A 101,263-nucleotide genomic window follows, 5' to 3' on the forward strand; every position below is an offset into this window, starting at 1 on the left:
ACAGAAATTGAGTCTGACAACAGTTTTTGAGCCTTGCCTAAATCCACCTTTGCCTAAAGCTAGATCTACCCTTTGACTTTTCAGTTACAGGAGCCAAAAAATTCCAGTATTTTTTCCTCAAGCATGTTCAAAGTAATTCTTTTGCAATGTACAATTGAAAGAGGAGTTACAAAATTAACACAGCCAGTTCTTAAATTCACATAAGCACCAAGCATTGTCTACAGATGATCTGTTCACTATTGTTAATCCTGTGTGGTAGGAATACAAGTGTTCATTTTATTAATCTTTAAACTTTTCTGTACTTTTAACCTCATAAGAAGATCAGAAGAGGTAATGAAAACTGAAAAAAACAGATCAGTTTCCAGAACAGAAAAGGAAAAAAAATAAATTGTTCGGTATCTCTCAGATCTAAAACCTAATACCTGGATGAGTATCTGGTGTAATTCCCACGTTAACACCCTGTGCCGCAGGTTTTCCTACTTGGGTTAAGCAGTGTAATGGTTAGTTTTGTGTCGAATTGGCTAGGCTAGAGTAACCAGTTACTCAGTCAAACACTAACTTAGGTGTTGCCTTGAAGATATTTTGTAGATGTCAATTACCTTAAAAAAGATTATTCTCAATAACATGGGTGGACCACATCCAATCAGTTGAAAGGCCTTAGCAAAATGGAGGTTTCCCTGAGGGAGAAGAAATTCTTCCTGTGGGCACCTGATCGGCTCCTGCCCAATTTCTCAGACTGTTGACCTACTGCATGAAATTTCAGATATGCCCAACCAGACTTCACAATCATATTATGTCAATTCCTTGAAATACATCTTTTTTTTTTCTCTCTCTCTCTCTTGTTCTATTTCTCTACCATATATATCTCTCTGATACATATACAGCCAGTCCTCCATATCTGTGGGCTCTGCATCTGCAGATTCGGCCAACTATGGTTTGAAAATATTTTTTAGGCCGGGCACACTGTCTCACGCTTGTAATCCCAGCACTTTGGGTGGCCCAGGCGGGTGGATCACCTGAGGTCTAGAATTCGAGACCAGCCTGGCCAACATGGTGAAATCCTGTTTTTACTAAAAATACAAAAACTAGACATGCATGGTGGCAGGTGCCTGTAATCCCAGCTACTTGGGAGTCTGAGTCAGGAGAATTGCTTGAACCTGGGAGGTAGAGACTGCAGTGAACTGAGATCATGCCACTGCACCCCAGCCTGAGCAACAGAGCAAGACTGTTTCAAAGAAAAAAAAAAAGTTTTTTTAAAAAACAATGAAAAATAACAAAACATAATATAAATACAAATACCTATTTACATAGCATTTACATTGTGTTAGATGTAAGTAATGATCATTTAAAGTATACAAAAGGATGTGTTTAAGTTACAACCAAATGCTACATCATTTTATATCAGGGACTTGAGCATCCGCAGATTTTGATATCTGCAGAGGATGGGGCTGCTAGGGTTGGGGGGTCCTAGAACCAAAACCCCACGGATACTAAGGGACGACTATACGCATCTCCTACTGGTTCTGTTTGTGGTAGAACCTTGACTGACACAATCAGCCATGCCCTGGATATTTCTTGGGTATTCTCTGATCCCTGGGGGGAAAAGCCTCCTGAATTCTCCCCTGGGAGTCAGGTTTCCACATGCCTGCCTGCCTGCCTTCCTTTCTTTTCTTCCTCCTGGAGGGCTTCTACCTCAGAAATCTGGAAGGCCTCTATCTCTGAAGGGCACCATTTTCCTTCATCTGTCTAGCTGGTCATGCATTTGCTACATATTAACTGTGATGAAGCCTAGTTTCTCCAACGATAGCTCTATTGCTAGCCTTATTCTTTTAGTCACAGGGAGCTATCTTTGTCCAATCCCAGTTTACCATATTCCCTCCCCGTTCTCCTTTTCAAGTCCCACTTTCTCTTCACTACCTGTTAGACAGACTGAGAGCTGTCTCCCAATACCCATTCTCCCCTTGTTTCATGGCAGTAGCCAGCCCGTGACTTTACAGGATAAAGACTAGATTTTTCAAACTCCTCTTCAGGTAAGTGGGACTAGGTTACAGCCAAAGGAACAGAATCGATGCAATGTGTCCAACTTCCAAGTTGTGCATTAACAGAAAGGTAGTCCCACCTCTCCCTTTTTTTTCACCTTCCAAATGGCCAAAATATAGACACGACGATGGGCCATACTGGATTTTGTGGGCCACAGCACCACCCAAAAGGGAGTGGAGAAATAAGAGAGAGAAAGCTTCATACCTATACTGCTACCTGGACTTCCATCTGGTTTATAATACTGATTTTTTTTTTTTTAATCTCTGCAGCAACAGTCAAAATTTTTTTTTTCTTTTTTTCTTTTTTTGAGATGGAGTCTTGCACTGTCACCCAGGCTGGAGTGCAGTGGTGCAATCTGAGCTCACTGCAACCTCGGTCTCCCAGGTTCAAGCAATTCTCCTGCCTCAGCCTCCTGAGTAGCTGGGATTACAGATGTGTGCCACCACACCTGGCTAATTTTTGGTCTCCAACTCTGACCTCATTATCTGCCCGCCTCAGCCTCCCAAAATGCTGGGGTTACAGGCATGAGCCACCATGCCTGGCCAACAGCCAAATTTATATCCTAACCAACACACCACCAAACTGGCCAAAAGAATAGCCAGCTCCCCCAACCCACTGTCTTCCCCAGCCTAATTATTATATCAGATTGTCTTGTTACCTGGCTGTTCCTCCTCCTTCCCACCCTTAAATATGGTTGACCCCCTCTCCCACTGTGTCTTTCCTTGAATCTGGTCTCTCTATGCTTTCTCCCTTGGAAATCTCATCTACTCTCATGGAAAATGACTTAACATGCTTCTAATTCTAACTCATCTCTGAGCACCGGGTCTGCTTATTGGACTTCTGATTGATCAATTGCTGGTACCTCAAACTCTGCATGTTTAAAATAGAACTCACTTTCCTCTCTCTCTCACACACACACAAACACACACACTCACCATGGGGGTGAGTAGGCAACCTGTTCTCTTCTTGATTTCCTTATTTAGGTAAATGAAATAAAAGATGCCACCATCCTGCCAAGAACCCAGGCTTAAAACTATAGCAGAGGCCACAAATTCAAATGCTTAGAGACCAGGCAAGAGGCAAGGGACAAGTGGTAACTGTGGGGAGAGAAAGAGCTGCTGACCAGTCTTAAAAAAGTAGCCACAACTTGCTGATCTCTGGCATGTAGGAATATTAGCCCAGTGTTGTTGGGTCTTCTGATCTTTCAAGAGAAGTAAAAAATCTAGATTTTATGTTTTATGTGATCTCTCTAGATTTTACAAACAAAACAAGAAGCCATCTTGAACTGGTCAAAATGTAAATCAAAGATTTAAAAACATATATATTTCTAAATAACATATATCATAAAATGACAATGTAACTTGTAGCAAAAATAATTTGACAGATCTAATATGTCTAAATCATTTCTTGATTTTTGGAAATTATGAATCTTTTGATGCAGTTATCACTAGATTTTGACCCCGTATGGGGTAATGATTTGACATAGGAAGCAACATGCAATTGTTCCAACAACTTCCTCATTAAATGGATAATCATTAAATGAATTAAGTAGAGAATTTCCTTAACATCAATGATACTGTTTTTAGTGTGGAATCCTCAGTTTCTTATCAATAGCAATTAAACATTCTATAGACTTTATAATATAGTCTAAGAACATATAGAACTGATTTAATATCTCTGCTATTGACCAACTCACAAAAATCACTTATTGAAATATCTTTTAACTTACTGGCTTATTCACTATGTTCTGTTCATTCTCAATTCATGGAGCTTCACAAACCAGGAGGCTTTATGTCAAGATTTAACAAATTGAAAGGGCTTAAAAGTTTATTACATGTTTTGCTGTTGTCATCAAATACATTGATTAGAAAATCCAATAATTTTTCTCTTGGAATTGATACTCCACTTTTTTTTTAAACAGGATACCTATTTTTTCTTATCCATAATAACTTCCACTTGTTTCAAACTTCCCTTTGTTTACATATGTCCAACTGCTTTACAGTTTATTGAAATAATGTCAGCTCTAATAGCTAAAACATGTTATCTTATAAAGCTAAAATAAATACTGCTAGGCACGGTGGCAAAAACCTATAATCCCAGCACTTTGGGAGGGTGAAGTGGGCAGATCACTTGAGGTCAGAGGTTTGAGATCAGCCTGGCCAACATGGTGAAACTCCATTTCTACTAAAAATACAAAAATTAGCCAGGTGTGGTGGCACATGCCTGTAATTCCAGCTACTTGGGAGGCTGAGGTAGGAGAATCACTTAAACTTGGGAGATGGAGGTTGCAGTGAGCTGAGATCGCGCCACTACACTCCAGTCTGGGCAACAGAGCGAGACTTCATCTCAAAACAAAAAAACTCTAAAATAAATACTGATGTCTCCATTAAACTATCATATATTAAGGCCCAAACGCATTTGTGTCCACTACAGTGAACATACAGAACTAACTGACTTCCACCACAAGGGGTATAGCTCAGGGGTAGAGCGTTTGAATGCAGAACTTACTGACTTCCACATTGCTTTTGCAGATCTAGCACTGCAGGCTTGTCCATCAAGGTTCAATTTGCATTACTTAATTTAGTTATTTCTGCCATTTATTTGGTGTGTGGTAGTAAATATAGTTTATCAAGAAAAACATGAGTTCTCTTATTGACTTATCCAAAATTGAATTTGATAACTTAGTGCCAAATTAAAACATCCACATTGTTTCTAAACTTTTGGCTGAAACTCCGTACTCTCTCTAGAATTGTATTAGCACTTTCTGTATAAAATCCAATGACAATCTTCTTATTTGGTACAATGTTACATCTTTATGGAAGTATATCTCAAATATAATTCTTTCTTGTCTACTCACAATAAAGACAATACAGTGTACTAAATGTTTCCCAGTGTCATAAGATCAACAAAAACCATTATATTCAAAAAGCTTTAAATTTGCATTTTAATTATTAAAACATACTCACATAAAAAAATGAAGCTTCTTAGATGATGACTTTAAATATACCTCTGATTTACATATTTTTCAAAAAGCTGTTTTCTCATTTGGGTACATCCGGTGTTTAATAGGTGTGTCCACAAGAGAATGGCGTGTTCATATCAATATTAATCCCTTTGAAATTCTAGGAAATGTGTGTGAAATGCTAAATTACGCTTAACTATACAGTGGTGCTAAAAATTCTGACAGTAGCTTCCAAATCTTTTTCTCTTTTTTTTTTTTTTTGAGACAGAGTCTCACTCTGTTGCCCCGGCTGGAGTGCAGTGATGAGATCTCGGTTTACTGCAACCTCCACCCCCACGGGTTCTAGCCATTCTCATGTCTCAGCCTCCTGAGTAGTTGGGATTACTACAGATTTTATGTAATAAAGTTTATCTTATAAATAATAAATTTTATTTTGTGCTGATTCTTAAACAGTATCAAAAGAAGTTCCAGGCTGAGATTCATTATTATTATAAATTTCTTGTTCATTCTTCTGCAGGTATCAAGATTTACATTTATCATACTTAAAAGTATTGAAAATTCATCCAGATTTTTGTTGTCTCATTCCAGGTGGATGTTTCTGATATTCCATAATAAAATCTTAAATATATAAATAGAAAACACTGCATACCTATTTTCTGAAGAATTAATGTATGCGCTTACCATAGAAGTATTTTATTATTTTTTGAGACAGGGTCTCACTCTGTCGTCACCCAGGCTGAAGTGCAGTGGCAAGATCTCAGCTCACAGCAGCCTCGACCTCCCAGACTCAAGGGATCTTCCCAACCTCAGCCTCTCCAGTAGCTGGGACTATAGGCATGCGCCACCATGCCTGGCTAATTTTTTTTGTATTTTTTTGTAGAGACAGGGTTTTGCCATGTTGCCCAGGCTGGTCTTGAACTCCTAGGCTCAAGTGATCCTCTTACCTCAGCCTCCCAAAGTGTGGGATTACTGGTGTGAGCCACTGCACCCAGTCCAATAAAAGTATTTTAAACTAGTGACTCTCCTAAAGCAGTTAGTGTTTTAACACATGTAACTCGGCTGCAGTCCCTGCAGTGACACAGGCCAGATTGTGTCATAATGTGGAAACAACAGGAGGCCTATTGTCAATGGTAATGACATCCTACAACTATTAACACAAACCAATGAGTTTATATTAAAATTTCTATTAATTGTAACATTTATTGTAATTACCATGATACTATTTATCTTCGAAATATTTCAACATTGTAACCATCAATATGGTGCAGGGTACATAATGGCTAAATATCGAATCTAGTCTATATGCCGAACTTAGTCCAGGGGCTGCCAGTTTTAGCTTCACGCCAAAACTCCAGAAGAGATCATCAGTGGATCCTGGAAGTGAAGATGGGTTGCATTTCAGACTCTGAATAAACAGTCAATGTCTTCTTTTTCCCCTTTTGGGTGGGGGATGGATATCAAGTGATGTCACACCTAGACCACTTCACTGAAGTTACCAGCCTGTTTCCAGTAGTCCTTTGATTTTTCCACCAGTGGGTTTGTATTCCAAAAAAGAGTTCCTGTCCTGTCCAACTTTCTGAGCCAAGGATTTATAAAACCTGGTTATCTGCTAGAAATGGGAGAGAATGGAAAAATCCAAATAGTTGACACCTAAATTAAAAGCAAAAAAGCATCTTGCCACATACGTACCTCCAACTCTACCTGTCCTGCTCAAGGTTTAGCTCCATGAAACCTTGCCTGATCCCACAAGGCATGCCCACCTTCTCCCCGCTAAACGCTCACAGCATGAAGTCTATTTCTCTTAGATGACATCATACCTACTGATTACAGATGCCTGAAAGTAAATTCCAACCCCCAGCCCCAGCATCCCTTGACCTACCCCTTATCCCCCTTTCCCACTCATCTTGGGCAATCACACCGCCATGCCTTGTCCACAACAGTCTCCTCAACCTGGAACACCCTTTTCCCTCATTGCTTCTCGCCAGAATCCATCAAGGCTCGGCACAAAGGTACTCTCCCAGGAGGCCTTCCTGAATTCTTCCGTGAGGCAGACTGCTTCCCGAGCTGCCCTGGCCCTTCTCGGGCCAAGTCTCTCCAGAAACTCATCCCATTGTTCTGAGATGGAAGGGATCCCACACCCACGACAGGCCTCCGGGTTTGCTTAATGACTCAACCAGCGAGGGTGCTCGGTAAGCCCCACCAGCACGCGCCCTACTCAGCAGGTAATGATTGAGACCTACGAGGTGACGGGCGCCGCGGTCGACGCTGGGACAAGGTCCCTGCTCCAGGTAGCTTACGTTCTATTCACTAACGTCAAAGAGCAGTGAGTGCTGTTACGTGTATGGGAGCCACCAGGGTCTCCGCCTGCCCTCAGGGCCACGGGCGCACTCGACGATTTGCGCCTGCCTCAGTTTCTTCGTGGGACCGCACCGTCCCCGTCTCCAGAGACGTGACACACTCTCACCACGCGCTCTCGCGTTACCAAGTCTGCGAAGCCGCACACCGCCAGTCCCGGCGTCCCCCGCGCGCCACGCTCCTTTCCGACAGGCCCCAGGAGCCCCGCTGCATGCCGGGGCTTGTGGTCTCGGCGTAAGCGGCGCGGCGCGGCGAGGCGCTGCGGCCGGCGGACGCGCGTGGCAGGAAGCGGAAGCGACCCGAGGCCCTGCCCCGGCCCCGGCCCCGCCCCGCGCCTCGCCGTGCCGCTCGCCGCCGGGCTAGAACTGACGTGTCTCTCGGCGGAGGTGCTGTGCGGTGGAACAGACTGGGCCGCGGGCAGCGTCGCGTCGCGCGGAGCAGAGCTGAGCCGAAGCGGGACCCGGAGCCTGAGCAGCCGCCGCCATGGCAAGTGAGTCCTGCACGGGCAGCTCTACCGAGGCCGGGACGGATCAGATTCCCCTTCCCCTCACCCGTGCGGTCGAGAGCTCGCCGGCCAGCCCTGCCCGGCCTCCTGCAGAACGCGGCCGGTGTCCCCGACCCTTCTCGAGTATCCCCACGAGTCCCGGGTGCGGCCGGCTCCCCTGGCCACTGCTCTCACTCGTCCTGGGCAGAAGGCTTCCCTGGGTAGCGCGGACGGTTACTTCTCTGTGTTCTAACTCTTCCTGTTTTGTTTCTCCCATCAAAGTCAAATTTCTGGAAGTCATCAAACCCTTCTGTGTCATCCTGCCGGAAATTCAGAAGCCGGAGAGGAAGGTAAGTACCCCAAATTGCCAACAAAGAAGATTTCAGGAAACTGTCTGGACTCTGAAAGTTTACAGTATGATTAAAAATGGCTTCAGCACGGCAATGGAAACTCTCCCTTCTCTTGTCTTGGAGTGTAGTCGTGCTCTGTTATTCCGGAGAGCTGTCGAAAGGTGACCTGGTTGTGTGGAAATTTCCACCGAAGTCATCGTGCTGTATTTGGAGCATCTTTGGTGGAAGTTGCTCCGAGAACAAAGCCTCCGGTTGCCCTGTCCCAAAAATGGATCCGAGCCGTGAATGAATAAGGCCTCAGTTAGGATAGCAGATTGAGTTACCCTCCCTTTTTCACCTCCAACGGGAGCAGGTCATGGGTTGGTTTTTTTTTTCCAGGAGATGCCCTTTGTATCCATCTGCTAAAGGGAAGGGCTGTCACTTTAGTATTTACAAATGAGTTTGTACCTTTTATGTAGGCTGTCACAATAGCGAGAATAAAGGCTATTCTTTTGTGAAGTCTGCTGCTTTTCACAGCCAGTGTATTAAAACAAGGAAAGATTAAATGTAGAACTGTGTTGAATCCGAAATTGTGTGGAGTGAGTGTTGCCAGTATAAGTGCAGCTATCAAATAACGAAAAAAAGTTTCGTTAGGTTCCTAGGTTAGAGAGTGGGGAATAAAATGTTTGTGTCCTCAGATTATTTTTCAAACTGTTGTTAAAGCATTCACATGGACACTTGGGTTCTTGGAATCCACTTTCATTTTTTACTTAAAATAGTTTCATAGAAATGCCCATGTGCTTTTTTTAATGGACGAATTTGTAAAACTTTACCCCTCAATTCCAATGTAGTGGAGGGGTATGGCTCTGGAGGCAGGCAAGCCTAGGTCCCACTCTTTACATCGCTCCTTAGTAGCTATGTGACATTGGCCTTGTAACTCAGTGTGGTAGATGGAACCAGGGAAATATGTGCAAGGTATAGCAGTGGCTCAGGAAGGGATTAACTCTGGAAGACATGATGTCTTACGGTGGTTTTGAAGGACAAATAGAAGCCTCCTTGAAGGGATGGAAAGGAATTCCAAGTAAAAGGAGTATATAGTTTGCAAAGGCATTGGTGACAAGAGTGTAGCATGTTTGGATGAGAGGTTGTTAGATGTAGTTCCTATTGATAGAACATAATGGAAGGTGGGGAACAATAGGAGATGAATAACAAGGGCCAGACATGAGAATGTCACTTTGGAAGGAAGGGAGAGGACTAGAGTTGGTTTAGAGGCTTTTCACATCAGAGGATGAACTGTGGTACTGAGCAAGAATGGATTTAGGGGCTACTAAGAGGCAGAGGAGACAGGACTTGGAAAAAGAGCTTTTGGGGTTTTGATGTTAAATTTGATTGTAACCAGGAGATCTTGGTGATTAAAAAGTCTTGAAAAAATTGTCTGCTCTTCGTTTCCCGTCAAGATTCATTTCAGGCAGGTTAGTCTGAAATGGCGTTGCCTTTTCTCGGCCATTTTCTAATTTCTTAGTGTGGTGGGATGGTAGGTGGGAAGAGGAGCATTCTCAAGAGAAGAAGAGTCCTGTGAATGCCCTCAGCTTTGGATGAAGTATCTGAACACTAATTCACACCACCCTTGTGTGGCTGTATGACTGTGTCCTACTTTGCCTGCATGTATAGTTAGAGGACTGTGACTCCTGTTCTGGCCAGAGGGCCGGGAATGCTGACTCAGTGCCTGCCTAGAAGTGTTTTTAAGGAACACAGTTTTGTTCACTTAATACTGTCAGTCTCTCACAAGGTATTTCAACCTCAGAATCTTCCGTCTGTACAATAATTCATATTTGTTAAGCCCTCTAAAGCCATTAGTCTAGTGTCGGCAGCAGACACTAGTGAAGACACTCAGTTTCAGAGGCAGAAAACCTGAAAGAGTTCCCACTCTACTCTTCAGTGACAGAGGCTTTGGGTGGAAGGTCTAAACCTTTCTTATGATACGTAATAGTCATCTTTTCAGCAATTCTTGTCACCTGTGCAACCTTTGTACCTGAGAAGATGTGAAAATCCTTAACAGATGTTACTAATAGGTTAAACATGCAATTCTCCTGCCCTTCCCCAATATTGTTTATTACACTGTTTTACCCTTAATTCATAGAAAATACACTATTGAGCAATTCCAAATTACTTGGCTCCAGAATAACAAGGTTTTGTGACTTACACTCAAATGAAAAGTGGTTGCTCGTGTGTTTTACAAGTCATGTTCTATTGTGACATTCTTCAATCTTGAGTCTTAACTGTTAATGCTAATGGTTAAAAGCACAGTTTGGGACTCAGACTCACTTTAGCATTGCGGTTTGGGACAAATTATTTAGTCTTCTAAGACTGAGTTGTAAAATAAAGATAACTCTCTGTGGTGTGACGTGAGCTGGGGGGATGCCTGTAGGTCCTTGCATTGTGCTCTGTGCAGTGGAAGTTACACAGTACAATGGTACTTATGTTTGGTACATGGTTCAGCTTCTCTGCTGAACAGAGGAAAGGGTCTGGTTGGAGTCCATTTTTAGAGAAAGGGGTCTGATTGGAGTCCATTTTTATTAATTTGCTTTTGAAAGTAACCCCTGCTTTAATTCATTCGCTTCTACTCTAGATTCAGTTTAAAGAGAAAGTGCTGTGGACCGCTATCACCCTCTTTATCTTCTTAGTGTGCTGCCAGGTAAGCTAAGGCTTGTATTTATTTCGTATTGGGGAGGGGGATAAAAGTAGCTGGAAACAGGTGTGCTGACTGTTTTGCTCTTTACCTATTCCCAGATTCCCTTGTTTGGGATCATGTCTTCAGATTCAGCTGACCCTTTCTATTGGATGAGAGTGATTCTAGCCTCTAACAGAGGTAGGACTCTGGCTCTCTCTGTCTTTTCTCTGTAGAGTGTGGGCTTACCTAGCTTCACTTAGTTAAATTATAGGCTTTGGCTTTATATGGAACTTAGAGAGTGACTTGGAAAATAGAGTGAAGAATGTTAGTGTGCTGTGTTGAGTAGCCTTATTAAATGCTGAGTTCAGCACCAAGGCATACCATCATATTTGGAATCGTATTTGAATGCAGTACAAAACCTGTATTGACAAGATAAGTCTATGCTATAGAGAGAATTAAAAACATGGAAAAACAACTAGAATACTTTTTGAATACCTGAAATGATGACATTTCCATTGATAACATTCTTCAGAATATGTATTTTCAGCTGTATCTTTTTCATATCTATAGGTTACATATATTGTCAAAAAATATGTAACAGTGTTTTGTATCCTCTAACCAGTTACCTATGGGACTGGGGAGGATTCTGAATGTGTATGTTGATACTGCATTTGATTAACTCATTTTAAAAACATAGTTGAATTAAATTCCAAATCAGTTGGAAGTATAGCTCATTTTAACATAATGGGAAGTAAGAAGCTTATTCACAACTAGATACAATTGTACAGGCTCCCTTTCCAGACTCTGGGAATTATTTGAATGTTATCCTTTTTTTATTAACTGATGAAGAGACAAACGTTTCTTATCTCTAAAACCAGAATGAATCTGTTTATGGTGAATTTAAATGCAGCAATCTGTTTAGACACCATGTGACTTCCTAAACAGAATAAGATGTTGCCTCGCAGGCTGAACAGAATGAATTGAATTATACACTAATCGTTGATATTTTGGGGTTCTCTAAATTAAATGCAGCTAGGAAACTGAAACACATTAGTTTCATATAAGGGGTACTCAGTCAAATTTTGCTCATTCATTTTTAAAATAATGTACTATGTTTCCAAGCTAATATTGACTGTTTTGCTTCTCCGTTTCCTCAAGGCACATTGATGGAGCTAGGGATCTCTCCCATTGTCACGTCTGGCCTTATAATGCAACTCTTGGCTGGCGCCAAGATAATTGAAGTTGGTGACACCCCAAAAGACCGAGCTCTCTTCAACGGGGCCCAGAAGTGTAAGAAAGATTGTGAATAATCTGATGTCTATAGTTGGAGAATTTGTATTTGCTATAATGGCATCAAACAGGTTTTCTTTTCTTTTTTTTGAGGGGGGGCGGATGGAGTCTAACTCTCTTGCTCAGGCTGGAGTGCAGTGATGCAATCTTGGTTCACTGCAACCTCCACCTCCCACGTTCAAGCAATTCTCCTGCCTCAGCTTCCTGAGTAACTGGGATTACAGGTGCGTGCCACTACACCTGGCTAATTTTTGTGTTTTTAGTAAAGATGGGGTTTCACTACATTGGCCACGCTGGTCTTAAACTCCTGATCTCGTGATTTACCTGCCTCGGCCTCCCAAAGTGCTGGGATTATAGGCGTGAGCCGCCATGCCCAGCCCAAACAGTTTTTTCTTTTGTGCTGCAACCTCCTTGGCCTGCCAACCCTGTAGGAGCACCATGGCCTGTGTTAGCATGAGCACTTCTGGGAGAGCAGAGGTGCTAGGTGCTGGGGATGGGCCGGGCAAGGCAGGGGAGAGTGTCTGGAGTGCCCCTGAGGCCGTGTAATGGAGTGGAAGGATCAGAGCTTGGAGGTCTTAGCACCCTTGGACAACATTTCATTATTACTTAGAAGGAAGTAATGGCTACTTCAGAGCTGTCATAAGGATTAAATAATCACTGTCACAATGCCTGGCACATAGTAGTTATTTGGCAAGTGTTTTATAAAAAAATTTCACCAGGCACGGTGGCTCACGCCTGTAATCCCAGCACTTTGGGAGGCCGAGGCGGGCAGATCACGAGGTCAGGAGATGGAGACCATCCTGGCTAACACGGTGAAACCTTGTCTCCACTAAAAATACAAAAACTTAGCCGGGTGTGGTGGCACATGCTGTAGTCCTAGCTACTCCAGAGGCTGAGGCAGGAGAATCGCTTGAACCTGGGAGGTGGAGGTTGCAGTGAGCCAAGATCGCGCCACTGCTCTCCAGCCTACTTGGGCAACAGAGAGAGACTCTGTCTCAAAAAAAAAAAAAAAGAAGGAAAGCTTCTCTTAGGAGCTAAGGGAATGGGAAGAGTAAACAAATTGATGGTATGTGGGGTTTTCCTTTTAAAAGCACATTAAATAAAAACTTGAGAAGGGATCACTTTACCCAAAAGCTAGTAATTCTGTCCTCTGGACCCAGATCTGGATGGTGAGCCTAGAGAGGTGGCCCAAATCTGTAGTTCAGCTCATGAGCCATCCAGACCCCAAGTGCCTGACATTGAGTTTGGGTGCTGCAGGTGTGACATCTCCAGATTGTCTCCGGATGGTGTCAGGAGTAGGTTCTGCTCCCTGATTTTCTTTGAATAGAACAAATTTTCCAAGTATCACTTTTACTCCTCCCATGATTAAAAAGCAAGTGAATCTAGGAAAAGGTGAAACTAAAGAACAAGTGTGCTTTTGTTAAAAGGCTTTTGATTCATCATGTACTTTGCTGATGTGATGGTTTAGCATGTTCTCAGTCAAGCCCCTTGGAGGTCGTATCACTGCTCTTCATCTTTGTTCTCCCCTGTGCCTGTCGTTGAGTGGGTGTTTCTGAACTATTTCTTTTGCTCTGTGTAGTGACCCACTTGGAAAACACTTCTTTCTTTCAATTCTAGTATTTGGCATGATCATTACTATCGGCCAGTCTATCGTGTATGTGATGACCGGGATGTATGGGGACCCTTCTGAAATGGGTGCTGGAATTTGCCTGCTAATCACCATTCAGGTAATTGTTATGCTAACATCTCCCTCTGAGTAGCCCCTCACACTTACCTACAGTTCTCACATGACGAATATCAACCACACCTAAAAGGAACTCCTACTGAAAGGAAGCAGAAGCCTAAGACTCTGGGTTAGCTCTCTGAATTCAGCAGAGAAAGGCTTTACTGACCACTCTCTGGGACGGAGGATGTGACCTCACTCTGTCTTCAGCATTTATATCAGAGAACCCAGTTACTGAAGGATGGAGCCATGTCCACGGGGAGCAGTAACACATAGTCTTGTATTTTTAAATTTTTACAGCTCTTTGTTGCTGGCTTAATTGTCCTACTTTTGGATGAACTCCTGCAAAAAGGATATGGCCTTGGTTCTGGTATCTCCCTCTTCATTGCAACTAACATCTGTGAAACCATCGTATGGAAGGCATTCAGCCCCACCACTGTCAACACTGGCCGAGGTAAGGGCCCTGTGCTCCTCTAGTGGCAAAAACGATTAAGCAATGCAAAGCAGAAGACAAAAATCCCCCCGTTCCACAGAAAAATTATGTCAGTTTTAGGTTTATCTCTTCTGATTTTTAAAATCAGAAAAGTTTTTAAAACTGCAAAGTTTTAAAAACACAAATAGGCTTATAATTATAATGATACCTAACTTGCACTTTTCATATAAAAATATCTCCTGGACGTTCGGCATGTCAGAATACACAATCCTGCCTCACTTTTCTTAGCACAGTATAACCTTATATTGCAACGATAAAGCAATGTTAAGTCATTTCCAGGTGTTTTTATTGTTAACATTGAAACAGTGAACGTCCTCATATGTTCATCTTTGTGTATTTTGGCAGCTGCTCTTAGTGAATAAATTTCTAAAAATGAAATTCCTAAAGCAAAGCACTTGGTCATGCAAGGGGCAGCTTTCTGAAAAAGGCCTGAACTTGGAGCTTAGCACCCGCGTTCAAATCCTGGCTGTTCCTGTTAGTTGTAAATAGGTGGCTTTGGGCAGATTCCCTCACCACTGAATCTTGGTTACCAGGATGAAATGAGAAGCAGCATGAAATTATGTGATGCCTGGCTCCTGGTAGATGCATATCAAATATTAGCATGCTGTGCTACATCCACTAAGTGCCACAGAAATCTTGTAACAAAGCATGTTTTTAATAAAAAGGTCAAAACATATAAGGGAAGCCTTAGAGAGTGTGACTTTTTAGGGAAAGGAAATAAACATTTTTGACACTAAATATCTTCTGCACTGAGGAGCATTCCAGGAGAAATAATCAGGCGTTATTTGAGAGTTTTCTTTTAATTGAATGTTGGAAACAGAGTCCTTGGCCTCCAGAGACCATATTATCTCATTAATGAGATGGAAAACTGGTCCCCACACAAGTGAAGGCTGCAGGTGCCTAACAGGTTACAAAGGATAGTGGAGCTTGAAGTAGGGAGCCATAGAGAAGAGTGGGCAAGATCACATTTGATGCTTCCTTAGGTACTTTGTATAATTTTAGGAAATCCAAGGTAAATTGGGAGGAGCAGGTCCGGAAGGCAAAGTTTGGCAGGATGTGAAAAGGCAGGAGAGGGAACGCATTGTAGGAGTTCAGGCATTTGACAAGACCATCGTGGCGACTGGCCTTTGGGGAGCGCCTGAGTGGGAAGGAAGTAAAGTCAGAGGGGAAGGGCCTGGTGGCTTAGCAGCCCAGTAGTAGCCGCCAGAGGCTCATGTTCCATTCTGCAGCAGGGTATTGAGTGATGGGAGCCAGAGTTTGGAAGGAGTGATTTGCTCTGCACTGAAAGGCAGAGAGAGCAGCTAGGTGTGTACAGCAGTAATCCAGCCCCAACCAAGCCATCCTACAGGAGAGCATTGTGTCAGGGCATTTGGAGGAAGCAAGTAAGACAGGGGGCCAGAGAGGCACTTTCAAGGTGGGGGAAAACTAAGAAGCAAAGGTGGGTTTGTCTGGCCTTGAAGTCAATGTGTCTAAATGTCAGTTGCTCATGTTTGGGACCTGGCTGACACGAGATGCATTCAGGAAGGGCTGTGCCCCATGGCCTGCATGTGGGCAGTGAGTGGTGCTGGAGGGAGAGCCTGGTGAGGAGGGGCAGGGAGAGCCACACAGAGGGCACAGCTGGGACGGCAGCTTTGCAGCTGTGCCTGGAGACGTTGCAGCTTGGCTTGGGATGGGGGAGGCTGTTGAATGAGATTCTGTAGGCAGAGAGAGTAATCACTGCTGCTTCCCTGGGCAGCAAGAACAATCCAGAACTGGGAATTAGTCCCAAATTCGATACCGTGGGGAAACAGGCCAGCCTTGTCACACAGGACCAAAAGGTGGAAAGGATGGGAACTGACGAAAGACCACCACAGGGTGAGATGAGGACATGATGGCCAGTTAGGACATGGTGTCTCTTTCACAGAAGCCACAGCAGAGGAGGTCAGTGGTCACATTGGTTAGCTGATCTGCCTGACATGTCATCTCTGAATGGTCCAGGAAGATGTAGCAGGTGGTCCCAGCTATCATGTGTTAGAAACTTGAGGACAGTGCTTTTGAGTTCTTTGGTTTCACCTTTTCCTAGATTCACTTGCTTTTTAGTCATGGGAGGAGTAAAAGTGAAACTTGGAAAATTTGTTCTATGAAAGGAAAATCAAGGAGCAGAACCTACTCCTGACAGCATCCAGAGACATAATCTGGAGATGTCACACCTGCAGCACCCAAACTCAGTGTCAGGCACTTGGGGGTCTGGATGGCTCATGAGCTGAACTACAGATTTGGGCCACCTCTCTAGGCTCACCATCCAGGTCTAGGTCCAGAGGACAGAATTATTAGCTTTGGGGTAAAGTGATCCCTTCTCAAGTTTTTATTTAATGTGCTTTTAAAAGGAAAACCCCACATACCATCAATTTGGTTACTCTTCCCATTCCCTCAGCTACCAAGCTATTTTGGTTGAATAGAAGCTTTCCGTTTTGTAGGATGTCTTCATTTCTTACATTTCACTCTATTTCACTGTTCAGCACAAGGGAATGGACACATTTGATAAGTTCCACAGTACTAGATGGGTCCTCTAAGTACGGTCTGGCCTTCAGTTTCAGTTTTCCTATTTAATCTGTCATGTAAAATAAATTTTACTCCAAAGTGGCCATCAAATATAGTCCCTGTTTGACTTTTTTTGTTGTTGAGATGGAGTCTTGTTCTGTCGTCCAGGCTCAAGTGCAGTGGTGCCATCTCAGCTCACTGCAACCTCCACCTCCCGGGTTCAAGCAGTTCTCTGCCTCAGCCTCCTGAGTACGGCGCCTGCCACCATGCTCGGCTAATTTTTTTGTATTTTTAGTACAGACAGGGTTTCACCATCTTGGCCAGGCTGGTCTTGAACTCCTGACCTTGTGATCCGCCCACCTCAGCCTCCCAAAGGGCTGGGATTACAGGCGTGAGCCACCGTGCCCCGACTCCTATTTGACTTTTTAAAAAGTGCTTCTCAGAGTACCGATACCATGACCCCACACTGCCCACAGAGACCCTGTTTCTGGAAGTAATGCCAGCTTCCTGCCAGTAGAAGTACTGTGAGTTGCCAGGCTTCCATTATGGGATGGTTACACCGTCCTGGAACGGCAGAGCTTACCACTTGTTTCTTTCTTTCGCTTTTTAGTTTTTTAGCTTAAGTAAATTTCTTGCTAATGTCTAAAACTTAGGCCTTAATAATGCACCACACTCCCCACCTTCCTCTCACTTGTTACTCTGTTGTCTCATTCTCAGATTGGGTCCCCTTCCCGTTTCCCTCAGTCCCTCAGTAAGCTCACTCCACCCCTAGGCCTGCCTCCCTCAGGAGCATCTCCTGGCAGGGTGTGATTTGGATGGGGCCACATGGTGGACGCAAGCACATCCTCTGTACTTGTACCCTTGATGTAAGGAGCAGAGAGTTGGAGCCTCCCCACTCACCAGCCAGGGACAGCCTGCACTTCAGAGCTGTTGAATGGGTACTTGTGCTTCTCAGGATTTTCCAGGAAAGTAGATTTGCCGGCTCTGAGTCCTCTCTTCAGTGGATGACCCCTTCCAGCTAGAGTTCAGCAAAGTCTGCTTTTATTTTTGTAAATTATCATCATTCCACACCTCTGGTGGCCACTGACTCATACCTAAGAAATGAGACTAGTTAATTTTAAAAAGTGGAATAGTGGTTGGGTGCTGTGGCTCACACCTGTAATCCCAACACTTTGGGTGGGTGAGGCAGGAGGATCGCTTGAGGTCAGGAGTTCAAGACGAGACTGGGTAACATAGTGAGACCCCAACTGTACAAAAATAAAAAATAAAAAATTAGCCAGGTGTGGTAGCACGCCTGTAGTCCCAGCTATTCGGAAGGCTGAGATAGGAGGATCACTTGAGCCCAGGAGGAGGAGGTTGAGGCTGCAGTGAGGTGCTGCCACACCACTGCACTCCAGCCTAGGCAACAGAGAGAGACCCTGTCAAAAAAGAAAACAAAACAAAACAGAATAGCCCGTTTCTGTAGTTTGAATTCTCTACAGAAGAGAAGTGAGGGATGAGTAGAATACATGCTGTATCCCTGTGGCTATGGGCACCATGTGTCTAATAACTTAAGTTTGTTTTCCTCTTTTTATTTTCTCTGCTAAGAAGCCTAGAAGCAAATTGAGTTGCCTGTTTGTTCCTTCACATTTGTGTCCTCCTTTGCCAACAGGAATGGAATTTGAAGGTGCTATCATCGCACTTTTCCATCTGCTGGCCACACGCACAGACAAGGTCCGAGCCCTTCGGGAGGCGTTCTACCGCCAGAATCTCCCCAACCTCATGAATCTCATCGCCACCATCTTTGTCTTTGCAGTGGTCATCTATTTCCAGGTGCGTCCAGATCCAACCCCAGGGAGTTTCCGTGGTCTGGATTTAAGTGTCAGAATGCCTTGTGTGCAGTCCCCTACTCTGTGGGGTGCACTGTCATCATATTGTGTTGAAACGATGAGATGGTATTTGAAGGCAGCAGGTTTCCAGATGAGCTGGACAAGCACGTTCATTGAGTCATGGGACCTGCCATTAACGAAACAAAATTAAGGCAGTTCTAACATTTGTGAAATCATGTTCCTTTGGGTTGGGCCTATCAACAGGTAAGAAAATATATTTCTAAGTTCTTAGTTCAAGAGAAGCAAAAAGTACTGTAGCTCTGAAACCTCATTGCTCTCTTATAGAAATTTTGTATGATATTTATAGGTAACTTCAGCATCTCGGAAAAGGCCTATCTTCTTGAGCTGTCTTACCTTTAAAAGTATTCCATCTTTTAAACTTGCTTCTGAGTAAGAAACCTGAACTGCTAGTTGTTTCCCTGTAATTGGATTGATCTTTGTATTTTTTGATGGTCAACTTTGTATTTTTGGTGTTTATTAAAAAGAAGGGACAGAGATAAAAGGTAGTTTGATGTTTGTGAAAGGTATTTATACCAGCTACATGCTTTTCCTGTTCCTTCTGAGACTAAGCCAGATTCCTGCTTAATAAAAAGCTAACTCTTTAGGGGCTTTGCCAGAATTTGCAGTCAGATCGTTAAGAATTTAATTTTTTTTTTGAGACGGAGTCTTGCTCCGTTGCCCAAGCTGGAGTGCAGTGGCACGATCTCAACTCACTGCAACCTCTGCCTCCCAGGTTCAAGAGATTCTCCTGCTTCAGCCTCCCGAGTAGATGGGACTACAGGTGCCTGCCACCACGCCCGGTGAATTTTTTTGTATTTTTAGTAGAGACAGGGTTTCACCGTGTTAGCCAGGATGGTCTCGATCTCCTGACCTCATGATCCGCCCGCCTCCACATCCCAAAGCGCTGGGATTACAGGCGGGAGCCACCGCTCCCAACTTTAAGTATTTAATTTTTAAATCCTCTGTATTCTGAGCCCTGTTATAGGTACTGGGAGTTCATAAAAATAAACCTTTTCTATTCTCCAAGTGTTTCAGAGGGAGAGGTTGTATTCCTAGAAAAGTTTAGCTTTTCTGTTCATGATTAAAAACACCGTAAGGAACTGTTGCAAGGTGTGAGGCCACTGCTGTAGTGGCCCTGCCTCAGAGCCAGTGTAAAAGCTCAGGAAACATCACCAGCTAGAGAGAAACGCCGTTGGGATTTGGGTGCGTGGCCTCCAGGCTTTTCTCCATATTCCACACAGATGTGGATGTAATGTGATAGGCTTTGTCTTTTGGAGGGGGGAAAAAAAAGGATCATTCCAGCGTGCTCACTTCCATGTTTTGTTTTCTGTGAGACAGGGTCTCATCGTGTTGCTCAGGCTGGAATGCAGTGGCGTGATCTCGGCTCACTGCAGCCTAGACCTCCCAGGCTCAAGTGATCGTCCCACCTCAGCCTCCTGAGTAGCTGGGACTACAGGCGCGCACCACTACACCCGGCTAGTTTTGTTTATTTTTTGTAGAGATAGAGTCTCACTGTGTTGCCCAGGCTGGTCTCGAACTTCTGGGCTCAAGCAATTCTCCCACCTCGGCCTCCCAAAGTGCTGGGATTACAGGTGTAAGCTACCCCACCTAGCCTTCGGTGTATTTTTAAACCAGCTTTTCTGGGCCCGTTCTGGATGTTCCCCCAAAGTGCAGGAGTACGGTGGTGGGTAAGGAATGGGCACGAGCTCTCAGAACTGGGAGCCCCAGAACCAGCACACAGGATTTCCTCCCTTGTGGCCCACTGGATAGTCCCCGGCTGGACTGTGCTTCTGTGCAGCAGGCTGGAATGAAGCAGTGAAGGGGATTTGGTTCTGTTTGGCTTCTCAGGGCTTCCGAGTCGACCTGCCAATCAAGTCGGCCCGCTACCGCGGCCAGTACAACACCTACCCCATCAAGCTCTTCTATACGTCCAACATCCCCATCATCCTGCAGTCCGCCCTGGTGTCCAACCTTTATGTCATCTCCCAAATGCTCTCAGCTCGCTTCAGTGGCAACTTGCTGGTCAGCCTGCTGGGCACCTGGTCGGTAAGTAGGCTCTTCGAAGATGAGCTAGCAATGCAGCTAGTTGGAGTGGTTTCTGTCAGTGTGTCTTGCTCATGAACAGATATTTCATCCAAAGATATTTTCCATTGTAACTTTTACAAATTCAGCACATTAAATTATCTTTTCAGTAAGAAAATTGTACCATGGGCACCGAGTAAAATTGCATTCTTTCATCTGCTCAGAACTATTTTTGCCCTGATGCTAAAGTAAAATGAGGAGCACTCACACGCGTTTGGTTTCTTCTTCCCCAGGACACGTCTTCTGGGGGTCCCGCACGTGCTTATCCAGTTGGTGGCCTTTGCTATTACCTGTCCCCTCCAGAATCTTTTGGCTCTGTGTTAGAAGACCCGGTCCATGCAGTTGTATACATAGTGTTCATGCTGGGCTCCTGTGCATTCTTCTCCAAAACGTGGATTGAGGTCTCAGGTTCCTCTGCCAAAGATGTAAGTAGAAGCAAAACCTTCTAGAAGGGTGATGAAAGTGTGGCTAGTATAAGGGGTGTGGATTTGTCACCTCATCATAAATAGTGGTCTGTGACACTTGCAGACAGATCGTCCTCCTTTAAGGGCTGACAGATGGAGCTCAGCCAGTAGATCAGCTGTAGGTATGAGAATCTGAATCCACACTGTAAAGTTAGACTTGGTCATACGACTTCCTTGCAGTTTTAAAGTTCTCTGTATGAATATTGTCAGTGCTGGAAGAGGCGATCTATTGTCAGTGCTGGAAATGCTGGAAGTGGTACTGTTTAGTACCACTTGGAATGCCTGTTTCCCCTTCAACCTCCAATTCCAACTTCTCCCCTGTGGGCACCCTGCAGGTTGCAAAGCAGCTGAAGGAGCAGCAGATGGTGATGAGAGGCCACCGAGAGACCTCCATGGTCCATGAACTCAATCGGTGAGTGGCGGCCCCAGGTCCCCAACTTCCCATCTCTGGACATGTGTTGTTTCTTTCCACACAGGGCATCCTGATAGGCCCTAGCACTTACTGGGTCACTAAATCTTATCCTTGGGTTATAGGACAGAACTAAATGTTAAATATTTATTTATGAACTTGCTAAGTACTGGACACTGGAGACATAAAGATAAACACTTAACAGCCCCTGTCCTCCAGAGGTAGCCACTGGTAAGGAGATGGAAGCATGTGGCCAGGCGGGTGGGAGACAGTGTGGTAAGGGGTCTGAGAGCAACAGCTGTGAGCGGCAGCGGGACCCTCATTCACCCTGACTCATGCCGATGGGGTGCTGAAGAGAGCGCCCTGGAGGAGGGTCACTCTGAGCTCAGAGCAGGCAGGTCCTGGCGTCTGAGTGCATTTTGGGGCCTGAGATGGTGGTAAGGCTAGAGAAGCTGGCAGTGGCTGGGCACGGAAGGGGTTGATTTACGTTTGAAGCAGGGCAGAAGGGATGGAGCTTGCAGTCTCTTAGGAAGGTCAGTGCTAATACATGAAACCACGCTAGAGAGGGAGAGGGGGAGGCCACATACCTGCCGGGCTGTGGCGAGAGTTTGGGCCAGAGGTGATGGTGCCAGATATAGCCGTCCCCTTGGGGATGGAGCAGTTAGGTGAGGAAGGGCAAAGTCCAGGTGACCTTAGATGCTGCCACAGCACTCTTCGGTCTGCACAGTCTCCATTACAACTACTCATCTCTTCCATCGTCACTCACAAGCAGCCACAGACAGACACAGACAAATGAGCATGGCTGTATTCCTACAAAGCTGTCTACAAAGTCAGCTGCAGACCGGGTTGTCCTATGGGCCTTACCTAAAGGAAGCAACCACAGGAAAAGCCAGAATTGCAAACTTCACATTATTTTCTAATCCCTAGCAGGGATGGTAGGCAATTTAGTTCATTCTCTTAATATTAAGCTGCTGAATTTATAGCACTCTGCAGTAGAAATATAATTCAAGTCACATGTAATTTTTTTAATTTCTAGAAGTCACATTTTAAAAGTAAAAAGAAACAGGTGAAATTAATTTTAATATATTTAACCCAGTATATCCAAAGTATCATTTCAACATTATAATTAATGTAAGAAAAACCATGATGAGATATTTTACATCCTTGTCTTCAAATTAAATCTCCAAAATCTCATGTGACATCTCAGTTTGGTCTAGTTACAGTACCCTGGCTACTATGGCCAGTGTGGCCGCTGCCTGGACAGCAGCGCCTTGGCCTGGAGCACTAGATATAGTAGATGACTTTCAAGGAGACAGCAGAGGGGCCTTTGAGGCATTAGGTCCCAAAGTCCCAGGTGAGCCTGTTGGCCACCTGGCTCACAGGGGGGCTCTGTGGGTGTCCCAGAGCTGACTGTGTCCCCTTCCCCAGGTACATCCCCACAGCCGCGGCCTTCGGTGGGCTGTGCATCGGGGCCCTCTCGGTCCTGGCTGACTTCCTGGGCGCCATTGGGTCTGGAACTGGGATCCTGCTCGCGGTCACCATTATCTACCAGTACTTTGAGATCTTCGTGAAGGAGCAGAGCGAGGTCGGCAGCATGGGGGCCCTGCTCTTCTGAGCCCGTCTCCCAGGACAGGTTGAGGAAGCTGCTCCAGAAGCGCCTCGGAAGGGGAGCTCTCATCATGGCGCATGCTGCTGCGGCATATGGACTTTTGTTTAATAATGTTTTTGAATTTCGTATTCTTTCATTCCACTGTGTAAAGTGCTAGACATTTTCCAATTTAAAATTTTGCTTTTTATCCTGGCATTGGCAAAAAGAACTGTGAAAGTGAAATTTTATTCAGCCGACTGCCAGAGAAGTGGGAATGGTATAGGATTGTCCCCAAGTGTCCATGTAACTTTTGTTTTAACCTTTGCACCTTCTCAGTGCCGTATGCGGCTGCAGCAGTCTAACCTGTTTCCCCACAAAGGGAATTTCTCACTCTGGTTGGAAGCACAAAAACTGAAATGTCTACGTTTCATTTTGGCAGTAGGGTGTGAAGCTGGGACCGGATCATGTATTTCCCGGAGACGTGGGACCTTGCTGGCATGTCTCCTTCACAATCAGGCGTGGGAATATCTGGCTTAGGACTGTTTTTCTCTTTAAGACACCATTGTTTTCCCCTATTTTAAAAGTGATTTTTTTTAAGGACAGAACTTCTTCCAAAAGAGAGGGATGGCTTTCCCAGAAGACACTCCCGGCCGTCTGTGGATTTGTCTGTGTGCACCTGTTGGCTCTTCTAGCTGACTCTTCTGGTTGGACTTAGAGTTTGCCTGTTTCTGCTAGCTCCATGTTTAGTCCACTTGGGTCATCAGCTCTACCAAACTGAGCCTGGCCAAGCTAGGGGGACAGACCCTTGCAGTGATGTCCATTTGTCTAGATTCTGCCAGTCATCACTGGATGCATCTCCTCGCGGCTGCCCTAGCAAGGGGAGACATTGTGGTGGCTATCAGACATGGACAGAAACTGACTTAGTGCTCACAAGCCACTACACCTTCTGGGCTGAAGATCACCCAGCTGTATTTTCAGTTTTCTTACCATGCTTAGGACTGCACACAAGTGAGCAGACGCCACCAACTTCCTTTCTGCATCACCAGTGTCGTCAGCAGAGAGAGGACAGTGCAGGCTCAAGGTCGGTAGTGAAGTCAGGTTCGGGGTGCGTGGGCTGTGGTGGTGTTGATCAGTTGCTCCAGTGTTTGAAATAAGAAGACTCATGTTTATATCTGGAATAAGTTCTGTTTGTGCTGACAGGTGGCCTAGGTCCTGGGGATGGGCACCATCCCTCTGTCCTTGAGGGAGTCCCCTCTTAGGACAGGCACTGCCTGGCAGCAAGGGCAGCAGAGTTGGGTACTGAGATCCTGAGGAGCTTGAGGTTTCAAGCTGGCTTTAGACATTGGTGGGACCAAGAATGTTTTGCTGGATGCCCCAATCCTAAGAAGGGGTCCTGGGGGTGCATGCAGCCTATCGGGGAGACTCCACACTGACAGTGGGCACACGGCAGCCTGCGAAGCACAGGGCCACCACCACAGCCTGGCAGAGGGGCACACTCTGTCTGGAGACCTCGCTGGCAGTGCTAGCCAGGAAACAGAGTGACCAAGGGACAAGAAGGGACTTGCCCAAAGCCACCCAGCAACTCAGCAGCAGAACCAAGATGGGCCCCAGGCTCCTCCATATGTTCCAGGGCTTACCACCCTATCACACGTGGCCTTGTCTAGACCCAGTCCTGAGCAGGGGAGAGGCTCTGAGACCTGATGCCCTCCTACCCACATGGTTCTCCCGCTGCCCTGTCCACTCTGCTGCTACAGAGGGGCAGGGCCTCCCCAGCCCATGCTTAGGAATGCTTGGCCTCTTGCAGGCAGGCAGCTGTACCCAACCTGGTGGGCTGGGGACTGGAGGGCGCCAGGCCTCAGGAGGAGCCCCATAGTCCTGCCTGCAGCCTGTAACCATCGGCTGGGCCCTGCAAGGCCCATACTCACACCCTGTGGGTGATGGTCATGGTGGGTGGGTGGGGACTGACCCCAGCTTCCAGGGGACTGTCACTGTGGATGCCAAAATGGCATAACTGAGACAAGGTGAATAAGTGACAAATAAAGCCAATTTTTTACAAGGTACTTGGTCATGTTCTCTTAATTTTAAATTATATTTTATTCCCCAAAAGGACAGTGAGGCCCAAAGCTTGAGTGCAACTTTATGTGTGTCAAAGGCTTGGCTGGGGCACTCAGGCATTTTGCCTGGAAAAGTTCCCTTCTAGTGGTCATGTCAGCCTGGTGCTCACATTTGTGATAAAGTGAAATGGCTGCTGGGCCACATGTGGCGCTACTGCAGGGCTCTGCCAGTGAGGCAGAATGCACCAGCTGTCCCGTGAGAATGCAGAGGCCTCCACTGAGCCAGGGCACCTGCCACCCTGTGGAAGAGTGGGAACCTTCTAGCAGGAGCCTAGCGCCCCATAACTCGAAGCCCTTCGAGCCTCAGCTCCAGTACCCAGCTGGTGATTGGAGAAGTCTTACCTTGGTTGTGAGGCTGGCCTCAGACCTGACCTGTAGCCAAGCCAGAAGGACCCACTGTTATGTGGGTAGGAGTGGCAGGCTTGTGGCTGCTCCCCTAGAACGTGTCTAAAAGTCTTTCTGTTTCCACACCAAGCCCCCAGTGGTAGGCCACATTTCCACTCTCCCCAATCCTGGACAGGGCCTCACCCCAAACCTGCCATCCCCACTACCCGGGCCTGGTGCTTCCTCAGGAACTTGAGGGGTAGGTGGGAGGGCAGCCCCAGGGCAGGCCTGACCAGGGCTGTGGGAGGGCGTTACTCCTAGGTGGGCTCCAGCCTCAGTATTTACTTGTAGTCTTAGACCTTGTCTTAGAAACTGATTTCCAAGGGGAGTTGGGTCAGAGCAGGATGGTCCCTCTGAGACCACCTGATGGACAGGTGTGGGCCTGGCCTTGCAGAAGCCACACCTCAGCACTGTTTTGAGACTGCCAGGACACATGTGCAGCCAGGTCTGCCCTGCGCTCCCTCTGTACCTGCTGGCCCCAGGAGCAGGCTCAGGGAAGCCCTGGACAGGAGCACAGCACGTGGCCTCAGGCTCCAGACCAGCCAGGCGCTGTGAAATGCTGAGGCAGGCAGGGTGCTTGCCAATATAAATATGTTAGAAAACCTGCCGCCCCAGGGAAGCAGTAGGCCATCTCTCGTGCCTCAGGTATTTGGCTGCACTTGTGGCCGTGGCCCCTCTCACCTGAGGGCAAACAGAGCCCACATTCCAGCAGCCACGCGTGCTTCGAGATGGCAGGCCCTGGTGTGGCTTACTGTGGCGTCTCTCCACCTGGCTCTTCCTGTGCAAAGGGAACTCATGCTCAGAGATGGGTGGTAAGGCTTACTCTTCTTTTTCCCTTGGGGCAGGCACTGTCCCAGCCACTTCCTACATGTGCTCTCACTTCACCCCACTAGAGGCCCAGGAGGAAACAAGTCGGTCCATTTTATAGGTGAAGAAACTGAGGCCTAGGGAAATAGAGTGCAGCCAAAAGTCACTTAGCTCCAGAGCCAGGACAAAAAGCCTAAGGCTCACTTCCTACCCCAAGTCCCTGTCTGGTTGCTGGTCCTGCCTGCAGGTACTTCCCCAGCCTGCTCCTGCTGAAGCCAGGCCAGCATGAAGTCCTCAGGAAGGCTGGTATGAGCCTCCCATCTCATTCCTGAGGGGTCTGAGCCCCATGGCCTGGGGAAGAGCAACAGATTCCTGACAAGGGCCAGGAGTTGGGCATGTGGCACTGTCCAAGAGTCAGCAGAAGCCCCAACCTGAACTTCAGCACCCACCAATGCCTGGTTCTGGAGAGCCAGGTGTGCCCCTAAGTGGTAGTGCCCACCTCACTCCCCTGCCCCAATCCGTTCTAGGGCCACATCACCCACTCCTTTCCACACAGCAAACATTATTGAGCCCCATGGGGAAATGGAACAGAAGGTGCTTCTCCTCTCGAAAGCTCATGCCCCAGCAGAAAGGGTTCTGCAGTGTCTGTCTAACCTCTGGGCCTTGTTCCCTCTGCTGTCTGCCTGACAAGCTCCTGTTCATCCTTCAAAGCACAGCTCAATAAGGCTAGAAACATCTAAATGCCTATCGGAGGGGGGTGAATAAATTACAGCAGCTCCTCCCTGTGGAAAGGAACTAGGAGGACATTCTTTATATGTTGAGTTAGAAGAATCTCCAAGACATGCTGTCAAGGAAAAATACAGAAAGCAAGAAACAGCGTATGTTCCTATTTGTGCTTAAAAGCGGGGTGGGAAGCAACTAACAGACTACATCAGGAAAAGGCGTAGCAATTTCTCATAAAACTAGACACACACCCTACACCCAGCTATTCTATTCCTGGGTATTGAAACCCAAGATGAAAATGTATGCCTATACAAAGACTTGTACAGAATTTCATAATAGCTGAAAAATAGGGAATAGCCTAGATGACCATCCACCAATGGATACATGTGGTGGATCCACACGGTGGCATTTTACCCAGCAATAAAAAAGAACAAACTACCCATACACACAACATTGACGAAGCTCAAAAGCTAAGTGAAAGAAACAAGTCATGTTGTATGATCTCATTTACATGAAATTCTAAAGCAGGAAAACCTAATCTATGGCAAAAAAAAAAAAATCTAACAGTGGTTGCCTCTAGTGTGTTAGAGATTGGCACAAGGAACTTTCTGGGCAATAGTAATATCCTTCACTGGAGTTTGGTTTCATTAGTCAGGACTCATGGAATGCTCCACTTAGGATTTGTGCATTTCACTGTATTTTTTACATTTAAAAATAACCATAAGTGGCCAGGCACAGTGGCTCACACCTGTAATGACAGCACTTTGGGAGGCCAAAGCAGGCAGATCACCTGAGGTCAGGAGTTCAAGACCAGCCTGACCAACATGAAGAAACCCCATCTCTACTAAAAATACAAAATTAGCTGGGCATGGTGGCATGTGCCTGTAATCCCAGCTATTTGGGAGGCTGAGGCAGGAGAATCACTTGAACCCGGCAGGGGGTGGTTGCAGTGAGCTGAGATTGCACCACTGCACTCCAGCCTGGGCAACAGGAATAAACCTCCGTCTCAAAAAAAAAAAAAAAAAAATTAAAAAACTGTAATCAAGTACTGAACTCTAGGTAAAGATACACGTGCTTGACTACGGAGGTGGCTGTGTCTGCAACTCACTTTGAAATGCACAGAAGACTGACAAGGCAGACTGGCAGGCAGACAGGGATGGGCAGTGCCTAGACAACAGGGATATGGGGGCTCACCTGAAATCCTTTTTTTCATTCCCCCAAAGAAGGTGCACTATTCCTGGAGGTACTGCAATACCAGGTGGATACATGGAGTGGAAGGAGCAAGGTCCTATTCCATCTCCCTGCTCCAAAAATCCATTTAATATACTGTCCTCAGACAGCAGATATTAAACTGATAAGAACACATACTACACTTGATCTTAGCCAAAGGCTGAGAGGCGATCGCTTGTAATTCTTGCAGTTTTCCATGTGACATGTTTCATAATGAGTGTTGAGAAGGTGCTATGAGTGTGTGCTGCCCCACGCATGTCCTGGCCATCTCTAGAGGAACACACCGGTGTAAGACAGGCACTTCTGGAGACGGAACAGGAGGCAGGGGGCAGGTGTGGAGGGAGGTTTTTCACGCTACACGCCTTTGGCAATTTTCCATCAAAAAACTAAGTGTATGTACCTTTAATTGAAAGCCCAACTCAGCCTTCCCCCACTGCTCCTTCCCCGCATGCACGTGGGGACACACACGCCTTCCTCCCTGCCTGCCGGGACTTCAACCTCTCCTGCTGGGAAGTCGCACACTTCCGTCGCGACTTCCCAAGTCGTGCTAGGTGTGACTTGGAATCTCGGAACCCCTGGGCTAGGCCTGACCACGCCCCCATGGGGGCAGCGCGGCGGGGGCGGAGCCTGGGACTGAAACTCCACGGGCGCGGCTCTGTGCGTGTCCACCCACGCGGGGGCGCTGTGTCCTCGCAAGCTCCCCCTGGGCGCCGCGCGGCCCTGGGGAGGCTGTGGTTTTCGAGGGGAAAAGGGAGAGCGGCTGGCACTGCCCCCGCTGCCGCTTGGCCCTGAGACCCCCACCGCCCACGGAATAGGCCCCAGTCCACCCAGCCGGGCCCCCCACCCTTCCCCTTGTCTCGCTCCCCTTGGCAGTTCGGGCTTCGGGTCAGTCCCACACTCGCGCCCAACTGTCCCTGCTGCGCTCCTGTCACTGGCTTTGGGAAGCCCTCCGGCCCCCTCTCTGCACACCTGGCACGCGGCTCCTCCCTAGCGCCATGTGGGTATTTGGGTTGGGCGAGCCTCTCCCTCTCGAGTCCCGAGGGGGTCCCGGCGGCCCAGGGCTCTTCTGGAGGGGCAGTGCCTGAGAGGCGGGTCGCTTCGAGTGGGGATTTGTGGGCTCTGGGGCGGGGGGTGGGTGGGGTGGGGCAGACGGCTCCTGCCCCCGTCACCCAGTGGGGCGCGAGCAGGGCCAACCGTGCACTGAGAGCGCTAAGGGCGTCCCCACAGCATGACCCGACCCAGGGACAAAGCTCTGGGGGATGGGACCACTTTCGATGTCTGCTAAAGGAGCACAGCGGGGCGGGCCGGCGTGGAGGGGCGGGGATCGGCATTCCTGCGGGTCTGCCCGGAGGGTGGGGAACCTGGGATTTAGCCATGGGACCTGTGGAAGGGTTTTGGTCGGGGTCCTGACAGTCAAGTCTGGGTTCTCAAAGATGGTTGGGACAGTGGGCAGGCTTGTAAAGGCCGAAGAGGCTGGTGGACCTGGTGGCTGAGGCCTAGGCCAGGCAGGGGTTGGGGTAGAGAGGTCACAGCAGGTGTGGTCCCTCCTCCTCCCACCCCTCAGGCCTAAGTAACTCAGGCCTTTGTGTTACGGCTGCACCGGGACCTCCACCCACTACACACGCGCTCACGCAGCCCAGTGAAAACCTGCACCGTGTGCCCCGTGTGCAGACCTGCAGCATGCACCCCGCACCCAGCCGTGTCCCCCGTTCCCTGCACGTGGCTCCAGTGTAAGTGCAGTGTGCTGTGTGCGGCGTCCCAGCGCGCACCCCGCACCCCACCGTGTCCCTCTGGGTGCGGGGTCCGCGTGCCCGCGCCCTCCCCGCAGCTGCCGGCGTCCCCATTAATCACGCGGCGCTGACGGCGCAGTGATCTGCGCCCTGGCGGCGTGACGGTGACGGTGACGGCGGGTGACGGAGCGGGCAATCGGCGGGCGCCCATCGGCCCATCTTATCGCGCCGGCCCAGCCGCCGCCCGCCGCGCGCCGCCCATTGATCGCGCCGGGCCCCTGCCCGGGGGTCAGTGCGGGCCGGGCCGGCCTGACAGCCGCATCCATCGCCTAGACGCGCGCTGATGGCGGCCCGGCCTGCATGGCCCGGCCATTAATCACCGTGCCTGCCGCCAAGTGACGGGGAGGGGAGGCAGGGCAGCAGGGGCCGACAGGCAGCCCCCGCGGCCGGCCCACCCCTTCCCCATTCTGGGGCCCCACTGCGTGGCCCACCCTGCGCCCTGAGCTCCCCAGTCCCGCTGCCCAGGACTCCCTCACCCCCTATCCTGCTCTCCCCAGAATGGAAGGGGAGTGGCCGCACACTGAAGGAAGCAAGGAAGAGGAACTTCTGTGTGGAGAATGAATGGATGACCATGAATGGAGGGGTGAACACTGTTCTACCTCCCGAGGGACCTCTTTTCCAGACACCAAATGAGAGCAGGTCTGACCTGACAAACACCAGCGCTGGTCGCGGCAAGGGGGTGGTCATTTCGCCCCCTCTGGCTGCCTCAGCCCTAGCTGAGCCTCACCCAGGATGGGATGCCAGGGCCCCGGTGAGAAGCAGTGCGTTGTTTCTGGCAGTTGCCCCGTGCTATCCCCTCCGCTCTTGGGCTGTGTGGCCCTGAGCCAGTGCTGGCCCCTCTGGGCTGCAGGGCTTTTTCCAAACACAGGGGGATCCTAAGGGTCCTTCCAAGTGCCAGCTGTCTGCGAAAGGGAGGGGCAGGCCTAGCAGGCTGCTTGCTCCAGTTTGACAAACTGTGACCTCTTTCCAAGTGGGCCAGGGATCAGGAACTCTTTACTGCCTGTTAGTCTCTTGGGTACCTGATGCAGCCACATGTGGGTCACTTCACCAAGTCCTCACATGGGTCTATGGGATATGAACTTCCCACTCTCACACCAGGAAACCAAAGACTCATGAGGCTAGGACCAAGGGCCACACAGAGGAGGAAAATGCAATCAATGCCATGCCCTGCTGAGCCCCAGAACCGCTTGGTCCCCATCCACTGCGCCTCTGCCCACAGCCCTCCCAGAGCAGGGGGGTACCCCAGCTGCTCCGCCCAGGGCTGGCCACAGTTTCTGAGAGAAAGAGGTCGACTGGGAGTGCAACCCCACCCCCATTCTGTACCCCCATTTTATTATACAAATGGCTAAGAAAGGTTTGCTAACCAAGAAGCCACTTTCTAGTGTGAGAGCACGATCCATTTAGTCCTAAAAAACAAACTGTCCTACCAATCAATCTGGCAGATGCAACCCTAAGACATGTTGCAGTAAGAAGGTGTCTGCACTGAGAAAATGAGGCAGGGCACAAGGCGGTTTCCCTGCCACGGCCAGGGACGCGTCTTTCAAGAGCCCTTCCCAGTCTCACAACTATCTCTGGGGCCATTAGCACACGAGACAGGGTGCTGGGATTTATGTGAAAATCCCTCCCTCCCTCTCCTCAGCCACCCAATCGGCTCCCTGGGTGGCACCCAAGAGAGCCTGGGCTGAGAGCCTGGAATATTCAACCACTTCCAATGACCAGCCCCCACCCTGCCTCACTTTAATATTACAACAATTTTTCACACTGGAGCTGAAATAGTGCAAAAAATGGGGCTGCTGTAATTGTTGTTAGATTGTGTGTCAGCCTGATAAGATGTAACAAATATTTTCCTCCCCACCAGGGTCTGTTTCCCTCTTAGTAATGGATGGAGAAACTTCTCATAGTCGGCGAGGGATCAGTCGTAAAAACTTCGCCTAGAAGATTAATGTAATAATCACAGACCTTGCTGGAAAAAATAGGAGGAAAATTAAAATAATCTCACCTTCCTGCCTATCCAGAACCATCTCCCTCACTTTGGAGCACAGACCAGCGAATTGGGCCAGCTCTCTGGGCACCACCTCAGCTAGGATACCTGAGGAGCAGGAACCAAAGGTCTGTGGCCTGGGAAGAGCAAGACCACGGTCCCCTCCTCACCTGGCTGCTCTGGATGTTGGTACCTTGGGCAGCCGAAGAAGACTCTGTCCCCACCCGCGGCTGGGAGATCTGCTGTCAGCACCACTTCCATCCTGCTCCTTAAACACCATGAAAGGCTTGGGGCCCAAGTGAGAGGCCCCGCTGGAGCAGAGGCCTGCCTGGTTCTTGTCCTCTAGGTGGGTCACCTTCTCCACACTGGACCCCGCTTCCTTCACCTGCCTGGTAGAAAGGTCAGATCTTGACAGCTCCTAGCTGCCACTAAATGCCAACACAGAAAGAGGCAGTATGGCCCCCAGGTGTTAGGAACACAGGTTCCAAACAGCCTGATTTCAAATCCTGGTTCCATCTCTTACTAGCTGGGCAAGGGACTTGCCTGAACTGCCCCCTCCTCCTCTATGGAAGTGGACTTGGAAGTGGGCTAGCACACCTATCCCAGTCTCACAGGCTACTGTGAAGACAACATGGGACACAGAGTGTGAACACAGTCCCTGGTGCAATAAGCTCTTGCTGCATCTCTCTTCTGTTTGTCTAACATGGCTCGAGTGGGGAGGCTAAAGACAAGTGCAGCCTCAGAGGACACTGGCAGCCAGCATGGGCCACATGCACAGCTGACTCCATGAAGGGTCCTACCACCACTGCTGTGCATGCCAGGGTCCTCAGGGGCCAGGCCCAGGGAGAAGATTCACACTGGCAGCAGGGACAGGCTGGCGCCTCTCAGGCTAGGTGGGATCCCCAGCATCATCTCCGCCCCCTCCCACTGTCCCCTTGACATGACTACAGGGGACTGTCCCTAATGGAAGGACAATGCTGCTTGCCCCACAAGGAGCTCATTGTTAGTTTGGACTAAAGCACTGAACCAAGATGACCATCCTGGTCAGCCCTGCCTCCCATATCATAACAGCACAGAGATCCAGTCCGAACTTGCACAATGGGCAAGTGGTAGGAACAGTGTACGGGTGCTCAGCCCTACCTCAGGCACCACAGAGCCGGCAGGGAAGGACAGGCGTGGCAAGGGCAAGAACGCAGCGCTCATCCTACTGGGAAGGCACACTCCAGTCAAGTGCACTGCCCAGTGCTGCACTTGCCCTTGCTGCTTACTTAGTGGGTGAACCCAGAGATGCGGCCAGAGAGATGGGGACACATCAGAGGGACACACGAGCCAACTGACAGAGCTCTCACTGGCCAAAGCTGGCTCAATTTGAGCAACAAAATAAATCTACTAAAGTATACGATGAACTTCCATGAGTCCATTCTGATACAATCTTCCATGCAGAATCCCAAATAATTTTGGTAAATACTCAGTTATCTAGAGGTGAGCATAACCGCCACCCTTTAAGTGTGGGCTGCACATAGTGACTTCCTTCCAAAGAAATCAGTATGGAAAGGCAGCACAGAGTAACTTTACAGTGAGAAGACCCCACAAACATGACCTCAGCCATCAAGGGTCAAGGTCACCATCAACGATGAGTCATGTTGTTAGCATGTGACGAGAACCACACATGGTATGATGAGAACTGCATTTCACCTCTGTATCTTCTTCTCCATAACCCACAATCCCAGTCTACTCACGAGAAAAGCATCAGACAAACCCCAACTGAGGGATGTTCTACAGAATACCTGATCAGTCCTCCTCAAAACTGTCAGGGTCATCAAGAACAAGGAAAATGTAAGAAAATGTCACAGGCAAGAGGCATCTAAGGAGACATGACAACTAGTTGTAATGGGTTATCCTGGATGGGATCTTGAGACAGAAAAAGGACATTAGGTAAAACTGAGAAAATGTGAATGCAGTATAATAATGCATCGGTATTGGTCATTCACCGTGACAAATGTGCTATCTGATGTAACATGTTAACAAGAAGGGAAACTGGGTACAAGATACATGGGAACTCCCTATGGTATGTTCACAATGACTCTACAACTAAAACTGTTCTGCAAAGTTTATTTTTAAAAAACTTAGAATAGAGAGAGAGAGAGATCAAAATAACCTATGAAGATTTATAGAAAACACACCAGGTAAGGAAGGGTTCTTTCAAAGCAACCACAGGAACAGTTATGATAATTTAAAAAGAAATGCTTTCCACACTGAACTGACAGTGCTGTAGACCACGCCCTGAGTGGGGACGGCAGCCCCAAGCCCAGGGGCGAGCGCCCACAGGCCAGACCCAGGCCAGACACACCTGGGGAGTCTCTTGCTGCTGAAAACCTCAGCCATCTCACTTCATGTACTTATCCTGCTGATCAGCCAGGATTTTGGCAGAGGACTTGGCATCATAGAAAAGCTCACTGATCTCTTCGACGTGCTCTTTCTCAATGCTGTCCTTCCCGTTGATTTTAGCAAGCAAGTTGGCCGGGGTCAGCAGCTGCACTGAGTACCTAGAGTGGACAGAGGCCAGGGCTGGAGTGAAACTGGGGCCACCGAAGCCCCTTCCCCCAAATCAGCAGGCAGCACTGACACCAGGAGCAGAGCCCAGTGCTAGGCTTGTGCCAGCTGATATGAGCACAGAAAAGGGGAGACAAAGTTGTCACTTCTCAGAGAGCTGCAGTCATTACCCCATCAGAGAGGGGCCAGGAGCCACCAAGAAGACATAAGTGCTATTCCCCAAATCTTTAGTACAGTCTACAAATCCTCCAATAGGAAGTAACATCACTGCTACTGGAAAAGGACTGCAAACTTAAATGTATACAGGTGTCCAACAGATAGGGATATTTAACATGGCAGGGAAACAAAAACACAGCCAGCTGGAAGTACATGCCCATCCAAAGGCATGAAGACTCTGCCGTTTTAAAAAGTACCCCTTCATCCAAACCTCATAGCTTGCATTTCTGCCTTCAACCTCAGGAACAAGAACTGACTAAAGGGATGTAGGGAAGGGCTGAGGACTGTGAAGCAATGATTTTACAATGAGTCAGGCCACTGTGAAGGGACATGCTCTGCAGGTCCTGCCTTTGAGTTGCTGGAGAACTGTCTATGTCTGCGCTCCTCCCTGGCTCTCCATACCCACCACCCAGACATTTTTTATTTGCTTGATGGGTAAATAAATCAAAAAAGTTAAAGATTTAGCAGGCCTCATAACATCACTGGGAGAACAGGAGCCAGGGCCCTGGCTAATTAGCTGCCACATGGTCCCTACTCTCTAATTCTATGCATCTTCTCTGCCACAAGAAGGCCCAGGGTCAAAGCACTCTCCACCAGAGGGGAGCATCTGCTGCAGGACACAGGGACTTCACCCTTACTCTAGCTTGTTAAAAACCATCAGATAAATCCTCTGCATTTGAAACTCAAGTGCCCTGGCACCCATCACGCCAGGAAGAGCAGATGGATACAGTCCTGTGCCCTAGGAGGGGATCTACCTTTATTGTCCAGAATGACCCCAGTGAGAGCCCTGGCTGTGCTGGGGAGGCCCCGGTGGGCCCAGGGTACTGGCTCACCTCAGTGTCGTCTTGGTGCCAATCTCCCCCAGGTGGTTCAGTGCCTCCTCACTGATGTTGATTCCCTCCGTCTGGGCACGGATTTTAATGATCTTTTAAAGGAGAAAAAACATGATCAACAGTGACTGACCTCAAGTGTCCCATTTCTAAAGTGCTTTAAAGACAATGTTGCTCAGTATTTCTCACTGTGCAGCATAAGAGAAATCAAGACCTGGGCTGGTGGGCAGGAAGCAAACGCCTGCCCAGCACTGCCGGCCCGGCACCCTCCAGGGGGCATGTGCAGCCCCACAGTATGCATGAATAGCATCACAGCCAGTATGCTGTGTTCAACTGACTCAAGTGTGGCTGGTGCCCCAGGAGGTGTGCAGCTTCCAAGTGGCTCACTCTTGCCTCCATGTCCTTCCCTCCCCTGTCACCAGGCAGAGAACTGGGGCCTCTTCTAACCTACCCTGGGCTCCCACAAGGGCTCTAACCTACCTCTCCAGCATGGGCACTACCACCTACAAGCACTCAGGCAAGAAGAGACATTTTTTATTTGCTTGATAAATATGATGGTTAAATAAATCAAAAAAGTTACTTTTAAAGATTTACCAGGCCTCATAACATCACCGGGAGGTATCTAATCTATCAAGAAGAGGCTGACGCTTGTTGCAGTTTGAAGATCTTGGTAGAGTTGGAAGGGAGGCAGGCTGGTGGCGGGGATGCTGTAACACGGTGGACCAGGATCCTGCAGGCGTACCAGCACTGAGTGATAAGGGGCAGCCGGGATAATGATGTTGTGTGTTGTGGAGCTGAGATAACTGCAGGACTTCGAGCCGCATATAATACAGGAATTTTTCACTTTGGCAGCTTCGTAAACAAGATATCAAGAAGCCCTTGTTGAAATTAAAGCCATAAAAGCACACCCAGTGTAGAGGCACAGGAGCTGGGAAAGACTGAGTCCCAGCTTCAGCCTTCCAGGAGGGAGGAGAGCCAGAGCTTTACTGAGGTGGCCACATCAAGCCTCGCTTGTCAGCTCTCCAGGCTGGGACCCTGCGGGCAGGAGCTGCAGTAGTGGGGAGCCCAGTCTCTGATGATCCTGGCTGGGCTGGGGGGACAGCACGTCGGCTGCCCATAGATGGGAAAGGCCTTGGAAAGCACCAGCAGGCCAGAGCGGCTGCAATGACCCGGGTGAGGGTGAAGTGCTTGGCCAGCAAACACTCTGGGGAGGCAGCCCCTCCACCCACAGCCACCACTGCTACAAGGTGCTGTCTGAAGTCTTCCCTTTTGTCAAGATGGGCTCAGAACTCAGATCTTTGTACAAAATGTGCTGATTTTGGCCGGACGCAGTGGCTCACGCCTGTAATCCCAGCACTTTGGGAGGCCGAGGCAGGTGGATCACCTGAGGTCAGGAGTTTAAGACCAGCCTGACCAATATGGCAAAACCCCATCTCTACTAAAAAGACAAAAATTAGTTGGGTGTGGTGGCACATGCCTGTAATCCCAGCTACTTGGGACGCTGAGACAGGAGAATCGCTTGAACCCGGGAAGTGGAGGTTGCAGTGAGCTGAGATTGTGCCATGGCACTCCAGTCCGGGCAACAAGAGAGAAACTCCGTCTCCAAAAAAAAAAAAAAGGTCCTGATTTCTAGATGTCAGCAACTTGTTCAAATATTTCACAAACACTGCATAGGCCACATGAAACTTATCTGCTGGGCTCATGGGTGAACTGCCAGGGTGTGAGCTCCACTGAAACAATCTTAGCTTGTGCAGGAGGAGTTCCACTGTTTGAGATTCAAAGCTAAATGCAGCTGGGCAGAGAGGGGCCCTCTGAAGTTACTGGATGGTACAAGGACAATCAAGAAAAGGAAATGGGGGTGACTCCCTGCTCCATCAACAAAACTCCCCTCTGAACACAGCTTCAAGGTAAAAAAGGCTTCTTACTCACAGCTGGGACTGAGGAAACTGCCAGGTCCTGCCAAGAAAAATGTCCCCAGAGGACCTTCTGAAACTCCAGGGAGATGCAAATATTGAATCCTGGAGCCTGGTCACAGGAGACAGCTTCAGCCTAAGCGTCTCCCCTTCAGTGAGCTGCACTGAATCTGCGGCTCAGCTTCCAGAATGTCAGGGACACTCTGCTCTCTCTCTCACTAGAGCAGGTCAAAGCAATCGTGAGAGCGTCCGTCTCAAGCTGCTCGAAAATGGACAGTTCATAAATGAGATCTTTAATCATTTAATAACCTGCAGGGATAGTTTATGAGGGTGTCGGCTTGGATTGCAGAGTACACAAGTTACATCGAGTTTGTTTAAAAACCTAGCCCAGGCTCCAGTAAAAATGCTGAGGTTATTGCCTGGGCCAGTGGGAACAAAGCCACGAGTCCTGACAGAAAGCCTGAGGAGAGGCCCTCCTGACTAAGCCAAGATAGCCCTAGCCCAGAGCTGGCCTGGCAAGTCACTGTTCTAGAAGCACAGTGCAGAACATTCCAGACTGCTTGGGCCAGGAGCTCTGGGTTCGAATGGCAGCAGCAAGGGTGAATTAGCTCTGAGTGGTAGTCCTGACTCTGCTGCTTACTCTCCACATGGCCACAGGACCCTCATTCTTGGAGCCTCCAACATTGGCTATTGCGAAGCTGTTGTACGTTGTACGTAGAGGACCCTAGAGGGTACCTATGAAGCACACAAAGCTATGAATACAGTAATAACAACAGCAATGGGAAGGATGGGAGGGCCCGTTATTGCCAATACCTCACGAATTCTAATGACAATCTTGCAAAGCAGGGAGCAGATCTTCCACTTAACAGAGAAGGTAGAGGCTCAGTGAGATGCACCAAATTGTTCAAGTCATTCAGTAGGCAAATGATGGCCTCAAAATACTCCTGGTGTCTCTGGTCCTGACCACATCTGTGCTGGGCTGCCTTTTTTGGCAGGACACACGGGGTTTTAGACCCAAAAGTAAGGTGCTATGTCCTGCAGTAAGAATGGGCCAAGAATTGCCTAGGACTCTGTTTCTGCTTCTGCTTCTGTTCAGTGAATGCCTTGGCTTCAACCTGGCAGTCACCCAAGAGCAAGACACCCTTACTTGGCAATGAGGCCCCCGGTCATTGACACCATCTCCTAAATAACATATACAATTGCTACTATGAACCATAACTGCTTCAGTAATTTGCCAGTGCTGGTTACGAAGGGAGATCCATGACTCTCCTGATGCATCCCTACAGCACTCCTGCATGTGGTCAATAAGAGATGCCGGCAGGTCCACGCTGGACCTCCAGCCATGGGAGAGTAGCTGAAGTGCTGGGAAAGGCCCACCCCAAGGAGAGGCCCTGACTGCTCCAAAGGAAAGATCCTGCTCACAAACTGCCAGAGGAAAGCCACCTCACGAATCCTGATGACAATGAGATGAGAGATTTCTAGCAGCAGGGAAGTTGAGTGGCACAGTGATTAAGAACACAGGTTTCTGGATCAGAAAGCCTGAATTACGGCCAGTCCTGTTACCTGCTAGCCACTGACTAATGTTATGAACTTGGGCAAATTAGTTACCCTAGGTCTCAGTGTCCTCATCTGTCTTTTTTTGAGACAGGGTCTCACTCTGTTGGAGTGCAGTGGCACCATCACAGCTCACTGCAGCCTCGACCTCCTGGGCTAAAGTGATCCTCTCACCTCAGCCTCCCAAGTAGCTGGGACTACAGGCACACATCACCACACCTGGCTAACTTTTTATGTTTTGTTGAGTAGGGGTGTCGCTATGTGGCCCAGGCTGGTCTCAAACTCCTGAGCTCAAGTGACCCTCCAGCCTCAGCCTCCCAAAGTACTGGGATTACAGGTGTGAGTCACCGTGCCTAGGTAATGTCCTCATCTTTTAAAACTACTGGGTAATGACAGTAGTTCTCCCTGCCTCATGGGTTACTGGGGATCAAATGGAATCAAACTGGCCAGGCATGTCCTGTTCAACACGATGCTTAACAGAGTGCCATGCTCTGGTGAAAAGACAAGGTCCAGGCAAAGTGCATCGAGATGTCACTGCAGCCCCAGCCTGCTCAGCATCTCCAACCATGGCTGCACGCCAGAGTCCACCAGAAGAGAACATATGGGGCAAGGGTGGGCAGGGCAGAGGAAAGAGCGCAGCACATACCACCTCTGAGACACCAATCCAGGGTATGTACCACTGAACAGATGGCCTGGGCTCTGCAGGGCACTGCCTGGTTTTGCATCCTGGACTTACAGCTCCGTGACTCAAAAGTAAAAAATAAAACAGATGGTGATCATACGGAATACCTGAAAATACCATTAAGGTGACTAGAAATTCCTAGTCCAATGATTCCAATGCTTGGCACTTAGTTGTGCTCGAGCTGCACATCAAGCAAGAGGCAATTCCTACAGAGACCACTGGGACTGTGGCCCTTTGGATAAAGCCCACGCTCATACATCCCTGTCGTCTCCCAACTCCAAGCCTAACCCAGATTCAGCTCACGCAGACTTATGGGCATGCACCGTGTGCCAGCCACGGAGCTAGATGCTTCCAGGGGTCCTTCAATGAAGCCTCTTATTATACGATCAGTTTCACAAACTCTATCTTCAGGTGCTCTTCTAAGCTGTATGATGCTGTCTCGCCATCACCTCTGTGGACTTGGCAGAAGCCCTCAAGGACTCTATTGCAAAGCCACAGACCAGCCCAGGGGCGGCCTCCAAAGCTGCCAAGAAACTTGTCATTCGTCATGCTGGATACAACAGACAGGCTCTGCTAGGACACAGGCACTGGCCTCTTCCAGGTCAGGGTGGCTACATTCTATACCCTGCTGGAGCTGGCTTGCTGTTGGTTCAGGTGGAACAGTGAGCCTGGCCTTGTCCTCCGAGTAAAAAAGGCCACAGGCATAGTCTGGCCTGGTCACCAAAAGGCTATCACTAAATCATATTTTATTGCCTCCTTTTTATAGAGCTGGTAGCTTCCCTAATGGCTATCATCAAATTGATTTTTTCACTAACCTTTTCCTAAAGCTTATCAAAGGGGGAACAGCAGAAAAGCGAACAGCCAAGACAGGGAGCTGAGCTTCTTTTGACACTTGAGGCAATGTCTAGTTAGCCCAATCCATCTTTCAGATGGGGAGACTGAGACTCTGGAGTAATGTGAATTGCTCGAGGCCAGTAGCTAAGTGGTGAGATGGTGAATGGCAGCCAGATCCAAGCCGCAGATACCTTTCTGCACAGCCATCAGTGAACACTGGGAGCAAATGAGAGAAGACAGCAGGAGGGAAGAAGGGAGGCTCACCTGTTTCATTTCCTGTGGAGTATACAGCATGGTCCGGATTATCATTACTCGGTCCAGAAGGTCAAGAGGGATGCCGTGAGGGGATGTGATGTCCTCAGTGCCTCTGTAAGGGGCAAAATTAATCCCATCACCTAAGCCTCTGTTAGACAAGAAACAACACTGGAAATACAGATCCAGCATTCACAACACAAGCAGCTGGCTAGGCAGCCTAAGAATCAGAGCCAGGACCACAGTAAACAGACTAACCTCCAGTGGCATAACAACAACTTCAGGCTGGGCACGGTGGCTCACACCTGTAATGCCAACACTTTGGGAGGCAGAGGCGGGTAGATCACCTGAGGTCAGCAGTTCAAGAACAGCTGGCCAACATGTTAAAACCCTGTCTCTACTAAAAATACAAAAGTTAGCTGGACATGGTGGTACACACCTGTAATTCCAGCTACTGGGGAGGCTGAGGCATGAGAATCACCTGAACCCGCGAGGCAGAGGTTGCAGTGAGCTGAGAGTGTACCACTGCACTCCACCCTGAGTGACAGAGTAAGACTCTGTCCCAAAAAGAAAAAAAAAAAAAAAAACCAACTTCATTATCTTGGTAATCATCAGTACCATAGGAAAACTGGGAAACAGGAAAAAACAATAACTAAAATCATACTCAAAAATAATCATCTAGATATCTGCCAAACTTTCATATATATACAAATTATGTAGTATAATACATAGTATGTACTATATATTACATATAGTACATATATGTACATATATAACTATATACTATATATAATACTCTATAGCATAATTTTACAAATTATACTAAGTATGCACATATTTTTTTGTTTTTGTCCATGTTGCTTCAGTCTTCTTTGCTTTGTTTTGTTTTGTTTTTGAGACCGGGTCTTGTTCTATGGCCCAGGCTGGAGTGCAGTGGCATGATTCTGGCTTACAGCAGCCCCAGACTCCTGGGCTCAAGGGCTCCTCCCACCTCAGCCTCCCGAGTAGCTCGGAGTACAGGTGTGAGCTACTGCACCTGGCTTGCATCAGTCTTAATACTTATGTTTAATATTTACTTAACAATCCATTAAATATTTTACTTAACCCAAATCGTTAAGCATTTAGGTAGTTTCTCAATTGTTGCTATTATTTTTATTGATATTTTGATGCATACAGTCATAAGCATTTCCTTAGCAACTGTTGTAGTGCCTGACAGAACCCTGAATAGCTACTTGAATGAATAACTATCCTAATTTATTCAGCTACATGAGTTATCTAATCTCACAGGATCATAGCCACTACCAAGTATTCTCATTCTGAAACATTTTGCTATTTTGACAGTTTAGAAAAAGAGGGAAAGGTAACACCTTGTTTAAGTTTGCATTTCTTTGATTACTAATGAAGCATTTGAATGTATTCCCATATATATATATTATTTTACTTCTTGTTGAGAAGGATCCAATCCCATCATTTGCCTATTTTTCTCTTGAACCCTTAGCCAAGCCACAGGAATAACAGCCCAGGGGAGGAACCTTGCCAACCCACCAGACCCTGAGGTGCACTGGGCAGTCACTGGTGGCACACGGGGCCAGCCTTCAGCTGGTGTTTGGAAGCCCCATGTGCTGTGGGCTTCTGCCTTGGCCTCTGGGGGTCATAACAACAGAAAGGCTACACTTCTGGCACTCTTAAACTCGTGCAGGATTGTACAGTCTATGGTTATAAGTAATGAATATAACAAAGAATTAGTCATGTCAACTGGATTTGTTAGTATCTGAATATTTGGTTTCAAAAACAAGTAAGGATGCTAAAAATTTAACTTTAGCAAAAACAAAATCTAATTGTTTAAATTCTATCCAGTTAATTGAGGTATAAAAATGCGTATTTATGACTGCAAAAATAAAATGCAAACAAAATATATGCTAGCACAGGATGAACCCTGAAGACATGCAAAGTGAAATAAGCCAGAGACAAAAGAACAAATATTTTATGGTTTCTTTATAGGAAATATCTATAGTAGGCAAATTCATAGAGACAGAAATTAGCCAGGCCTGGTGGCATGTGCCTGTAATCCCAGCTACTCCGGAAGGTAAGGCATGAGAATCACTTGAGCCCAGGAGGCAGAGGTTGCAGTGAGCCAAGACTGTGCCACTGCACTCCAGCTTGGGTGACAGAGTGAGACCCTGTATTACAAGAAAAAAAAAAAAAAAGACAGAAATAAATGAGACGTTACCAGGATCTGAGGGGAGGTAGGATTGGGACTTTGTGCTTAATGGTTACAGAGTTTCCGTTTTTGAGATGATGAAAAAGTTTTGGAAATAGTGGTGATGGTTTTGGAAATAGCGGTGATGGTCATGCCACACTGTGAATGTCATTAATGCCAATGAATTATACACTTAAAAATAGTTAAAATGGCAAATTTAATGTAAACACATTTTACCACAATAAAAACAATTCAAAAAGAGAATAAAATGCTACATTAATGAATTGTTAAGTCCAATGCAAAAAAAATAAAATCTTCAAAGTAAATATGGAAACAAACTAATAGGAAATACAAATATTAGTTAACTTTAGAAAAAACTTATCTTTTTCCAGCAACAAATGTCTTTTTAAAATTAGGAAGAATTATAAAGATGAAATTCTATCATGATTCAAATCTCAGTATCTGGTGTACCTGTAACCTTCACATTAAGCAAAATAACCTTTTAAAACTACATTTTATTTTTATTTTTTAATTCTATTTAGGCCATAAGTGTTTTTTAAGTCTTATTTGAGAATTCTTTTGGGAATTCTGAGGAAATTGTAAGATCTCAATTTTGCCACATTAAAATATCCCAAGGACAAAAATATCCAACATTCTACACCACCCACGATAAATCACAACAAACATAAAAAGTTTAAAGAAGAAAAGGTTAGAGAAAAATAAAGTAGTCCCAAATCAAACTTCACAAGGACAGAATTTATAGAAATGCATTAATAACATTTCTTATAGTTTTCGAAGTCTATTAAAAGGCTGCCAAGTGGTAAAAAGGAGTTTGATGAGGAGAAAAACAAAAGAAAAGGCTGCTGAGGACTGCTAAGCATTTTTCAGGAATTAAAGACCAAACATTTTTGAGATTTGTCCAAGCTATGAATCTGAAGTAGAAAGTTTCTTCTAGAAACTGTATTAGTGGGAGATGGTTCCAACTGGTGATGCTGCTGAGTGGGCTGGTTGAGTGGAGCCCCCATGTGCCAGCAGCAGTGCTGGGCCGTATGCTGACCTCAGCAGGAGCTAGGGGGCGGGGAGTGGGGAGGATCACAGTTTAACAAGGCAGCCATAATGGTAATGTTATAAAACTGTTAATAAGAAGCTGGATAATAATTACATTTTGGTAAATCTGCAGATTTATTCTTGCATCTTAGAAGCTCATTTCTGGCTTTGGCCTCAGTCTACTATTAATTTTAACATTTTACCGTTCAGCAATTGTCCAAACTCAGCCATAAGTGAGCTTCCTCCAGATAGACAGTTTGGAGCTATGAAGCCACAGAACTAAATCTCCTTGGAATCCAATACAGCATTATCTATAGGAGCAAGACAAATGTACTTCTAGAAATGTATCCTACAGATACACCACCACATGTGCAACATGGCTGACTCATTTGTGACTACTTTCCTCTTACAATAACTCTTACAATAACTGTGACACTGTGGATGTTTTGGACCAAATTAATTCTTTTTGAAGGGCTGTCCTATGCATTGCAGGATGTTCAGCAGCATCCTTGGCCTCTACCCACTAGATGCCAGGCACTTCTGAGTCGTGTTAAGTAAAAATGTCTCCAGACATTGCTACATGTCCCCAGTGGAACAAATTTGCCCCTGGTTGAGAATCACTACATAAATGCTTCTTTATGTAATCCTATAACTACAGGGACACAGATAACACAAAGCTTTTCTGCTGACAGAAAGCGCAGTAAAAACACCTCTCTGGGTAATGTGATGGGTAACTCACCTAATATCCACTTAACCTTGGGCTCAGTGGGCACACAGTAAGAGTGCTAAAAAGACAGCCATTTGATTTTCTGATGAGGCTGCCAAAACAATTCAATAAAAAAAGAACAGTCTTTTCAACAAATGGTTCTGGGACAACTGGATATTCACATGCAAAATAATGAAGTTGGACCAACCCCTTCCTTACGCCCTACATGAAAATTAACTACAAATGGATCATAAGCCTACACATAAAAGTCGAAACTATAAAACTCTCAGGAGAAAACACAAGCATAAACCTTTGTGATTTTAGATTAGGCAATGGGTTCTTACACATGAAACCAGAAACACAAACAACAAAAGAAAAAACATAAATTGGACTTCATTGAAATTTAAAACTTGTGTGTGTCAAGACACTATCAAGAAACTGAAAAGACAGCTCAAAGAATAGGATATTTATAAATCATATATAAATGATAAAGATCTAGTATCCAGAATATATAAAGAACTCTTATAATTCGACAACGGAAAGACAAAGAACCTGAATAAAAAATGGGCAAAGGATGTGAATAAACATTTCTCCGAAGACAATATATAAGCGGCCAACAAGCACATGAAAAGACGCTCAACATCCTTAGTCGTTGAGGAAATGCAAATCAAAACCACAATGAGATATTACTTCATTACCCACTAGAATATCTATAATCAAAAAGACAGACAAGTGCTGGCAAGAATGTGGAGAAACTGGGACCTTCATACATTGCTGGTGGGAATGTCAAATGATGCAGATGGCTTTGGAAAACAGCTGGCAGTTCCTTGAAAGGTTAAACAGTTACCACTGGACCCAGCAATTCCACTCCTAGGTACATAACTGAAAGAAATAAAAACCATGTCCACTTAAAAATGTTGTACATAGGCCGGGTGTGGTAGCTCACAGTAATCCTAGCAGTTTGGGAGGCTGAGCCAGGAGGATCCTTGGAGCCCAGGAGTTCAAGACCAGCCTGGTCAACAAAGTGAGACCCCATCATCTCTACTTACAAAAAAAAAGAAAGAAAGAAAAAAAAAAAAGTTGTACACAAATGTTCAGAGCAGCATTATCATAATAACCCAACAACCCAATGTCCATCAACTAATGAATGGTTAAATAAGATACACTATTAAATATTCCATATAATAGAATACTATTCAGCTGGAAAAAGAAATAAGTACTACGCATACTACAACATGGATGAACCTTGAAAACATCACGCCAAGTGAAAGAAGCCAGTCACAAAAGACCAGATTATATGGTGCTATTTATACAAAATTTCCAGAAAAATCAAATCTATAGAGACAAAATTGATTAACGGCTGCCAGTAGATGGGGGTAAGGGTACAGAAGGGACGGTGACTGTTGATGGGTACAGTTTCTTTTTGGGTTGATGAAAATGTTCTAAAATTGATTGTGGTGATGGCTGCACAACTCTGTGAATACACTAGAAACCACACAAAAAATTGTATTTTGTATGAATTATGTCTCCATAAAGTTGTTTTTGTTTTTTGTTTTTGTTTGTTTGTTTTTGAAACACTATCTGCCACAGGGTTACACTGAACAGAGACCATACTGTTTCTTTTTTTTTTTTTTTGAGACGGAGTCTCGCTCTGTCGCCCGGGCTGGAGTGCAGTGGCCGGATCTCAGCTCACTGCAAGCTCCGCCTTCCGGGTTTACGCCATTCTCCTGCCTCAGCCTCCCGAGTAGCTGGGACTACAGGCGCCCGCCACCTCGCCCGGCTAGTTTTTTGTATTTTTTAGTAGAGACGGGGTTTCACCGTGTTAGCCAGGATGGTCTCGATCTCCTGACCTCGTGATCCACCCGTCTCGGCCTCCCCATACTGTTTCTTAAGTCTTGATGCTTTGGTGCAACAAAGTGACTTTCAGTGAGAAACTCCTACAAGAACTCCTAATCCCAGGGGCTATACCTCAATATGAAAAGAAAATCTCCCAGTTTGCAAGCTGGGATCAGTGCTGGGCTCTCATCTAACAGTTCAGGATCCTGAGCTTGGAAGGGAAGGCACTTCTTACGGTGTCAAGTTAGGGAAGAGCCAGGCAAGCGGGCAACAGAGCTTTGCCTCCCTGTCATCCATGGATGGACCTTTCCCAGAAGGAGTCTGGAGCGTCAAGAGGCCCAGGGACAGGTGCTTCTTCTAGAACGGCTCCCACATCAGCTGTCCACAGGGAGAGGTGACCTAAAGGATTTGGGGGCTGCTTGTCAAGGTCAGGAGGGGCTATAAAGAGGCTTCATGCCTTTCTGGGTTCTCAGAGATCTCTGAGGCCAAGCCATGTCCACAGGGCAGACCAGGCAGGGGCATGAAATCAGCTTCCAAGAGGGCAATACTCTAGGACTGGCCTGGGTGACAACTTTGCACTCACTTTTTCTACTCTTCACATAATTCTGCAAAAAAGGTGCTGATATTCCCATTTCCTGATGAGGATGGTAAGATTCAGAGAGGTCAAGGAACTCGCCTGGGTCATGAGCTTCCACATGACTCCAATGCCTGTAATTTTTCCATGTGGGAACCAGGCTAGTGCTGGAATTCATGCTCCATAAAACACAACAGCCATCAGAGAGTGGGCTCACTTCTGAGGCTCAATCCACAAGGGTCATTTACACAGGGAGGGGTGAGCGGCAAGAAGCTGAGAAGGAGCGTACACCACCTGGAAAAGAACACTCCTAGAGGCTGCATTTTCACAGCAGTCTGTTGTCAGCATTCAACAGTTTCCCACTGCCATCTCCAGGCAGCACCCCATCAAAGCTCCATCCCCGCTCACAGGCCAGGGGCCACTGGGAAGCAGTGTGGGAGAGCAGTGAGAGCATGGAGTTTGGATCCAGACATTCCTCTGGGCTCAGGTTCCAGTGGCAACACTTTCTAGCCTATGGCCTGGGCAGGTAACCTCCCATTTGAGTCTGGAGATAACCTCAGCTGCTCACAGGGTTGTCAGGGTGTCCTGGGAGGACATGAGATGGCCCATGTAGAGCGCTCTGGATAGTTTCTGACACACAGGAAGCCCTCAGTTAGTCACCTCCCTTCCCCCTTCCTTTCCTTGAGAGCTCTAGAGAGCAGATGTGAGTCTCGCGGGTAAGGAAGCCCTGTAGTTCCCCTCTAGGGGTGGAGTCTGTGGGAAGCACGTCAGATGGCTATTATTGTTCGCTATTACTTTTTTCATCACCATGTTGACATTATTATCACCACTACAACAAATTTCCTATTAGAACACAGTGCCAAAATTCTCTTTCAGAGCAAACAACCGAATCTGGGTTGCTTGAACCGACCTGCCTAAAGATCCATGCTCCGAGCGCCTTTCTTCCACTTGGGTAACTGCAGTCTGGCAAGGAGTCTCCACAACCTCTAAAAGCCCTTGATCAAATCAGCCCAGATGGGGCTGGGGTCAAATCTCCCAGGTTTCAAGCTGACCAGAGCTTTGTCTCCACTGAGCAGGTTCTGAGATCAAGGCCACCTTTGTGTGCACCTTAGTCCTGAGTGGGATGGGACTGAGAGACCTTACTTCTGGGGGTGAGAGATGCCAGGCTCTGTAGGCATCTGCTGGGCTGGATTCCCTACTGTGGAGGGAGGGAAGCCTATTAGCAGAGCTCCCCAGCAGGGGGCACCATCTATCCAAGGCTGAGCCCTTTGACCAGCTGCACTGTCAGGCTTCAGCCTGGCCTGGCCAAGGCTAAGAAAGTCCAGCCAGCCACAGGCATGCCAGGCATACCAGGCAGAAGGCCCACATGCATCTGTCTCCAGAAGCTGCCCAGGTAGCCAGCCATGCTGGATCTGGCATACACTTTCTCTCCAAGACTTAGGAAGCACTTATGACAGTGGTCTTGTCCAGAGAGCATCATGGACGGGGATTCAGAGTAGCTGCAAGATGTTGCCACATGGACTTGAATCATGCATTCGATTCCTAATTGCAAGTGAAAGAAACCACATGAGTGGGAAGGCCTGTTGCTATACTGCAGTGCTCACAGCACTACAGAACCCCCTCTGTGGGGCCTACCCAGAGCCAGCAACACCAGAGTTTGCATGTTTTTTTTTTTTTAATTATTTTTAGAGATGGGGTCTCGCTGTTGCCCAGGTGGGAGTGCAACAGCTATTCACAGGTGCAATCATTGCACACTACAGCCTTAAACTTCCAGCCTCAAGCCATCTTCCTGCCTCAGCCTCCCTAAGAGTACACTACAGGAGTGTACCACTGTGCCCAGCTTGGACAGTCTTAATAATAAAGCTTCTCTATTAAGAGCAAACTAAAATCTTAGATAGGGCCCACCATCATTCAGAGCTGAGTTAGGTAAATCAGCAGTTTTGATTTCAAACTCAGTTTGGCTCCAGCTGTATCCTGAGATACTCATGGGCCACAGGGTGTCTTTCCAACTCCCACCGCCTCCACTGCCCTGAGCATGCAGCCTCAGGGACTTTGTCCGCACACTACTCTATTGCAGGCTTGAAAAGAGGCCCCTCATTACCCACCTTTGTGCCCCAAGCACTGCAGGGACCAGGCACTAATGTTTAAACAGGATGTCAGAAAACCAAAAGAGTAATAAAACTACCAGGTACTGGGAATACTGACACTGGGCTTGAGAGATGGGAAAATGGGATGTTCTCTAGGACCACGAGCCTGGAGAGTGCTTAGGAGAAAAAGCAACCCCAGGAAGGTCCCTGACCCAGCTTTGGGCCAATCTTGGCAGGATGAGCACCATAGGAACACTTGTCTTCAGGGGTCAACATCTGCCCTGCCCAAAGGCAGCCAAAGGGATGGGAAGGAGTGGAGCGGGGGGATGGAAAGAACCAGTGTGGTTCAGAGGTCTGGGATAGAAAGAAAATGCTGGTTTTGTTATCAGAAGGAGCTGGGTTCTTATCCTGTCTTTTTGATGAGGGACAAGTTATGATTCCAGTTTCCTTATTTGAAAAATGATGTCAATAATGCCTACCTTTCAGAGTGCAGGTGAAGACTGAAGAGGTTCATGTGTATAATGTCATCAAAGGCTAGCCCTGTCTGATCTCACCTTTGTGCACGCCAACTGAATGACCAGATTGTAGTATCACACCCCAGAGATCACATGGGAGACCCTCATCATGAGTGAAAGGGCAGCTGCTGCCTTTGGTGACTAGGGAAATGAGACCAGAGGCAAGCCACTTGGCACGTTTTCCTTCAAAAACAATGTGACCTCCCCTCATCCCCATCCCACCTCGTGGGGTTTAGCGAGATCCCGAGGAACAAACGAGCCCAGCTGGAAGGTAAAAAAGCCTTGTGGCTGCAGCCATCCTACCTGATGACACAGTTGCCTCGGTTGGATGCAAAGATGACGATGGGGGCGATAGAAGACTCCAGAGCGCGGTGCAGGTAGGTGAAGCACTCAATGTCCAGCATGTGGACCTCATCAACAAACAGCACACCCGGGACCAGCTCAGCAATGCCCTGGTCGATGTACTTGTTCACCACCTTATTAATCTCCCCTCGAAGTTTGTCTAGGAGATGCAAGGATCAGCAGGCAAGGTCAGCACAGGGCTGGGAGAGACTATCGCCTTTTCTCCTCCACCTGAATTCAATCCAAACCCACGCTGGGAGCCTAGTTTTCCTACTAGCTATGTGATCCCTGACAGGGTGTGTCCCCCCACTCCAGGCTTCAATGTCATCATCTGAACACAGTGATAATCACACCTAAAGGTCACAAAATTGGCAGCCTCCCCCAAAAGATGTGTTTGGTTAAATGTAAAAAGGTAGCACGGGTGTTCTGCATGGGAATCCCTTCACAGCACATGCTCACTGCTGTCACACTCCCTACCATGCCTTATCACCTCCCACACACCCAGTGTAGCTCTGTCTGATCTGGGAGACACTGGAGTTTAGGAGCCCTGAGTGAAATGAGTTTTCACATGCAAATTTTCCTATTCTATACTCAGTAAATGACCCTTTCTTTTGGTCCCATACAACAATGCTTAGGTTAATTAACTTTCAATCAAGTGCCTGGAATAAGGAAGTGGGTGCTTTTAGAATCCTGAGCAGAAACCTTCGAGGAATGAAAGGCTCTGAAGAAAGGCCCAATCTCAGAGCTCCTAGAGGGATGAGTCTCTCAAAAGTTACATAACCCAGCTAAGGTCTCAGTGCTCATTTTCCAAACCAGCTCCTGTGTTATTGACAGGAGGGAGCAGCTCACAAACAGAAAACTGGAAGATCTGAGGCAGCGTCTTCCACCAAAGGCACAAGGCCGGGACTGTCCGAAGAGGATGCACACTGAAAATCATGTGAAAAGAAAGAAACTGCTCCTGACAACTCAAACAGAAAGGTCTCAGATTGCTGCCCTGGCTAAAACTTTAAAGATAATATTTACTTTAATGTTTAACTAACATCTTAAAGTGACGAAATTGTAGGTGGAATTAGAAAAAAACAGCAACAGGAAAGCTGGGAAGAGCCGCAGGGTAAAATAAAGGTTCACAGGAGAGCAGCAGCAGTGTCCCCTGTGGAGCTCTAGGAAGAGCCCACGAACTGGGCAGGGCAGTGTGTGGAGCTGGTCTGTGAAGCTGCCCAGTGCTCTACTAGGGAGGGGCTGACAGCACCAAGGCTCCAGAGTCTGTGCTTGGGCAGAGCTGGGCGAAATAAATCCACATTTCTGGGGCCTCATAGGGACCAGAAACTGTGACTGCAGTGGGGCAGAGACCACACAGTGTGCTTGCTGTATGGCTGCCTAAATAATGCCAGAGACTAAGGCTAGAGTCAAGCTCTGAACTATGAGGAAGAAGGAACTGTTCTGAGGCATTTTCTCAGGGCGGATGTGCTCACAGAGCCACAAGGGCATCTCAGAATGTAGGGCCCTCCACCCTGCCCCTTGCTCGCAGGCCACGCTGGTTCTCCTACCTGTGATTTCTGTCTTCTTTGGCTTCATTAGCTGGCCCATCATGGACAGGATATCTTGTCCCCCCTGCATAAGAGAAGACTTAGAGTCAGTGCTGCTTTGTAAGGTGACTACAGAAGCCTCATCCCCCTGCATCCCACTCATCAACTCAACATGGGATCCTGAGGTAAGGAGACCCCTCCTCAAAAGCCTGAGGAGCTTCTAAACACAGAGGAATTTTTAGAGGTTCCCCTGACCTGTAAGAATCAAACAAAATCCTTTCATGGTAAGTATAAGCTCCGTGGGGCCTGCCCAGCCTCCTTCTCCAGCCCTATCTTTTTCCAATCCCTTGTTCCTTGATTAGCCACATGAGACTACCAGCCCTGCCCTGGACACCCGCAAGCTCTTTTATGACTCAATGCTTTTGAGTCTATTCCATCTGCCAGGAATGCCATTCTCCTTCCTAGGAAGTTCCCAGTCATTAAAGTTCAAGTCAAATGCCCTCTAGGGGGCATCTGACCCTAACCAGACTCATGACTTCCTCCCAATGTTTCTGTGCCTTTGGGGACACACGGACTACAAGAGTAGGTATAAAGAGTAAGTATAAATATACCATGATTATACTGCTGTGCCTCCTCTCACTAGATTTGACCACAGGCTTGCATCAGCCTAGTCCTTACTTAACCTGGAGCTACTCAGTCTATGGGCCCCTCCCTGTGGAAAGGCTGACTCCATAACAGGTTCACCACTCACCTGCATCCTCCTATGGGCTCCTAAGAGTGCAGTCAGCAAGAGGAAGAGGCTGGTGTTTGGTCATTTGTTCAGCATTTAGTGATCACCTGTTAGTTACCAGGCCCTGAGACACAGAGGGGCTCACTAAATGCTGAATAGCTAAAGGCAGCAAATGTTTCCTGTCTGGTCCTCAAAACTGCCTTGCCAGGTAGGAGAAAACTCAAAATCAGAACCCTAAACCACAGAAAACCCAGAGACCCAAAGTGACAAATTAACCAAGCTGGTCAGTGATGGAGCAACACAGTTCCTGACTTCTGACTCCCAGCCCAACACTCTTCTCAGGTCAAGGGCTCCCAGGAGTTCAGTTTGCGGATGGCCACTTCACCAACCGAGGGGACCTGTTGGTCCAAAATAAGTCTTCAGTAATCTCTTGACCAAAGCTCCAAGGAACAAAACACCCACGGATCAAATTTCAAGTCAGAAAACAAACTATTCCCTAATAGTGAAGAGGTCTTTTTTAGGATGAAGAGGAAACCAAACTGCAAGACCATCACAAGAAACAGTGGTGTCTTGTTTCTTTTAATCACATATTTCCTACAAATGCTGTAAAGTGATAACATCCTTTCCTACATTTTACTAGTCAAGGCATAAGTATCCATCTGCATGAGAAGCAGACAACAGTACCAGCTCAAAGCTAAAACACTGTGGCTTTTGCTAAGCAGGGGGAAAGAAAGAGCTTTGTCAGGCTTTCTGAAATCCTGTAACGGGCTCACAGAACACTCCTGCCCTCCTGCCATTAACACCCAGAGAATCCCAGGCGTGAGCCCACTGCTGGAGTAAAGCCATGGAGGAAGCTGGCTAGCTCAGGGCCAGAGGCTTGGCTGGGATAGGAAACAATACACATGAAATCATCTGTGACTAGAGCATTTGAATGGGAACAAAGGAGTCCCTCGTAGCTCATGTCGATGTTAATTGCTGAACATTACAGATAGAAAAGGACCGTCTGCCTCAAGAAAGGCAGCAAGACTCTGACAATTCATTCTCAGACCTCCACGCACATACAAAAGGGCTAGTGTGCCAGGTCACTCAGGCATTGAGGCAGTACCTGGGGCCGTGCATTAGCCACATCCAAGTCATGCAAGGTCACATCTTGGATGATTTCTTTCTTTTTGTGCACATCCCCTTTTGGCAAGGGGACATACTCTTCAGCTTCAAGGTCGAATTCTGTGGCATAGGTATCACACCTGCCCTGCCTCTGCAAAAAGAGAGAAAAATGAGTGCCTGGTGAGTTTTCACTGCCAAGTCCCCAAATGGCACAGGGCTAAGTGAGATAAAGGTCTCAGTTCCCACTGCAGGCCTGACAGCCTACTTGACAAACTCCAAATATGCCCCACTCCCTTGCTGCCAAGAGAAGGGAGTTATCTGCTCATCACTGGGCTCCAAAAACTGGGTTGAAAAACACCTGATACTTTCTCCCAAAATCCTTTTTCCCTTCTTTCTTTTAACTGTATGCAATTCCTGATAAAGGGCAAATCCAGTAGATTAACTGGAGGCGGAGGAGCTGCTCAGACTCTTTTGTAGGTGAGTGATTTATTGTTGATATGAAGTATTATGCCCATCCATTAAACAGTGAGGAACACTGTACAGGACCCTGAAAATCAGATAGAAAAGAATGCCAACGAATGCAGCGTTCCTTCCCACATGCATATATCTTGGGAAGAAAATACCAAAGAGATAAAAGGAAGATTAAATACACTGCACATTTCAATTTGAAAATGACTAAAGTTGTTTTGGTTTCTCACCCTGTCCTCCCCCTCTGAACAGGTTTTAGTATTTTTTCTAACAGACTGCCTGTTTTAATCGTGAGAAGGTTAAAGAATGAAGATAAAAGGAAGGCAAACTTTATTATACATAAAGGGCCACTAGTTGACCTTCTATCAGCCTCATAACAGACACCAGCCCCTCCCCACACACCCCATACCCTCTGAAGAAAACAACTCCCTTGTCACGTAGGTATTCTCACGGCAAACAAATCAGGGACAATGCTGTGTCCCAAGGAAGGCATTACCTTCACAGCCCCACTGTTGGCTTCTATGTAAATCACATCTCCAGCCTCTACTCGCTCTTTCTGCAAACTTTCAAAAATGCTGGGGTCCAGCTAAAAAAAAAAAATGTAAATCAGAAGTGTAATACATATTCCATTTCCTTCAGACACCATGTAAGGTACCTTTTCGTAAGGGATCTGAGGTAGCTAGCAAGTGCATGGAGAAAGGCTGTTCTGCATGTGCATGTATACTGGGACCTGCAGGAACGTGAATGCATGAGTACCACACAAGAGACTGGCTCGGGGACTAAGCACATCAGGGAGAGAATAGGGGGGCCAGCATACCTGCATCCCTGTGTAACAAGCATGAGAGGGACACATGGGACACCTACTCTTCTCTTTCCCTTGATTCCAAAGGCTGTAAACTGGCAGCAGCGTTTTTATAAGGATGGTCCTGGCTGCCCTGAGATGGGTGGGCCCGGCCCCCACTGTTCACAGGACCACACGCCCTATCACCCCCTTGAGATCATCATCCCTGCTTCACTCCTTCATTTGCCTCACCTCAGGTGGGGTGGAACTTTCTGCAACTGAAGTACCTGCCAGCACCTGCTTATCAATCTCAAGGCTGGCATCTTGCAGGGCCTATGATTTTGGATAAGGTTCTCAGTTCTAAGTTTCCTCATCTATTGCACCCTGGTACAATCACAGATGTATATAGTAATTCAAAGAAAAGCATAAATGAGAATATTTCCCAAGCCTTTTGATTCACATCCCAGTGTTTGTGCCCTTGGGTCTGCCTGCTTGTATCTCCAGGAAAGGAAATAAGCAGATTTGGGGAACTGTTGCTTTTCTCCAGATTCTGGTGACCCTCAGTGATTAACATTCTAGGACAGTTGCCTTTGTAAGGATTCTGTAGTTAAACATAAGTTTCTCGAGGTCTTCATGGAGAGCTATGTGATATAATGTAACTATGGTGGAAAAAAACTTGGGCTTTGCCCCAAACAAAATTAAAAAGTAACAACCCAGGGCTTGGTGAAAGAAGCCAGATACAAAAAAAGACATACACTGTATGTTCCATTCATATGAAATGTCCAAAAGAAGGCAACCAAAAGTAGATTAGTAGTTGCCAAGGTCTATAATTGGAATGGGGAATGACTGTAAATGAGCAGGAGGATTCTTCTTGGGGCGATGAAAATGTTCTGAAATTAAGATTGTGGTGATTGTACAACTGTGAAAATACATTAAAATTCCTGAAATTGTATACTTAAAATGGGTGAGTTTTATTTAAAATGCTATCTCAATAAAGCTTTTAAAAAACTACCACCACAGCAGCAAACCCAGGGCTCTGCCTCTCCTTGGCTGGCTGGGGACAGCAGCCCCTGGCAGAACTGCTGTGAGCCTGCGCGCCTAAGGACAAAAGTGGGTGAGGCCCTCAGGTAAGGCCTGGCACGAAGGGGTTAGGAGTACTAACGGCATTCTCATTGCGAGGACTCAGAAGACTCCTTCAGACTTGAATATCCACCAAGTATTTGAGCACCTTCTATCCAAACATCTTGCACATATTCTAAAAGTACCTAAAAGTATTCATTTTGGAAGAAAAATTTCATCTTCTCCTCTACATTATTTTTGTAAAGAAGCTGTACAAAGCAGCATTACAAATAGCTGAAATTTAAACTGTATGCCTTATTTTATCTGTCCTACATTGCAGAATATACTTCTTTTTTGCCTCAAGCATTTTTATACCGGTTAATTTCCCAAATGAATTGACTGAAGATGTAATTACTGGAAAGGTGGCAGATGCTACTAAGAAATCTAATTAATTCAGAATGGAAGTGACAAGGGGTAGGTATAAAAGAGATATTTGCAGAGGCAAGCTCCTGAGATTGAAACCCTGTTAGGAAAAAGAAAAATGGCCCTTTGAAGAAGTGACATTTTTATGATCTCCATAAAGCAGTGACCAAGAAACAACCTTAGAGAATCAAAGAACCATAAAATCGTAGAACAGAATAAAGATGGAGAAATTATATGGTCAATTTCCTGCAGTTTATAGATGAGAAAACTGAGTCCCAGAGAGCTCAACTGACTTCCAAAGGTCACACAGCAAGCTGGTGGGCAGACGGCACAACAGTTAGGGCTCAGAGGGTCAGCTCTGCCACCTGACTGGCTGGATGATCCCAGGATAACCATGTAACCTCTTTATGAGCCTTCATCTGTAACATGAGGGAAATTACACACACACACACACACAAATATATATACATATAAAGTTATGAATGACAATAAATGAAATGTTTGTTGAAGCACTTAGTCCAAGGCCTGGCACATACAATATAAATGAGAGCTACAATGATAATATTTATTAATAATAATAAGGCAAAGCCTAAAATCTGGACTGTTTCATTTCTCCAAGTGAAGGCTCTCACGATAACATTAACAGCTATCATTCATTAGGTAACTCGGTGCCACACCCAAAGCCATAACCCTGAAAGACAGGCAATTATTATTCCCATTCAACAGATAAAGAAACTACTATTCAGAGATTAATGCTACACAGTTGTAAGTTTACAAAGTCAGGGATTCCTTTAGGACTTAGACTCCAAAACTCATGCTCTTCCCCTAGAAACTCTACTGCCTCCATCCTAAAGACTTATAGGACAGGTGGCTGAGGAGTCTTGGAGGGCTATCCAGTGTCGCCATTCTGGCCTCTCCACAAAGCCCTGTACTGAGCAGAACCAGCCACTGAAGCGACCACAGGTTCCTGACACAAGCAACTGCAGTCAGGATTCTGCATGTGGCCCCTGGGAAGTCCATCCATCATCTTTATACAACTCTCATTTGATTACTCAGTGCTGTTTCTTTCTATGAGCATGGGCATTGATAACTGGAAAAATTAAAGCCCAGGTTCAGACCCAGCCCAGCGTATTTGACACATGGTCATAATATGGGACATGGAACGGCAGAGGTAGTTTCTTGACTTAATCACACAGCTCACGTTTTAACATGAAGAGTTTCCTAGGAGTAAGTAAGTAAGAAAAGAACTATCTTCCTTGAGTTCTCCCATGTGCAAGCCCTGTGCTAGGTACTGCTTTATACACACAATATCCTCAACCAGTTCTGTGAGAAATCAACACTTGCAGTGCACAGGTCAGGACACCGGATGCAGAGAGGCTACAGCACCTGCCCAAAGCCACAGTGCTGGTAGGGTCAAGAGAAAAGAGGCCACAAACATGTACTCACTTTCAACTGTTTGGTTCCTTTGGCTGTTTTGAGTCCTATGATCACATGGCTAATGGTTTTGCCATATCCTCCCATGGGATTCTCTGTCTCACACGGAGTTAGCTCTGTGACTTCACCTTCATAAACTTCCTTGGTCTCCTTTATTCGCAGCCCTGGAAGAGGTGGCAGAGGGGTCATGGTGAGAAGCAGAATCTTTTCTCTCACACTGAGAGCCCAAAACTTCCATGTCACCAGAACTGACAAATCAACTTCAATAATGTACATACCAGGGTGTCATGATGGGTAAAAAGGCAATACAAACATATCAATGTAAATCAGAGGTACTATTAGAAATGCAACTTTTTTTTTTGAGACGGAGTCTTGCTCTGTCGCCCAGGCTGGAGTGCAATGGCGCGATCTCAACTCACTGCAACCTCCGCCTCCTGGGTTCACTCCATTCTCCTGCCTCAGCCTCCCAAGTAGCTGGGACTACAGGCGCCCGCCACAATGCCCGGCTAATTTTTTGTATTTTTAGTGGAGACGGGGTTTCCCCATGTTAGCCAGGATGGTCTCGATCTCCTGACCCTGTGATCCACCCGCCTCGGCCTCCCAAAGTGCTGGGATTACAGGCGTGAGCCACTGCGCCTGGCCTAGAAATGCAACTTTTTAAGGGAACTTTCTGGGTTCAAATCCAGAACTAGATAGACAAGTTATAATTCTCAAAATTGTCTGCTCCATTTCCAAGGGGGTGAAATTTACCTCTAGCCTTTAATCCAGTCTCTGAACCCACACCATTCTATTCCACCAGAACAGTGGCTATCAAAACTCCTGTAGCCTTGTTTCCTGAATTTTTGACTCTCAAAGGAAATCTTAAAACCAATGGAATAACTCACTACACACCCTCTGACACTATCAAGCCTGAGCAGGACATAATAAAATAATTAGGTATCTATGTCAACAGTGGGTAACACTCGACCCTGCGAGGTGTTATGGCCTCTGGCTCACTGCGTAGTCCAAGAAGAAATACCCAGCTGTCATGCATTATTTGCAATGTGTTGCTCTACAATTTTCTTTTTTTTCTTTTTCTTTTTTTTTGAAATAGAGTCTCGGTCTGTCACCCAGGCTGGAGTGCAATGGTGTGATCATGGCTCACTGCAAGCTCCGCCTCCCGGGTTCAAGTGATTCTCCTGCTTCAGCCTCCCAAGTAGCTGGGATTACAGGCGTGCATCACCACATCTGGCTAATTTTTGGGTTTTTTTCTATACTTTTAGTAGAGACAGGGTTTCATCACGTTGGCCAGACTGGTCTTGAATTCCTGACCTCAGGTGATCCACCCATCTCGGCCTCCCAAAGTGCTGGGATTACAGGTGTGAGCTACCACGCCCAGTTGCTCTACAATTTTCTAAGTCCATAACACATTAGAATATTGCAAATAAAGGTAAATTTCTCTCCAAATTCTAAACATCATCCCCATTAGCTCTTTAATAAACATTTGTTCATTACCCAAGAATCGTTGTTAAATTAATTTTTAGAACATGATCTCTATGTTCATTACATGCTTTTGCATATAATGGCTCTGCTTCCTGAACCACTCTTTTAAGCTTAGGCAACTCCTCCTTGCAGACTCAGTTTAAAACTTATCCCCTCCCCCTTCACACATCCTTCTTCCTCATCCTCCAGATTGTCCCCATGGTGACCTGTGTTTCCACTGGCACAGCACCAGCACACGGCAATGCCGTAACTTGCAGACCTTGCCTATCCCTCTGTAGACTGCCCACACCTGAGCTGAGGGCCTAGCACATTGGCAGGTACAGTGAATGGATGAATGAATGAAGTCACTAAGAGTGAAGAGGTTGTCATTAGGCAGACCACCTATTAGTAATACCCAAGAAACGAACCTGCAGATACATTTACATGTTCTATATGGTAATGGCCTGAGAACTCTAAGGAGTCAGTCATGTAATGTTATAGCCTGTATCACCGTAACACCCTCAACCTCAGCACTAAAAGTCAGGCATAACTGAACTATACTGTTAGAAATCAAGACTACCATTAACTTGGGTAAGGAAGGATGGCAACCGGGAGTGGACATGAAGGGTACTTTGGAGTTCTGGCAACATTCCCTTTTTTTATTGGCTGCTGGTTTCATAGGTTTTTACTTTACAATAATCCACCAAGTTATGCATTTATGTTCTGCACATTTTTTGTACATATGCACAAAATTACCAAGTCTACTTTAAAAAAAAATTTAAGTAAATAATACCAGTGAGACCCAGTGAAGTAAGACCGCTGATGGCCTAAGTTTAGGAAATACTACTCTAAACCTCTGCTGGAGCCTATGGTCATGGTTCTCAACCTTTAGGTCCACCTGAGGGGCCCCTATAATGAATCATGCCCTGGCTGTACCCAGACCACTTGCTTCCAAATCCCAGGGGATGGGCCCCTGCCATCACTATTAGTTTAAAACTCTGCCCTTGATTCCAAAGTACAGACACAGTTGAGATCCAGTTATCTAAAGAATAAATGAAAAACTATTCAACTTACAAATGTGGAAACATAAACTAGTTCTGACGGCAGGGTGGCATGATAAGGACTTGGTGTTCTCACCATTAAGCTACCTCTGTTCTGATATGGAAATATTCCAACGGCACTAAGAAACACTACCTATGGTGTCAGGTACACTCAGTAACTTCTCACTTTTAAATGTGGTCATTATCTTATCATTGGGCCGTTTGCCTTCTTTACCCCAGAAACCCAATCAGGACAAAGACTCTCAGATATTAAAGTTAAGGAAAAGTTTTACTCTACCTTCATTCCATCTAATAGCCTATAAATGGAAGTTTTGGAATAGCCCCAAAAGAGAGGACTCATTTCATTTGTGCTTTACCAAATTCTTAGTTCCTGAACATCAATCTGAGACAAAAATTCTCCAAACAACATGAATATATCAGAACATTGTGGTAAACTTGGAAAATCCTGTACTTTAAAAGTGAACTTTGATTTTTTAAAAATCAAACCTTTTATATCCCACAGTGATAAATTCCTTCAAATGGAATGCTTACTTATATTTACTGTTAGATGAATGTGCCATGAAATTCCTCAAGGAGGGGAAGAAAGACATTCCCGTCTCTCACTAGCCCCCACATTTGTTTAGAAGTTGCTCTGTGCTGACAAGCAGGCGGGGGACGTGGGTGACGGACAATGAAACCTGCTGTTAGCCAGGAAAGGGGTTGAGCTGGCGCTGTCTCTGGCAACGACAACACAAATGACACAGGTTTCATCTGCTGGCTCAGGTTTCTAAATCCCTGACAGGGACCTTCATCACATCAAGGAAATAGCACAGACTCCCTGCTTTTTATTTCTGGTCAGCTTATTGCTTCCTCCCCACCCCCTCTCCCAACTTCACAGAATTCAAAGGCAGAGGAAGATGGGCAGGGTTCCTTTTTAAAGATAGTCAATGGTCTGCCTTTTTATTCTCTGGTAGGATCAAGAAATTTCTTTTCACCTTGCTGTCATCAAAAGAATGATACTGTCCCCTCCCCTCAAAAATGGCAAATTACAAAACAGATGCCAAGGAACTTATCTCTATTTTTCTGAATTTTAAAGCATTTGTTACCTTTAAGCAATGCAAACACATACATACACCCATGTGAAGACAGTTTTCACAGATTTTATCAATATCAGAAAAACATTTTTTAAGTAAATAGAACATTTAAAAAAAATACTCGGGGACCAGGCATGGTGGTTCACGCCTGTAATCCCAGCACTTTGGGAGGCCAAGGTAGGTGGATCATGTCAGCCCAGGAAACAGAGATTGCAGTGAGCCAAGATCGTGCCATGCACTCCAGCCTGGGTGATAGAGTGACACCTTGTCTCAATTAAAAAAAAAAAAGTACTCAGATATTTGAACTAGTTGTAACATCTTACTGTTCATCTCATCTTTATTATGAGTTAAATAAAATCATGGGCACATGTTTAAAAAAAAAAAATACTCAGAAGATTTTAAACCTTAAAGGAGTCCTGCAAATCATTTCCACTGCTATTCCAAATATAATGTAAAAATCCACAAAGTACACTGCATGTAATTACATGGGTTGAACCTTACAGATACAGACGCTGAGCTAAAGAAGCAAGACACAAGGAACACATAAAGTATGATTTAGATAAAGTTTTAAAAGGGCAAAATTAAGCCCCATGGTTTAGAAATACACACATGTGTGTACAAGGTTATGGTGATCACATAAACCATTTCCACACAATTATGGCACATTGTGAGTCCCACCTGGGAGAGGAAGGGGTTGTGACCAGGGAGGGACACACGTCTGAGGTGCTGGCCGTGCTCTATTCTTTCAGTGGTGACTGTATAAGCCTTTACTTCATAATTAATGTTTTACATACTTCTCCATAAGTCTATAATATCTCCGTTTAAAACAAGCACTGGGATGGGTGTAGTGACTCATTCCTGTAATCTCAGCACTCTGCCGGGCCAAGGCGAAAGGATTACTTGAGGCCAGGAGTTCAAGACCACCTGACACAGTGAGACTCCATCGCTACAAAAACAATTGTTTTTTTTTTTTTGAGAGGAGTCTTACTCTGCAGTCCAAGCTGGAGTGCAGTGGCGCAATATCACCTCACTACAACCACCGCTTCCTGGGCTCAAGCAGTTCTCGTGTCTCAGTCTTCCGATTTTTTTTTTGACAGAGGGTCTCACTGTTGCCTGCTGAAGTACAGTGGTGTGATTTCAGCTCACTGCAGCCTCGACTTTCCAGGCTCAGGTGATTCTCCCACCTCAGCCTTCCCAGTAGCTGGGACTACAGGCACACGTCACCACACCCAGCTAATTTTTGTATTTTTTGTAGAGACGGAGTTTCACCATGTTCCCCAGGCTGGTCTCTAACGCCTGGGCTCAAGTAATCCGCCTGCCTTTGCCTCCCAAAGTGCTGAGATTACAGGAACCACCATGCCTGGCCTCTCTACGTAAATTTTTTTTTTTTTTTTGAGACAGAGCCTCTCTGCTGCCCAGGCTGGAGTGCAATGGCACAATCCTCCGCCTCCTGGGTTCAAGCAATTCTCCTGCCTCAGCCCCCCAAGTAGCTAGGATTACAGGCGTATGCCACTATGCCCCGTTAATTTTTTGTATTTTTAGTAGAGACGGGGTTTCACTATGTTGGCCAGCCTGGTCTCGAACTCCTGACCTCAGGTGATCAACGGCCTCGGCCTCCCAAAGTGTTGGGATTACAGGTGTGAGCTACTGCACTCGGCCTACATAAAAATTTTAAAAAATTAGCTGGGCGTGGTGATGTACACCTGCAGTCCTAGCTACTCGGGAGGCTGGGGCAGGAGGATCTCTTGAGCCCAAGGAGTTGAGGCTGCAGGGAGCTATGGTTACACCACTGCACTTTAGCCTGGACAACAGAGTAAGATCCTGTCTCTAAAAAAAATTTAAAAAGAGACAAATGTTTTAAAAATAGATAAGTAAGATAGGCACCAAACCCAGGCGTGATGGTGTACACCTATAGCCCCAGCTACTTGGGAGGCTGAGGTGGAACAATCACTTGAGCCCAGGAGTTCAAGGCCAGCCTGGGCAACAGAGTGAGACCATGGCATGGCACTAAAACAAAATAAAATAATTAAAATAAGCACCAAAAAATCCAATATTTCATGGTAAAAATAATATATTTCCAGGCAGAAATACTTTGCAGTTTTAAAAATATTCAAATCACGGCACTGAGGAAGTGTTAAAATTATAAAATAAAAATAAATCTATTCTAAGTAACACAAAACTTAGCCACTGGACACAGTTCATAATCTCTCTGGTTAAGAAAAATAGTCACAAACTTCAATGCTTATGGGGACCTGGTCAGAGGGACCCGCTCAGCTCCGCCTTCTGTGGGAATGAAAGCTGCTTCAAGGAGGCAGAAATGAGCACTTTATGACACTTCCTTATTGCTAAATATTGACAACTAGTTCCAAATTTAGAAAAAATACTTCATAAACCAAACATAGCATATTTTTTAGCTAAAGACTTCTGTTTTCAGCTGAGCACGGTGGCTCATGCCTGTAATCCCAGCACTCTGGGAGGCCGAGGCAGGCGAATCATGAGGTCAGGAAATCAAGACCATCCTGGCCAACACAGTGAAACCCCATCTCTACTAAAAATACAAAAAGTAGCTGGGTGTGATGGCACGTGCCTGTAATTCCAGCTATTTGGGAGGCTGAGGCATGAGAATTGCTTGAACCCCGGAGGCGGAGGTTGCAGTGAGCTGAGATCACGCCACTGCACTCCAGCCTGGCAACAGACTCTCTAAAAAAAAAAAAAGACCTCTGTTTTCTAACTGCTTCAAAGTCTACCCACTTTTCTCACTCACTCAGAACTTTCCTGAGCACCCACTATGTGCCAGGAACTGTGTTTACAGAGACAAACACTGACCACTGTATCCCCAGAAGACACTGAGTAAACACCCAACTGCTCCCTCCCATTCTTCCCCATCTCCAAAAATGGCCAAACCTGGGAATTTTCCTCGACCCCTCTCTTTCTTTCAGCCCCATATCTAACCCTTTAGGAAATTCTGTCAGCTCTACCATGCAAACATACCCAGAATCCAACCACTTTGCACTTCCACTGCCACCACCCTGGTCCGAGCCACTACTTTGTCCTGCTCAGACTCCTCTCTGTCCTCACCCCCCTTATTATCCACTCCCACTCTCACCCTAGCCGGAGGGGTCTGGTAAAAGCAAAACCAGAGCACAGGGATACCAGCACTCTCTAACTACTTCTCCTTTTGTTCAGTGTAAAATCCAAAGCCATAACCATGGCCTACAGTCCTACCTGATCTTACTCCGAAACTAAACTTCATCAGTCTTAAAGTTTCATCATTTCCTCAAAGTTTTCTGGTAAATTTCCTTCTTAAGAATACTTACTTTGGTTTGACAATGAAAGGGCCTGGAAACTGGTACAGGCAATCTGACCAGTGTTCATAACCCACGACTCAGCAGGCAAATCCTAGAAACATACTCGCACATGTGCACAAAGACACATAAAAGGATGTTTCTAGTAGCCTTGTTTTTAAGAGTAAAAGCTGAAAATAAATCTAAATGTTCAAAAAACAGAAATGGCTTAATAACTGGATTTTTATGCAACAGTTAAAAGAAATAAGCTATTTCTATAAGCAGATCTGAGGGAAACCAGGAATTGCCCAGTGCTGTACCAGCAGAAATAGGGCCAAAAGACTACCCCAGAAGTCCCAGCTAGCAAAAGGCAAAAATTCAAGACAGAAGCCATTTTCTTCTCACAGAAAATCTTCAGAGCAACGGCTCTAGAAATGAGACAGATGTCGGATCAAACTAGTTCTGCCATTTACTAACTGGGTCACTAGCAAGTTACTCTCACAACTTTCTGAGACTGTTTCTTCAAATGCGAAATGTAGATTGATAATCTCCCCTCAGGGGAGGGAAGGCCTGGCTCATCACTGGCACTTACTATGACAGCCTGAGGCCCTAAGAGTTTGGCGCCATAAGCCTCTAAGATCTGCCAGTCCCCATACAGTCTCCTCACTTTATGACAGGCCACAACTCTTCTGGCTCACCATCCAGGACCAGGGGTATTCTGGCCACATGGCACACAAAGATTCTGGCTTGAATCCAAAACCTTTTAAGTGGATAGTCACCTCTAATGGCAAAATAAGGCTTCCAGGAAAATACGACTCATTAAAAAAACACACTTTTAGACACATCTACTTATTGCATGAAGCCCAGGCTCACAGCTAGGGTCCATAGTTGCTCCAATTGCTAAGGCACTTCAATTAGAAAAGCTGGGGTTTTGTTTCATTTGAAAAATAATGCACTAAGTGCCAAAAGAAAAATAGCAGTGCCACGAATACCAGACATAAAGGCATCTTCACTGCAAAGAGGCTTCGGTGCACAGGCTTCAGGAAGTGAGACCAACTCCTCCCACAAATGTGACACTACTTACCAATGGCCCTGCGGAAGTTCTCCATCAGCACCTCTGTCTTCTTGATCTCAGTTGAGTAAACTTCACTCCCCACCATTGGGCAGAAGGGGACCTTACTACCCAGCTCCTGAGCAATAGCCAGAGCCAGAGCTGTCTACAGAAGAAAGCAACGGAAACACAGTTCACAGTCCTGAAAACATAAACAATTCACAAGCACATGCTACAGAACCACGAGGAACTAGGAACAGCATGTTTCACAAATGTTTGATGACTTTTGTGGACAGTCAATTTAAATCATAAATGGCATCTCTAATGTTCCCCATAATTACAAGCTATCAATCACTCAGACTTATCCAGCACAGGCCCAACTCCAAATGCCTCACATGATCCTCACAACCAGCCTATGATATAGACACTAGTATTCTCCCCATTTTATACATGAGAAACCGAGAGACATTAAATAACACAATGTAAGTACCATAATCTAGAAAATGGCAGTGCAGATTTAATCTCTGGCAGCAGGACTCCAAAGATCATGTCATAATTAGAAGAGTCTACTCTTCAGTATCCACAGGGATACCAAAATCCATGGATGTTCAAGTCCTGGTATAAAATGGCAGGGTATTTCCATATAACCTATGCACATCCTCCTGTTACTTTAAATCATCTCTAGATTACATACAATACCTAATAAAATATAAATGCTATGTAAATAATTATATTGTATTTTTAAGTATGCATTATTTTTATTATTGTATTTTTATCTTTTATTTTTTTTTCCTGAGTATTTTTGATTTGTGGTTGGCAGAATCTACACACATGGAACCCACAGATAGGAAGGGCGAACTTTATAGTCATCCAAAATTGTTCCCTCAATATCAATACGTGGCTCTGACCTAATTGCTCAGAATACACCACTGCATCTTTGAGATACCTGCTTTCCCTTTTTACAAATACAGGAAAACACCAATCTACAACCCATCAGAAATAATGAAGGAATGAATGAACTGATTGTTCATTTTATGTTATGTAGCCCATAAAGAGTGAAGAAGGATATCTCAAGTAGGATTTTGAAGCTATGAGTTGGTCTTAACAAGTTACACTTAAACACGCCCTGTGATAAACTACAAATTGATTTTTGGTAAGATAATTACAGTTGACAAATGCTAAACAGAACCAGACTTCACAGGTGTATGGTCAAATGTCAAGTATGGCAAGCAAACGCTTTAAAGTTGGTACAGAACTGGGCAAGGCCATGGCCTTTGAATGCCATTTTCATCTTTCCTCATCTCTGAAACAGGAGCACAAGTAAGGCCAGCTCCCCAGGTATATGGGCTAAGAAAGAAAACAAGCTTGTTACTGAAGAACAAAGTGAAACTATGAGACGGTGTCTTAAAATTAACAGTCAAGATTCCTCTCAGATTTTGTTTTCCATGCCCTGTTGTTGATAGTTTTGAGGCAGTAAGCTCTGGTGGAGAATCAGTATATAGCATAGTATAAAATGCACTAGCCAGGAACAGAAAGATTTAGTGCTGGTTCTGCCACTAATTTTCAGTATGACCTTGGGCAGTCGGCAAATCTCAGGTGCCCGATTTCCTCATCTGTCAAATGAAAGTACTAAAGTGCCATGCTAGATCACAAGTGGCAAACTCGTTGCTCACAGCCTGGTTCTGTTTGGCCTGCAGTCGCACGGTGACCTTCAGCAAGGCCAAGCACCAGGGGCTCATGGCAGCCGCGCCACAGCGCACCCAGCCACTTTCCTCATCCCCGCTGCCTGCCTCATTAGGCATCCGCACTTGTGAGCCCAAGGCTGACACCTTAAAAACTGGTATTCTTCTAAGAGCAAAGGAAAAAAATCTCTGGAATGTGAAAGGGCACAATGAGAGGAGCAGCACTCTAACAGCAGACTCCCTGTGGGGCCACAGGCTGGACAGGACCACCATCTAACTAAACTCCACCCCCTTCCCAGTCACTCCTCTTTCTCTTCCTTGTATCCCTGCCAGCCCCAATTCCCTACCCTCGGTTTTCAACTTCAAAGACAGTGACCACATCCAATTAAATGGCACTCTCCCTCCCTTTACCTAATACAGAAGAGATAAACATACTTCCATTAAAATATGATAAATACTTGGTTTAAAAAAAAAGCTTCACATGTGTCTCATTTCCTCCATTTAAAGGCTTCCAGAGGGAAAGTATATGACATGGCTACTATTCCTACACCTACTACAGAGTGCTGCGCAGACCTCATCGAATCTCCCCAACTAGCCTATGACCTTGATCATCTAGTCTGTACTTTATAGATTAAGAAACAAAACTCAAAAATTACCAACACACCCGAGGTCAAACCACAAGCAGCAGCACTAGGATGCAAACCCCAGTCTCCAAAGCCATTATTTTTTTGTACTCACCCCATGTGAGTGACAAGTGGCACAAAAAAAAGAGGTTTCCAAAAGAAGGTTGAAGAAATCTCTATTTTTCAATCTCATCTGAATATCTCCTTTTTCTAAAACCCAAACCCATTATTAACAGTGTGAGGTCCTCAAGAGTGGAAATGCATATGAACCATGCATTTGCATCTCTAAAATAAGCAGTATTCCTGCCTGTCACCCAGTTAAGTTGGCTAAACTTCGGGACCCTGCAGCAAACCATTAAGCAGAAGTCACCAAATTCCTTCATACACATTGGAAGGGAGTGGACAAACTTATAAGGTAATACCACACCGAGCACTTCTCATATTCCCTGAGAGGAAAGCGATACAATATTACCAAAACAAATGAAGGACATATGCTTCTAGCAATATGGCACACTGGGTCCACTGAAAACCTCTCCTCTTACAAAACACGTGTGTCTCGTTTCCTCCATTTAAAGGCTTCCAGAGAGAAAGTATATGACATGGCTACTATTCCTACACCTACTACAGAGTGCTGCATAGACCTGTTCATAGAATCGAATAAATAATAACATTCAGAGCAGTAAACCACTTGCCTTGAAAGTTCGGAGACTGTGGATACAGGAAAGCTCAGCAAAATATAGCACTTAGATAGAAACCCCTGAATAAAACCAGGACCGGGTGCGGTGGCTCACACCTGCAACCCCAGCACTTTGGGAGACTGAGGCAGGTGGATTGCTTGAGCCCAGGAGTTCAACACCAGCCTGGGCAACATGGCGATACCCTATCTCTACAAAAATAACAAAAATTAGCCAAGGCATGGTGGTGTGCACCTGTAGTCCCAGCTACTCAGGAGGCTGAGGTGGGAGGATCACCCCAACCCAAGAGGTAAAGACTGCAGTGAGCCGAGATCACTGCACTCCAGGCTGGGTAACAGACCACGGCACTCCAGCCTGGGTAACAGACCACTGCACTCCAGCCTGGGTGACAAAGTGAAACTGTCTCAAAAAACAAACAAACAAACGAAACCTTACAATTAAAAAAACAAACATAAAAAGAGGACTCTTGAAGGGCCACACATAAGTAGAAAAGGTGGGCCATAACAAAATACACCTGGGGGCCAGGCACGATGGCTCATGCCTGTAATCCCAGCACTTTGGGAGGCCTAGGCAGGTGGATCACCTAAGGTCAGGAGTTCGAGACCAGCCTGACCAACATGATGAAACCCCATCTCTACTAAAAATACAAAAATTAGCCAGGCACCTGTAATCCCAGCTACTCAGGAGGCTGAGGCAGGAGAATCGTTTGAACTCGGGAAGCAGAGGTTGCAGTGAGCCAAGATCATGCCACTGTACTCCAGCCTGGGCAAGAGAGCGAGACTTCATCTCAAAAAAAAAAAAAAAAAAAAAAAAGGAAAGAAAGAAAAGACATTATAACAATTCATGCAGTGTGTAACCTTTGATTGCATTTTGATATTCTGGTGTTTTTCAAAAAGCCGAAAACTGAAACAACTTGGAAAGATGTTTTCTAATTTCTATCATCTATATTTTCTTTTCATTAAAACAATTTAACTTCGTTGTCTTTGAAAGCACATTTGTTAACTGCTCATGGAATCATATGATGAGCTGCCAGACTCCTTCATCTTTGTGATTTCTCTACCGCAGTTGATATGGTTACCTACTCCTTTCTTTAAAGGTTCTCCTTCCTTGGTTCCTGAGACACTATTCTCTGCCTGGCTCTGCTCCTCATTTTTTAAAAATTAATTAATTTAATTTTTAATTGACAAAAATTGGGGGAATATAATAGCATTAGCAAGGTGGGTCTGATGATGGCATCCTGGTCATGTAGGAAGACATCTTTACAACTTACTTTCAAGTGGTTCAGAAATAAACTAGAGAAAAAGCCAATGTCACAAAATATTTATAACTGGCTATCTAGTTATAGGGTATAAAGGGGCTCATCACACTATTCTTTCAACTTTTTTGTAGGTTCCAAACTTTTCAAAATGAAAAGGAAAAAAATACTCAACAGACTGAATTAATCAGTCACTTAATCACAGCTTAAGAGACAATTAGACCGAAACAAAGATCTAAAAGAAATTACCCATAATTTGGCAGAGTCAAAAAGGTAACAAATATGAGAGGCCAAAAGACAAAGAGGCCAAAACAAGAAGCTCTAGTCCAGGGTTTCTCAGCTTGGGTCTATGATGTTTATGGCCAGATAATTCCTTATTATGGAAACTGCTCTGTGCACTGTAAGATGTTTAGTAGCATCCCTGGCCTCCACCCACTAGATGACAGTAGCACCCCCAACCAAGTTGTGAGAACCAAAAATGTCTGCAGACATTGTCAAAGGCCCCTGGAAAGGCAAAATTGCCCCAGGTTGAAAACCACTGCAATCTTAACCTCATCTCACTGGAGTTCCAGAAGGAGACAACAACGAGAATGAGGAAAGGCAATGGCTGAAGAGATTAACGCTGACATTTTTTTTTTTTTTTTTTTTTTTTTGAGACGGAGTCTCGCTCTGTAGCCCAGGCTGGAGTGCAGTGGCCGGATCTCTGCTCACTGCAAGCTCCGCCTCCCGGGTTCACGCCATTCTCCGGCCTCAGCCTCCCGAGTAGCTGGGACTACAGGCGCCCGCCATCTCGCCCGGCTATTTTTTTTTTGTATTTCTTAGTAGAGACGGGGTTTCACTGTGTTCGCCAGGATGGTCTCGATCTCCTGACCTCGTGATCCGCCCATCTCGGCCTCCCAAAGTGCTGGGATTACAGGCTTGAGCCACCGCGCCCGGCCCATTTTTTTTTTTTTTTTAAGACGGAGTCTTGCTCTATCACCCAGACTAGAGTGCAATGGCGCGATCTTGGCTCCTTGCAACCTCCGCCTCCTGGGTTCAAGCGATTCTCCTAAGGCTGACAATTTTCCAGAATTGAGCAGAGACATAATACTCAGATTCAGGAAGCATAATTAGCATTAAGCAGGATAAACAAAAATTAATCCACTCTGACATATCATAGTGAAACATCAAAACCAAAAACATCTCAAAAACATGCAGAAAGAAGAGTCAAAACCCTCAAAATTAGACTTCTCAAAAACAACAGAAGCCAAAGGAGCAAATAACATTGAAAGAGAAGTACTGTGAAATAGCACAGAAGAAAATATCTGTCAACTGAATTATACAGCCAACATAACTCTTTTTCAAAACAAGGGTAACATAATGAACGCAAACCTGAGAGACTTTCCACCAACAAACTTCTAGAAGGAATTTCTAAATTATTTACTTTAGGAAGAAGAAAAATGGAGGGAAAGAGAAGGTCTAAGATGTAAGGAATTGCAAGCAAATAAATGGTAAATGCGCTGGACAAGCTAATGTTGCCTGGAGAGAGGTAACTGAAGCTCACATCTGTATGGCGCTTTACAGTTTAAAAAAACTGTTCACAATTTGCTTTTATATAGGAAGAGAAAAAACTGTTCACAAATACAACACTTCTTCCCCTTGTAAGACACCAATATAAGATACATGATCAATAATCATTTCAAAATTATAATGCAAGTCATTATCTTACAACCGATCAGTTTAATAACTGCTTGAAATAGGTAGAGTATGCTTTTGCTCAGAAAAGTTAAGGGACCTGCCTCAGGTCTCACAGCGAGTCAATACCAGAGCTGGAATTTAAAGCCCATCTCTTTTCACACACAACCCCAAGCTCCCACTTGCTCACATCAAGCGGCCCTTTTGAAGAATAAGCAAGCTCAGATTGGGAACTCTGGTGAATTTCAAGTATCTGGCCAGTCCCCTCACAAATCCCAAGAAGTCACACGGTGTCCTCTGCCTGAAAGGCCCTTATCTTCCCTGTAAAGCCAAATCCTCTCCTAGCTCTGAAGGGAAAATGTCAAGTCTCAACCCTTCCAGCTGTACCAGCCCGCAGTGCTGCCTCCTGCTCAAATTCCAGCTGCATTTAATATTAGTCAATACCTCAAAGCTGAGCACTCATACTGAGTCCTCTTGTGCTGTCATGATTTCCTTTCTTTCTGCCCTGGAGAGACTGTAAGCCCCTTGAAGATAAAAATCATGTCTCTAATTCTCGTTTTTCTTTTTTTCATCTCTCACACAGCCACAATAGCAATGGGTAAAGCTAGCATTTGGAAGAACGCTTGTTGACTCATTTTTTTGTCCCCTCAAATAAGATGTCACTCAGAAAATCTTTATGAAGCCCTAGGCCAACAGAAATGTATTTCCACAGCAAAGGAGACTTGAAAGAGATAAAGGACAAATTCTAGAGACAATGAGACCCCTTCAAGGACTTCATTCTCTCTTCTCTGGAGGTAGGCCAGGATAATTTGAATTTCAGAAGCAGGGATTTTAGATACACAATTGTATTATTGCACATTAGTTTTAAAAACATACATATAACCCATTTAGCTAAACAAAGACTAGTTAAGACATGAATTCAATTTGGCTTAGACACTAGGATCATTCTCTTGGGTAGATTTAAAAAATGAGAGAAAATGAGTACCTTGCCAGTTCCAGGAGGTCCTGCCAACAAGACAGCTCTTCCAGCCATTTTCTTGCTTTTGATTAATTCTACTATGACGCCACATGCCTACACGCCACAGTGGAAAGAATAAATCAGTATTAAAATATTTCACAAGGGGAAAAAACTCAGTCCCTGGCCTATACAATTCACACACTCATCCAACTAACACTGAGTGCCGGTGCACTGCAGACACCATTCTAGGTGCCGAGGGTAACGGAGGCAAAGCAGAAAAGCCTTGTACTTGTGAAGCTCATGTTTTAGGGAGGGAGACAAACATACAAACATTGCACACGTGATCTTCATTACCACTATGAAGAAAAAGGGATGATGAGAGAGAATCAGTGGCTAGAAAGTGATCCTGAAATGTCTTTCTGATGACATTTAATTTGATATGTGAACCTCTGGGAGAAGCAGGAGTCAGTGTTACAGGCAAAGAAAACAGCAAATTCAGAAAATCCAAAGCAGAAACGAGCTTGGCATATCCAAGGGATAGAAAGGTTGCAGTGACCAAAGTATGGTGAAAAAGACCACGAAGATGAGGTTGAAGAGGTAGGCAGCAGCCAGAACGCAGAACAGGAACGTATAGTCTGTTGTAGAGTTTGGATTTTACTCTACATAAATAATAGGAAGCCACTGAAAAGGTCTTGAAGACTACATGTCATGTTATAATTTGTTTTTAAAACATGGTGCTGGCTACTGTATGAAGAATGCACAGTATGAGTACAAGTAGAACACTGATTTTTGGCCCAGGGTACAGGGATAGACGCCAGGGGCCCAAATACCTCTTGAATTTGGGAACAAAACTGTGTTTATATTCATATACATTTTTTTCCAGGGAAAGGATCCATAGATTTCATCAAATTCCCAAAGTAACCTACTAAGCGGTAAGAATCAATGACATAGAGTACTAGCTGGTCATCAGTGAACACTGTAAATACTGATTGTGAAGTTAAGCCTATGGCACTATTAGATCCATTGAATATGTTTTGAATCCTCAAGATTAAATTACTTTATCATCTGTTAGTATATTTTAAATACATTATAAATCTCTGAATTTTATTAACCATTTGCAGTACACGTGTGTATATATACATACACATATTCCATAAATGGGCTATGGACCATCATATATTTTAGAATATTTGACTATAAGGGGGGAACACTGAGAAAGTTACACTAGCTGAGCATCTATATCTCAAGACTGCATAATATAAGGTTTGCTACACTGATTTAATAACTGAATATGTGACTATCTAAAAGGTGCTCTTCTCTCTGGGCAGTGACCACACTGCCAGAGTCTTGTGAATACATCTTATCTCTTCTACCTCTATTCCTCATGGACAGTGAAGTACCTTGGTCTCACACTTATGGCAGCCCCTCAAAAAATATGTCAGGACTACAAGTGCCTGCCACCACGCCCAGCTAATTTCTTGTATTTTTAGTAGAGATGAGGTTTCACCGTGTTAGCCAGGATGGTCTCAATCTCCCGACCTTGTGATCCGTCTGCTACTGGGGAGGTTGAGGCAGGAGAATGGCATGAACCCGGGAGGTGGAGCTTGCAGTGAGCCAAGATGGCGCCACTGCACTCCAGCCTGGGTGACAGAGTAAAGCTCCCTCTCAAAAAAAAAAAAAGTAAGGAATATGTGTGGGTATACTATATCCATCCCATTTCCACTTCAGTTACCAAAGCACACTGCCCTTAATAGAACCTAGAAGATATTCTTCAGATGCTACTTTTTCAGATGGAGTCTCACTGTCACTCAGGCTGCAGTGCAATGGCGCAATCTCAGCTCACTGCAACCTCCGCCTCCCAGGATCAAGTGAGTCTCCTGCCTCAGCCTCACGAGTAGCTCAGACTACAGGCACATGCCACCACACCTGGCTAATTTTTGTATTTTTAGTAGAGACAGGATTTTGTTATGATGGCCAGGCTGGTCTCGAACTCCTGACCTCAGGTGATCCACTTGCCTTGGCCTCCCGAAGTGCTGGGATTACAGGTGTGAGCCACTGCGCCCAGCCCAGATGCTATATTTCTAAACAGATAAAAAGCCTAGCCAGGCGCGGTGGCTCATGCCTGTAATCCCAGCACTTTTGGAGGCCGAGGCGGGTGGATCACCTGAGGTCAGGAGTTCAAGACCAGCCTGGTCAACATGGTGAAACCCTGTCTCTACTAAATATACAAAAATTAGCCGAGCATGGTGGTGGGCGCCTGTAATCATGGCTACTCACGAGGCTGAAGCAGGAGAATCACTTGAACCCGGGAGGCAGAGGTGGCAGTGAGCCGAGATCGCACCATTGCACTCCAGCCTGGGCAACAAGAGCGAAACTTCATCTCAAACAAAAACAAAAACAAAAACAAAAAAACCTACTATGATCTTTCCATACAACCTTGTCATATAATCCTCAGCACTGAAGCTCTTTGGGAAACTCAAGGTAGAAGAGACTTTACAAACCTTGGATATGTGCTTTTATTTACAGACCAGGACCTCTTCCATCTATTCTCCCTCAGTTTCCACTCCAACTTCTCTCAGGTGAGATAAGCTTGAATTCTAACATTTAAAAAGAATTGGAAGGGTCTTTAAATGATCACCTAGTCTAACTCTCATTTTTCAGGAGGTTACTGATGTGACCAGAATCACACAAGAATCTGGTAGCTGAGGTGGGTCTTAAGCATACAGCATCAGTTAAGAGCATGGACTCTGGGATTAAATACATAGACTTGAGTTAAAATACTCTCCCACTTACCAGATGAGTAACCTTGGACCTACTTACTTGACCTCTATGAACCAGAATTTCCTCACTTGAACAGAGTTCATACTAGTCAATGGCACACATGTTAAAGGGTGTAGGGGTGAAGTGTAGTGATGCCTGCAATTCACCTTGAAATGTAAAAGTGGATTGGGAGAGGGACACATGGAAAGATATATGATAAAGCAGCATAGTAAAATGTTAATCATAGAATTTAGGTACACAGGTACTTACTATACAAGTCTTTCAACTTTTTTTGTATGTCTGAAAACTGTCATACTAACGCAGGGAAGGGACAACTAATTCGTTGGATATGACAAGGCAATGGACACACAGCTACTTAGCACAGTGCTTGGCACATGGAAAGCACTCAACCAATGTTAGCTACTTGCAGTAATAGCTGCTTAGTAAGACAGGGTCAAATACTTCCTTTTTGGAAAGATGATGCTCAAAATGGAAACCCGAGGTTTTTCTTTTGAGCCCTTTCTATTTAGAAAAATCAGGCTAAGAGGCAGTAGCTTAACTTTGTATTAAGTGAAGATTTTTGTACAAGCTAAGGCTCTGCAAAGGCCAAGGGGCATGGCTGTGACCTCAGACAACAGCAGGCAGAGACAGTGGCTATGTCATCATAGAGCACTGATTTGGGAGTCAGAAATACATGTGAGCGCAAATTCCCGCTTTACCATTACTAAAACGAGTGTCAAGTATATAGGTGAAGCGCCCTCTCCCCAACTCAATATTTTCACCTGCCAAAAAACAATAATGTATGTGAAAGTACTTGGCATCACTAGCACTCAGAAAAAGGAGATTTAATTGGAATGGTCAAAAAGGATGCTTGGAGGGATAAATAAACCAGATTGCTCTTCTCCCTAATTCCCACTTCTCTCCCTCAGCTCCCGGGTCCTGGGAACCAAAATGAGCTTTTAAAGTTTAGTCAATTCCCTACTTTAAACCGTCCCACGGCCTGCCAGTGCGTTCACAATAAAATCCAATTTCCTTACCGTGGCCGACAAAGTTCTGCAGTAACTAACCCCACCAAAATAATTATTTTTGTTTATTGATGTATACGTTTATCGTCTCTCACTACACTAAAATGTAACCTCCTATCTTATCTCCCGCTGTATCCCGGGAAATAAGTGTCGCGAATAGAGCTCAGCACGGATTAAGGGGACGGGGTTGTGTGGGTTTCCATTAGTACTTGTCCGTGAGTTGAAGCAAACCGTCAACTGCCCCCAGTGGGTCGTCACTAGTTTTCCTGGGGCGGCCCCTCACCCAGCTCCAGGGCGGCGCCCCTCCCCGAGCCCCTGGCCTATTTTCACTTCCCTGAGGCAACTATGGCGGGAGACCCCTGGCGCGCGCATCCCGCCCCGAGCCACTGACTTCAGCAGCTCTCTCTCCGCAGCAGCCCTGCTTGGAGCCCCCAACTCCCTGGTCCGCTGGCCACACCTCTCGCGCGTTCTCCTGGCCGACGAGCCCTGAGGCCGCCTGCTTGGCCAAGCCGCTCTCGTCCAGCCCCAGCCCTTTCACGTGGCTGTGGGAAGCGATGCGCTGCGTTTTCGTGGTGCTCTTCACCTCCTCAATCTTCATTTTGCGGACGCCGGGAGCTAAAACCAGCGTGGAAAACCAGCAGATAGGACAGTGCGCCCAGCGCCCGAGTTACCATGCGGCCGTTACTAGGGCAATTTGCAAAGGCCCGCCTAGGTTGGCCTTCCATTGGTGGAAGCGGGAACGCCTCCGCTCTCCATAGGCTCACGGCTGCGCCCATCGCGGCTGCTGCTGGAGCTCCAGTCACTCACTTCCGGCTGTGTCTCTGGGTTGGCTTCCCCCGCAGCCGGCGCTTCCTGCCCAGGCTGGGGTCGGTAGCACAGTGGGACCACGCCCCGGATTTGATTTCGGGCTGGGGCGTTGCACGAGGTAGTGGCACGCGGGTACCACTCCTAATCCTTCCGTCCTGTCCATTATCACGTTTGAACGTCATACTCTTACGCGAAGCTCAAGTTATTATTTCCGTTTTGGAAATAGAAGAACTGAGGTTCAGAGCTTAAACTGAGATTGGTTACTAACCAATGTTTTCTGACTCCCAGACCTTTGCATCTCGTCTGGAAAGGCCCAGCGCAACCCACCACTCCTTCCGTGGAATTGTCTTCCCCTGCTTCTAATCTCTATCCTCCGCCGAGAGATAAGGTTCCAGCTAAGTTCAGTTCAGTTGACTGTAAATAACATTTTGCAGTTTTCAAAACTCTACAGCCCTGTAAGGTAGTGTAATTACGAATGCAGCTACAGACAAGCAGAAAGAGGCCCATCCGCCCAAGAAAGCACCACAAAGAATCAGAACTAGAAATCTTCAGGCTTCAAAACCTATATAATAATGCTCATACTGTCCCATTATTTCAGCTGAGACAATCAGCCAGCAAATTGTCCCTTCAGGTTTCATAATGATATTCGCACAACCTGCACCACAATTGTACTTGCCATCCATCCATCCATCCATTTAACAAACACGAGCCAGACACCACAATGCACTGGGGATACAGGGATAAAAGTCTTGATGCGCTTACTCCTTGCTTAGAAAACTTGTAACATGAGATGTGGTGAGACAGGTACACCCAGGTGGCAAGAAGACCAGAGCAGAAGCCCCAGGAATAGCCTGGAGAGCCAGCGAAAGCACCATGAAGGTGATGTTGCCTTGGCTGAATTCTGACAAATGGGAGAGATTTCCTCAGAAGCATATGGTATGACACCATTTTTACAGAAGAAGATACTAACATCCAGAGGAAGGGAAGGACTTGCCCAGAGTGCAGGAGAGTTTATATTAGAATTGAGACAGATCTGAAATCACACTTCCTTGTACATCTTGATTCTAAGTTTTGAATCTAGGTTTCTATATTTTTTTTCTTTTCTTTTGAATCTAGGCTTCTAGTGATTTGCATAATTACTGGGTCAATGTTTGTCTCTCCCAGTAAACTGCAGGCCTTTTGAGGGTGTAGACCACATTTGATTGTTTACCATTTTAACCTAAGTGCCTGGCACACAGCCTAAAACACAGCTCACAATTAAGGCTTCTCATGAATTCAATTAATGTTCTAGACCACACACAAACACATACACTTGAATTTATCAGTTTTGCTGCATGTATTTTATACGGTGGCTTTTGTAGGTCTTGGTAATGATTTCCATCAGAGAATGGAATCTTCTGGCATTTTCAGGGCCCAAAAGAACAGAGGCTCAGGTGGCCTTGGAAGGCTGAGGTTGTTACTAGTGGCATGTGGTTCATCAGCACTAGAGACAGCACCTCACAAAGTTGCTTAGCCCCTCATTGACTTGTTCCTGGTCATTACTCTTAGATAAGAAGCAATTCCTTTTTCTGTATGGAGAAGGAAAATTTTCCACCAACTAGTAGTCAAAGTGAAGCATTCTATGGGACTGACTTCTTTGTGTATTGTCCAATTAGGGAAAAAAACATTTTTTACACTAATTATTTTGGCCCTAATCTTTGTATCTTTTGGCACAAAGAGAAGGATTTCCTTCTAGCCCAAAAAGAGGAAAGGAGAATGAGGATTTTAGAGCACAGAGGAATATCCCCTGGATTACTTGGTCTAGTGGTTTTCAAACCACATTCCCAGCAGTTGTGGAATCTTTCTGTGGCCAGTACAGGTGGGGAAAGGGAATGCTAAGAGTGTAGGATACCAGCTCCGTGCCCCCACTTCCACCAGAGTTGTTCCTTCTTTTTTTTTTTTTTTTTTTTTTTAGTGCTAAAGAACAGTTAAAAAATCACTGATGGGCCAGGTGTAGTGGTCCACACCTATAATCCCAGCACTTTGGGAGGCTGAGGCAGGTGGATCACCTGAGGTCAGGAGTTCGAAACCAACCCGGCCAACATGGCAAAACCCCATCTCTACTAAAAATACAAAAATTACCTGGGCGTGGTAGCAGAAACCTGTAACCCCAGCTACTCAGGAGGCTGAGACACGAGAATCACTTGAACCCGGGAGGTGGAGGTTGCAGTGAGCCAAGATTGTGCCATTGCACTCCAACCTGGGCAACAGAGTGAGACTCATCTCAAAAAAATAAAAAAAAAAGTTACTGATCTAGCCTAGCATTCTCATTTTATAGGTGATGAAACTGAGACCCCAGGAGGTGACAGAATTTGTCCAAGGTCACAAATTGAGCAAATGCCTGACACAGATCCAGTGTGCAAAGATGCTGGACCTGGCTGCAAAGTCAGACGATTTCTTTCATTTCAACAGAAAGTAATGCGGCAGGCTAGTATCCAAGCTAGACAAGTCCAATAAACAGCAAGTGAGGCCTGCTGCAGTGGACAGGGTTATTCCTGACCAGCGTCCATCCCACTTCTGCGCACCATCACTCCCATTTTCTTTCAGGAAATGACCGTTCTGCCACTTTGAGTCCAGGTAATTTGGACAAACTGACCCCACACCCCGTGTTTGTTTCACTGGTAAACACACGGCCCTGGCCTGACCTATCAGTATCCCATCCTCTCAGACACTGTGATTGGCTCAGAAATGTGAGCAGCTAGTTCAATGACAGTCAGTCCTGGCAATTTACTGGACATATCAGGAGAGAAAACATAGGTCATGGATCTGCAGGCTGGTCTTCTTTGCTACTTCATGGGGAGACTGTACCTGAAAATGAAGCCAAGATAGAGGAAAGGAAAGCTGACAGAAAGAGATTCCTGATGAAATCCTTTATATTCCTGCATCATCCTCGTGTTACTTGCAGTGTAACATGGCATTTACTTTGGGGCTTAAGATGTTTCAGTTAGATTTCTATCTGTGGGTACTGAAAATCCATATCAATGCAGTGACACATATGTAAGTAATTGTGTGGACTACTACATTCCAGAATTGTGCTGTGACAACCCTAGACCTGCCAGCTCTCATTCCCTCACTCCCATGACCCTCTTATTCCCTTACTCCCATGACCTTTGCTCTTTCACCTCCAGGCCTTTGACCTCTGTTTCTCCAGCCCAAGCTTGATTACCTCAATCACTTGTTTCCTGACCCTTCTGCTCCTTCCTTACCTTGACTTCTATCACACCTGACCTTTGAACCCACAAGCCCAGATCAAGCCTCCCTCTGCCTTCTCCGCTGCCTCCTGAGGGCTCTGTGTGTGGCAGGATGCAGTTACCCAGTGGTGCCCTGGAAACACTGCACAGTCATGGTCTCCAGCCTCAACTGGAGCAACCCAAGTAATGATTAAATGGTGTTATTCGGCAGGGTGCAGTGGCTCACGCCTGTAATCCCAACACTTTGGGAGGCCAAAGCGGGCAGATCACTTGAGGTCAGGAGTTCGAGACCAGCCTGGTCAACATGGTGAAACCCTGTCTCTACTAAAAATACAAAAATTAGCCAGGCATGGCAGCACACACCTGTAGTCCCAGCTACTCGGGAGGCTGAGGCAGAAGAATTGCTTGAACCCAGAAGGCAGAGGTTGCAGTGAGCCGAGATGGCACCACTACACTCCAGCCTAGGCGACAGAGTGAGACCCTGTTTTAAAAATAATAAATAAATAAATAAATAAATAAATGTATTAGTTTTTTGGGGAGCTTCAAGTGATCCTCCCATCTCAGCCTCCCAAGTAGCTGGGCATGCACCACCACACCCAGCTAATTTTTTCTATTTTTTGTAAAGACGGGGTCTTGCTGTGTTGGCTAGGCTGATCTTGAATTCCTGGACTCAAGCAATCCTCCTGCCTTGACCTCCCAAAATGCTGAGATTACAGGCATGAGCCATCACACCCAGCAGTAAATGTTATATTGGTTAAAAGATTAGTTCAGCTGCAGTAACAGAGAGATCTAAAATAACAGTGGATCAAACAAGAGAAAAGTCACTTTATCTCACATAAAGTCCAAGCAGGCATGCCAGCAGGTGGGCTGGCTTTACAATCAGTAAGGGCCTATGGTCCTTCTATGATGTGGCTCTGCCACTCCCCACACACACCGTTTATCGTGTGGTCCAAGACAGCTGCTCAAACTCCTCCCAAAAGGGCTGAATTTGCACCAACTAGAAGGAAAAAAGGGAAAGAAGAGGACATGCTCCTTCCCTTTAACCTTTACATTGAAGTTGCACCATCATTTCTACTCATATCCCAGGGGCCAGCACTTAATCAAATGGCTAGAACTAGCTGCAAAGGAGGCTGAGAAATGTAGTCTTACACTGGATGTCTTACACTGGATGGATATGTGTCCAGTTAAAAATTCAATTCCTATGTAAAGAGAGGAGAAGATAGATTGGAAAACAACTCTCAGACTCTACCCTAAGCTTCTACTGTGTGCCAAGCACTGCTGAATTCTCCTTGTATGCTGACTCAAAGGCAGGTATGACCTTCCTTCTAGCCAAGGCATCTCTACTATCTGGGTCTCAGATAACAACCTGGGCCCCATTCCATCTCTCAAAGGCCTTGCTCCACCCATTACCTTCCTTTTCCTGTATTTCCATCTATTCTCCCTGATCATTCCCACAGGATATGTGCAGTCTTTCTCCTCCCTCCCCCTCCCAATGTCATCACTTGCATTTCTGTCCTAGTGCAGTTCTCATCTTGCCAAGTGCCCCCGTTTCCCTTCCCAGTCTTCAGTCTGGTGCAACATAGCTTTTACTCTTGCTGCTCCCTTGAATCTGCTATCTCAAAAGTCCAGGGTGCCACAAAACAAGTTTTAATAAATGTTAAAAATTGAAATCATACATAATACTTTTCCAGTCACAATGGAATAAAACTTGAAATCAGTAACAGAAGGAAAATTCACAAATATGTGGAAATTAAACAATACGTTCTTAAACAATTAATAGGTCAAAGAAGAAATCATAAGGGAAATCAGAAAATACTTTGAGATGAATGACAACAAAAGCACAATGTACCGAAACTTATGGGATTCAGCAAAAGCAGTGTTAAGAGAGAAGTTTATAGCTATGAACATCTATAATAAGAAGAAAGATCTCAAATTCATAACCTAACTGTGCACCTACAGGGACCAGGAAAAACAAAACAATAACAACAACAAAAAAGAACAAGCTAAATCCAAAACCAGCAAAAGAAAAGAAACAATAAAGATTAGAGAGTAGTAGTAGTCCCAGGAGGAAAGAGGCAGAAGCAATTTAAGCATCCATTGACAGATAATTGATTTTTAAAAGATGGTATATACATATGATGGACTATTATTAAGCACTAAAAAAGAAGAAAATTCTGACACATGTTACAATATAGATGAATATTGAGCCATCATGTTAGGTAAAATAAGCCAGTCACAAAAAGACAAGTACAGTATGACTCCACTTATATGAGGTGCCTAAAGTAGTTAAATTCATAAAGACAAAAAGTACAATGATGGTTGCCAGGGGCTGGGGAAAGGAAAAATAGAGAGCTAATTCAGTGGATGCAGGGTTTCCATCTGGGAAGATGAAAAAGTTCCGGAGATGGATGATAGTGATGGTTGCACAACAATGTGAATGTACTTAATGCCGCCTAACTGTACACGTAAAACGGTTAAAATGATATCGTTTATGCTACGTATCTTTTACCACAATTTTTAAAAAAGATTAGAATGGAGACAAAATAGAGAAACAGAAAAACAGAGAAAATAAAAAAACACTAAAAGTTGGTTCTTTGAAAAGAATAACAAAACTGACAAATTTTTAGCTAGATTTACTAAGAAAACAAGAGAGAAGACTAATTATAAAATCAGAAATTACAGCAGGAACATTACTATTTACTATACAGAAATAAAAAGAAATATAAGAGAATACTATAAATAATTATAAACAAATTGGATAATCTGGATGAAATAGACAAATTTGTTGAAACAAACTATGAACAGACTACCAAAACTGACTCAAGAAAAAGTAGAAAATCTTACTGTAATCAAGTGAGGAGATTGAGTCAGTAACCAAAAGTCTCCCTATAAAGAAAAGCCTAGAGCTGAATGGCTTAACTACTGATTTCTACCAAACATTTAAAGAACTAGCACCAGGCCAAGAGCAATGGCTCATGCCTGTAACCCCAGCACTTTGGGAGGGTAATGTGGGAGGATTGTTTGAGGCCAGCAGTTCAAGACCAGGTTGGGAAACAGCAAGACCCCATCTCTACAGACGTGGTTTTGCACACCTGTAGTCTTAGCTACTTGGGAGGCTGAGGCAGTAGGATCACTCAGGCCCAGGAGTTTGAGGCTGTAGTGAGCTATGATCACACCACTGCACTTTAGCTTGGGTGAAAAAGTAAGACACCAGTCCTTCTCAAACTCTTCCAAAAAACTAAAGAGAACACTTTCTAATGCATTCTATAAGGCCAGCACTGCCCTGATAACAAAGCCAGATAAAAACATTATAAAACAGGGTGGGTGTGGTCGTTCACACCTGTAATCCCAGCACTTTGGGAGGCCGAGGAGGGCGGATCACCTGAGGTCAGGAGTTAGAGACCCCATCTCTAGTAAAAATGCAAAAACTATCCGGGCGTACTGGTGGGCACCTGTAACCCCAGTTACTCGGGAGGCTGAGGCAGAGCATCACTTGAACCTGGGAGGCAGAGGTTGCAGTGAGCCGATATTGCGCCACTGCACTCCAGCCTGGGCAACAGAGGGAGACTTCATCTCAAAAAACAAAACAAAACAAATAAACAAAAAAAACCACTGTAAAACAAACAAATCAACAACAACAACAAAACAGATCAAGATCCTGTATGAATGTAGATGCAACAATTCTCAACAAAATTCTGGCAAACCCAATTTAGCAGCGCATTAAAGGATTATCACCATGACCAGGGGGATTTATTCTACAAAGACAAAGGTAGTTTAACATACAAAAATCAATGTAATATGCCATATTAATAGAACAATTAATATGCCATATTAATAGATCATGTAGGGAAAAAACCCCACATGATCAACTCAGTTGATTCAGAAAAAAACATTTGACAAAATCCAATATACTTTCATGATTCAAAAAACAACTAGGAGTTGCCTATGAGAGGGAGGCAGAGCAAGATGGCCAAATAAAGCCTCCAGCAATTGCCCCTACCTGCTGCCAGCAGAAAACCAAATTGAAAAACTATCTGCACAAGAAAGCACCTCCATAAGAACCAAAAATCAGGTGAGCAGTCACAGTCCCTGGTTTTAACATCACATCAAAGAAAGAGGCACTAAAGAGGGTAGGAAAGACAGTCTTGACTCACCTGCACTACCCATCTCTCATCCCTTGCCTGCGGTCTCATGGCACAGAGACAGAATCTATGTACTTGGCAGAGAGATTGTGGGACTTTGTACTGGAACTCAGTGCTGCCCTGTCACAGCAGAAAGCAACACAAGGCAGAATTCAACCAGCACCCATGCAGACAGCATTTAGACCAGCCTTAGCCAGAGGGGAATCATCCATCCCGGTGGTCAGAACCTGAGTTCCAGCCAGCCTTATCACCGCAGGCTAAAGTGCTCTGGGGTTCTATAGAAACTTGGAAGGCAGTCTAGGCCACAAGGACTGCAATTCCTGGGCAAATCTTGGTGCTCTGCTAGGCTTGGAGCCAGTAAATGTGGGGTGCATGTGACCTAGCAAGACAATAGCCAGGGCAGTCAAGAGAGTGCTTGCATCACCACTCCTGCAAAGCCAAGCAGCGCAGCTTGCAGCTCCCAGAGAGACTCCTTCCTTCTGCTTGAGGAGAGCAGAGAGGAGAGTAAAGGGGACTCTGTCTTGCAACTTGGATACTAGCTTAGCCACAGTAGAATGGGGAACCAGGTAGTGTCCTGAGGCCCCTATTTCAGCCTCTAGTTCCCAGACAACATTTCTAGACACACCCGGGGACAAAAGGGAATGCACCGTCTTGAAGGGGAAAAACCCAGACCTGGCAGGATTCCTCATCTGCTGAGTAGAGGGCTTGGGCCTTGAATAAACATCAGTGGTAGCCAGGCAGTATTTACCATGAGCCTTGGGTAAGACCCAGTGCCATGCTGGCTTCAGGTGACCCAGGATATTCCCAGTTGTGATGGCCACAGAAAGAAACCCCTTCTGTTTGAAGAAAGGAGAGGAAAGAGTAAAAGGGACTTTGTCTTGCAATTTGGATACCACCTCAGCCACAGTGGTGTAGAGGACCAAGTGGTCTTTTGGGGTTCCCAATTCCAGGCCTTAGCTCCTGGATGACATTATTGGCCTTGCCTCGGGCCGGAGGGGAGCGTACTGCCCTGAAGGGAGAAACCCAGGCCCGGCAGTATTCAACACAAGGTGAAGTGCCCTTGGATCTTGAGTGAGCATCAGCAGTAGCCAGGCAGTTCTTGCTATGGGCCTGGGTTGCTGGTGACCACAAGGAGAGTTCTTCAGTATGAGGAAAAGGGAGGGAAGAGTGGGAAGGACTTGTGTTGCGGTTTGGGCACCAGCTCAGCTGCAGGAGAATAGAGCACCAAATGGATTCCTAAGGTTTCTGACCCCAGGCCCCAGCTCCCGGTTGGCATTTCTGGACTTGCTGTGGGCTGGGGGATGAGCTTATCACTCTGAGGGAAGGACACAAGCCTGGCTAGATTCACCAGATGCTGATTTTAGAGCTTTCAGGCCATGAGTGAACATTGGCATTAGCCAGGCAGTGGTCACCATGGTCCTTGGGTGAGACACAGTATTGTGCTGGGTTTGGGTCTGACCCAACAAAGTCCCAGTGGTGTTGCCACAGAAGTGCTTGTATCGTCTCTCCCCCAGCTTCAGGCAGCCTATCAGAGAGACTCTGTTCCTGGGAAAGTAAGGGAAGAGAACAAGAGTCTCTGTCTGGTAATCCAGGGAATTCTCCCAGATCTTACCCAAGACCACCAAGGCAGTACCTCTGTGCAGCTGAAAGTCACAGCATTATTGGGCTTGGGGTGCCCCCTAGTGCAGATACAGCTGCAGTGACCAAAGACAGATTACAACACTCAATTCCCTTTGAATGCTTGGCAAGCCTTCCCAAGAAGGATGGGTACAAACAAGCTCAGACTGCAAAGACTATAATAAATACCTAACTCTTCAATGCCCAGATTTTGGCAAATATCCACATCATCAAGGCTATCCAGGAAAACATGACCTCACCAAACAAATGAAATAAGGTACCAGTGATCAATCCTGAAGTGACAGAGATGTGTGACCTTTCAGATAGATAATTCAAAATAACTCTTTTGAGGAAGCTCAATGAAATTTAAGATAATGCAGAGAAGGAATTCATAATCCTATCAGATAAATTTAACAAAGAGATTGAAATAATTAAAAAGAATCAAACAGAACTTCTGGCGCTGAAAAATTCAGTTGATATACGAAGAATGTATCAGTCCACAACAGAACTGATCAAGCAGAAGCATTAGTGAGCTTGAAAACAATCTCTTTGGCCAGGCGTGGCGGCTCATGCCTGTTATCCCAGCACTTTGGGAGGCTGAGGTAGGCAGATCACTTGAGGTCAGGAGTTTGAGACCAGCCTGGCCAACATAGTGAAACCCCATCTCTACTAAAAACACAAATGTTACCCAGGTGCAGTGGTAGGAGCCTGTAATCCAGCTACTCAGGAGGCTGAGGCAGGAGAATCACCAGAACCTGGGAGGCGGAGGTTGTAGTAAGCAGAGATCATGCCACTGCACTCCAGCCTGGACAATAAGAGTGAAACTCTGTTGGAAAAAAAAAAAAAAAAAGGACAGGTGATTTGCAAATACACAGAGGTGGCCAGGCATGGTGGCTCATGCCTATAATCCCAACACTTTGAGAGGCCAAGATCAATTGAGGCCAGAAGTTCGAGACCAGCCTGGGCAACATGGTGAAACCCCATCTCTACAAAAAAATTAAAATAGCAATAAATTAGCTGGGTGTGGTTGCACATGTCTGTAGTCCCAGCTACTTGGGAGGCTGAAGTGAGAGAATCAATTGAGCCTGGAAGGTCAAGGCTGCAGTGAGCTGTGATTGTACCATTGCACTCCAGCCTGGGTGAGAAACTTTGTCTAAAAAAAAAAAGAGAGAGAGAGAAAAAAAAAGAAGAAGAAGAAGAGGAAGAAGAAAAGGAAAATAAAATGCAAAGAGGGGAAAAATTTAAAAAAAAAAAGAATGAAGCATGTCTACTAAATCTAGAAAATAGCCTCAAAAGGGTAAATATAAGAGTTATTCACCTTAAAAGAAGATAGAAAGAGAGATCATGGTAGAAAGTTTATTCAAAGGGATAATAAATAGAACTTTCCAAACCTAGAGAAAAAAATTAATATTCAAGTATAAGAAGGTTATAGAACACCAGATATAACCCAAATAAGACTATATCTAGACATTTAATAATCAAACTTGCAAAAGTCAATAATAAAGAAAGGCTCCTAAAAGCAGCAAGAGAAAAGAAACAAATAACATACAAAGGAGCTCCAATATATCTGGCAGCAGACTTCTCAGTGGGAACCTTACAGGCCTGGAAAGAGTGGCATGACATATTTAAAGTGCTAAAGGAAGGCTGGGCGTGGTGGCTCATGCCTGTAATCCCAGCACTTTGGGAGGCCGAGGTGGGTGGATCATTTGAGGTCAGGAGTTCAAGACCAGCCTGGCAAACAGGGCGAAACCTCATATCTATTAAAAGAACAAAAATTAGCCAGGTGTGGTGGCATGCTACTACCTGTAGTCCCAGCTACTTAGGAGGCTGAAGCAGGAGAATCGCTTGAACCCAGAAGGTGGATGTTGTAGTAAGCCGAGATTGCGCCACAGAACTCCAGCCTGGACTGCAGAGCAAGAATCCATCTCAAAATAAGTAAATAAATAAATAAAGTGCTGAAGAAAAAAAAACCTTTTATAGTAGGATAGCATATCCAGCAAAAATATACTTCAAACATAAAAGAGAAATAAAGACTTCCTTAGACAAACAAGAGCTAAGGGATTTCGTCAACACCAGACTTGTCCTACAAAAAATGCTAAAGTGAACTCTTCAGTCTGAAAGAAAAGGATGTTAATGAGCAATAAGAAATCACCTGAAGGTGAGAAACTCACTGGTAATAGTAAGTACACAGATAAACACAGAGCAGTGTAGCACTGTAATTGTGGTGTGTAAACTATTCATATCTTAAGAAGAAAGAATAAAAGATGAACCTATCAAAAACAATAACCACAATAACTTTTCAAGACATGACAGTATAATAAGATATATATAATAGAAACAACAAAAAGTTAAAAAGCAGGGGGATGAAGTTAAACTGCAGAATTTTTAATTAGTTTTCTCTTTGTTCTTTTTTTTTGGCATTAGTTGTTAAGTTGTCATTAGTTGAAAATAAACTACGCAGATGTTATTTGCAAGCTTCATGGTAACCACAAATTTAAAAACCTACAACACACGCACAAAAAAGAAAAAGCAAGAAATTTAAGATACCACCAGAGAAAATCACCATCACAAAAAGAAAAACAGGAAGGAAGGAAAAAAGGAAGGAAGAGAAGCCCACAAATAATCAGAAAACAAATAACAAAATGACCGTAGTGAGCCCTTACTTATCAGTAATAATAGTGAATGTAAATGGACTAAACTTTCCAATAAAAAGACACACAGTGGCTGAATGGATTGAAAAAACAAGACCTGCCAGGTGTGGTGGCTCATGCCTGTAATCCCAGCACTTTGGGAAGCCAATGTGGGTGGATTGCTTGAGCCCAGGAGTTTGAGACCAGCCTGCACAGCATGGCGAAACCCCATCTCTACAAAAGTACAAAATTTGCCAGGCATGGTGGCATGCACCTGTGGTCCCAGTCACTTGGGAGGCTCAGGTGGGAGGAGCACTTGACCCTGGAAGGTCAAGACTGCAGTGAGCAATAATCATGCCACTGTACTCCAGCCTGGGTGACAGAGTGAGACCCTGTCAAAAAAAAAAAACCAATGATCTATTGCTTATAAGAAACGTATTTCACCTATAAAGACACACACAGATGGAAAATATGTTCCATGCAAATGAAAACCAAAAAAGAGCAGAAGTAGCTACACTTACAGCAGAAAAAATAGATTTCAAGACAACAACTTTTTAAGGAGACAAAGAAGAAGATCATTATATAATGATAAAGGGACCAATTCAGCAAGAGGATATAACAATGCATATATAAATATATATGTATCCAACATTCGAGCACCACATATAGAAAGCAAATAGTATTAGACCAAAAGATCATGAATAAGGAAACATGGGACTTAAACTGCTATAGACCAAATGGACTTAATAGATATTTACAGAACATTTCTTCCAATGGCTGCAGAATACACATTATTCTCCTCAGCACATGGATCATTCTTAAGGATAGAACACATGTTAAGTCACAAAACAGTAAGTGCCCACATGAAAAAAATTGAAACACTTTAAATAAACAACTTAATGATGCATCTTAAATAACTAGAAAAGCAAGAACAAACCAAATCCAAAATTAGTAAAAGAAAAGATCAGAGCAGAAGTAATTAAAATTGAAATAAAAAATACAAAAAAGCAATGAAATGAAGAGTTGGTTATCTGAAAGGATAATATCAACAAATCTTTAGTCAGACTAAGAAAAAAACAGAGAAGACCCAAATGAATGAAATCACAGATGAAAAGGGAAATATTACAACTGATGCCACAGAAATTCAAAGGATCATGAGCAACTACTATGAACAACTATATGTCAATAAATTGGAAAACCTAGAAGAATAGATAAGTTCATGACATATACAACCCATCAAGATTGAACCATGAAGGAATCCAAAACCTGAATAGACCAATAACAAGTAACAAGATTGAAGCTGTAATAAAAAGTCTCCTAGCAAGGAAAGACCTGAGACCCAATGGCTTTACTGCTGAATTTTACCAAACATTTAAAGAAGAACTAATATGAATCCTCCTCAAACTACCCCAAAAAATAGAGGAGGGAATACTTCCAAATTTATTTTATGAGGTCAGTGTTACCCTGATACCCAAATCAGACAAAGACATATCAAAAAACAAAAAGAAAACTACAGGCTAATATCCCTGATGAACATTACTGCAAAAGTCCTCAAAAAAAATTAGCAATGTGAATTCAACAACACATTAAAAAGATCATTCATCATCACAAAGTGGGATTTATCATAGGGATGCAAGGATGTTTCAACATATGCAAATCAACCAGTGTGATCCATCATATCAATAAAATGAAGGACAAAAGCCATATGGTCATTTCAATTGATGCTGAAAAAGCATTTGATAAAATTCAATATCCTGTTATGATAAAAGCCCTCAAAAAACTTGTCACAGAAGGAACCTACCTCAACACAGTACAAGCCATATGCAACAGACCCACGGCTAGTGTCATACTGAATGGGGGAAAACTGAAAGACTCTCCCCTATAATCCGGAACAAGACAAGGATGTCCCTTTACTACTATTATTCAACATAGTATTGGAAGTCCTAGCTAGAGCAAACAGACAACATGAAGAAATAAAAGACATTCAAACCGGAAAGAAAGAAGCCAAATTATTCTTCTTTGCAGATCTTATATTTACAAAAACCTGAAGATTACACACGCACACACACACACACACACACACACACGCACACAAACTGTTAAAAGTGATAAATTCAATAAAGTTGTAGGATACAAAGTAAACATGCAAAAATCAGTAGCATTTCTATATGCCAACTGTGAACAATCTGAAAAAGAAATCAGGAAAACAATCCCATTTGCAATATCTACAAATACAATAAAATACTAAGAATAAACAACCAAAGAAGTGAGAGATCTCTACAATGAAAACTATAAAACATGCAGGAAGTTGAAGAGGCTACAAAAAATGAAAGAGAGTCCATGTTTATGAATTGAAAAAATCAATATTGTTAAAATGTCCATACTACCCAAAGCAATCTACAGATTCAGTGCAATCCCTATAAAAATGCCAATGATATTCTTCACAGAAATAGAAAAAAAAATCCTAAAATCTATATGCAACCACGAAAGATTCAGGATAGCCAAAGCCATCCTGAGCAAAAAGAACAAAACTGTAGCAATCACATAACCTGACTTCAAATTTTGCCACAAAGCTATAGTAACCAAAACAGCATGTCTCTGGCATTAAAAACAAAAACAAAAACATAGTCTAATGGAATAAAATAGAGAACCCAGAAACAAATCCATACATTCACAATGAACTCATTAGAAGGGCCAAGAACATATACTGGTGAAAGGACAGCCTCTTCAATAAATGGTGCTAGGAACACTGGATATCCATATAAGGGAAAATGAAACTAGACCCCTATCTCTCTCCATATACAAAAATCAAATCAAAATGGATTAAATACTTAAATCTATGACCTCAAACTATGAAACCACTGAAAGAAAACATTGGAGAAACTCTCCAGGACATCCGTCTGGGCAAAGATTTCTTGAGTAATATCCATAAACACAGACAACCAAAACACAAATGGACAAATGAGATTATATAAAGCTAAAAAGCCTCTGCACAACAGAGAAACACTCAACAAAGTGAAGAGACAACCCACAGAATGGGGGAAAATATTTGCAAACTATTCACCTGACAAGGGATTAATAACCAGAATATATAAGGAGCTCAAACAACTCAATAGGAAAAACTTTGGTAACCCAATTTAAAAAAAAAAAAAAACAGGCAGAAGATCTGAATAGGTGTTTCTCAAAAGAAGACATATAAATGGCACGTAGGTTTATGAAAAGGTGCTCACCATCACTGATCATCAGAGAGATGCAAATCAAAAGTACAATGAGTATAATCTTACTCCAGTTAAAACGGCTTTCATCCAAAAGCAGGCAATAAAAAATGCTGGTGATGATCTGGAGAAAAAGGAATCAGTATATCGAAGAGACATCTGTACTCCCATGTTTACTGCAGCACTATTCACAATAGCCACAATTTAGAAGCATCCTAAATGTCCATTAACAGGTGAATGAATAAAGAAAATAAAAAAGAATGAGATCCTGTCACTTGCAACAACATGGATATAACTGGAGGTCATGATGTTAAGTGTAATAAGCCAGGCACAGAAAGACAAATTTTGGATGTTCTCACTCATTTGTCAACGCTAAAAATTAAAAGAATTGAACTCATGGATATAGGGAGTACAATAATGGTTGCAAAAGGCTGGGAAGGGAGTGGGGATGGGAAGTGGAAATGGTTAATGGGTACAAAACTATAGTTAGAATGAATAAGATCTAGTGTTTGATAGCACAGCAGCCTGACTATAGTCAACGATAATTTATTGTACATTTAAAAATAACTAAAAGTGTATAATTGGGTTGTTTGTAACACAAATACATGATGTATGTTTGAGATGATGAATACCTTATTTACCCTGATGTGATTATTATACATTGTGTGCCTGTGTCAAAATATCTCATGTAGTCCATAAATGTATGTATCTACTATGTACCCATATAATTAAAAATTTTTTTATTTTTATTTGTATTTATTTATATTTTTTTGAGACAGAGGCTCGCTCTTTTGCCCAGGCTGGAGGATAGTGGCCTGATCTGGGCTCACTGCAACCTCCGCTTCCCGGGTTCAAGTGATTTTCCTGCCTCAGCCTCCCAAGTAGCTGGGATTACAGGCACCTGCCACCATGCCCAGCTAATTTTTGTATTTTTAGTAGAGACGGGGTTTCACCATGTTTGCCAGGCTGGTCTCAAACTCCTGACCTCAGGTGATCTGCCCGCCTAGGCTTCCCAAAGTGCTGGGATTACAGGCGTGAGCCACCGTGCCCAGTCTCAAATGATACAAACTTCTTTATGAAAAACCCACAGCTAACATCTTAATGGTAAGAGACCGGGTCCTTTCCGCTCTGAGACACTTCTCTCTATACAAAAAGAGCTATTTCTCTTTCTTTTCTCTTCTGCCTATTAAACCTCTGCTCCTAAATTCCTTGTGTATGTCCATGTCCTAAATTTTCCTGGCACAAGACAACAAATCCCAGGGTACATACCCCAGACAACGTAGCTGCTTCATATTGGGGACCTTGTCTGGGATACCAATGTACAACATTCATGGAAACAGTGAGTAGAGTAGCAGACTCCAACTCTGTCCTTTCATTTCAAGGCTCTCAGCCTCCATTTTAGAATTAAATCAAACCAAATACTGGGCCCCCTTCAGCCATTTAAAAACGATTAGCGTGGCTGCCAGCCTTACAAGACTTGGGGGACAGGCTTGCTGGGGAGAACATGGAGAATCCCCCAGTACACATGGGTTGTTGGGCAATATGTTACACACACAACATATTGGCTGTGTTTGAATCAGCTTCCTATCATGGAGGACTTAGCTGTGGCATGAGGCTGGAGGAGGTTTTGGAGCAACTGAGGATTTCTGGCGGGGCTACTCCACGGTGTTATCCAAAGGCTTTTGGACTGACCCCGGCCTCTGAACACCATGGAGTGTCGGCAACGGGGTCTCCAACTTTCCTACGGTAATTTCTTCCTTTCCTATCTGTGACCGCCATATCTCTTTGTTTTTTGTTTTTTTGTTTTTTGTTGTTGTTGTTTTGTTGTTTTTTTTTTTGAGACGGAGTCTCGCTTTGTCGCCCAGGCTGGAGTGCAGTGGCCGGATCTCAGCTCACTGCAAGCTCCGCCTCCCGGGTTTACGCCATTCTCCTGCCTCAGCCTCCCGAGTAGCTGGGACTACAGGCGCCCGCCACCTCGCCTGGCTAGTTTTTTGTATTTTTTAGTAGAGACGGAGTTTCACCGTGTTAGCCAGGATGGTCTCGATCTCCTGACCTCATGATCCGCCCGTCAGGGCCTCCCAAAGTGCTGGGATTACAGGCTTGAGCCACCGCGCCCGGCCATCTCTTATGCCCTTTGTGTATGACAGTTCCGCATATAAATCAGGCACACCTCCTCAAACCTGACTATAAAATCCTGTGCATCCACCACCCACTGGTTCTTTCCACTCGGAGACCCCTCTCTGTAGAGAGAGCTGTTTCTCTGTTTTTTTGTTTGTTTGAGACAGAGTCTTGCTCTGTCGCCCAGGCTGGAGTGCAGTGGCGCGATCTCGGCTCACTGCAAGCTCCACCTCCCGGGTTTACGCCATTCTCCTGCCTCAGCCTCCCGAGTAGCTGGGACTACAGGCGCCCGCCACCGAGCCCGGCTAATTTTTTGTAATTTTAGTAGAGACGGGGTTTCATTGTGTTAGCCAGGAAGGTCTTGATCTCCTGACCTCGTGATCCGCCTGCCTTGGCCTTCCAAAGTGCTGGGATTACAGGCGCGAGCCACCGCGCCCGGCCTGTTTTTCTTTTTCTTCACTTCTGCCTAGTAAACCTCTGCTAAAAACAAAACAAAACAACAACAACAAAACACAAGCAAAACTAAAATTTCCCCCCTATCAAGAACAAGCAAGGATGTCCACTTTTGCCACTTCTACTCAAGATGGTACTGGAAGTTCTACACAGAGCAATTAGGCAAGAAAATTAATTAAAGGTCATCCAAATTGGAAAGGAAGAGGTAAAACTACTTCTGTCTTAAATGGCATAATCCTATATGTGGAAAACCCTAAAGAATCCATCCAAAAAATACTGTTAGAGGCCAAGAGCAGTGGTTCTCATCTGCAATCTGAGAGCTTTGGGAGGCCAAGGCAGGAGAATCACCTGAGCCCAGGAGTTCAAGGCTGCAGTGAGCTATGATTGTGCCACTGCACTCCAGCCTAGGCGAGAAGGTGATACTCTGTCTCTAAAACAAACAAACAAACAACAACAAAAAACCCTTTTAGAACTAATAAACAAACTGAGCAAAGTTGCAGGATGCAAAATTGACATAAAAATCAATCGTATTTCTATGCACTAGCAAAAAACAACACTAAAAAAAGAAATTTTAAAAATTCCATTTACAACAGTATCAAAAAGAGTAAAATAGGAATAAATTTAACTAAGGAAGTGCAAGACTTGTACATCAAAGGAGGTGGAAGCAAATCACTGTTGAAGGAATTTACAGAAGGCTTAAATAAATAGACGTTCTGGATTCATAGATTAGAAGACTTAATATTGTTAAGATGACAATACTATCCACAGTGGTCTGCAGAACCAACACATTTCTACTGGAATGCAAATGGCACGTTTCTGCAAAAACAGAAAAATTCATCCTAAAATTCATACGAAATTTCAAGGAACCCCAAATAGCCAAAATAATCCTGAAAAAGAACAAAGGTGGGGTATTCATAATTTGTGATTTCAAAACTTGATACAAGCAATATTAATCAAAACAGTGTGGTACTGGCATAAAGATAGATATGTAGACCAGTGAATAGAATTGAGAGTCCAGAAATAAACCCTCACATATATGACCAACTGATTTCTGACAAGGGTGTCAGGACCATTCAACAAGGAAAGCAGAGTCTCTTCAACAAATGCTGGCAGAAAAATTGGATAACTGGATGCAAAAGAATGAAGCTGGAGCCTTATGTTACACAGTGTATAAAAGTTAACTTGAGAATGGATTTTTTAAAGCCCTAAATTTAGGAGCTTATACTACAAAACTCTTAGATGGAAATGAAGGAGCAAATCTTCGTGACCTTGTGTCATGGCAATGGTTTCTTAACTATGGCACCGAAGGACCATGTAACAAAAGAAAAACTAAATATGTTGGACTTCATCAAAATTTAAAATTTTGTGTATCAAAGGACACTTAAAAGATTAAAAAGACAACTCACAGAATGGGAGAAAATATTTGCAAATCATATATCCCATGAGGGTTTAATATTTAGAATATATAAAGAACTCCCACAACTCAAAACAAAAAACCAAACAGTCCAATTTAAAAATGGATAAAGGACGTGATAGACAATTTTCCAGAGAAGACACACAAATGGCTAATAAACACATGAAACGATGTTTAACATCATTAGTTATCAGGGAAATGAAGATACTAACCACAGTGAGATACTATTTCATACCCCCCAAGATGGCTATAATTTTAAAATGGAAAACAACAAGTGTTGGTAAGGATATGGGGAAATTGGAACCCTTGTGCAGTGCTGGTGGGAATGTAAAATGGTGCAGCTGCTGTGGAAAATGTCTTGATTCCTCAAAAAGTTAATCGTAGATTTACCATATGACCCAACAATTCCTCTACTATTTCAATGTTTAAAAGAATTGAAAACAGGGACTCAAACAGATTCTTCTGTACCCATGTTCATATCAGCAATATTCACAATTCCCAAAGGGTGGAAACAACCCACGTGTTCATCAGTGGATGAATGACAAACAAAATGTGAACTGCACATGCAATGGAATATTATTCATCCATAACAAGGATGACATTATTAGGCCAGGCACGGTGGCTCACGCCTATAATCCCAGCACTCTGGGAGGCCAAGGCCAGTGGATCACAAGTTCAGGGGTTCGAGACCAGCCTTGCCAGCATGGCGAAACCCCGTCTCTACTAAAAATACTATGAACAACTGTATGTCAGCTACTCGGGAGGCTGAGGCAGGAGAATTGCTTGAACCTGGGAGGCAAAAGTTGCAGTGAGCTGAGACTGTATCACTGCACTCCAGCCTGGCCAACAGAGCAAGACTCCATCTCAAAAGAAAGAGGAAGAGGATGAAGTTCTTTTGGCACATGTTACAATACGGATGAACATTGAAAACATTATGATAAGTGAAATAAGCCAGACACAAAAGGACACATAGGTATAAACAAATATGTATGATTCTACTTATATGAAATACCTGTAATAGGCAAATTTATAGAGACAGAAAGTAGAATAGAGGTTAACAGGAGTTGGGAGAGGTGATAAGTTATTATCAATAAGTACAGATTTTGTTTTTGAGATAATAAAAAAGTTATGGAAATAGATAGTGATGATGGTTTCACAACATCTTGGATGTACTTAATACCACTGAATTGTACACTTAACCATAGCTTAAAAGATTTTATATATATTTTACCAGAAATTTTTTTTTAAAAAAAGGTAAAATTGACTTCTCAAGAGCCAAATTCTCCAGACATCTTGCAAGCTTATAGGATTTCTGTGCAACATTTACCACCACTGACCACCAACCCTATCGGGAAACTCTCAGCTCACTTAGGGTGTCAGTTAGGAATGCTTTTGACTTCAAGTAACAAAAAACAAGACACATAGTAGCTTCAGCAAGTAGGGGATTGTGTCTCATGCTCCCTCACCCTTAGCATACAGCTTTGGTTCTCGTGATTCAAGGATGGCTGCTGCACCTCCAGGCTTCACTTCCACATCCCAGGCAGGAAAAATAAGGACAGAGAAAGAGCCATTGGCTAAATGCTGAAGATCCTGGCCAGCAAAGACTGTCCCCTCTAAGAGGCTTTCTAGGAAACCCAACCAGTGATGCCCACTTACATCTCACTGTCCAGAACTGGGTCACATACCCCTTGCTAATGGCAAAGCAGGATGGGAGTGTGAAAAGGCTTTTACCTGAGCACACCTCTTCCCAAAATCTAAATGGAGCTCTGTCAGAAAGGAAGAAAGAAGAGTGGAGAATGAGGAGGCCACTGGCAAAGGCTGCTCCCTGGCTTCGGGGGTGTGCCTGGTCCCTGACGGTGGCTTCTCCAGCTCTCTCACTAATGTTTCCTGTGGCTCACCCTTGACCATTCAGCATTTCCCCACATTCTGACTTCGGCTCACTTCCTTTTTCATTCTAGGTACTTTCCCTGAGCCCATGCACTTCCCAGCCCCTGCTTTCAGCTACCACCCCTCATCAGGGAATCCCAAACACACACATAACTTCTACCTGGACCCAACGCCTGAGCTATAGACACATTTGTCCATTCATTCAAAAATGTTTATGAAGTGCTTTCTATGAGCTGGACATTCCTCTAGGCCTCGAGGATACAGCAGGAAGCAACAGCCCTCACAGAGTTTACCTTCAAGTGAGGGAGAGGGTTTATTAACATGTAAGCAACTAAGCAGGTTGTTCCAACTGGTGACACCAGAAGACTCCACAGCAGGATGCTGTGACAGAGGAGAGCGGGGATGGGAGGCTACTTCCAATAGGATAATCTCAAAGAGCTCTCTAAAGAGGTAACAAGAATAGTTGGTTTCCAGTCTGGGCAATAGGGTGATACCCCGTCTCTACAATTTTTTTTTCTTAATGAGGCAGGTGTGGTGGTACGCACCTGTGGTCTCAGCTGTTGAAGAAGCTGAGGTGGGAAGCTGGCTTGAGTGCGGGAGGCGGAGGCTACAATGAGCCATGATCGTGCCGCTGCACTCCAGCCTGGGTGACAGAGCAAGACCCTGTCTCAAAACACAAAACAAAACAAAACCAAAAGAATAGTTGGTGCTGGCAAGGAGTGATTTTAAAATTCCCACCTGAGGGGGCTAGATACTGTAACAAGAGCAACTGACATTTTGCAGATTCAGTGTGGAGTCATGTGTGGAAACCTAGGTGGCACCACCTTCCCATGTGATTCTAGAACATTTTGAAACCTACAGGGCCTGGTGCTCCAGTCAGTGGCTTGGTGCCCTATCCCTTGATCAGGCCTCAGCATTTCTCCCCCGGTAATTACTATATAATCACTCCTCACTTTCTTCAGGATTCTCTCCAGGGGAGACCTTCCCTGGCCACATTTGCAATTGAAACTTCCTGCTTACCCAAACCAGCTTTTCCCCTTCCCCCGTCTTAGTTGTTCCCACAGCATTCATCACCACATAACATACACTATACATCTATTGCTTATTTGTTTATTGCCTGCCTTCCCTACCATAACTGGGTGTGTACCAAGGTAGGGATTCTTGTTTGTTCTTTTCACTGCGGAACCCCCAGTTTCCAGGCCTGTGTCGGGCACATATAAGATGCTCAGAAAATATTTATTCAATGAGTAAATGGTCTACTCGCTTGGAGGCTTCACCCCTTCTCTCACCCTCCTCCCTCCTGGCCACCAGAGAGACCACCCCACTAGATCATTCTCCTGCTTAGCAACTTTCAACAACTCCCTGTGCTTTCAGAAGAGAGTGCAAATTCTCAACCCAGCACTGGGGATGGCCTGGCTCTCTATCACTCCAGCCTCATCTCCCACCCCTTTGACACCTTGCACTGCAGCCACATCACCCCATTCATAGGTCCTTGCCTATGTCTATTTTATTTTTCTCTTTCTTCCGGATCTCAGATGCAGAGAATTGAGTTCATCTTCCCTTCAGTTTCATGAGTCACTATCATTTTGGGTAAGTGGGCCAGTGGTAAGCTCTTTTTTTTTTTTTTTGAGAAGGAGTCTTGCTCTGTCACGCAGGCTATAGTACAGTGGTGTGATCTCGGCTCACTGCAACTTCTGCCTCCTGGGTTCAAGCAATTCTCCTGCCTCAGCCTCCAGAGTAACTGGGATTATGGGCACACACCACCACACCCGGCTAATTTTTTTGTATTTTTAGTAGAGATGGGGTTTTACCATGTTGGCCAGGCTGGTCTCGAACTCCTGACCTCAAGTAATCTACCCGCTTCGGCCTCCCAAAGTGCTGGGATTACAGGCCTGAGCCACTATGCCCAGCCAGTAAGCTCTCTTGATTTATTTTATTTTAAATATTTCCCCTCTCCACCCCTAATCTCCACTCTGATTTCATTTCCCCATGGAAGTGCCCACTCTAATACATTTGGTCCAGGTCCTGGGTGGCTTTCTATCCCTGGTAAATAAGTGGCATTCATTTATATAAAAAAGTACATACATGACCTTGTACTACAGATCTCATTCTGTTTCTTACCTTTTTCACCCAACACCGAGGGTGTGATGTATGTGTATGTTTTTTTTGTGTGTGTGTATGTGTGTGTATACAATCTCTCCATTTCTCATTGCTCCCCACCAGATTGGCAATCCCTGCTGTTGTCCAAGTCCCACCCTAAGCATCCACCACATCTTATTCTCCTCCCAGTGTTAGACCTTCCACTGCCTCTAACTCTCCGCAATTACAACAGAGTTGCAATGAACATCCTCATCCTTGTGTGCTAATAGACCTGAGAACAAAGCTTACTCAGGGTTGGGGCTGCTGGCTTTTAGATTATAGGCACACTACCTGCAACTGCTCCCACATCCTTAGCAGCATTTGGACTTATCCACCTTTCTAATTATTGGTAAGCTAATGGGCATGCTTATTATTTCAGACCTAGGCTGACTTCTGGGGTCAAAGGGGATACAGATGATTTTGCTGACACCTTATAGGTGGTACAAAGTCATAAAAGTAACTAACATTGATTTATGTAGTGAGAACACTATTGCCTTTTTAGTTTTCTTTTAGTAAGTTTTAGTGTGCTGGAGTGTGCTTTTAATTCCTTCCTCATACCGTCATGTATCCCATAACAACATTTTGGTCAATGACAGGACACATATAGGACAGGGGTCCCATAAGATTATCATGGAGCATATATAAAAACCTGATATATGGAACTTGATATTGGCATTTCAGATCAAGTAGGGGAAATGATTGATATTCAATATTCAGTAAAGATGATGGGACACTTAGTTTTCCAGATTAAAAAAATGTACATGTACTAGTATATATACCATCTACGTTTGTATAAGTATACTCTATGATGTTCATGCAATGACAAAATCACTTAAAGACACGTTTCTCAAAAAGTATCCCTGGCATTAAGAGATGCATGACTGTACTTGCTAGATTTCCTTTTTATTAAAGATTCTTTGGAAAGGCTACTGTTGTTTTTATTGTATTTATTTTTGTGGTTTCTGACTATTTCTGGTAAGTGATAATGGTTTTCTTTTTTTTTTTTTTTTTTTTTTTTTTTTTTTTTTTTTTTTTT

General features: G+C 45.0%; 2 protein-coding genes and 1 pseudogene across 7 annotated transcripts; 1 reads left to right on the forward strand and 2 right to left on the reverse strand.

The window, feature by feature from the left end:
* Window positions 1-6,917: 6,917 nt before the first annotated feature.
* SEC61A1 (Sec61 translocon alpha 1 subunit) lies at window positions 6,918-25,338 on the forward strand. Of its 5 annotated transcripts, none has more exons than XM_025376227.1 (12): window positions 6,918-7,191; window positions 8,124-8,191; window positions 10,800-10,865; window positions 10,961-11,039; window positions 12,000-12,131; window positions 13,749-13,858; window positions 14,155-14,308; window positions 18,519-18,679; window positions 20,584-20,781; window positions 21,051-21,242; window positions 21,617-21,693; window positions 23,119-25,338. In XM_025376227.1, exons 1-12 carry the CDS (start codon window positions 7,167-7,169, stop codon window positions 23,303-23,305), a joined length of 1,449 nt encoding a protein of 482 aa, XP_025232012.1. In that variant the 5' UTR covers window positions 6,918-7,166; the 3' UTR covers window positions 23,306-25,338. The 5 variants fall into 5 exon arrangements, with proteins under 5 accessions (XP_025232012.1, XP_025232013.1, XP_025232014.1 ...); XM_025376228.1 differs by lacking the exon at window positions 6,918-7,191 and adding an exon at window positions 7,538-7,847; XM_025376229.1 differs by lacking the exon at window positions 6,918-7,191 and adding an exon at window positions 7,676-7,851.
* A 3,189-nt stretch (window positions 25,339-28,527) lies between these two features.
* LOC112619986 lies at window positions 28,528-28,708 on the reverse strand (annotated as a pseudogene).
* Window positions 28,709-34,401: 5,693 nt separating this feature from the next.
* RUVBL1 (RuvB like AAA ATPase 1) lies at window positions 34,402-77,336 on the reverse strand. Of its 2 annotated transcripts, XM_025376231.1 has the most exons (11): window positions 77,033-77,277; window positions 72,818-72,904; window positions 65,937-66,069; window positions 57,986-58,137; window positions 54,773-54,862; window positions 53,810-53,959; window positions 51,996-52,059; window positions 50,410-50,608; window positions 41,154-41,256; window positions 35,910-36,001; window positions 34,403-34,853 (listed from the first exon to the last, which is right to left on the reverse strand). In XM_025376231.1, exons 1-11 carry the CDS (start codon window positions 77,171-77,173, stop codon window positions 34,694-34,696), a joined length of 1,371 nt encoding a protein of 456 aa, XP_025232016.1. In that variant the 5' UTR covers window positions 77,174-77,277; the 3' UTR covers window positions 34,403-34,693. The 2 variants fall into 2 exon arrangements, with proteins under 2 accessions (XP_025232017.1, XP_025232016.1); XM_025376232.1 differs by lacking the exon at window positions 35,910-36,001 and having other exon boundaries at window positions 34,402-34,853; window positions 77,033-77,336.
* Between the last annotated feature and the right edge of the window lie 23,927 nt (window positions 77,337-101,263).

This window comes from Theropithecus gelada, chromosome 2 (genome assembly GCF_003255815.1).
Source record: "Theropithecus gelada isolate Dixy chromosome 2, Tgel_1.0, whole genome shotgun sequence".
In the NCBI taxonomy this organism is placed as follows: Eukaryota; Metazoa; Chordata; class Mammalia; order Primates; family Cercopithecidae; genus Theropithecus; species Theropithecus gelada.

Bases quoted from the DNA above. Each gene is read 5' to 3' on its own strand.
- SEC61A1 (XM_025376226.1), top strand. From the start codon at position 7,841: ATGGCAAGTGAGTCCTGCACGGGCAGCTCTACCGAGGCCGGGACGGAT. The intron at 12,132-13,748 runs GTAAGAAAGATT...TTTCAATTCTAG, and splicing joins CTTCAACGGGGCCCAGAAGT to TATTTGGCATGATCATTACT. The intron at 20,782-21,050 runs GTAAGTAGGCTC...CTTCTTCCCCAG, and splicing joins GCCTGCTGGGCACCTGGTCG to GACACGTCTTCTGGGGGTCC.
- RUVBL1 (XM_025376231.1), bottom strand. From the start codon at position 77,173: ATGAAGATTGAGGAGGTGAAGAGCACCACGAAAACGCAGCGCATCGCT. The intron at 54,863-57,985 runs GTGAGTACATGT...TTTTTTTTTTAG, and splicing joins AAGGAACCAAACAGTTGAAA to CTGGACCCCAGCATTTTTGA. The intron at 50,609-51,995 runs GTAGGAGAACCA...TGCATCTCCTAG, and splicing joins AAAGAAGACAGAAATCACAG to ACAAACTTCGAGGGGAGATT.